The sequence below is a fragment of the Chelon labrosus genome, assembly GCF_963514085.1.
Source record: "Chelon labrosus genome assembly, chromosome: 2".
Taxonomy (NCBI): domain Eukaryota; kingdom Metazoa; phylum Chordata; class Actinopteri; order Mugiliformes; family Mugilidae; genus Chelon; species Chelon labrosus.
The window spans coordinates 1,137,490-1,276,608 of record NC_140338.1 but is presented as its reverse complement, the minus strand read 5'-3'; the positions used below and the strand labels follow the sequence as shown (position 1 = coordinate 1,276,608).

Sequence of the window (139,119 nt, the reverse complement as noted above, 5' to 3'; positions counted from 1 at the left end):
CCTTTCAACATTGTCTGCTTTGAAGAGCAGGATTTGCTTTGTTGTGTTCAGATATTTTTGTGCGTTTCCCTGTGAAACAGTTTGGATGTAATAATCCAGTCGGTGATGAACACTGGTGTCGACGGCCTCTCCCTGCAGCGTTAGCTTCAAACTGACACATTGATCCATCTCAGGGTGTGAGAGCATGAGTAGGCAGCCCCCCCACCTCCCCTCCCCTCCCCCACCTCTCCTCCCTCCTGGGTGCAGTATAATAAACCTGCTGAGTCACTTTGCTGCATTGGAGCAGCGACCAATCAGCTTCGTCCTCTGAGGTCAAACCAGACAGTGATGGATTCTGCTGCAGGACGTTGTCGACTCGTTAAGTTTGATGAGTGGGTGTTTTTCTCTCTGTCTCTGCAGATCTATTTGTTTTGTTCTTGTTTCTGTATCATCTCTGCTATGAGCCACTATAATGTATAATGCACTGGATTTTGTAAATGAAATGTATGGACAATATGAGAACTTAATACATGCAAACATGGAGAGTAACTGTGTGGAGGGATTTTGCATCAAAATATACAGAAACACAAAGATCCAGTTTACTGTCTTCATTTAAACTCTGTCTGTATTATACACTGACCAGAAAACAAAGGTCCCCCCTCTAATATCTGGTTGGACCTCCTTTATCTTTGATTCCAGCTCATTCTCTGTATCATTGTTTCTATAATCTTCTCCAATGTCTCCAGATTTATTTCCATCCAGTGTTTCATTCATTTTCCACCAAGATCTTGTATTGATGATGGAGAGTCTGACCACTGACCAAAGCCTTCTCCAGCACATCCCAAAGATTCTCAATGGGGTTCAGGTCTGGACTCTGTGGTGGCCAATCCATGTGTGAACATGATGTCTCATGCTCCCTGAACCACTCTTTCACAATCTGAGCCCCATGAATCCTGGCATTGTCATCTTGGAATATGATCCATTGATGGAATAACCTGGTCATTCAGTATATTCAGGTAGTCAGCTGACCTCATAATGTTGCTGAACCTAGACCTGAGCAACTGCAGCAACCCCAGATCATAGCACTGCCCCCACAGGCTTGTACAGTAGACACTAGGCATGATGGGTGCATCACTTCATCTGCCTCTCTTCTTACCCTGATGCTTCTCCACTATCCTTCCAGTTTTTAATAATGCCTTGGACAGTTCTTAACCCAGTTTTAGTAGTTTCTACAATCTCCTTAGATGTTTTCTCTGCTTGATGCATGCCAATGATTTGACCCTTCTCAAACAGACGACCACAGGATGTGTCTTTAGACATGGTTGTTGAAGAAATGAGAAGCTGCTCATTGCATCAGTTGGAGTTAAATAACTTGTTGTCAGCTGAAAGATAATCACCCATGCAGTAATTATCCAATAGGAGGTGAATATCTGTTTGATTAGTTAAATCCAGTTGGAAACTTTTATTTTGGCCAGTTATCTGACAACTATTTAAAATGCTGTAGCTATAAGTGGCAGAGGTTTAGATGGTAATGGGTGTTGGAAGATTGTTGGTCACAAATGCATTAAGTTGCATCCCTGTAGTGATGTTTTCACAATACAGGTAACGGTTCCAGGTTCTATTGGGGGTAAAAGCTTTCCAGGCTGCAGGAGGTTTCATTATCTCGTGGGTGTGGCCAGGTGTTCTGCTGGGAAACTTCTGGACCTGGCATTCATTGGTGTGGATGTTACTTAGACATGTAGCACCCACCTCTGACCTCTCGTTAGTCTGCTTGCACGGTTAAGGTTTCTAATGTTTCACTATCTCATTCAGCTCCACTGCTTTTTCCTTGGAGGTTAAACTCTGGATGTAGTTTATTGTAGAGGTGTTACAGATAGTGATGCAAATAATTCCTCCGTGCACACCGGCAAACCAAATGAGCACATCCACTCTTGGAGCACTGCAGAACACTGTGCTCACTTTGACAAAGCAACAATGCCTAGTTTCACCCACACTGTGGATTTAAACCATAGAGCTCCTCATTTACCTGGAGCTGGTCTAATGCTAAGGGTCAGAGACAGAGAGGAGTAACAACACTGACTATTAAGAAATAAGCAGCCAGAGAAGAGAAGGTCTGGTATCTGTGGTTTATAATTTATTTCAGTATGAACACATACAGTACACTGTTGTGTGCAATTACAAACACCACCACACTATGGGACTGTGGCCGTGTGGCTCAGAGGCTCTGAGGTCTGATCAGAACGGCTCCTTACAGCAACAGACTACTACACAGGCTCCCTGTAAAATAATAAGGACACTGCAGGGTGGGAAAAAAATAAAAGTAAGAGGAGAGGTGAGATTTGTTCAGTGATGGCACATGAAGCGGGTTTGTTAAACTAACATAATGATCCAGGTTTGACGAGGCATCACAAACACCATCAGACACCTGCATCACTCCTTACGTGACCTTTGAACCCCGTCACAGACAATAACCGTTAAACTCTTAAACGTCCTCCTTCCAGCTCCAACGTAACCAACGTCCTGGGACGAGGAAGTCGTTAAATATTTAAACTACAACCAGCCCCAGCAGCAGACAGTCAGTCACACACAGAGTGATACAGGCTACAGCAGTGGTTCATTATTGTTAACGGCAAAAGGTAAAACATGATTTGTGTTGGTTTTACTGAGATGCATTTATCCAATAAAACATTTACTGAGGAGGAAAACCAATCAACTAAAGGCTGAATGATTTGTGATAAACGTCTACTTGGTATTTTCTGACAGATACTGGAGTCTGATTTTAAAGTGAAGCTTCAGTTCAGTATTAACTGTGTGTGATAAGTATAAATCATGATGATGGAGCATTACTTGGTGAGATACCATGAAAACATAAACCGTTATATGTTCGAAGGCAAGGATTTGAAAGTTACACACATTTGTGATTTGGCTTAAACAGAGAAAAAACAAAAGACAGGCAGTTTAGAAATGAAGGACCTGAATACAAGACATTTAAACTTCTACAGATGGAGCTGTTCTCGCAGCGAGACCTCCATGTGTGCGTTCTAGCCTCTAGTTCCACAAAAACAAAAAAAAACATTGCACCTCCCAAAGGTGAGAAGAGAAATATAATCATATCCCTCTGGTTTAAGTGCAAGATCCCTGCTGCGGTTCAACCAATCAGAGGAGCAGATAAGCAAGTGTGTGTCACGGTGGAGGGACGAGGGGCGGCGGGACGAGGGGGGGCGGCACAGACATGATGACACTTCCTGTGGCGTACAGGAGGCGGGACACGGGCGGACGCTTTACTGGACCGTGGTGACGGTGTCGTGGATCGACTGAGCGACGTAGTCGATGTTCTTGGTGGTCAGGCCACACATGTTGATGCGACCGCTGGCCATCAGGTACACGTGCTTCTCCTTGATCATGTACTCCACCTGTTTAGCTGTGGCACACAGTAAAACACAGTCAGTGTAGAGTTGTTGTTTCAGCTTTTAGAAAAGTCTGATCTGAGTCATTTGTCTGATAATCTGAATACTCCTGATCCTCTCCTGCTCAGACCCAGTCAGAATCTGACTGAAGTAGTTTTGTTGCTTTCTGCTTCATCTAGAAGTCAAACATCCTTTCAGTTAGGACCATGTTACTGGAAATGTTCAAACATTTTAATAAACTAGAATTATCTTTCCTGTTTTCTATCAGTCTTTACAGCTACTTGTCCTCATGGACGTTAAAAATGTTATTAAACACAATAAACTGCTGACTCCTGACAGTACTGATGATACCAGTACTCCCCATGTTTGCTGGCTGTGTGTGATTCTATGTGCGGGTGTGTTTCCCACTCACGGTTCAGGCCGGTGAAGCTAAACATCCCGATCTGCTGAGTGATGTGGTCCCAGGTCCCTGGAGTACCCAGAGCCTGCAGCTTGGACTTCAGCTGGTCCCTCATCAACAGGACCCGGTCAGCCATGGTCTTCACGTTTCCCTTCCTGCAGAGAGGAGCAGAGGAGAAGAGCTTTTATTTTAAATGCATTTTTAATTTACTACTGTACAAAAACACATGACGAGGCAACGTGTGTTCAGTATTAAACATGTAGCCGTCGTGCATTCAGTCAAGTCTAAGGTATAATTTATCTGTTCTCACAAACAAAAGTCACAAAGTTCTTCTAAAAAGTTTTCAACGAGGCAACAGGAAGTAAATTACTCTTAAATACGTCTGTGTCACCGATGCACTGACATCAGTTTACTCATGTTGGCAGCACAGTGACACATAAAAGCCTCAAACCAATGATTTAAACACACGCCATTTCCTGCTTGTCCTCATTATAAATGTTGCTGAATGTGGTGAGACTGGCTTTGGATGAATTTATCATGAAGAGCACCGTCTGGCCTGAAAGCTGACTGGATGTAACGAGTATGAGGACAGAGAGGAGCTGCACCAAAGCAAAGACACATGAAAGATGTGACACTAGAGGGAAAATGTTGTGGAACAACCACAAATCTCTAAAACTAATGACAGAACAAGTCTTAAAGCAAAACGGTTTCAGAGCTGAGATGAATTGATGCCGAGTCGAGTCATGACGTCAGCAGCCCTCATGTCGGCCGTCGGGATCGTACCATTCAGCGAACAGCTCGGGGCTGTTGAGGGTCTTGCTGACGATGCGTGCTCCCTGGGACGGTGGGTTGGACCAGGTCGTCCTGACAATCTTCTCCATCTGAGACATGGTGCGGCCCAGGTTCTCGCTGTCCTGGGCTACCACTGTCAGGTTCCCCACTCTCTCATCTGGTAACAGACAGAGAAAAGAAAGTATGAACTCGTGCAGTTGTGACTTTACAAGGCCTTACTTACACACAGGACTGCATAGACGTGTGTTCGTTATGTGTACTCACTGTACAGGCCAAAGTTTTTGGAGAAGGACTGAGCTATGAACAGCTCGAAGCCCTCGGAGACAAAGAACCGAATGGCCCAGGCGTCTTTCTCCAGACTTCCAGAGGCAAAGCCTTGGTAAGCAGAGTCAAAGAACGCAAACAACTTCCTCCTCTGGAGAAGAGACGAGAAAATACAGGAGACAGAGAACAGAGGGAGAAGAGGGAAAGGACATTAGACTGTAGATTCATAAATGAATGAAAACAACAGCACAAAGAAAGAACGTGGTGGAGGTAGACAGGTAGACACCAACACCTTCATCTCAGACCTCGTTCAAACGCTGCATCAACAACAGACCTGCACAATCTGGTCTCAAGTGGTCATCTTAAAGTACCTGCCAACACTTCAGATTCAATCCCTCAACACTAATTCTATACACAACGTAATGTCACCGTCTGAAGTCTCCGACAAGGTAAATAAAGACTCTGGTGATAATACCAGTATTTTCCTATTCAGTGAGTTAACAGAACTTTATTTTTTCCTAATAATTGTGGCTAAACCTCTGACACATGAGTCCCACTGTTGAGTAGGTGGTCTTTAATGTGACCCAGGACTCACTGTGTGTTCACTCTACCAAACTAAGGAGGTCACATGAGTCCCAGACCACCTCCACATGTGGACTGATCACTCAGATACAACCTCAACACGGCCTGGGTTAGACCACATCAGTTCTTTAAGCTGGACCCTTCAGAACCGGAGGTTAATGTGCCGTCTCTTCTTTTACCTTCATGATCTCAGCAATCTTCTTCCACTCCTCCTGGGTGGGGTCAGTGCCGGTGGGGTTGTGAGCGCAGGCGTGGAGGATGAAGATGGAGTGTTCTGGGGCTTTCTGTTGAGAGAGGACGAGTCTCTTATTCATTTAGATCAAGTCTGTGACGTAAGATTATAATTAACAAACATCACAACGTCAACAACAACGTGTGACATCCTGAAGTTCATGTCAGTCTTTGGTCACAGTGCACAGAATTAACTGTGACACATGTGATGGAGGAGTTCACCAGAAATATCTTCTTGTTTTATTAAACGTTACAGAGCAGCCTCAGTTTATAACTCCTGACAGGACGGCCCACACAGGGACCTTTAACTCCTCATGAAGTCATCAGTCCCTCCTCACCTCCAAGTCATCCAGGAGCCCAGTCAGGTCCAGGCCCCTCTTAGCTGCATCCCAGTAGTGGTAGGGCCGGATGTCTGTGAAGCCAGCATCAGCAAACACACCGTTGTGGTTCTCTGTCAAGGAGGAGGAAATAAAGTAGATGTTTAAAACAAAAGTATATAAAAGTATTTCATGCTCCAGAGGTTCAGGATAATCATCTTTACTAACCCCAGGTGGGGGCTGAGACATAGACGGGTGTGGATTTGTTGTTGGTGCCGTTGTACCACCGCCGGAGGAACTCTGCTCCGATCCTCAAAGCGCCCGTCCCACCCAGAGCCTGGACTCCTCCGACCTGAGAGCAGGAAACATCACAGAGATGATGGCTCAGTAGGTAGAGCGGGTTGTCCACGAACCAGAGGGTTAGCGGTTCGATCCCCAGAATGTGCCACATGCCGAAGTGTCCTTGAGCAAGACACTGAACCCCCAGTTGCTCCCAGTGCGTGGCACTGGTGTGTGAATGTGTGAGTGCTTGTGTGAGCGAATGGGTAGATGTGTCTATGACTGTAAAGCGCTTTGAGTACCAATAGGTAGAAAAGCACTATATAAAAGCAAGGCCATTTACCATTTACCATTAAATATCTCTAACTGAACGGATCCAAAGCTCCTTTGTTTTATCCAGATGTTGCTTTACATACTTCAGATATTAAATTTATAAGGAGTTCATTAAACAGAGTAGAAACAGGAAGTGCTGATATGTTCTGAGAGCGTTCTCCTCAACTGCAGCATCAGCTAGTTTCATGTTCTTGTGCTCATTAGGAGGTTCCTGCTTATTTTAGCTTCATAAATCAGTAAGATGTGTTCTTATTCCAGGGGGGTCGGAGCTTTTGAAGCTTTTGCCTTCAGCTGTGAGCTCATCTCACCCTGTTCTCTGCGATGGCTGGGCTGTCGTCTCCCAGAGCGACCTTGGAGGCAGCGGAGCGGAACTCGGGAAGGCCCAGGATGGGCAGGTACTCGTGGTTCAGGCTCTCGTCCTGCACAATCAGCTGCTCCACCTTCTTCACCACCGGCAGCACCCAGGGCAGGCAGTCATCAGTACGGTAAGCTGGAGGGGACACGGACAAAATGTCCTCATGAATACAAACACTAAAGACGGAAGGAGTGAGAGAAACCTCTAGTTGATCTCATATCATGTCTCACAGTCTCTGAAGGTGACCCTGACCAGCCAGCCCTCAGCCTAAAGTGTGTGTTGCACATGTTTGACTCCTGAAGAACTCGAGTTCCCCTCGTACTGAACTGAAGCCCATCTAGAGCTGTATCAGGTGTCAGGCCTTCACTGCAGCGTGTCAGTGCCTGTGGCTCATGAAGGGAACAAACACAGAGGTCAAACAAGGACTTGAGTCGACTGCCCGGAAAGAAATTTGATTTGGTTTGCTTCCAAAATGGTAAAAAAAAAAACCCGAAGACACAGAATTTAGAGCATGTTAATAAACCTGGGTACGTACTTCCTTTGTCCCACACCATGAAGCAGACTCTTTAAAGCCATCACTACTGACTACATTACGTCCGTGCCAAACTGGTTTGGTGTGCAAAGATATGTTGTGACAACGAGCTGCAAAAGTTCAGCTACAGTCAGAGAACATGTTGTTCCTTCAGACGAGGTTAACGTTAAGAACAATGTAGGAGGCAGTTAAATTAACAAAGCAGTAAAAAACAAAAAGGAGACTAACAGTAGAGGTACAAAGTGTGAGCAGACTGGTTCCAGATCTGCAGTCTTTCCAAAATGGAGTAGAGGTAGCTGCTTAATGAATAACTTTAAATGATTATACTTTACCAAACGTTATGATGACAAACGCACGACAACAACATCTGAAGTGGCCTTGTGTGTGTGTGCTACTTAAAGCTGCAGTGACTTCTACACAAGAGATAGACAATTAAAAAACAAACGGTTCCACGTGTTATTTGCAAGTTGATCTGCAAGTGTGATAAAGTAAATACTTATAACAGTCCTACCCTCTAACACTCAACATGTCAACGTCTTTCAGTGTTTACTAAAAACAATTAAAAAACTCAACTGAGACCCAAATGCTGTCATCCTGCAGAGGGCAGTGATAAGCAGCTTGTTTCTACTTATAAAAGACATTTAATATTAAATAAGGTAAATTCAACATTATGCTGTAAGTGGGTGGAAGAAGCTTAGAGCAGTGGTTTTAATCACTGGGTTCTTCCTGTATGTTGTTTCCATGTTCTCTCTGTGTCCGCTACGTTCCCCGTCATGTGAGACACGGTGACATACGACACAGTTTGATCTCAAGCGTCCCGGAGCAGTAATATAATACATAACGACTCAGAACGTTTCCCTTTGTTTTAGTGCAAAGAAGAAGTACATTAAGAGACTGTGTCTAAATTTAATTAACTCTGCTTTTACAAAACAAATTGAGAAGAGCAGTTACTCCCCAATAACAGCTGGGATAGGCTCCAGGCCCCCACCCGCGGCCCTTCACAGGACAAGAGGTTACAGAAGATGAATGAATGAATGAATGAATGAATGAATGAATGAATGAATTCCCCCCTGGGGCCAGTCTGGACAGTTTGCACCCAGGCCATCATCCGTTCAACCTACTGTCCTCTGGGAGACGCTTCAGGTGCAAACAGACGAAGACAAACAGAGTCAGAAACAGCTTTTACCCCAGAGACATTAACCTGCACTAACTGCCACAAGATATATTTATGTAACACTATTTCTCTTGTTCGTGTACCTCAATGCACTTTATATAATCTGATCACACACTCAGGACCATGTATTAACGGCTGAATCATGGCAGCGATCGTTTAGTGTTTATAGTTTAATGTCTTGTTTTGTAATGTGATCTGCACAATTAATAAATAAATAAATTAATAAATTCTGAAGTCATCAGAATTAAATCAGACTTAGTTGATGCTAATTAATGACAATAAATCTGAACTTCTGTTGAACACTGTGTTTGCCTTCATAGATGATTATGTCATCATCACATTTACCAGGAAAACATCTGTATTTTAGTATTTAAAACAAATATTAATCAACTACTGAGGAAATAGTTCATAGATTAATTTAACAAACATTAAGGCAGTGAGACACAGACACAAGCCGCTTTTAAGGCCTTACGATCCTGCGGGTCTTTGAACGTGACATGACGACACCCATCATCATTTATAGACTGTGTATAAGAATGATGCGTTCAAGGACACAAGGAGACGGGGCAACGAGCCAGGAACACCTGCTGTGTTTAGTAAACATGATGATAAAGTCTAGTCTGTGGAGCCAGGACGTGTCTGGGGGGTAGAGACGAGGCCCTGCTCATCTCAAGACTGTTTTTATTCTCCAGTAGAGAAGTAGCAGGTGTAAGGTTTATATTTACTCTCGTTAGCTAACTGTCTGAATGAACAGCAGCTCGTCTGAACACCGGCTGCTGAGCTCCACTGCTTGAAGGTCAAATCAAAGAGCTGCTGTTCTGTCATAACACCACGACAACATCAGCGCGAGGAACCCGGAAGCTAGGCCGAAATAAATAAGACCCAGCAGGTAGCAGGGGGTTCTGTCTGGGTGACAGCCAGAGCCAAGCTAACTTAGCTTTAGCATTAGCCAGAAGCTAATAGCATGTTACCTCCAACTCCGAGATTGACTTTCTGCGGGTGGCTGTCCTCTCGGAAGTCCGCGGTCAGTTTGAAGACGGCGACGGGCGGTGCCTGCGGGACGTCGCTGAACAGGGACATGTCTCAACGTTGAAGGGGACAGAAAGCAGAATATACCGGTGTGGAGCGAGGAGGAGCAGACCGGGGGAGCGAGAGAGAGAGAGAGAGGCCGGGTTCACCTTCAGCCCGCTGGGTTCAGGACGGACGGAACAGCGCCGAGCCGGAAAACAGGCGTACTCCCGGCAGCCAATAGGAAAGCACGCTCCTCTCAGCTAGCCAATCAGAGCGCGGCAATGTAAATGATAGACAGAGAGTTTTATTTATTTAACGTAATTATTTAGCATATCTTCACTCTTTGTAGTTTATTTAATTTGCTTATATTTTTTAATATAATATTATAATATAATATATTTAACGTCACATTATTTTAGGGTGATATAAGATAACGATTAGTTTATAGTGTTTAATAGTGATCGGTTTGTAGGGAAAAAGGTCATAATATGTGAAATTATTTGATCACATTTGAAAAGCTAGAAAAAACATGAAATATCTGACATAAAATAAAATAAAGTCACATTATCATCCAGATAGTCAACAAATGTTTTATTTCTGTCATGTGTACATATACACACATATACATGTGTGTACACACTCCACTGCTGCTGAGTGTGTACAGTACTTCACACACCACCTGGTCTTATTAGTATCACAAATAATGCATTCTAACATGACGACTGATAGAACAGTACTATAGTCTATTTACTCATTTCACTGCTGATTTTAATGATGGTACCAAAAGACAAATTCTTATAATAGAGATTTGTCACATTTTTAAATCTATATATATCTATGATGTTGGTGTGGATGATGCTGTCATCTACCTGCTGCACCGTGCTCACTCTCACCTGGATGGTGGGAAGGGCTCTGTGAGGATCATGTTCTTTGATTTCTCCAGTGCTTTTAACACCATTCAGCCCTTTCTGATGAGTGAGAAGCTGCTCAGGATGGGTGTCAGCTCCTCCATTGTCTCCTGGATTACTGATTACTTGTCTGACAGGCCACAGTTTGTGCGGCTGGGGGGCTCCCTGTCTGATACTGTTGTCAGTAATGTGGGGGCACCACAGGGGACTGTCCTGTCTCCATTTCTGTTCACTCTCTACACCTCTGATCTCCAGTCCAGCTCTGGGTCCTGCCACCTGCAGAAGTTCTCTGATGACTCTGCAGTGGTTGGGTGTATTAGAGATGGACGGGAGGTAGAGTACAGGACACTGATCAGAGACTTTGTGGAGTGGTCCCAGACAAACCACCTACTCCTGAATGTGAACAAGACCAAGGAGCTGGTCATCAACTTCAGGAAGAAAAGGACACCAGTGGAGCCCATCACCATCCAGGGTCTGGAGGTGGAAGTTGTGGACTATTATAAGGGCGTCCACAAGAACAGCAGACTGGACTGGAGGGACAACAGTGATGCTGTGGACAAGAAGGGACTGAATAGACTCTACATCCTGAGGAAGCTCAGGTCTTTTAACGTGTGCAGCAAGTTGCTGGAGATGTTCTACCAGTCTGTTGTTGTGAGCGCCCTGTACTTTGCTGTGGTTTGTTGGGGGAGCAGCACCAGCAAAAAGGACATAAGTAGGATCGACAAATTGATCCGAAAGGCTGGTCATGTGATTGGCAGTAAGTTGGAGACGTTTGTCTCAGTGAGGGACAGGAGGACACTGGACAAACTGCTCTCCATCATGGACAATCCGTCACATCCACTACACCAGACTATAGAGGGGCAGTGGAGCTCATTCTCCAACAGACTGATCCAGCTCCGCTCCCACACTGAACGCTACAGGACATCTTTCATACCATTCTCTGGCCAGATGGACAACAACTCACCTTTCTGTAACAGATAACTCAGTGTTAGTCATGTTAATGGACACTACTGCACCTTACTATCATCCCTGTGTATATAATTTATATTCTTCCTTCTCTATTTCTTGTACATTTGTTCATATGCTAATATGATCATTTGTACATTTTTGCTTATACTATTTATATTTTATCTTACTAGATTTTATTTTACTTATTTTTAATTTCTATTTTATTTAATTTAATCTTTTCTGTTTACCTGAGGTTCTTAAGAGTGTGTTTTTTTATGTACAACTAAGTTACTGTGACCAAGCAATTTCCCTTGTGGATCAATAAAGTTTATCTAAGTCTAAGTCTATTCTAGACTAATAATAAGTAAATAATCTCTAAAGACGACTCTGTTAATGCTTAATAGCTGCTGGTGAATATGTTGATTTCTGCCTTAAAGTTCTATCTTAAATCCTCACTCAGCATCGTGTAGACCTGGCATTACTCCAGACCTGCAGGATATGCACAAGCTCCATTCACGCGTGGATGCGTTATGCCACGATGAACATGACCACAATAATCCATTAAGCTCCTCCTGATGCTGATAAACTGATATGTGAGCTTTGTGTAAACAGTTGGTGATAAGCAGTAAGTGGTAGAGATAACCTGAGTGTGTTATCAAACCTCCTGCAGATTGATGAGTATCTGACTGCATGCATGGCGTCCAAGCAGCAGCAGCAGGAGCAGCAGCAGCTGTGTTCTGCCACATGAGGTCAGTGTGAGCATGCAGAGGAATGTGCAGAGTCACAGTGACTCCACTCTCTGGTTCTTCAAATTAAAGCCGCTTTGAAAAAGAAAACCTAATCTCTCCTCGATTTTACACTTTAAACAACAACATTAAAACATGACACTGACTATTTAGTTCCTCACGTTCACAGGGTAGATATGTTTCTTGAGTTTTAGTTTTAATGCAAACATGTTTTTAAAAAGACAATGACTCCTTTAAATATGGTCAGAGGAAGGCATTTAGGCCTGTTTCACTGTTTAATGACGGTTACAAGATAAATAAATGAATCAGTCAATATCATTAAGATATTATGCAGAGTAGACTCATCTTAGGTTTATTTTAATTCAAACTACACACCAGCCACATTACAATGAGTCAGAACAGCAGCGATACAAAGAAAAATATATATTTGGTGGTCCAAAGTGGGTCAAGTATGAGGAGCTGGCAGGTGAATGCCGAGGCAACGGGGGGATGACCCGATACAGCCCTATGGAGGCTGGATGAAGAGGGTTCGCTGGCCAGTCACTTTGGGGACTTTACAGCTAAGATAGTCATCAAGAACATCAGTGATGCCGCTGAAAGGGCGTCAAGATGGCTGTGGATTAAGAGGGGTGACCCGTGGACCAGACACAAGCCGGGCCCTGGCTGGGTCACCTGGGCGAGGATGTGTGATGTTGAAAGAGCCGGAACACCCGATGACTCCAGGTTACATCACTGATGATGTGTCCAGGCTGGCGTCACAAGGTGATGAGGTGTGTTGAACCGGTTTGGATATAATAAAAGAAGTTAAAACAATACATGCTCGAGTTTTAACCAGAACAAAGAAATCAGAGCATATCACCCCAGTTCTTAAGTCTTTACATTGGCTCCCAGTCAGCTACAGAATAGATTTTAAAGTTCTGCTACTGGTTTACAAATCACTGAATGGTTTAGGTCCAGAATACATGAATGACATGTTAGCAATGTATAAACCCAGTCGAGCTCTGAGATCGACTGACTCAGGTCAGATAGTGGAGCACAGAGTTAAAACCAAACACGGTGAAGCAGCATTTAGCTGTTACGCTGCACACAAATGGAACAAACTACCAGCAGAGCTGAAATCAGCCCCAACTGTAAGCACTTTTAAATCCAGGTTAAAAACATTTCTTTTTTCATGTGCATATGGCTGAGCCCTTTTAAATCATTTTAAATCGTAATCTTGGATTTACACTGTAAGTCCTCTTAATCGTTTTAATATATGTATATATATAATACACTTTCTTTTTCTTTTTTTTCTTTTTCTTTGTTCTTGCTTTTAACTGTGTGTTCTAATTTGTTCTGTTTTTATGTAAAGCACATTGAGTTGCCTCTTGGTATGAAATGCGCTATATAAATAAAAATGCCTTGCCTTGCCTTACATGCATAAAAAAAAATGAAAGGAACAGAGTACAGAATGCTTAGCAACTGCAATACACATATTCAAGATAAGATAAGACTTTATTCATCCACGTGGGGAAATTAGGGCGTTACAGCGGCAGGAAACAACAGTGCGAGATGCAGTAGATACAAAAAAAGAAAATAGAATAGAATACGGCAGACAAATATGTTATGTACAAAAAAAATATTTACATATTGCATCAAAAAGATTCACAATGTCCGGTCTGAGTTGAAACAACCAATTTGTGTGGATTGAGGAGTTAAAGTGTTAAGGAGGTTAAATAGATATATATGTTGACATTCATAAATATCATGAATAAAAACAACAACAAAACTCCAATAGGAGTTGAATTACCATGTATTGCAACTAGTAACTAGTAACTGATGGTTATATATACTGTACACTGTAAATAAGTCTGGAAATGAAGCTCAGCAGCTCAGCAGCAGAAGAGTTAGGAAATGCTGATGTTGAAGAGTCGGACTGCTGAGGGGACAAAAGACAAATACTTATTGACAGGACATTTAGAGGACATGCTGCATGATTAATATGTGAAAAGCAATGTTGAGCATGTCCAAGTAGAGCTGCTTTTAACAGCTTTATGACGCTGTGTAATTTTAAAGAGAATAATTTGTCATCTTCCATGAACTAAAGTTTTACCGTAGCTGTCTCTTATTTATTTAGCATCATCATAAAGTGCTTCACTTTAAATGCAGATGTAGTGGCGTAAGAGTTAAACATCTACACTGGATTAAACGTGTAGGTGGCGTAGCCTGAAGTGCTGCCTCTGATGGTTGTATAGGTGTGTTTCTCTTCTCCATTTCCCCTCTCTCTAGCCCTCTTCCCTTCTCTCTGTCTGGTGTGTGATCTGAAGTGTTTGATGAATAGCTTCAGCTTCACTCCTGTGTAACCTCCACTTCCAGCCTCCTGTGGCTCAACAGCCTGTTTTTGTGTCAGTGGAGTGTGACTCTGACACATCTACACACACCTACCTCAGTAAAGTCCGTCCACTAAACTCCTGTTCCAAGCTAAATTTAAATTCTACACCAGATTACACCCAGACACAGAGGACTGACATATCTGTTAATGTCTAAAATGCTTTTCACCAGGGGAGCAGCACAAATACACACCTAGCACTTCACACATGGGCTGTCCCGCTGCTCCCCTCTCACTCTGTCACTGCCAGAGATGACGAGGCCTCCTCCTCCTCCTCCTCCTCCTCCTCCTCTCCTCCACTTTTGTCTTCTTTTTTCTCCCTGCCTCTCCAGAAACACTGCGGTGAACCATCAACAGTGTTGGATTTCAAAGGGGCGAGGGGCTAATGCTCCTGGATGAGGCCGATTGAGCCAATTTGTCGACATGATGGACGTTTTTCAGCCTCGGCTCTTGCTCTCCTGCTGACTGCCGGGCAGGCCACAGGGCCGGCAGAGACGTTTCCAAGATATTTATCAGGAGTAACAAGATGTTTTTGACCTGCTGGACCAAAACACAGGTTTGACAATCAGCAGTCAGGTCTGAAACGGCCACTGACACTTCACCTGGGGCTAGAGTCAACACAAACACACTGAAAATGCATCCAGATTCAACATGTTCATCTTTCATATCAATAAATGAATAAATGAATGAAGCAAAAACTTGATCAAAGGAAACATTTTGACCAAGTGAGGATGTTAAAGGGAAAGCTGAGATTATTCACCAGTGGAGAATCACCAGATCCAGATCCAGAGGCGGTTGTTGAACCCCCCGGCCCAAGAACCAGCCCAACACACTATTTAAAAAATTAAACATTACACATTTCTCATAACTATGCACACAACTAGAAAAAACACATAGAAATACAGAATAATATAACTCAACTGGAGGAGGTGGGTGACCAGAGGATGCTCCAAAACATTTCAGAAGTGTCTCTTATTTTGCATTAAAACACATTATACATATAAATAACATATGTTAGTCTCAAACAATTAGATTTATATGTCATTATGCACAATTTATCAAACTTTCTGAAGTTCTGTTTATACATATAAGAGTTTTTGTCTTGGTCCAGGTACCGGTGCAGTGAATGAATCCAGACTTTTTAATATTTACAACAGGAACAATAAAACCTCCTGGGCTGATGACTGATGGGAGGCATTGGACACCAAAAAACAAAGGTCCCCCCTCTAATATCTGGTTGGACCTCCTTTATCTCTGATTCCAGCTCATTCTCTGTATCATTGTTTCTATAATCTTCTCCAATGTCACCAGATTTATTTCCATCCAGTGTTTCATTCATTTTTCACCAAGATCTTGTATTGATGATGGAGAGTCTGACCACTGCACAAAGCCTTCTCCAGCACATCCCAAAGATTCTCAATGGGGTTCAGGTCTGGACTCTGTGGTGGCCAATCCATGTGTGAACATGATGTCTCATGCTCCCTGAACCACTCTTTCACAATCTGAGCCCCATGAATCCTGGCATTGTCATCTTGGAATATGATCCATTGATGGAATAACCTGGTCATTCAGTATATTCAGGTAGTCAGCTGACCTCATTCTTTGGGCAACATAATGTTGCTGAACCTAGACCTGAGCAACTGCAGCAACCCCAGATCATAGCACTGCCCCCACAGGCTTGTACAGTAGACACTAGGCATGATGGGTGCATCACTTCATCTGGCTCTCTTCTTACCCTGATGCTTCTCCACTATCCTTCCAGTTTTTAATAATGCCTTGGACAGTTCTTAACCCAGTTTTAGTAGTTTCTACAATCTCCTTAGATGTTTTCTCTGCTTGATGCATGCCAATGATTTGACCCTTCTCAAACAGACGACCACAGGATGTGTCTTTAGACATGGTTGTTGAAGAAATGAGAAGCTACTCATTGCATCAGTTGGGCTTAAATAACTTGTTGTCAGATGAAATATAATCACTCTATTTATTAGTTAGATCCAGGAGGTGACTTTTATTTTGGGCCAGGTAGTGTATCATCGTTATAAAACAGCATCAGATTCTGTGACCGAGGTCTTCTGTCCAGGAAGTAGAAGACTGTCTGCTCATCAGAAAGCTGCAGGGCTCCCACTTCAACCCACAAAGTAAAACCATATCAAAGGGCGACAGGAAACCGATCACACAAATATAACAAAAGTTCAGATTTATTAATATTTCATCTGATGTCACCAGTGAATATCAACCTTGTGGTGGCGTTAGCAAGAAAATCAAAGGATCAACAGAGTCTGTAGGTTTCATCTTTTGAGAACCATGAAAGTCTGAGCAAAAAAAAAAAAAAAAACAGTTGAGATTATTCTCCAGTGTTGCTCCATCTCCAGAGACATGTTTCTAGAAAAGTCCCACAAAAAAAATTGCTCCTTCTTCCACAAATTCAAGAACCTGGTATTACTAGTGTGTGTGTGTGTATGTGTGTGGGTGTGTGTGTGTGTGTGTGTGTGGCCCAGTAACACTACATTTCTCATAACAGCTGCTGACTTTAAGCTCCACATAATACGTCCAGTCAGCCGTGCACACTGCTCCCCCCTGGCTTAAAGACTCATGACGTATAACAGGAAAAAAGAAAACACATTCTTTATTCTTGATCTGTTTTTAATGTGTGCATGAAGACTGATTCCTAGCTCTCTCTCTCTCACACACACGAGGGAATGATAATAATAATAATAATTAGTGAAAGGCACTAGTTAGATCATTTGATTTTCTCCAGCTGGAAAAATAAAAGCTGCCACGGTTGCATGTTCTCAGTCAGCACCTGTTATCCTGCACCCACGCTGGTGGAACGAGTGTGAGGGGGGCTCACGGGGGGCAAAGCACAGATCTGCAACACAAGCACCTTTGTTTTAATGTTCGATCCTCAGGTATTTCTTGTTTCATGTGGGAAACATCTGAGGAATGAGGATGAAGCTCTCAGTGTGTGTATGGACGGTAATAATGTGCCTGCTCCATCCACTGTATGCCTGCTCTCTGTGCACGCTGTCCAGCACCTATAAGGGAGGTCTGCTGGTGTTTGGGGGGGTGGGGTGGGGTGTGGGGGGGGGTCAGGGCGATTCATTGTCAGGTCAGTAATTATCAGATTTACCAAATCCCCAGCAGGAATAGGACACACACACACACACACCTTAACCAGCCTGGGGCCTCAGGGCCGAGGCGAGGCTGAGAGAGGAGAGCCGTCAGTGGGACAGGTTGACAGGCCGACCCCCCGGGGGGGAGACGATAGCCAGTGCTGCTCTGACAGCTGCTTAGTGTTACATTCTGCCTGCTCATACTCAGACAACAAGCTCAGACTCACACATGAACAAAGAATGCATCGACACATCATTTAACAAACGTACTGTACGCAGGTTTACGTGAGCGGACAGAGGCAGACGCACACACTGAACAGATGGAGGCACAAACAAGCAGATGTACAGCGTGGTGTATACACACATTCATTTAGTCGTAGATAATGATTTCTTCACAGGGGAGGGGATGAGGGGAGGAGAGGACCAGTAGAGCATGGGGAGGATGAGAATCTCCAGCCTGACACGTTGATTCAAACACAGCTCATCACTACTTCTCCTAGAAACTGAATATTTGTGTTGTGATGCTGTAACATTTAGTCCAGCTGAAGTACTGGAGCTCCAGGAGAAGACTGATTCCTCTTTGTGTCATTTTACCGTCCGAGCTTCTTTACTAGAGCGTCTGAACAAAGCTGGAACAGATGTAGAAACATCTGGGTTCACCTGCACTGTTACTAACGAATGAATCTTCTTCTTCTGTAAGGTTTAAAGTTTTTTGGAGTGTTGTTTTAATCTAATATTTTGGGGCATGTAAACACACACCCCAACCAGAATATTTTGCAGGTAATTGGAAGAAATAATGTACCAGCTCGTTTAGCACTGATGCCTCCCAGCCAGAAGGTTCTGGGTTCTAATCTATGTTCCGACTGGTTCTTTTCTGTGTGTAGTCTGCATGTTCTCCCTGTGTCTGCGTGGGTTCTCTCCAGGTTCTCCAGCTTCCTCCCACCGTCCAAAGACATGCTGGTTAGGTTCATTGGTGATTCTAAATTGGCCGTAGGTGTGAGTGTCTCTCTGTGTTAGCCCTGTGATAGACTGGAGACCTGTCCAGGGTGGAACCCCCCTCTAGACCAATGACAGCTGGGATAGGCTCCAGACCCCCATGACCCTTCACAGGACAAGACGTTACAGAAGATGAATGAATGAATCGACTCATGATGACCTGTAAATTAAGAAATGGTTCCCAGAGTTCAAGGTGGCATCCAGAGGCCAGAAGATATTTGCAGATATAAATAAAAATACAGAATAAATTTGTTGTCTAATCCATAAACCGTTTCTCATCTCAGATGTTGTAGATTAGAAGTCATCAGATGTCCTGTGGTGTCTCTGAGGGGAGGGGCCTCTGTGGATCATCCCACAGATACTTGATCAGTTTGGGATCTAGTGAATCTGGAGGCCAGGTCAACACCTTGTGCTGTTCTTCATGTTTTTTTTTAGTTGTTCCTAAAGTGTTTTTGTGTGTGTGTCTGTGTCAGGCTGCATCCTGCTGGGGATGGCTGCTGCCATCAAGGAGTGTCATTGCTATGGGGTGGGGGTGCCTGGTCTGGTCTAGGTGGGTGCTACATGTCTAAGTAACATCCACACCAATGAATGCCAGGTCCAGAAGTTTCCCAGCAGAACACTGAACTGTCACAAGATGGTTTAAATGTTATTGAAGCTATTTATAATGCTGCATGTTCAGTAGATGTCTCTTTGCTGGGTTCAGTGTTTATTATGATTCACATCTCTCTCTTCAGTGAAGGAATAAAATAACCAGCACAGTTTATTCTTAGGTGATCAACAAATAGCATTAATTGAGACGTCAGTAGTAAACAGAGCGTGGCCCTGACACGTCTCTGAAGGAGACCTGGTCATTAGCTCCTGGATCCACTCTGCCATTGACAGTTAATGGGGTGTGGTTTGTCAGGTCTCATTTCCTCCTCTGTCCAACGTGAGCCCACAACAACTTGTCAGCGCAGTAATTTACACTGCGTCTGGATCAAGAGCTAACACACTGTAATGTGTCGGTGTGTGCACGCCCAGCGCTGCCTCTGTGTTGAGTCTGGGTGATCTCTGGCAGGAAGTGATCCGTGTCGCTGCGTACACATCAACAAACAGGACCTGGGTCTGTGAGGAGGAAGAGGAGGAGGAGGAGGAGGAGGAGGAGGAGGAGGTGGTCAGGGTCAGAGGTCAAAGTGGGAGGAGACTGTTGACTGACAGCCTTTAGCAGCACCGTGTCTGCTGTTTGTTTGACCAGAGGCCTGTCTTGTCATCGGGCCTCAGCCTCAACAGAGAAGAGGAGACAAGACGGACAGAGGAGACAACGCAGGGACGTGTTGACGGGTGAGTGGAAGTGGGGTGTCAACCATTTATAGATGCAACTGGTACAAGGACAAGTTAGTTAGTTGCTGCAGATGTCAACCGATTAGTAATTGGAAAAGCATGTTTTCCTGCTAATATGACGGCGTTGTGATTGTTGGTGCAGGGTGACGTCAGCTACCAGAGCTCTGTGTTGTTCATTTTTAATTTGACAAACGGTTTACGTGCTGCACCTCTAATGTCTGTTTCTGCCGCTGTCACAGAGTAATGAGTTTAAAATCTCTCTTTCCTCCTCATGTCGTAGCAGCATTAAATCATTTTTTAATTAACTCATCATGCAGCCTGCTACTCAGACGTGGGCTCGTATCCCTGAACCGTTCAAAGTCCGGCCCTCGGCTGACAGACCGCCTCGGCTGCTGCACGTCCAGCTGCCGTCAAGGTTACTGAGCTGAAGACGACTGAAGTCTGGGAAATATTCAGCTCCTATTTTTGGGTCTTCAGGGCCACTTTCTAAGAGGAACTGACAAGAGCTCGCACAGCAGCTGAAGATTGTGATAGGTTGTGTGTGTGTGTGTGTGTTTCCTATAACTGGCATGTAACCCTGAGATAAAGCAAACCAAAGAAAATATGTCCCTCAGCTGGTATCTCAACTTTCAGAGCAGAAGAATGAGCAGAGAGATGTAAAAACACCACAAAGGATCCACTCAGTTAAACTCAGTTTCTAAATATAAAAGTCATAAAAGACATTTATATGAGAGAAGTCCTCACTTTGAGATTCACACATAATATTTAAGGAGTCTTTAGAAATAAAGGAAACACTTGTGTTAAATATATCACAGACAGTATTTGAGCTGCTGACGTTAATTTATTTGATATCATCTGAGGGAGGTAGAGAGTCACGTTAAATTCCACTGGACTATTTTCTGGGCTCAACTTTCAAATATTCAATGAGAATAAATTAAAATGTGAACATAAAAAAAAAACAACCTTAAAAATTGTTCAGAATTTTCTGTTGAAGTCAATTAATTGAATAAATTATTTTATTTAATTCATATCATTCTGAACAAGTAATAGTGACATACACCCAATCAGCCACAACATTATGACCACTGACAGGAGAAGTGAATAACATTTAAACCATCTTGTGACAGTTCAGTGTTCTGCTGGGAAACTTCTGGACCTGGCATTCATTGGTGTGGATGTTACTTAGACATGTAGCACCCACCTAGACCAGACCAGGCACCCCCACCCCATAGCAATGACACTCCTTGATGGCAGCAGCCATCCCCAGCAGGATGCAGCCTGACACAGACACACACACAAAAACACTTTAGGAACAACTAAAAAAAAAAACATGAAGAACAGCACAAGGTGTTGACCTGGCCTCCAGATTCACTAGATCCCAAACTGATCAAGTATCTGTGGGATGATCCACAGAGGCCCCTCCCCTCAAAGGAGACCTACACAATATTAATGTTATGGCTGATCGTTGTACATTTTTAAATGTAATTATTTGTGATATTATCTTTATTAATTGTTTTGAGTAGTAATATATTCATATTTACAGTACAGAATAATTACAAAAAGAATTAAATATTATAAAATACAGTAAACTACAGTATCATAAACCAAAACTTACAGTAGATTATTTTAATAAAAATACTGTGAGTTGTTGGCAACTGTACCACAAGTAACTGTAAATATACAAGACAACAAAGAAAACATCATTTGGTTTTAAGTTCTAGTTTCCAGACGTGTCATTGTTATCAGGTTTCTTTTATTGGTCTTGATTCATTACTGATGAGAAACTCTGACTGACTCTGTGTCTCACATGGTTTAAAATCAAACTCTAACTTTCTGACTCCGTAGTCCTACGTTTCAAACTCATAAATCTTGAAGTATTTGACCATCACAGGTATGTGTGTGTGTGTGTGTGTTTGTGAAACACGCTGGCCCTAAATTCTCCCATTTTTTAAACGTGTAATCTACTTTCCCTAAACATCCCACAGAGAAAGACGTTTTGGTCCAAAAACCCCAGCGCCCAAAGCTCCGAGCCTCTTTATTTACAGCGTTGGCGTGTGATGGAGGAGCCTGTCGGTCTATCCCAATAACAGATTGTCATTTTGATGGCGACGCCACACGGGGAGAGAGCAACAGCCTGAGTTCATCCCTCTGAAACACTGTTTACTTCCTGGAAGGTCACAAGGCCGCATCAGAGCGCACGGACGCGCCGTACATGCAACCGTGTAAACACATGGAATGACATTTTCTTTATGCAGATTCCTCGCTAGCTTTTTGTTATAGGCGTATTTTCTAATTGTTTAATAAAGATTAACAGCTTTTAATGTGATTAATTCATCATGTGAAAGCCTTTGCTAAAGCAGCGTTATGTGATTCATCATCATTCGGTGCCAGAGCTCGTTATTCTGTGTATTTCAGTCTGCAGTGAGGATGCATGGGACTCTTAAAGTGCCACTGTAGCACAATCAATCACAAACAACATGGAGTCTATAGATAGATCAGTGTAAACGTACAGTCATCAGAACACACACACACACACACACACACACACACACACACAACAAGACAACTTCCTTTCACATGAGTTATAGCCACTCCACAATAGCTCCAATAATAGTTTCCCATCTCTGCTCTGGTGACAGCCGTGACCTCTCCCTGACCTCCGGTTCTGATCGCGGGGGCGCGCCGGCAGCGCTTCTGGTTTCATTCATACCAACGAGGCAGTAAATAGACAGATCGCTCTGAGCTGGAGGACGTTTGTCCCTGCGGCAGAGAGACGCAGCGAGACGCCACCTGTTTGGAGATGTGAGGAGAAAGAAGGATTTATATCTGGAGCGAACAAGACAGGAGAGAAGGCTCTTTATGTGGATGTAGTACGGTTCAGATACGACCGTGTTAAAAGCAGGGGTGTCAGAGTCCTTTAAGTTCAGGGGCCACATTCAGCCCAGTTTGACCTCTAGGGGCCCGACCAGTAACATGAATAAATACGACTCAAAACAACAAGTTAATTATGATAATGTTCACATTTAATGAACTATCCTTTTGTTAAACATTTTATAAACAACCAGAAATATCTTAATAAATATGAAATATCGGCATATTTCTATCTAAAAGTCTTTGCAAATTTATCCCGTGGACCAGAATAAACCTCCTAGCGGGCTGATTGTGGTCCAGGGGCCTTATGTTTGGCACCCTTGCGTTACAGGATGAAGTAGCTCTGTCCAAAAAGTCATAGTTTCATGGATACTTTAGATAAAAAAAAAAATAAAAAAAAATGAGCAGGGATTTGTCTGTCTTTTTTTTAATCCCACACTTTGGTCTTGAACAGTATCTGCACCCGTTATGATGGGTAACGTGGTCTTGTGCTGGATTAGGAGATTAGGAGCTAGAGGAGAGTGATGAGCTCAGTATTTTCCCTCATATTCTTTCACTTTTTATTTTCATGGTTGCATCCTTCTGCTCCTCTGACAAGTTTAATGATCAGTTTAGAGAAAAAATAGCTTAAAATTAGGTTATTTTTTTGTCTGCAAGCCCATCGGACCAGCTGATATATCAAGTGGAGGAGGTTGGGGTGGATGGATGGGAGCACTAACTTCCTAATGGTCAATGTTTCTGTCTCTTTCTATGAAGTGGAGCTTGACTTGTGTGTCTGTTCTTTTGTTTTTGTTCTATTGGGTCATTTTTTAACCAGGATCAATCAGTACATTTCCTCCATGGTTCAGGATTTATCTGCATCAGTCATTTGAGTTTTTTTTTTTTTCTTTTGTTCATTGTGCCATTGTGGGTATCATTAGGAAAGGAAAGGCAGGGCCCAAACATGTGCATGTCCTAGCACACGAGGAAGCTAGACTAGATTAAAGAATAAAGTTCAGTTCAGTGCAACTAGAGAGAGGCAGGGTAACACAAGAACCAAAAACAAGTAAAAACAAGGAACACGGGTAAAGAAGAACAGAGGGAAAGGAAGGGAAAGCTGAACAGAAACATCACAGAAGAAGAAGAGTAAGAGAACGAACGAACTGACAAGAAACAAAGACCAAGACAGGATTATATATATACACATGGGCTGATAGGAGGACGAGGGACAGGTGACACTAATGATGGAGGGGAGGGGCACACAGAGTAGACAGGTGAGAGTAATCACAGGACAGGGAAAAGAAAAGAAATGCAAATAAAACGATAAAATACGATTTTTATAAAATAAAATAGTAAAACAAACAAATCATAACATACACACACAGAAACATGGTTTAGTGTAGCTTTAAACCAGGCGTCCTGCACCGTTTATTTACTCAGTTAAATAATTATAGTTATTTGACGTATTGAACCAGATTTGCTCTAAGTTCATGGTTGTAAAATTCAAAACACAATAAACATGTGTTTAACATATTACTTTGTCACCAGTACACCTCAGCATTAACAGCAACACACACATACAATAGATATTACTCCAAAATGGTTGTCAATAATCATTTTAAATTTACTATGATTAGTTCATTATAATATTAAAAAACAGCCTCATATGTTTTGATAATTATTAAATGAAATATATGAGCATCAGGACAAACTCAGGTGGTTTTAGGCAACACAATAATAACTGAAGCATATCAGAGGTCTGCTCTTTAAACTCAGACTCTGCTGCTGCTTCACTTTTTAATCACACAACAACAAGTCATTAAATAAAGTTAGTTAACGTTACGTCCAGTTAGGTTTTTACGTTCAAATCTCCATAGACAGAAATGCTGAGAATAAGGGATTAAAGATTGAAGTAGTACTGAGGTTCATCTTGACAAACAAGCTGTCATCAAACCACAAGTGGTTTTCACTCAGTGTTTCAGGCGTAGACTCGTAGAATCTCTACATCCAAGACTTTCATTTTTATAGTTTGTCTTTCCTTGTTTTAGAGTGCAGTGAGATTTATTCTTGTGTCCTATATTTTTATGTTAGCTCACATTTGTATATAATAAAAAAATCTATTTCATGACTTTAGAAATAAGCTAATCATTTTTTATCATTCATTGTAACAGCTGAAAGGGGCTTACATGGTGTCCCCAGTTTATTATTGTTTTAAATAAAATTTAATTCCCTGGAGATTCATAAAGGCTTTCCTTATCTTGTATTCTTGTAGAGGACAATAATACAAAAAATGGTCCAATAAATCTTTCAGTCAAAGTTAATGTAGTGTGGAGAGGGTAGCTGGTACCTTGTGTTCTCTACTCCAGAAATGTTCTGGTCATCCAACGCTGCCATAAACTCCCTAACCCTCATTATTATTTTTTTTTGTAGGTGTTGAATCAAGTTGGTAGTATTGAATGACGATCAACTACTACCACCCCACCAAAACATCCACATCGCACCATTTATGAGTTGATATCTGACAGACTCTTTCCAGAGTAAAGCAGACACGTTTAATCTGGTGATTTTTCTTCTTCTTCTGTGTTTCTTGGCAGCTTAACTAACGCTCGCCAACAAACAGAAGAACAAGCTTTGATGCTACAGGGACGTGGTTTTGGTTTATGGCAGACCTACGATAATTAATTGCAAAACTACAGGCCCGATCCGAACATATTAAAAATGCTGTAAATGATCTGCCCTGATATCAGTAGGACATCCATATTTTTGTCCAGTGATAAACAAAAAATACAGTATCATGGCTCTTTTCTTGTATTTACTGTGCCTCAACGTGAACAGTTATTATTATTATTATGTTTACTGAATTCTTTTAAATTGCTTCGCATTAAAAACAAATTGTTATCAAATTACATTTCAGTTTATCACACACACGATTGTTCTAGTTTCTTGACGTTAGAACTTACACATTTATAAATCAAGACAGTCACAGCCTTGACCCCTCAAGATGTGTTTACTGTACCCGGAAATGTTGGTAGATAAAATTAACTTGCACGACATGCAGCATGTGAAACTCCATATGGGAGATTCTTCCCTTGATCTGAGGAGCAGCAGCAGCACAAACACCCTGACTACTATCAACACGACGGCATTCCTGCTGCAGGACACCTGCTAGCTGTAAGAGTCCGCTCAGCCCTGAGGGACGCCTGCGGTTTCCCACATCCTGCGACAGCTGAGCTCTCAGGTACCCGAGCTCGGTCCAGAAGAGCAGGAAGTGTCAAGACGTTTTCTCAGCCGGCAAAAGAAAGTTCTGAGTCTGACCCAGAAGATAGAGGGGACTCAGTTGAGTTTCTATTTAACATTATCTGACACCTAATGAGGAGATTTTGAGTGATCTCCACGTGGAGCTCAGAGGTCAGCGGCAGCAGCTTGTAGGAAATGTTCAGTGTCTTGCTCAAGGCTGCAGCAGGGCGGATGCTTGCAGCCGAAGGACGGTCCCCCTCCTCGTGGTCCTCTACAAAGTGCTAAACAGGAACCTTGACTTTCTGACTTATAGGTGGACATTTTTCCTTGCAATTAATTACTCTAGGGAAGTAGCTGTGTCAGCGAGTCGTGTGCAGCGCCGACTGTTCTTTATACTGCAGCTGCTGTGTGTGCAGCTTGTTGAACACGCCGACCAATCTGGGGCAACAGAGAAAAAAAGGTTTCCCTAAATTTTCTAACAACAACAAACGTAATAAAAAATGTATGGATTAGAAGTGGGTGGAAATATGCCTGAGGTTTCTCAGTCATCCAGTTCATAGTGTTTCATCCAACTACAGGTAAGTATTAGATTGTTAGCAGAACCTAGTCATACGAGTTTCTGAGTTGTTCCCATTTAAACTCCTCATCAGTCTTTTAGAACCGAAGAAGCTACTTGAATGAAACGTCTTTAAGAAATCTACAAGTCTAGATGAAGCTTGTTTCTTGGACAGGAATTAGAAGTCTTCTTATGGTGGATGTTTGTGTTGGATTCACTGAGGAATATTGTTTAAAGTGTTTTGAGTGATTGTGAAAGCCCATTGGACCAACAGGGATAACAGGTCAAGGAGGTCGGGGTAGTTGGATGGGAGCACCAACTTCCCACTAGTTAATGTTTCTATATTTTCAATAATATTGAGTTTATTCTAACCTTAAACCAAGTGTTTTATTCCCATAAAAAAAACAATGATGCTGTGTCTGACCCATAAAGTTTACCCATCAACGTTCCTCCAGGGTTTGTGCTCAAAATGACTTCCACAAGACTTCTTTAAGAAACTGTAATATTTGCCATTGTTGTGTTGTCAGGTCCACACAACATCATCAATGCTAGTCGGCACCAAATGGTTGAATTTAAACGACGGTCAGTCAGTGGAGTTGTAACTGGAACACAACTTTCTTTCCAGTATAATTTGTTAGTTGGATTTAAAGGAGCTTTTCTTTTTGCTTTATTAATATTTGACTACCTGGAACAGCTGCTAAAACTAGCATGCCGTCCTCCAGTTTGAATATTTTTGCAACGACAAACTGGAGTAGTGACCATATTGATTTATTTAAGGACTTCCATGAATGTAATAACATAAAGGAGAATTGAGAGGTCCTTTCTAGCAACTTAAATATCATATAAAACCAAACCCAGCCACTGTTAAAGGCCCCGTCGTAAGAAATGAGACATGTCTACCTCCTGTATGGCACATGTTACCCCCTAACGCTCGGTTTATTTCCCTGAAACCAGTCGGCCTACACTGAGCCTATATGCAGGGAAGAACATTTCTTTCTGTTGGCTGTTGTGTTGACATTGTTTTGTCATTACGCCACTAAAACGCCAGGCTGCAACTCGTCAGCTGAGCGGAACTGAGTTAATAGATCTGGTTCCACGCTTACTTTGACTTAAATCACTGCAGAGCAGAACATAGAGAAGACTTCTGGGTAGATGGTGTGGAGGAGGCTGAACAAAGGAGAACGTTCTGTGTTTGTCCAAGCGCCGAGACACGGGGACAAAGAAATGCATTTCTGCACTGAAGTGATGCACGACTTTAATTTAAGCTTTAAGCCCTGCAGTACGTCGACTCCACAACCCCCCAGGGGACGTCTTCAACCTGCTCCATGATAAATTACACTAGTTTGGATGTATTTGCCTCGGGTTAACTAGAACCTAGGATGGTCACATGTACCTGATGATGTTTAATACAAGACACTCTGATGTGCTAATGGTATTTATTTTCATATTCCTACTAAAGCTTGGCAGGCATGATACCAGCAAACCAGCAAACTCTCTCTTTGACAGCGGTACACTTCACAAAGTCGCCCTCAGACGCCTTGATCGCCCTCAGACCTCTGCAGTGAAACAGAAACATGAGTTTTTTTTACAGTTTTACATTTTTGTCTTGTTTTTGTTTGGGCTACTTTCATCCTGCAGATTGACGAGCACCACACGGTCAAACAGCAGCGACACAGTTTTCCACGGCGTACAGAGCGAAATGTGACTCCGGGCGCTAACATACCGCCACATCAGAGGACGTCAGGACGCGGCCGACGCTTCCCGACATTCCTGCTGCCGCTCAGATGCAGCGAGACAGAACGTTGTCATGTTCCCAGTCCTCTCTGATCCGTTGCCCAACACACAAACAGGCCTGTAACAGAACGGCGAGGACAGGCCTGTACATGACGTGATCACCACCGCATTGCTGAGGTGTGTGTGTGTGTGTGTGTGTGTGTGTGGACTATTTCAGGGTGTGGGCAAAAAAAATAAAGTAGAGGACATGTGTGTATCTGTGTGTGTTTGTGTAGCACAGTTGTGGGGACTGTAAATACGCTTACAGTCACATTATTTGGACACCTCGTCTCTTTTGTCAAAACTTGAACATTTTAGGATAAAGACTTTGTTAAAAAGGATATGTTTTGTTAACAGGGTACAGTCTAGTGTATTTCTTGATAAGTGGTTGCTGTTGTTAAAGACAATATATTAAGTTGATTAGCGTCCTCACAATTCAGAAAGGCACGCTTGTACGAGTGTGTACATTAAGCCCGGCCCTCTGCACAACGTCAAACCATCCCGCACTGGTTCCTGTCAAGACTTCATTTAAACCTATGTGTGTGTGTGTGTTTCTATCGTTGTGAGGACCATTATGAGGCGTTAGACATTGGAGAATAAGGACTCTCTTTTTTTTTGAGGACATTTCAGACTTCACTTTGGGAAAAGGCTGCAGTTAAGAGCTTCAGTGTGATGGTTAACGTTACGGTAAAGGGCCAGGGAAACATTCAACGGTCTCTCAAGGATAGAAATACAAACAAGGTGTGTGTAGGTGTGTGTGTGTGTAGGTGTGTGTGCAGTAACAGACACTTTACCTGTGCTATGATTAGACCTGTAGAATCATTCCACAGACATATTAGCTGCTTAATCCAGCTCAGGTCATAAAGGTCAGACAGAGAGGCCGCTGCCAATGCACACACACATAATAAATGACACAGTAAGCGGGCCACGTATGTACACATGCATGTGTACGCTAAACGTTTGAGACGTCCAAATGATAATATTCCTTGTTTTCTGAAAGATTACGCCTGGATTTATACATTTTGCTTTTTTGTCACATTCAAAAGTTAATTTTCAGCTGCATGACATCTCTTTTAAAACTCTATTTTCAAATGTAATGCAACACATTTTATGTGTTATATAATATGATATAGGCTGTACGGGAATTAAGTTATTTACACATGTGAAATTAACATAAACTCAATTAGTTTGAAGCATTTTGAATGAATTTCCAAAATCATAAATAATATGAAATCGAAGAAATATTTTTAGCCACTAAAAGTTCAAAAATCTTATTTATCAAACTTTACATTAATTTCATATTTCAATTGCTTTTCTATACAACCCCTGACCCTTAACGTGAGAATGAACACCTACTAATCAATCAGTGGAATATGTAATGAGACTTTTATGGTTTGATTCATATTTTCTTCTGTTTGTTGAATGAAACATTTAATAAACTTTTGTGATGTTTTCATCACAAATCTCAATTTACGAGATAAATATATTATAGAAATTGATCAGAATGGTGAATATTGGAGGAGACATGCTGACAGACTTTTATGTGAACAAAAGTGTTGCTTTGTTTTTACACGAGATTAAACTGCAGACAAGACAAGAACTTACAAGTTACTGCGTGAATAATCCTCATTATTAGGACATTAACCGGCTGAACTGTCTGCTTCATTAAGAATATCTGGATAAAGACACAAAACCGAGGGATGAGTCAGTGTGTAGTCCCTGCCTATTACCTTAAACACTCACAATGGTCCTGACACACACACACACTGATGAAGTGTCAGGTGGAGGGTTGCAGGCATCATTACATGTCTCTAAAGCTAATTACATGTCCGACAGGCTCATTAGCTGATTCACTAGACTGAGTTACAGCATCAAGTTCAGTTCAGAGGAAACTCAACACCTGAACCTCAACACACATACACTCACAGGTTTACCTGTACGGTCTGCATATACAGGTAACACAGCGCCCAGATATCTGTCCATCCATAGATCTGTAGACATATAGATGGATAGAAATATACACATCTAAACACACACCATCATGTAGCTTCAGGAACCAACAGACGATGTCACAGAGTTTCTGCTAAACTTTTTTTCCTCTTCTTTCATAATATTTTATATCTTTGATTGTTTCCTTTTCTGATCGCTCACGGGAGAATTCTTCCTCTGCATCGTTCACACAGCAGTGAAATAGTTTGGTGACAGTAACTCAGTAGCACAAAAGAAAAGAAAATGAAATAAAATAAAACTCTAATAACATAAAAATAAAATATAAGTAAAAGTCTAGTAAAATAAAATAAAAAATAAGAAAGAAGATAGTAAAATTAAAATAAAATAAGATATAAGTAAAAGTCTAGTAAAATAAAATAAAATATAAGTAAGAAAATTGTAAAATTAAAATAAAATAAGATATAAAGTGTTAGTGAAAAAGTCAAATTAAAACAAAAATAAAATATAAGTAAACTTTTAGTAAAACCAAAATAAAATACAAGTAAGAAAACAGAAAAAATAAAATAAAATAAAATATAAGTGAAAAAACTAAAAATATAAGTACAAATCTTGTAAAATAAAATAAAATACAAGTAAGAAAATAATTAAATTAAAACAAAAATAAGATGTAAGTACAAATTTTGTAAAATGAAAATAAAAATAACATATATGTAAAAATCTAGTATAAATCTAGTATATAATACTATATAATAAAATACCTGCGACCTTCTTCTCTAACCAATACTCCCCCTGCGGTGCCTTGAAGGCCAATAATCAACCTTAATAGTTAAAATAGCAGCGTAACATTTGATTGTGACACTGGAATCTTCTGGGACTTTTGCAGATTTGTAATATTTTTTAGTTTGTCCCCTTTAATTTTTCTGTTTTCATTCTGAAGTAAATAAAACTCTTATATAACACTATCTGCTCAGTTCATTCATTTATTACATTTTTTAGCTTTATCAGACATTTTTGTCATAATAATTAAAATAAGAATCAAACTAAAATTCATCCATTAAACATGTCTATGAAATATAATATAAAAGAGTGAAACACAGAACTTTAACATTATAATGTTCCATCTTTGGGATTTTTCTTCCACTGACACTTTTTCCAGTTAAATTGTTTTGTTTTCTAGTTTCTTGTCGAGTTTTTCTTTAAGTAAATATCTCATGTATATGTGTGCGTCCTCATTGGTTAATTCAGATTGGATCAACAAGTCAACAGACAAGAAGAGTCTGCTACAGTTATTTCTCCTCAGACTCCTGGTAAAGGCTGGTTAGAGATGTTTGTTAGCTGAAGTCACGTCAATAACATTATGACCAGCTAACTAAAGCTAACTAAAGCTAACTAAAGCTAAGCTGTTAATGTGAGAATATGGATGTGCAGGTATGGCACTCACATTCTAACATAAACAGGATATTAGCTTTATTTAGCTTTAGTTAGCTTTAGTTAGCTTTAGTTAGCCAACCCCAGCTATCACTGATACTAATGTAGAACAAAATAAGAATCAGCTTGGCTTGTATTATAACTTCCAGATCTGATAAACAGAAATATGTTTGAACAAATAATTTAACTCTTATCACTTGTTGCTGCACTTCCTATAATAAAGTAACGGGCCAATGGGGGCAGGGCGCCTGTAAGCCACGCCCACTGGAGAGCTTTGTGTCAGAACCAGAACTGGACCAGAACTGGACCAGAACTGGAGAAAGTCCAAACACAGAAGAAGACAAACCCTGAAAAGTGAATAAAAGGTGAGAATATTAGAATGAAATGCTGAACTCATGTCTGATTTAATTAAAGTTCTGCTGCTTTAAATGTAATTTATTCACCTTAAACCTAATGTTTGGGCAAAACCAGCATCACTATGGCAACCATTTTAAAGTTAAATTAGATATGAGCTGTTATTCTTTTTCCTTTCAGCTGCAGCCTTTCTTTCTATCGTCATGTTTCTTTCATTTTCTTACCACGACTCACCACGTTGAGGTTGTGTTTTTTAATAATTGTCTGTACCATATATTTCATGTGTGCAGGTTTTAAAGCAGCACAGATTCTGGTCGTGTGGAAGTGAAAGTGAAAGTTACCGGCAGGAAGCTTCCCTGAGAAGAAACGGCAATAAACATCCTCCCCCCCTCCACCCTGCTGTCACGGGGCAGTAAGGATGATAAACTCCCGAGAAGCAGCGGTGCAGGGGGGCCCTTGACCCCCCCTCCTTCTCGTCCGGACCCTTCCCAGCTGGGAGTCTCTGCCCGCCCGGCCCCCGGGGGCCCCGGTGGTCGAAGTGATCTATTGCCGGTGTCCGTCCGGCCAGAAGCGGGTCCGTCCCGGCGCAGCGCGGCGCTCCGGAGGCCCGTGTTTAGCCTGGTCCAGGAAACAGGCCCTTCCTCCGCCTAAACAGGGCCGCCGACAACAGCAGGCTGTGCGGGGAGCGAGGCCCTCCGTCCTCCAGCAGAGGTGAGGTAACCGGCGGGTCACGGAGCCTACTGTACAGGAAGCACTCTGGTCAACCAAAGCGATTCATCAGAACAGAACCCATCACTGGAAGAGACGCAGTTTATTAACTCGTTTTTGATCCAATTCTGTTTTATATTTTAGGATGAAATGTGGGAGTTGTGTCTCGTGTTTATCTTAAAAATGAAAACTGCAGCTTCTGGTTTGAGGAGTTGCAGAGAATCTTTGTGGCTTCACTCAGAGTTCATTCATCAGAGCTGACAGAGGTCGTGTGAGTGGGAACTTTCTCTGCGTCTCCTGAACAAGTGAGTTCCTACAGGACAGCAAAGCGGTTTTTGGAGGGGGGGGGGGGGGGGGGGGGCTCCGTGTCCAGGATGGGGACAAATCATAGCCCGAGTTTCTCCCCATGTTTTGATTTTTGGTTTGAAAGTTTGATGGCAAATCAAGAACAGTGACACAAAATATGACATGACTTTATAGGGAAGGTCTCCTTAAAGCTGAAGACTGGACGAGGTAGTAAAAATAAAACAATTAAAACCACTTTGCTGAGTTTAAACTCGTTTGCTCTTGTAGTTAAGGAACCACAGACTGAGTTAAAGAGAAAGGCAATATTTTACAATGAAATGTTAATATACTGTTAGATGTCATTTTGCAGAGCACTCTCTAAAAATATATTTTCCTCAGTGTTTTAGTTTTAAAACAGACTGCCTTCGCTTTCTTCACGTTTATCGACGCATGCGTCATTTTCGTTTTATCTCAACACATGTGACGCAAACTTTGACTTTTAGAAGCAGCTCTCTTTTGGATCCATGTCTTCCAGCTCCTGTGAAGCGTGCTGACACCCGGACAGAGAGACGGGGACTCGGAGCGGCCTGTCCGAGCCGGGGCCCGCGGTGATTGATGGCTGAAACCCCGGGCAGGTTGTAAAGCAGCCAGGTCGGACGCTGTTTATGAGATAGAGAGCTGATAAAGGAGACGCTCAGCCACAGGAGAAAGGGCGAGGGGGCTCTAATGGTGCAGGAGGGGAATCCGGGCCGTCTGCGCCGTGATGGAGTGGTCTGTCTTCCCCCTGGAGGCACTAATGCCCCCAAGTTTATACACAGACATTCAGGCTTCTCCTCAGAGGAGACGAGAGGACTCATCACATGGCCTGAGTTTATCCCGAGAAATTATTCATCATAAAAATGCTCCACTCCTGCAAAGCTCTGACAAAATGAATCCCGGCCGTGTGATAAGGCCAAAGAGCCTCAGAAGCTCATTTGTTCTTTTATTTTTGTTCTCCCGGTGACGCGTCTATTTCTCATTAAATTAGACCAACAAGCCTCTCTGGAAATTTCTACTTAAGTTAAGAAACAACACAGTAATAAATCAGTGCACCGTGGCTGTAACGACTTGTTTCCTCTGCAGTAATAACAATGGAAGTGGAGGCTTAGGAGTCGATATAGTGGGCGGCGGGTCTCCCTCCCTGCGTCCAGCTCGAGTTTATTCCCCCTTCATTGCGCTACAATCGGAGAAACAAAATAACAAAACACACATCTATCACCCTGAAAGACGTTGCCTCCTCTCCCATGGCGCGTTTATATACAAGAGGCTTGGACCTGATGGTTGCAGGGTGGAGATAATTTACTTTATTTGCATGGCTAAGAAGAAGGAAAAAAAAAAAAAAAAAACACGTTTCGCTCTCGTTTCATTTCCCACATAAATCAGGAATTCCTCTGCCGGTAAAAGTCGGTCGTTTGTCAGTGGAGTCTGGCGTGCCGGGTGACAGAAAACGAGAAACAGAAGTCCCATTAGGTAAACCATTCAACGCCGCAATTTATACAGCAAGCCGGGCGGGTGCATAAACACAGCCGGTTGCGTCATGTGGTGTGAGAGATACCGAGGCCTGGCGCACGTTGAGCGGATCAGAGCTCTGGATGCGGGTCAGACGCATCAGCACCGGGGAGGACTGACGTTAAAAGGCACGACGTGATGTGAGAATGGGTTTCTGCAAAAAAAAAAAAAAAAATTAAAAAAAAGAAAGAGAAGTGAAGTAGCTGTCCGGTGCTGCTCTAATGTCTTTAAACATGTCACGGTGCAGCCAGGCGTCGTCCTGGAGATCACGCCGTGTTTTCTGGAGTTGTGTGTGGCCGCCGGTCGCGTCCTGCACAGCGGACGTAGACGTTACGGATCACTGAGATAGCGTCTTCCCACTCGGCCTAATGGAGCTATTACTGGCTGCAGGCCTCCGCTATCTAAACACAGACACGCACGCGCGGGCAGACGCGTGCGCCAACGTCTTTTAATCCGCAGGCACCAAAACGCGCGAACTTTTACGCACGGCTGACGGTGGAAGAGCGGAGACTCAAATCCACTCTGCGGAGATTTACACGTGATTTATTATTATTATTATTATTATTATTATTATTATTATTATTTACATCTCTGCCTTTTTTAATATATTGTCTCTTATATTAAAACCTTTATCATCATGTCCGTGTCACAGTCTCATTGTTTTGTCTTAAATCTTTTACATTTTCCTCCAAAACGAGTCATTAATATTATATATTTTTTATATATTTTAAGAAACTGAATTGAAGGAGCCATGTCAATTAACAATTAAAGATATATTTCTGTAATTATTGTGCAAATTTCTCAGACAAACGCGACTATGAACAAAAAATGTTCACAATTATTGGATCAGTTTTAACGTTTGGTTTCGTTGAAGCACTGAAATATATTTTATTTACTGACAAATCCAATGTTATTTAGTTATTTAGTTATATTATTATGCAATTTCTAAAATAATAATAAAATGAATAATAAATAAAATCAGCACCTATTTAATAAAGTCGCTTCTCCTCATCTGGGAAACAAAAATTTAAAATGTGTCATCTATTTAAATATTAATATTTTCTAAACGCTTTTAGGCCGCAGTGTTTCTTATTTAACTTATGTTTAATTTATTTGAGGCTTTTTCTTTTATTTTACCACATGAACCATCCAGTGACATGGTCTGTGCAGTTTTGCCGTTTTCGGTTTAATAATTTAATTCAGTCACTTTAATTCAAAGTCACTTATGATCCTCTACTTGGAGCTGGTGCGTGTTATTATTCTGCAGACGCGCAGCCTCAGAGGCTCGTTTCATTGTTGCTGGTGCGGCCTTTGGGCCTTTGTGCTGCTCTCATACACCGAACGGAAAAACCCAAGAAGGCCTCGAGGAGTCACATCATCTGTGTGCACCGCTCTGTATACAGATGTAAGAGTGTTTCTGTCCAGTTTAAAAACCTAATAAAGTTTGTTTCTGACGCTCTATGACACTCCTTCATCATCCTCACATTTAACCTACCCAAAACCATCAACACAAACACACACACAAACACACACACACAGACACACACAGCGGGTGGCTGAGATTATCTTCTCTCTTCTCTCTCCATCCAACCGTCCAGAGCCGCCTGGCGCCTCCGCTGGGCCGCAAATGACAGCAGACAAGAGGTGTAGCATTTCCTATTGTTAACCCTTCCATCCATAACAGAGGAGAGAGAGAGAGAGAGAGAGAGAGAGAGAGAGAGAGAGAGAGAGAGAGCGAGCAATAATATCACCAGCATCTAACCTGAACCTTGGCTAATGTGTCTCTGTGAAACAACGAAAACTGGATCAAAACTCAAAGTCCCTGCAGGTTTTTATCTGTGAGTGAATGTGCTGCCACATTAACTGGAGCATAAGAAAAGAAAAGTCTATAATCAGTTTCATACAGATTATAATCCTTGAGATAAAAGTATAAATAGAATTAAAATTAAATTGATTCCTGTGGTGTAAATGAAAAGGTTGAAAAACATAAATATGTAAAGTATATCTTGAATCTTGAATCAGAACTAGTTTTTCTTTTTTCTCCCCAGTGAACAGAGGCAGAGTAATATACTGAAGTAATTGCATCCTTCAAACCCCCTGATAAGCTTTGCCTCACATTTTAAGTCACTTATCTGTGTTTGTGTGAAAGATAACGTCCAATCAGAAGCTCCCAGAAAGGTCACAGGCTTCCTTTCCAGCTCTGTCATCGCCGCCAGCAGAACAGCCAACCTCCCTCCTCCTGCTGGACGTCAAACCGAGTCTCGCTGCAGCTTTGTTTGGACGAAACTCAAAGTCCTCCGCTGGGTTTTCTGCACAAAGATAAAACCTCAGAGGCTCTAGTCAGGATCCCTGAGGTGCACACGCATTTAAACGTCTGCAGCAAAGTCCTCTGCTGGGTTTTTATATTTAAACTTTACTCTCAAACTATATAATCTGTCATCATAGACTTTTCTTTTTCTTATTCTCACAGATAATAACTGCAGTGACTTTGGTTTTCTGCATGATGATAAAACCTCAGAGGCTCTAGTCAGGATCCCTGAGGTGCACACACGCCGACTTCAGACAGAATATTTGACTTTTGGGTTCTAAATTTTTTTTTATCAGCAATTATCTTGTTGGTGAAAACTAATGTCTGTGAAAACAATGAGCTACAATAATATGAAAAGCTCAGCAAAGCTGTAGGGGAACAATAAGGTGACCTCCAAGGTGACAGCACATGGTGTCCAGGAGTCACTCTTAATGAAAACTACATTTCAAATGAACTCTTTTATGCTCACGGTCAACAAGATTATTATCTGTAAACTGTTTCTGAGACAAGTTTGTCCCTCTAGAGCTCCCATATAAGAGCTGCTTGACCATCAGACAAAAAACAAAAGAAGAAGAAAGAAAGAAATGTCCCGTTCAGCACGACAAGAAGAGTTCCTTCCAGTGGAAAACCTTTAAGGACACCTAGAGCACCTCGGTTTGGAAAAGTTCTGTCTTGGAAGAACCGTCCAACCGAACCCAAACGTCCACCACTTCATTTTTATTTTCTGTCCAACAGCTGCTCCAGAGTGTTGGCTCATCTGGCACGCAGAAAACACAGCGCTCAGCTTGGCGTCATTGGATTTAATGCTTATTTAAAGTAAATGGAGGAGGCCGCGTGCCAGTCTAAACACTATCCCGCCTTGTTTGGCCCCTTTTTCTTTTTTTTTTTTTTTACGAGGACACACTGATGATGACATTGCATGAATCTGAGAGAGTCGCCGAGGAGTCTGCGGAGACATCCACGCATACATCTGTCTGTTTCCAGCTCCTCAGACGTTCTGGATATTTACTCCATCAGGGACCCGGCCCAGATCTGAGCAGGACCCGGCCCAGATCTGAGCGGGACCCAGTCTCTTTTAGTTTAGAGATGCATCTAACTTTACTGAATGACAATGGGCACTGCAACAGCTCACTTAACTACACAAAATGTTCTCTGACTCCAGAGACAAGAATGTGCAAACAACGGAGTTTTTAAATTCAGATTCTGTTTGTGACGTTTTTAGATTTTTATCTAAAGACTCAGTAAACAGGATAAGAGATTTAAACAGATGTTACTCTGTGTAATAACTTATGTTTACATATCTGTATTATCATGCACAGTATTCATACTTACAGATTCTATTGTATTTAATTTTTTCTATTTTTTATCTCCTGTGTGTACTGTCCTTTAAACTGTGCGCTGCTGCAACGCTGCACATTTCCTCGCTGTGGGATAGAAAATAACTACATAAGTGACAGAAACTAACAGTGGACAATCTGGACATGAAGAGATTCACTAAATAATAGTTTGAAGCTTTTCTTTTTGAGACCACACTGGTAAAAAATGAGAGACAAATATTATAGGAAAGAGACAAAAGTCTGATGTCTGAATATCAGAAGACTAGTATTTGGATCTGCAGTGATTTTCCTAAACTGTCTCCTCGTTGGGAGTCAAAAATAATCCATGAAGCAGAATGAAGCAAAAATTATGAGAACTGTCAAATTAATGAGACAAAAACTTTACTCAGGCAAACATCCAGTGGCAGTGGATCTATAAAGCTGATAGTTTAGTTTAAAACGCACATACTTTAGTATATTTAAATGATCATGTAGTCCTCATCTTAGACAATAAAGAGAAGATGCAGAGATACAGAGAATTATTATTTCTGATTCTGCAGGACAGACATGTTCCCGTCCAGTCCGGGTCATGTGACTGTTTCTGTTCCAACTAATCTCAAAGCTTTATGTTTAATTTAACAGAATGTTTCCACTGAGCTGTAAAGTGTTTAAAGTTACTTTATGTTCATTTAGATTCATTTACGAGGCCATCTTTTACAGTTTAAAACATTTTCTCATCCGTTCACCTGCCGACTGTCCCGCAGGAGGAGAGGAGGGAGAGGGGTGACAGAGGCGAGGGGTCCCGCTGCAAAACGGAAAGGGGAGCTGATAGGAGCAGATTAGGCCGGGCTAAAAACGTCAGTCAGTTTTCTTGGAGGAATTTTAATAGCCCCGGGAGGCCCTGCTTATCGGCCCCACTGCGGTTATTAATACAACAACCCAGATAAAGAGAACGGAGGGACACCGAGCACCGAGCCGGCAGCCGCTGGAGGACAAGGATGAAGGGGGACAATGAAGAATCTGGAATCTACATGGATTCATTTATAGACGCTCAGTGTACAGCAGGAAACAGCAGAGAAGGATGCTGACAGGTTTAAACTCCAGTCAGACATTATTTTACACACCTCTCCTCAGACAGGTGTCTTTTTTTTTTTTTTTTTACTTTTCATTAGATTAAAGTTAAAAAAAAGTCTCGAGCTTTGTGAGATGGACCCGGAAATATAAATAGATGTACATGGATAAAAGTTTGGATGTTGTAAAGTCTAACATGTCTGTAGAGTTTTTAAAAACCGACACAAACCAAACAGTTTAGTTCAGTTTACAGCAGATAGGAACGTGCTGCTACAGATTCTGGAGAGAAATTTACACCAACAGATTCAAATAATTATAATTTGCGTCATGAGTTTGATCCCTGACCGCTGACCTTGGAGCACCGCTCTCATCTAGGGACCTCACCGTGCGTCTCTCCAAAAACGCAGACATTTACGCACAGACTCCAACAAACACCGAGGTGGTGGAACAGTGACAACAGTATTTTAAACAGACCGCAGTCAGCCTGTCTGTGTTCAGAGAACCACTCAGTGTTTTTGGTAAATTCGTCTCGCAGAGAAAAGGCAGCACAGAGGACAGAGGACAGAGGAGATCAGGGAGTCACTAGAATTCTTTGTCCACCATATTCACACAAGTTAAAAAAAAAAAAAAAAACACAAAACCAGAACGTGCAACGTCACGTTCGCCCCACCTTCCTCCCCTCTGACTCTCTCCCAAACGCTCCCATTCCAGCCCACACGGACTTTCCATTTCACACACACCCCTCCCCCTGTCATCAGAAAGGCAGAGGCGCTCCTTCGCCCCGGTCCAAACTCCACTCACAAAGCCCGACATTCAATCTGTCAGACAGGAGACCTGCATGGACAAATACCAATGTTTTCCTGCAATTTACGGCGATGAGGGATTCCACAGGCTTAGCGCATCCCCATTTACCAAAGATAGGGCTATTAGGCCCAATTATTTGTTAGAGAAAGAGTGGGAAAGGAGAAGGGGAGTGCATGTTACTCGGTGGACTTCATTTCCTCAATGCTGAAGAGCAGGAGCTGGATGACATGATGCTGCAGAGCCCGCTCACCTCCACGCCGTTTTCTGTCAAGGATATCCTCAAGCTGGAGCAGCAGCAGCAGCAGCAGCAGCAGCAGCAGCAGTCCGGGTCCCTGGAGCTCTCGCACCGGCTCCACACACCACAGCAGCAGCAGCAGCAGCAGCACTTGCCCCGCTCTCCTCCCCAGCAGCCGCTCTTCCAAACGGCGCCGTCCTGCATGCTCGCCGGGGCCCGGGACAGCCCTTCCTTCTCGGATGGAGAGGACAACCTGGCTTACCTTAGCGCGCTGGCTGTACGGGAGGAGGACCGCGGGGAGACCAGCCTGTCCCCGGACATGTACGTCCACCCCGGCCTGCAGGGAGCCAAGCTGGAGGCCGCCGAGCTGGAGGAGCAGGAGAGCAGTGAGTGAAAAGACAAGCTGCTGAAGTAGAGAGGCTAGACAAAAGAGACAAAGACGATGAGAAACAGAATCAGAGTAAAACAGAGCAGAGAGAAAGAGGCTGATAATATTTGAAACAACTGATTCTATTTGTCATTTCACTGTCTCCAGTTCGTAAGAGGCTGCTACAGAATGATTTGCATAAACTAACCACAGATATAACTTGACTAACCTCAGCCAAACCGCTGTCACAGAAAAGATGAAAAGAGAAGAAATATGTAGAGATATGACGCTGAAGGCAAAATATAATTAAGGTTTATAGATTCTAACTACAGATATAATATGTAATGAGTTCATAATTAAAGCTTCAAACACAATGTTAGAGAATTAACATATAACCTGGACATGCTGCTGCTCCTTGTGCTTTATTATCTCAGTACATTTCATTATTGTCATTTGTTTGACATTAAAGACAAATTCTACAAAATAAATCCTAAAAAAGAAACTATTACACATGAAGTGCAAGAAAATATAATGACGTGTAGATCAGCTTGAACAGATTCCTTTGGTGTTTCCGCAGAGCAGCGTCTCCTCTCGGCTCCTGCAGCCTAATAACGAGCTATCACACGGTGTCAGCGCGGCCACGGGCCTGAGACGAATCCAGTGAAGTCTGGAGATGTCAAACACTTTCTAGTGGTTCATCTTCGCGCCTGTTATCCGCAGTCTGTTATGATGTGTGGACCATAAACCGACAATTAGTCTAAAGAGGCTTGTAAAAGAAATGACACCGAGGAGAAGCGCTAATAAACAGACGCAGCGACCCCGGCTCTTCTCTGCGGATACTTATTATCACTCATTAGTGTAAATTGTTAAAATATTTAGATTTAAGCTGCTCACGTCCTCCTGAGTTCACATGTCCACCAAAATAAAACTATTCTCCCTCAAGTAGTTTAGTTTAGGACGTGTTCTTCTTCTCGTTTTCAGCCTGAACTCATCTGCTTGACCTCGTGTTGCAACTTTTACGCGGCTAAATGCTTTTGCAACTTTCCTAGAAATTTCACAGGAAATAATTCAAATGTACGTTTCAGTTTTCTCATGCTGGAGCTAATAAGAACTCACTGAAGTTCAATATTGTGGCCTCTGCTAGATGACGACTAATCATTGGAACAATATTGGTTTTACGCACGACGAGGTAAACCAGTCACAGCCTTTAGAGAATCACAAACACTCATGTGACTTCTCCACTCTGCTCAGAGAACTGCGGGATGCTGTCCAGGGACGAGGCAGCGGAAGGCGGCCAAGGCGACTCGGAGAGGCCGGTGCAGAAGCAGAGGAGCCGGCGGAGACCCCGAGTGCTCTTCTCCCAGGCGCAGGTCTTCGAGCTCGAGCGGCGCTTCAAGCAGCAGCGCTATCTGTCCGCCCCGGAGCGGGAGCACCTGGCCACCACCCTCAAACTCACTTCCAACCAGGTGAAGATCTGGTTCCAGAACCGACGTTACAAGTGCAAACGGCAGCGGCAGGACAAGTCTCTGGAGGCGGCGGGGCAGCACCACCCCCCGCCGCCTCGGCGCGTCGCCGTGCCGGTGCTGGTCCGGGACGGTAAGCCGTGTCTGGGCGGCGCGCAGAGCTACGCCGCCGCTGCTCCGTACGGCTCCAACCCGTACAGCTATAACGGATACCCTACCTACACATACAACAGCCCCGCTTATAACACCAACTACAGCTGCACGTACACCAGCATCCCGACCCTCCCTCCGTCTGGCACCCCCAACGCCTTCATGAACATGAACTTGGGAAACGTGAGCGGCCTCAGCGGCTCCCCACAGGCCCAAACGCATCAAGGGACACCGGTCAATTCCTGCCAGGGCTCCCTGCAGGGGATCCGAGCCTGGTAGCTTCATTAGAACCAAAACAGTGCCGTTTTTTTTATTTTTATTATAATTATTATTATTATTATTGGAGCTTTTCATTTTTGATCAACCCACAGCCTTTTAGAAGTGTGTATTAACTTGGACAGAATGTCTCAGAAAACAGTGTTGATGATATTACGGATCAGCGTTTGGATTCACGGTCCGACTGCTCCGAGAGTTGAGAACAAAAAAACTAATGTGTCTGAAGCTGGATGTCACACTGTGGCGTGTCAGCGCAGCCGGGGAGGATTTTATTTAGTGGTCCAATCATTGTTGGTGCTCTAGCTTGGCACTGGTAGGACTGAAGCGCAGCGGGGAAATTACGCACAAGTCTGCAGCATTTCTCCTTATTTGTACTCGTTTTTAAAATGACTTGTTTTTAACGTGGTGTCTGTTTTAGGCCATGGAGAGACTGCATTACTTTAAAGTGTGTTTGGTTCAAAAGAGAATTGTTTTAGTCTATTTCACATCTATACAAATAAAACCAAGAGATCCAAGAAAGTGGCTTTTAATTCTGCACAAATTATATATAATATAATATAATATATATATAATGAATCTGGTTGTGTACGCTAAACGCTGAGTGTGCTTTCATTTGACGGGGCTACACTGAGTGAGAGCCTGAATCGTAGATGCACGGTGGCAGATTTTGCTCCTACACATGGTAGAGCTGCTGGAGGAGGCCAGGCCACAAGAACTCTTTGTCCCGGTGCCAGGCGACGTGAAAAGAGGAAGTTATTCTCCATTTGAGGTCCTTTAAAGGACGCGATTAAGCACCTAAAATACCCCCGAAGAGCAAGCTGCAGCCGGGCCAAGGAGCGGGAATAATGGCTCTTATTGGATTGTCGGACAAAAGGTGTGTGGTAGGCAGAGCCGGCCACTCAGCAAAGACAAAAGCGCACAGGGGCCGTGAGATTGACGTCCTAATATTCCCATTTGAGCGACAGGCAGCGGGCTATTCTGCGCGGAGAAGGGGACACGGAGGAAAAATGTGGTCACTTTTGTTCCCCTTCAGGAGCCTTTTTTTGTTCTGGGAGAAAGGCTCTCCAAGATCCCCAACCGCGAGGTTTCGGGGGCAGCCGGGCTCGAGGTGATGGCAGCGGGGAGGCGTTTGTGTGAAAGAAGGGGGTATTATTGCTACAAGTTTCACCATTTATCCCAATGAGGAAAATGGACGGGAGAATTTTAAGAGGGAGTCTGTGAGGAGGAGGGAACGAGGTCCGTGTCCTGTAGCCTATTATTTCAGTGTAAGGGTGTTATTTCAGCCCCGGACCATGTTATTCTCACAGGTAACAGTCTAATCCCGGACGGAAAAGCTCAGCGATCATATAAAGTAGACATTTAGAGGGAGGAAACTCAGATATGTCAATTATATCACAGCGCGTATGTGGCAAAAAGACGAAATTACGAAGAGTTTGGTGAAAGTAAAGATCTGAAAGAAATGTTCTTCTGGTTTTGTTCTGGTGGTAGATCCTCTGATTATCAGGGTTTGATTCAACACCATCAATAATCAGAAAGGAAATTAAATTTTGTTTTTAAACTGAAAAGTGTTTAAAAGGATCAAGAAACAGATCTGAAAACGGTTAGAGATTATTTGGAGTAAAGAACCAACCAAACGTGGAATGTTCACGTGTCCCAGTTTTGTGGATTTTCTGATGTTTAGTAAAATGAATATTCTGAACAAACCGATGTAGAGATGCCAGCTCGGGGAAGATTTCTGGATCCGTTTTTCCAACTATTTTTGCGGATTTCACTCTAAACTGATTTGTCTAAAAGCCTTGAAGCAGACAAACAGTTTAGTTAAATGAATCCGTTTTTAAATCTCCTCTTTGAGTTTTACGGTGGCGCCGTTAATGAGCCATTACGCACAAGAGAAAGTCGAAAACGCGCTGAGTTCAGTCACCTCATTAACTGTTGCTGCTCTAGTTTGGCGCTAGTGGGACCGAGGCACGGCGGGTAAATTACGCACACGTTTGCGCATTTCTTCTTATTTCTTCAAGAGAAAAAAAATCAATTTAAATTGTTGTTTTTAAATGTTCCAGGGGGCTGAGATGTCTCCTCGTTCATGGGCCAAGAAGCCTGTCCACCTATTTGCTGAAATAATTCTTAATGTGATGACTGATCGTGGAAGTTGTGTGAAAATGAAAGAGGGAACGCATCAATTGCTGTTTTTCCTCTGCTCGTAATTGTTCCTCCGGCCTGAGAACAGTTGTTTCCCGAAGCCATTCTTGTGTAATTACAGCCACACACTCACGTCCTGATGTGAGGCAGCAGCAAAGACTGAGAACAAACAGCAGGAGCCACATTTACTAAAGCATCTCCCACCGGAGCCTCCAGACCTGCTGCTGCAAGGAAAGCGCTCCAGTGCTGGTCTCCAGTCCTGGTCTCCAGTCCTGGTCTCCAGTCCTGCCAGAATAATAAGAGGCTGTGTTTTGGAGGGAACATAAATTACTTAGCTGCACATTACAACTGAATTTAATTTAAATTAACATTTGCATTAAATGACGTATAATATATTTGCCTAAATAAACTGATTAATTGAGATCAGATGGAGCAAACATCCCATAAACACTCTGTTAATCGGCAGAGATCGACGCGTCTCTGCGTCTCTGCTCCGGACAGACAGACTCTCGGTCTCTGGGTCTCAGATTGAGATCTGTCCACCAGCTGATCTCCTGCTTGGGACAAAAACAAGGCCGAAAAGAAGAAGAAGAAGCTTTCTCGCTTTCTCTTTACTAATGGGGGTTAATGGAGGGGTAAACACGGAAAGCCGATAAGCGCCGCGCCCTGAAGGTGCTGCCGGGCCGCAGGACAGAGACCGATGGACGCAAACAGAGACGAGACAGAGAGGCGTCCCGGGACCGCACCGCTTACCTGATATACACAGCTACAATAATAATAATAATAATAAAGGCATCTACAATACTCAAGCTTAAAATATTATTTTCGGTCACTTTTAATAAGGTATTTATTTTTCTGAGCTGTTGGTAATTTAAAAAAAAAAATTAAATTAAAAATCACAGGTGTTCTCGTTATTTTGTCCAGTCCTTTGTCTGCATGTTAACTAAAAAATAAACAGAGGTAGAAGGAGTCTTTTCTGGAGCTGTGTTGGACCATGGCTAAAATATTTCTCTAAAAAAATTAAAATTAAAAATTTTTTAAAAATAATAATGAAATTAAAATAGATAAAAGTCAAATTACAGAGGCTTCATTAAATGCTACAGCATCTTATTAATGTGTGAAAGAAGTGTTTTTATTTTGTAAATGCAGCTGTAGTTTATTCATCTAAATTAAAACAATAAATATATCATTTATATATATATATATATTAATTTAATTATATAATTAAAGAAATAATGATAGATACTAACTAATAGTAGAAATAATAAAATAATAATTATTACTTACTGTTTTGTTTATAAAATCTTAATCTCTAATAGATTAGTAACACTGAACATAAATGAATTTAAATGGCTGTAATCTAAATGTAACGTCATCCCATCACTGTAAATAGGGTTAGGGGTTCTATTAGGGGTTCTATTAGGGGTTCTATTAGTCTGTCAGTATTAGACGCTGCCTATAAACTATTAATCGTCTCACACTCTTTTATTTTGTCTGATTTATTCACTGGTTTCTGGATCATCCACCACCACCTCTCTCTCTCTCTGTTCAGATGTTTGATTTTATTCCTCTCTGACTTTATCAGATATCCCACACATAATTTAATCTCTTCATCTAGAAATCAGTTTGTCACGTCTGTGCACTGCCAGGCCTTCACCTTTCACTTGGGTTATTCTGTGCGTGAAGCTCACCTGTGATGTTCTCCAGTGAAGAGCATCGTTTGTAGTCTGAAGGTCTAGACCTCAGGACATGGACACACTGTGGAGCAGAGACAGTGAAGCTGAATCATTGTCAAACACTCTGCTCTTCTTCTTCTTCTTCTTCTTCTTATTGTTCCTCCTGCTCTGAATCCATGCCCTGAGGAGCAAACATTACAGAGACTCAACCAGAATCCTCCTCAGAGTTCTGGATACGACATGTGAAAGAAGGTCAAAGTGTTTCCTTCACGCTCACATTCAGCTTCAGGTCTAAAATGACGGATCATTTAGTTTGTGTGCTCTAACACAACATCTAAACAGCTCCTTAAGGTTCCACATGTGAAAAATCATTTTGCATCAGCAGGTTTTCTATCACTGGAGGCAAAGAACAGGTTTCACATGGAGCGTGATTCATTGTGATCCAATAAGAAGCTGTAAATCAGAGCAGGGATTAGTTTTCTCTCATATATTAGAACCGTACAGGTTAGCAGCCAGTACGCTGACACACTCAACATTTTAGTTTTAAAAAGCTGAGACATATAGAAAGTATCCCAGGTTGCCAAAGGTGTCGCCCCCCCCCCCCCCCCCAGTGATGAGCTCACGGCTGCCTCTGCATCTTTATCAGTCCCACAGTGTTTCTGTCATAACACCCACATGTTTTTCTGCAGAAGGAGCCGTGTACGCCGCCGCTGCCTCCACTCACACGGCCTCTCGCCATTGGTCATCGGGGAGCAGCACTCCTCCCATCAGAGGGTGGAGGGGGGGCGATCAATGAGAGGCTCTGGCTGCAGCTCTGAGCACTGACAGGCCCGGGCAGGCTGCTGCAGTCAGTCAGTCAGGGACCCTTCAGCTAAGAGCAGAGAGAGATCTGAACACACAGAATATTTCACAGTGTTATTAGTGTGTTCTTAAAACAACCACTCATACCTCTAATGTGAGACACTGACTACAGCTAATGGTCCCACCACCACGCTGCTGCAGACGGACCTACCAGAGAGAGGCCTGCAGCTCTGGGCTCAGTGACGGGACCCAGTGTTTCTAGTGGGAGACTGAAGTAAACAGAATAAAGTTAAGAATACGGAAAGAGAGAGACTCAGAGATCAGAGGACGTTCAGACCAGAGGAGCTCTGGGGAGCGACCAGTACAGTCTGTCTGTTAGTTAATGTTATATATAGGATAAATATCTATCTATCCTTTTTCTTTCTTTCTTTCTTTCATCCATCCATCCATCCTTCTCTCTATCAGAACTCACTTCACTTTTATATTATAACATATATCAGATCATACTATTACCGCATCCATCACTATTTTCATAATCTTCATAACTTTTATTATTACAAATTAGCCGTGTTCACTTTTTTTTTCTCCCTTTCATACAGTTATTTATTTTTATTTTATCTTTTCTACCACACACACTAGTTCACTTCCTGTGTTTCATACAGTGGATCAGTTGCATCAGCTGTTTTGTCCCCGTCCTTTAGCTTTTGTTAGTGTTGTACAGCAGTTTCTAATTCTCATGAACAGGATTGTTTACCTCTGGAAAGGTAGCACACGTGCAGTAGCTGCTTTGATTGTGAAGTAAAGTCACGGCCTTTTACAGGAGGAGTTTTGCTTTTGGTGCGCGGCTGTTAATCCACCGACGTAGAGCCGTGCAGTTTGATGTTTGAGCGACTGGGGTGAACTTTTAACACATGAATTCACCGCGGCTGAACGGCAGCTGACAGAGCTGGATGAAGGATGGATGTAGTTTATATCAGCTGTGTTGGAATCTTTTCATTTTATTCTCCCGTGTCTCTTGTCTCTCTCCACAAAAGAGTAACGGCTTGTAGACGGCGATGAGACAAGACACTCATAACAAAGACAACAGCCGCCACTATTTCAGAGTTCCTGGCTCTCTGTTCAGTCAGAGGTCAACACTGAATATGGAGAAACGTTCAGATTTATTCGGCCTCCAACAACAAATCCAGTTAAATGAGTTAAATGTTCTGATGCTGCCCCAACGAAGCTGGTGGAGCTGATCCTGATGAACTCAGCCCTGAAACGCTTTAAAGAACCGTTCAGCTTCCCAGTTTGTAGCTTTGTCCACAAACACTGGCTAAAATGGTCAAATGTAAAGACACTGACGCTACTAAATTCTACCAACGGTCGCTAGGACTGCTCCAAAACATATACGTTAAGAGCTAAATATCAGTGGAAGCTCTCTGGCGTTGGTCTCTTAGATCGCCGCCTGTGGGAGTTTGGCTCTAAAATGAGATATCCACCAATTGAAAAGTTGACACCTTCAAGCTTTAGTGTATAAGTGCTCTTTGGAGACTGCACAGTGTCTTCTTAGTCAGCCCGTGCACATGTAATGCTTACTGACGTCACCGTAATAGATTTTGCAATGGATGTGGATGTTTGGAAATGTCTCTTTAACTGGTTTCCCGTGTCCCGGGTCGGGAGACGGGAGGAAGGCCAGCCAAGAGAGCGGGCTTCGGCTCGTCCATCAGCCCAAGATATCTAAATATTTACCCTGTGATCCACATTATCCGCTCACTGCTGCGGCTTTCTGGGTTTAAAACGTTATGTTTCTGGGAAAATACACGAGTGTACGGTGTTTATGCACTGCTGCCCACGGAGATTTATCCTAAACTGTCAGGGTTTGCAATAACACACATAAATTGTGTTGTGTTGTGTTGTGTGTGTCTCACTAAAAATCATTAGGGTCATTAATTTGAGTCTTGCTCCAGCTGGGAAAATCTGGGCAGGAGGAGAAGTGAATGAGTAATGCCTCCATCAGCAGTTTGATATCCAGGTGCTCTGAACTCAAACCGGACTGAAGAGCGGAGTCGTGGCCTAATAGGGGAAAAGGCTGCAGCTGATTTTTTAGTTGAACATTTGCAGAAATTCACTTGTAAATCTAAAAAGGAAGGAGTTTTAAGTTTTCAGTTTGAGAGAAAGGAATCAGGCCAGCGTCAGAGGGCAGGGTGTGGCACAAAGAAATCTAAGTCATGGCCTTAAAGTGGGCGGCTGAGAAAGCAAAGCCTTTAGTAAATATAGGCCAACACATACTCAGAGACGTCTCAGGAATGCATCCACGCTCTTTTTGTAACATCCTATATTTCTGTGTTATCTCGTGTTGATTAATGGACTCACACCGACCAGTTCATCATAACCGTACTCAAGAGACTGGAATATGTGTCTGCAGCAGATCAGCTGCTCTCACATCACATTTAATACTTTATCTTCATGTTACGGGACAAATATCTGTGGTTCCTGTTAATTGTACTTACGGCGGCTGAAGAAGGAAACCCAGAGGCTGCAGAGGTCATGAGCTCCATGCACAATGTTCAACACATATTAGACATGACCTCAGAGATCCTCTGACGTTAACAGGTTCCAACACGCCGTGTAACTCTGCATCCTAACGTTCACGTTGCCTGGAAAATAAATAACAGTTGTAAATTATTTCGCTGATGCATGAACTTTTCTGAAGAAAACAGGAACTGGTTCAGGATCATTTTGACTTTTTTTTTTTCTAATGGCAATTTGATGATTTTAGTCTTTCCGAGACAACTGACGGGTGGAAGACGTCATCAGAAGGCTAGTAGCTGTCATGGATGATTTCTGTGGTTTGACTGAGCTGGTTAATGATACTGGCTACACAAGCAGGAGCAATTTGGGTTTTAATGTAATAAACTAAATATTGATCTCATATTTTAGGACATTTTTTTTTTGTGTTTTGGTGTTTTTTTTTTAATTTAAAGTTGGAAACCATCCACTGCATCCTTAATATAGGATACATAAATGTTTGTGTATCCTACATATACAGACAAATATTTATTACACATATATAGTTTTATATAAGTGTAAAAGATAAAACTTATATAGTCCTATCTTTTTAATACAACTCGTACTTGTGCACTTTCTTGCTCTGCTGCTGCAACAACTGAATTTCCCCTCAGGGATCAATGACGTCTCATCCTATCACTCAGAAACATGCAAATACACGTCGGCCCAAACTCATTTAACATTATTAGCGAGCTAGAAATCTAAACCGAGACAATAAAGACAGTAGACACATTGCCTGTCAAATATTAGAGTTGGTACTTAGAGAATGTTAGCATGCTAGTGTTAGCATTTAGCTCAGACTGCCATTAACTTTTATACGTGGGTCCTGTGAGTTTAATGGACTTTGCCAACACCTTTACTATTAACTAACACTACAAGCAGGTGGACAGTTGTTTACTACGCTGTGGTGTCCTGGGGAGAAAGGGACACCTCACGGCTGGACATGAGGATCCAGAAGGTGGACTCTGTGGTAGATGGAAGGACCTTGAACAAACTCTGGTCCATCATGATCAACTTGAAGCTCGTTGCTGTCTCGTCTCTGTCCTGCTCCACAGAGAGACACTCACACCTACGGCAGATTTAGAATCACCAATGAACCTAACCAGCATGTCTTTGGACGGTGGGAGGAAGCTGGAGAACCTGGAGAGAACCCACGCAGACACAGGCAGAACATGCAGAATACACACAGAAAGGAACCAGTCGACCTGGATTAGAACCCAGAACTTTCTGGCTGGGAGGCATCAGTGTGTGTGGTTAGCACTGATGACCATCTATCTATTTATTTTATAGTTATTTATAGTCTGATGGTATAAAATAAGAGAATCTTGACAGAACTATTGGAACGTGTCCACTGGTGATCGTGAATTTAGAATGAAATTCAATAAAAAAAATAAATAATGCAGCCAGTAGGTTTGGATACTTTGCTGTGGATCAAAGTGAAGGTCTGACAAACCAATGAACGGAAAGATTTAACGATTGCCTGGATTATGGCCCAAGCAGACTAAACAACCACAAGCCAAAAAAGGACAAAGCACGAGGTAGAACCCTCGTACCGGAGAACGTGATCAATCTCAGGTCTCCAGAAAGCCATATATGCTGGTTAAACCCCAGCACCTCTGAGACACGGTAGTAAACAAAGACGCCTTTGAATTTCTAAGTAATAAACAAGGACAGGGGATTTTCTGACTGGATGCCTGATTGCATAGTTGAACATTTTCAGCGAGCTTCATGGAACTGGTGACTGATTTTTATCCGAAGGAAATCCAAGCTAAAGGACTTGGCTCTGTCTTTTTATTTAATCCTGTAGAAGGACGAGCCAAGGGAGATATTTTAACGTGACGCTCTGGAGGATGCAATCTGTGAAATCAAGCATGTGTGTGGTTCTAGACACCCTCCTAGTGGGCCTCGTAGTCAATAATCATGGAGATTATAAAAAATAAAAAAAGGGAATAGGCAGGAGAAGGAACATACAAGATACGGAAGCTTTAGTTATTGAAAAATCCAAGAAGCAAACAGTGAAAAGACTAAAAAATGTCCACGTTAACGGGATAATGTTAAAAGGTGTTTGCATCCTTCAGTATTTTCTACATTTCTGAATTAAAATGACTCAAAACATCAGCAAATTTTCACACAAGTCCTAGAAGTAGACAAAGAGAACCTGATCACACACATGAAACTGGAAATATTATATTTGTTCATTCAGGAAAATGAGCCAATATTACATATCTGTAAGAAGCAAAGGTCCAGGATTACAAGAGTCCATCTGTTCAGAAGTGTTTCCTATAAATATAATGAGGTGAAGTGGTTCTGTTCTGAGGAATGGGCTGAAATTCCTCCAAGCTGCTGTTCACTCACTTTTAGACCTCACAAATATGTACAAATTATTAATTAACTTGAATAAATAAACGGACATGTATATTATTTCTGTTTCATTAGTTTGACTGACTCCTCTTTGACTAACTTTAGTATTTATGTGTACATCAGCGCATGTTTTCCATAATTTTTATTCAGAAATGTAACCAAATATCAGACCAAATGTTTTATATTTTGAAACGGGTGTAACGTTGCTGCACAGGAGCTCACATTCATCATCCTCACTGGGCTTCAGGGTGTTTTCCTCCAGCTGTAAAACATGGCGCTTCATAAAGCGGCCGGCACGTGGGTTCTCCAACGCTACGACATGCCACATCACCAAACTGAATTATGATTAATGCTGTTTATACTGATCTTAACGGGTCTGTGAAGAGTGGCACCGTCCATATTTGGGGTGACCTGCAGGCGGAGCGTCACCGATAGAGAGATTAGAAACTCATCCCACGTTTAAAACACAAACCATTTATCAAACTGAGAGGAGGAACGTGTTGGTCCAAACGTCTTCTTCTGTCTTTCCTAGAGAAACACACACTCATATATTCTCTGGTTTGAGCGGTTTCTCCGTCAGCTCATCTATCTTCATGTTTCATCCACGCACACACGCCTGATGTTGACCTTGGCTCTGACCAGACCTGCTGCCATGTGCCCTCAAGACGAAGGCGTGACCCCACTTGCCCAGACCTTCCTGCCCGACTACACGGATCCTCTCACATTTCAGAGCGCCGACGCCGAGAAGACACAACAGAGGGAGGAAAGGGATGGCAGGGGGTAAAGTGAGATGAGAGACATGTAAAGACAACATTTTAGCTTGTAGGCCGCGGGGAATGACAACAAACACAGGGGGCCTCGAGTGAAACGGGATCTGGTGCAGAGGGAAGGTGGAGGTAGAGGTGGAGGTGGAGTCGGCTCTCAACCAGGCAGCAAGGAAGCTTCTGAACATGGAGCAGACATAGAACGCTCACACATTCTCTGTATCATTGTTTCTATAATCTTCTCCAATGTCTCCAGATTTATTTCCATCCAGTGTTTCATTCATTTTCCACCAAGATCTTGTATTGATGATGGGAGAGTCTGACCACTGCACAAAGCCTTCTCCAGCACATCCCAAAGATTCTCAATGGGGTTCAGGTCTGGACTCTGTGGTGGCCAATCCATGTGTGAACATGATGTCTCATGCTCCCTGAACCACTCTTTCACAATCTGAGCCCCATGAATCCTGGCATTGTCATCTTGGAATATGATCCATTGATGGAATAACCTGGTCATTCAGTATATTCAGGTAGTCAGCTGACCTCATACTTTGGACACATAATGTTGCTGAACCTAGACCTGACCAACTGCAGCAACCCCAGATCATAGCACTGCCCCATAGCACAGGCTTGTACAGTAGACACTAGGCATGATGGGTGCATCACTTCATCTGCCTCTCTTCTTACCCTGATGCTTCTCCACTATCCTTCCAGTTTTTAATAATGCCTTGGACAGTTCTTAACCCAGTTTTAGTAGTTTCTACAATCTCCTTAGATGTTTTCTCTGCTTGATGCATGCCAATGATTTGACCCTTCTCAAACAGACGACCACAGGATGTGTCTTTAGACATGGTTGTTGAAGGAATGAGAAGCTACTCATTGCATCAGTTGGGCTTAAATAACTTGTTGTCAGATGAAAGATAATCACCCATGCAGTAATTATCCAATAGGAGGTGAATACCTGTTTGATTAGTTAAATCCAGGTGGAGACTCTTTGGCCAGGCTGTGTGTTAGGCAGCTCTTGTATCGTGTTCCTGGTCTCTGGTGGTCATTATCTATCCAAACTGAAGACAGGGGTGATGGATGGCTGAAGGAAGACCAAGATTTATTTCTGATCCATCTAGTTACACAAACTACTGAAAGGTTGATGCTGGTTCTGATAGAAAGGTGGATCAGTTTGTTTTTCATGGAGCTGAGTAGCTGCAGACCAGTCAATGCTGACCTGTTCTCCACCTGACCTGCCTACAACGGGCATGTGAGCATCAAAACTGAACGGAGGGTAAATGTGTGATGGTGTGTAGGTGTGTGTGTGTGTGTGTGTGTTACCTGAGTTTACCTGGCTCCAGGTTGCACTATGAGAAGAAGACAAGCAGGCGGAGGCAGTGATGATGCTATGGGCCACGTTCTGCTGGGAAACCTTGGGTCCTACCGTCCATGTTTAGATGTTACCTTGACACATACACTATATTACCAAAAGTATTCGCTCACCTGCCTTTACTCATTCTATGAACTGAAGTGCCATCCCATTCCTAACTCATAGAATTCAATATGATGTCGGTCCACCTTTTGCAGCTATTACAGCTTCAACTCTTCTGGGAAGACTGTCCACAAGGTTGAGGAGAGTGTTTATAGGAATTTTTGACCATTCTTCCAAAAGCGCATTGGTGAGGTCACACACTGATGTTGGTCGAGAAGGCCTGGCTCTCAGTCTCCGCTCTAATTCATCCCAAAGGTGTTCTATCGGGTTCAGGTCAGGACTCTGTGCAGGCCAGTCAAGTTCATCCACACCAGACTCTGTCATCCACGTCTTTATGGACCTTGCTTTGTGCACTGGTGCACAGTCATGTTGGAAGAGGAAGGGGCCCGCTCCAAACTGTTCCCACAAGGTTGGGAGCATGGAATTGTCCAAAATGTTTTGGTATCCTGAAGCATTCAATGTTCCTTTCACTGGAACTAAGGGGCCAAGCCCAGCTCCTGAAAAACAACCCCATACCATAATTCCTCCTCCACCAAATTTCACAGTTGACACAATGCAATCTGAAATGTACCGTTCTCCTGGCAACCTCCAAACCCAGACTCGTCCATCAGATTGCCAGATGGAAAAGCGTGATTCATCACTCCAGAGAACGCGTCTCCACTGCTCTAGAGGCCAGTGGCGGCGTGCTTTACACCATTGCATCCGACGCCTTGCATTGCACTTGGTGATGTGTGGCTTGGCTGCAGCTGCTCGGCCATGGAAACCCATTCCATGAAGCTCTCTGCGTACTGTACTTGGGCTAATCTGAAGGTCACATGAAGTTTGTAGCTCTGTAGCAATTGACTGTGCAGAAAGTCGGCGACCTCTTTGCACTATGCGCTTCAGCATCCGCTGACCCCTCTCCGTCACTTTACGTGGCCTACCACTTCGTGGCTGAGTTGCTGTTTTTCCCAAACGCTTCCATTTTGTTATAATAGAGCTGACAGTTGACTGTGGAATATTTAGGAGCGAGGAAATTTCACGACTGGATTTGTTGCACAAGTGGCATCCTATGACAGTTCCACGCTGGAATTCACTGAGCTCCTGAGAGCGGCCCATTCTTTCACAAATGTCTTGTTTCACAGTCTGCATGCCTGAGTGCTTGAATTTATACACCTGGGGCCAGGCCAAGTGATTAGAACACCTGATTCTGATCATTTGAATGGGTGAGCGAATACTTTTGGTAATATAGTGTATCACCTACTTAAGCATAGCTGCAGACCATGTACACCCTGTCATGGAAACAGTGTTCCCTGATGGTCCACAGGATAACAACGACCTGGTCACAAATACAAAGACGGTTCAGAAACGGTTTGAGGAGCACGACGACGAGTTCAAGGTGTAGAGACTTGACCTGCAAACGAGCATCGGTGGGAAGTCAACGCCTCTTCAGACCAGTGACCGACGGAGGGAGGGGGGGCTACACAATATCACACACCTGAATGATGTGTATTATCTAGTACATGATGCATGTGTGTCATGTTGTGAAACCTGTGATCTTAACCGATTATTAATAGAAACCGCAGCAGAAATTCTTTATGTTGTGCTGAAGTTCTAAATATCTGTAAAAACGTTTGATGCTTTGTTAATTTCAGACATCTGCAATGAATTATGAAGGATACCAGGAAAAAAAACAACATAAAAACCTGCCGTCACCAGGCAATTATAGCCACGCCCTGGTCTAGCCAGATATCACTCCAGTTATTCCAACTTCACTCGTGTGTAGTCTGTTAAAACAACAACCACCTCCTCCACCACCTCCTCCTCCTCCTCCTCCTCCTCCTCCTCCTCCTCCTCCTGTCTGAGGCCTCATCCAGTCTGTGGACACTTCCCTGTTGGAGAAGAAGTGACCGGTGAAGGAAAGTAAAGACGAGCAGACACACTTCATAGTCTCTCAGCGCTTGGAGAGCCAGCACCAAGAGAAGACCCTGCTTCTGCGAGGAGCTGCCTTAGCGAGTTTATTTACAATTCACAAAAATACAGGTGTCGCTTTCAAACAGTGTTCAAGCATTTCACATTAGTGTTGTCATCTGACAAACGACCACTTCCTCTCCGGTCTCTCTGCTGCTCCGTCTTTGGTTTCCCAATTTTCTGAAACTTGTCTACACAGGACCAGCACTCCTACAATCGTTTTTATTTAATTATTGTTTATTTTACCCCCTACACGTCACGTATATGTGTGTATATGTGTATATATGGTCTGTTTGAATTTAAAACACTCCAGGTTTCCTTTATGCTACCTTCCAGGCGAGTTGTGTTGTAAAGTACAAAAAGCACAGTCTTGATAGCACTTGTATGGGTTCATTTCTTTCAACATACAAGTTTGGTTTAAAATGTTATTTGCCCATATTTATATATGTATCTATATATATTTATATTATGTACAAGTTATCTCTGTTTTATGGCTTTAAAACACAATATTACATGTTTGTCTGAGGATCTCTGCAGTAGTTGTGCGCTGGCTGCTGGCGGCTAACTCAAGGCATGTGTAGGAGATTTACTTTTGCTTTTCTTCTTGTAAATATGATAAAGGAGTCGCTTTACGTGCTTGGATTCTGTGAAGTTTCAAAAAAACTAGAGAAAATTAAAAAAAAAAGAAAACTGACTTTCTAGAAATCCACACTATGTTTACAGTTTGATTAATTTTGAGACCATCCGTCTGTAGGACGTCTGAAGTCGACCAACATCGCTCCACCACCTCGTCAGTAATGAACACTTTAATTGGTCCAATCAGAGATGAGGATCAGGAGCGATGTGTGGAAAGCACTTGGCTCGTTCCAGATACTGAAGTGGTAGCGTTAAATTATCACGAAGCTATTTTCAAAAGACCAGAAAGTCTCCTTCTTTCATTTGAAGGACATTATAAGTGGAGGACAGCTGTCCCGTCTGAGCTCCACACTGTACGTCCACCCTCGCTCGTACTTCAGCTCTGAGTAGTTTGATCCACGTTAGTATTCTCATTTAAAACACACCGTCTGTCCTCTGTAACCTGTAACAACGTGCGAGGACATTAAACGTACTCCTCTTTGTTATCTGGACGTGTTTTGGTCAGAGGACGTCCGACGCCTCTGGACCAATAACTAACAACAAAAACAGAATATGGAGCAAGTTGTAATGCAGAGAACGATGAGGTTCAGTTTTACCGTGCGCCCCCCTGTGGTCAGAAGGTACTATGGTTGTAATACTTAGCATGTGCAGTAAGGATTGAGGTGTTTACAAGTTTATAGTGCAGCTTTTTTAAGTATTTAGGGAGAGAGGCTGTAACTGGGAGGTAGAAGTGACTCTGAGCTTTAAGGGAAATCAAGTATCGTCCCATCGACGCAGGACTTTTAACCTTTTGAGGGGATGTATAAAAAAATACTACAATTACTACAGAGTTCATTGGAAGTTAAAACCTCCAAAGCTCAGAGTCACTACTTTAACCTGAGTCACAGTCTTTTATCACCAGTTTATAATTTGAATCCACCGCTGGACCCGACAGCCCAAACAGAGACACCGAGCAGCTGCTCTGTGTTGAGACGTGGTCAGCGTTTGTTTTTAACATGAGGGTAAATCTGCTTTAATGTCATCGTGTCGTAGCCTCCGTACATTATCTCCTTCCTGAAGATCTGTCAAGTTAAACACTAATAAATATGTTGGAATCAGGACTTGGTGCCTTCATGTGGATCCTGGTCTACTCTGAGTCTTCACCTGCTATGAACTAAATCAGTAAACATGATTAGTTGACTTTTTGCATAAAGAATCTAAGAGAGCTTTTTTTTTTTAAACCTTTAGATGTTTAGATATAAATACCGATACCAGAGATCGATATGAAGCGATAAATCGCCGCGTTGCCGACACCCAGTCCTCGTGCTGGCCGTTTATTTGTCTCCGTCCCGATCCCCCCGCAGCCACCTCTCGTGCTGCTTCTTGGTGATGATGTATTTGAAGAACTCGTAGACGGACCAGCTGATGGCGGTGGAGGGCATCTGGTAGATGACCCGGGCTTGGACGCCCTTAAAAAACGCCGGCATGCCTCCCGTCCTGTACACCGTCCGAAAAGCCTCGCCCAGACCGGAGATGTGGCGTCCACCGGGGGCTGAGGCAGTGGCTGTCCCGACCGCCCCGACCGCCCCGACCGCCCCGGCCGCCGTCTCGGCCTGGATGACGTGGATAGCCTGGGCCTCCTGCGTGTTGAGGAGGGTCTTGCAGACGTCGAGGGGCGTGGTGGCGGCGGCGGCCAGGGCCCCGGCAAGAGCGCCCGACACGACGTGGGACGAGGGGTTGTACTGTCTGTGGGGGTTGAGGAGCTCCTGGAGGTACTCGTAGGTCATGAAGTGGAGCGCCTGGAAGGGCACGTTCATCGTCAGCTGGGTGGTGTAGCTGCGGTAGAAAGCGGCCGGGCCCTCACGCTTCAGCAGCGAGCCCACGCAGTCCAGCACGCCGCGGTAAGGCGAGTTAAACATCTGCATACGCTGCTTCACAACTGAAAGCAAAACAGGATCAGGATCAGTACGACTAGTTTACAGAGCCCAGAGGATTTATATCCAGGGTTATTTAGTTGAAACAATATAAAACAGTAAATAATACATCAGAGTAAAAAAATTAAATTAATTATCATCAATAAATGAACAAAAAACATATTTAACTGCAGTATTTTTACAAATAAACACGTCTCTCTATGATATTAAGACATTAGCATGATGTTGGAGTCGCTGTGGGAACATCTGGTGTTTCAAAACAGAGTGTGTAGCGCCACCAAGTGTCCTGATCACAGCACTGCATCGCTCTGATTTCCTATATTCCTCTAAGGACGGTGAGAGCGGCTGAAAATAGAGCAACACTAAGTCTTTACTGTGCAACATGTACATGAGGTGAGCTCAAAGACTCGGAGGAGGAGGAGGAGGAGGAGGAGGCTTTACCTTCAGCTGGGTTCATGATGGCGTCGTGCAGCACTGTCGCCATACAGCCTGCCACCCCTGCACAACATTAGAAAGGAGAAGTTAAAGCCTCGGCCACAAGGAGATCTGGTTTCCTTCCTCCTTCTGAGTTAAAACATTTACGTGACAAGTTAAATCTGATTTCCAGAAGCGTCAGCGTCTCTGTCATGTCTGCCGGGGCCCTTCTCACCGTTGGCAAAGTGACTGTTGGTGCCAGGATGAATTGCGTCGCTCAGTGAGAACTTGATCTTCTCGTAGCAGGCGAAGTAGAGAGCGTGTGCAGGCCCCGCCCCCACCGCCAGTACATTCACGCCTCTGATTGGCCGCCATATGCCCTCCGTGCGGACGATCTGGCGCAGGGCGTCCATCACGTTCCTGTAGCGCGCCCCCGGCTCGGGGTGCAGGCTCTGCATTCGAGTCTGGGGGTAAGAGAAACGAACACGGGCATGTAAATAATTATTCATTAACTGACGAGTCATACCAAGAGAAATGAACAATCTGCATCACCAGCATTAATCAAACAATTAGGAATTAGTTTAGTGGGTTCAAAAAATTATTTTAGCCCCAGTTTTAACCACAAGATAATGTGAATTTGTGTATTTCTGCAAACTTAAAGTAAACATCGCACGAGGACTTGCTGCAAAGACATTAGTACGTGTGTGTGTGTGTGTGTGTGTGTGTGTGTGTGTGTGTGTGTGTGTGTGTGTGTGTGTGTGTGTGTGTGTGTGTGTGTGTGTGTGGGGGGGGATCTGAAACCTGACAGAAGCTCCAACTCAGCAGAAGCGTCAGGACTGAAAGATGAGTGGATTTAAACAAGTATGACGACGGAGAACAAAGCTTTAAGATCTGCCAGACAGTGGTAGAATAAGAGGAACTAGCACAAGAGTCTGAAAGCAAATGTTAGATAATAATAAATATAATAATAAAACTGTTCAGAACTAATTAGTGATACCCAGGCTCTGATAAATACAGAGTATCACTGCACTATGACAGATAACGGTTTAAACAGTGTGTGACCAATGTCTCTGCGTTTGTGTGTCTGCGTCTCTGTGTTTGTGTGTCTGCGTCTCTGTGTCTCTGCGTCTGCGCGACTCTGTGTCTCTGCGTCTGTGTCTCTGCGTCTCTCCGTTTACGTCTGTGTCTCTGCGTCTGCGTCTCTCCGTTTGCGTCTGTGTCTCTGCGTCTGTGTCTCTGCGTTTGTGTCTCTGTGTCTCTGCGTCTCTGCGTTTGTGTCTCTGCGTCTGTGTCTCTGTGTCTCTGCGTCTGTGTCTCTCCGTTTGCGTCTGTCTCTCCGTTTGCGTTTGTGTCTCTGCGTCTGTGTCTCTGCGTCTGCGTCTCTGTGTCTCTGCGTTTGTGTCTCTGTGTCTCTGCGTCTGCGTCTCTGCGTCTCTGCCTCTGCGTCTGTGCCTCTGCGTCTGCGTCTCTGTGTCTCTGTGTCTCTGCGTTTGTGTCTCTGTGTCTGCGTCTCTGCGTCTCTGCGTCTCTGTGTCTCTGCGTTTGTGTCTCTCTGTCTCCGTCTCTGTGTCTCTGCGTCTGTGTCTCTGCGTCTCTGCCTCTGCGTCTGTGTCTCTGCGTCTGTGTCTCTGTGTCTCTGCGTCTCTGCAGGGTCTAGATTTGTCCACTCAAAGTGCTGAACGCTGCAGACTGACTCAAACTGAGACGACAGTCTAGTCACCAACCACAGACACAAAGAGAAGCAGCGCTGCACAGATCCAGGATGTGGTTCTTATCAAGAACATTCATTCATTCAGACAGAAACACCACTGAATCAGTGCACGGCTGAACAAAATCAACACAATAACAGAGCGATGAAGTAAAACACAAAACTCCAGACAAACAAAAAAACACAAGTGAAGCCCCTCCACACTGGGAGGAGGGAGGAGGGCTGCCTCCGGGACGTTACTGGGATAGTCCCGGGTGCAGTTTCTGGGAAACGGTAACTGATGAGGAATGCACACAGTCATCCAGCGAAGTCTGGAGCTATTCAGGGAGGGTGAAGCTCCTGAATCGAAACTAAAACATACACTCACACACTTTTACTAAAAAACAGAACAAAAACCAGATCAGGATAATTAATTAATAACCATGAATATCATTAGTTTATGTGTGTTCTCCAGATTCAACGTTCAGCTTTGTGTTATTCTAAGAAGCAGAATGATCTGGATAATAACTCTACAGTATAACTTTCTGGTGCTGGTCAGTAACATAGAACCCATTTAGTTTTATGATTTAACACCAAGACAAACAGAAACTCTCTTAACTCACGACATTCAAATACTTTCCAGTGGAAAAGTGAAGTGTTGTGGATTTCACTAGTTTCTAAACTACGCCTGTCTGATAAGAGGAAGTAATGCGTCCAGCAAACATGTAAAAGAGTTTATGTTAAAACCAATGTTTATTCTTCTTCTTCTTGAGAACCTCCAGTTATTTAAGTTTGGTTTTGTGAAGATGTGTTTACTTGGGGGTGCAGTCAGCCCACCTCGGGTTTAACAACAGGCTCAACACTTCTGTGTCGACGTCAGGGTGAAACGTTCAACCAGAACAAATTAATGAAACAGCGTCTGTTGTCTCAAAGACTACGAGGAAGCCGACTCTGAAGGCAGTGGAAAGAATGGACTTTTGTATATTTCACAGCTGAAGATAAAGATGGAGCTGAGCGGGTGTGATGGCATGAGGAAACTAAGATTGTGAAAACAAAGAAACCACGGCATGGAGGAAGTCTTCTGTAAAACATTACAGTAATGAAACTCCACACAGACTTCCTTAAGCCAAAAGATTTTCTCCCACAAAAAAATATGTAACACACTTCCTCCTTCTGCAGAGACTGGACCGAGCGCAAAAACTTTCACTTCTTCTTTCGACTTATAAGTACATGGTTCGCTTTCTTCATTTTGCCAACAAATCTCATTTTAGAGCAAAGGTCCTGTAATCCCAGATCCTGCCCGGCTGAAGATCTAAACATCGATCATTCCCAGTTAATGGAATGTACCTACGATGTGACGCATGTCTAGAATTAAACTTATCTTAATATCTAAACATGACGAACAGGGAACTGACCTCAGTAATATATATATATATATATATATATATATACGAATCCTACAAAAGACAGATCTTCTGTTCGTGATGTAACTCTGAGACAAAACTCTGGAATGGAAACTGTTCTTATAAACAAGGAGAAGCTCAAGTTTGAGATGACTTTGCAAAAAAAATAAAAAATCCCATGAAAGGAAACCCTCATGAGAAGGAGCAAAGAACCGGAGCTCTGGTCGGCTGAAAGAAAACACAGAGCTGAGAAACGCTCTGATACAACAAGATGTATAATGTCATGAATTAAAGAAGCTTATCAGTGCTTCTACATTTATGTGCCCCCTGGCTACAGTGGGTCACTGTGCCAGTCCAGTAAGTCAACTACGGCCTAACGGCTTTGAGTCAAGTCCAAAGTTCAGAATGAGGTTCAGCGAGTGATGATTTAGACGCTGATATTAATTAATTGTTCATTATTTGCAGCAGATAAAATGTGTTACAGCTCCACATGCTCATCTTTACAAGGACACATATTCTAGACCGTCGTACAGGAAATCATTTTATATTTTCTCTTCTGCAGAACAGGAAATAATAACCACAAACCCCCTGACTGGTTTTCCTCTAAAGAAGGTTCCTGTTGGCAGCGATGTCTTTAATTTGTTCTTCTCAAACTTGAGAGCTTTAACACACACACACACACACACACACACACACACACACACCGCTGTCACACTGCAAACCAATGAATCTAAACTAAGTCTGCGATGACTGGACACAGATTGTGCGGTTAGGTTTTGACGGCTGTGGCTTTGTCACCACGAATGTGTTCAAGTTATTTTAATTTCCGTAAGTAAGCTGGTAAGTAGTTATGCAATGCCACACCTCCTTATTTCCCAGAACTCATTCATTTAAAGCGTCGACTGTTGCCCTATTGACCAATGATCCATTTGAGTTAATCAACTACTGTCTGTTATCTGTTCACGCTGGACTTTCCACATGGTTCTCCTCCGACAGTTTCTCTCCAGAGTAAAGGATCAGTGGTGTTCTCTAAAACCAGCTGATAAAAAGATCCAAATATAAACCAGTTGATTCATACAGTGTGTGATGTTGAAGAGCCCCTGCTCCCACTCTCAGAGACGACTTCAACCCTAAAAGGGTTAGGGGTTTTATGGCGGTATTTTATGACTTTTACCAATATCCCCCTCTACAACACAACAGTACAGTGGTCAGATACAGTAACAGCATTACCGACAGATGAGTGAGACGTGGCTTTATCTAAACCATATTAAAGTGTGACTAGTTGAGGTTTCAAACCAACACGGTATCGATCTCAACACGATTTCTAATTGCGCTTGAGAGAATACACAAACAGAAAATAATGTCCGATAAAGGACTCATGCTAGCTAAAAGGTAAATGCTACTTTAGCTAACCGGCTCGTGTCCACATAGTGACAGCTCAGTGAAAGATAAAGTAACTGTCAAACATAACAGTTTGAAGCACTAATATTTATACATAATAAAAGCAAAAAAAAAAAGACAAATATAACGCGGAAAATTAGCCTAAAAGGATGTTTTCATAAATATATATATTTTAGTTCGCCTTGTACTTTATCGTTTCTCGTTTCTGCAGCGTTAGTTAGCTAACTGACCTCTGTTAGCAGCGTTAGCTCGTGAGGCTAACGGTACTCTAGCTCAGGCTTGTGTTGAGGCCTACGTTAGATCCAGGTTAATGCAAACGGTGGTTGAGACATAACCAGGGCCCGGACAGGTTAATTAAACACGCGCGGTGTGTTTCACGGCTCTGGTACCTTGACACAGTCGATGGGGTACATGAGGCAGTGCTCCATGATGCCAGCCACGGATCCTGCCAGCATATGCGTGCTGGTCGCTGCTCCTTGAGGCAGCCCTTCATAGTCTATTTCTGGCTCCGCAGAGGTCGAGGTCTCCGGGGCTGCTCGATGCAGCACCGGGGCAAAGCCCGACTCTCCCGCCATCCTCGGAGAAAAAGACCCGACAAATCCCCCCGTGGTGTCCAGGAGCCTCCCGCCCAGCCATCGAAACTCTGCCCCGGCTGCGGTGCCGCTGACCCGGCTGTCGACGCCCGGTGAGTCCAGGGACGTTCGCCGGGACACGAAACCGTCCGCTTCCATTCAGACGGAGAAGAAATTTAACCCGTCAGGTGTAGGTGAGCCGGTGACTCCCGTCCGTCGGTGTAGCCTCCCCGGGAGCTAAACGAGCAGCCAGCCGACGGTGAAAGACTTGGCGGGTCGCTGCTGCTACTGCGCGGCAGGCAGAGTCCGGGAAACCGGGAGACCAGCCCGATAAGACTTTAGTGGGTATGGTCCGTGAGTCACGGCAGGAGAGGCATCTGATTGGACAATCTAACTGTCAGTCATTAACAAACTGATTCAATTGGCTGATTCGGTTGTAAAACGGGCCGGGCATTGGAAGTGGGCGGGGCTTTCTCCTCAGTGGGCGTGTACTATTTTGTAACACTGGTCAGTCACATGTATGAATGAGAAGGGTTTATAGCAGGACGTCCCAAGATGTAACATAAAACCCATATAATTCAGTTAAGGGGATATTTAATTTGTCCTTTTAATCGCATAATTGATTATGTAGACATTCTAGTAGACAGTTTAAACGATTATACACGATTAAGTCACCCCAACACCAACACATCCACTTATAGATGATCTGATTGATTTGTTATTTACACATAACAAAGTGTATTGTGGCTGGGCTGTATGAAGGACTAGTGACACTCATTACTTCTAACACAAATGTGTAACTGTCCCGATACTCATGGTCTGAAGTGCGATTATAGAAACTAATTATACTTTCATGAGTCAATAACAAGAGACATTATTCTTCAAAATTCGAAACTTCCACAGTTAAATCTGCACTAAAGTGGTAGAAATATCTGAATGTCCTACACATGTTATCCGTTTGGGTGACTCCAGTAGATAAACAGGGTAAATTTGGTATCATCATTACATAGACGAAAAATGCAAAAAAATAAACATGATATTCACAAATGCGCTCACATATATACAAAAACCTACATACAAAACATTTAGACACAAAAAAAATGTCTGCATATGATGCGTTTATACAAGACACGCGGTTTTAGAAGATGCCAGAGCTTATATTATAGTATTAATATACAAATACTAACACAAACATAAACATAACAAACAGAAATATGTCTAATAACATAATTATGTAATGATAGTTAATAAACCAGACTCTCTGCAAAACGAAGAATTCACGTGAACAGGAAGCTGACATGCGCAGTACTCATTATTCCTACAGAGCCTGAAGGCAGCAGACGCTCCCCACGCTGCGTACGTATCTGATGACGTAGACGAAGGGCCGACCGGAAGTCCGTTGGAGATTTCAGTCGTCTCCCTCCGCGTCGCGTCGTCGTTGGCTTTTAAAACGATCTCCGTGAGATTCACAGCCAGAGAAGTCATCATTTAGAGTCTGTCCTGATTTAAAACCGACACACAGACCGTGGTTCACCGTCATGGCGGAGGAGACGGTGTTTTAGGTGAGTTTAAATGTGATAGCATATGGATGTACAGTGAGCGCTACTAGTTCATGAACGCACCGTTAGTCGGTTTATAGCGGAGTAGTTATCCTGCCTATAACATATATATTATATATTCCTTATTATTTAAGTTTGATTAAGCCCTTGTGTTTTTATGCAGCAGTTTTATCTTATATAACTGGGACAGAAGCCAGTCCATGTCTTAGTGGAGCATCATTAATTCACCTGAGCTCTCCCGGTTTACTCAAAATATCTGACATTAAAAGGTTTATAGCGTCTGGAATACAATTAAACGAAATGCAGACAAATACACTAAGATGTGTTTAAATCCAATCACGATTTGAGTGATCTGTTTTATTTTGTGCTCAGTGAAGAAGTGTCTCACAGCGTCTGGACATTTAAAGTATAATTAACTGCACATTTAATAAACATCCAAGCATAAGATCACAGGATGAGGAACAGGGACACGTCTACAAACACCAGAGGCAAACAATGAGGAGCAACTCCTGGTTCAGGGTCTTACTCAAGGCCACTTTAAAAGTATTTGGTCCCGGCACCGGGGACTGAAACCACTAACCCTCTGGTTCCTGGACAATCTGCTCTAATTACTGAGTTAACATCAGATTCATTTGTAGTAGAGAGGTGGGTATAGATATATCATTAATTAGCTGAACCCTTTGTCCCACTTCTTTTCTTTGCAGCAGAGGAACAGTCATAACTCTGGACAGGACCGTGGTCAGACTGCAGCCACCATGAGGTGACGACTGTAACATCTGGTACTTTTGCTTTCTTGGACACATGGCAAGGTAATAAATTAATAAATAAATAAAATGATAACAGCCTCCGTTAAGGTATTCCTGAGGAGCTCTCTGACGTCTGTCACCCCTCACTGTGTTTCCTGCCTCCTCAGGATAACCCTGTCCTGCCTGCCAGCCTCCTGGTACTGCAGCGTGTCCCTGCTGTCTCTGGGCTGCGCCCCCAGACAGAGGCTGCTGATCCTGCTGCTGCTGTTTTTCACGTCTGCCCTCCTTCTTCTGGGAACCTACCAGAGGCAGCTATGGAGCACCCAGCGACGGCCCGGGGCCCACCTAAATAAGTAGGTGGACAGACGCAGCAGTTACTAAGGTTAAGCAATGAAGGAAACAGGTGGAGGATCACACACACATGCAGCTATTAAGTCTAAATAATTGTGATTCTTTGCAGATCATTAGGTTTTTGTTGTACAGAGAGATGGATTTGGGTTTTGAGATCACACGAGCGTTCATATTTCCATGATTCAAGCTTGGCATTTGTAGAAAATCCACTCTTTCCTCACAAAGACCACATAGCTGGCTGCACTGACTGATTGCTTTCAGAGCTCCTTATACTTTTGGATTGGCTAAATGGATGTGTTTAGCTGTAATAGTCAAGTGCTTTGTCCAATGACCTGCCAAGTATTTCTTCTATCCTCCTGCCATTTTCCAAACAGTTTCCCATGCACATAGTTCCAGAGGATCAATCCATCTGGCTCTATGTCCGACCAGAAGTCTGATTAACTAGGTACATGTTCAACATTACCATCAACAGTCGTTTCAAATGTCCCGGAGCTCATTTCATTTGAACAAGTTGTTCTTTTTCTGACCTTATGTCTTGAAAATGCTTCTAGTCAGTGATCTACAGACTAAGCTGAAGGAAGCAGGGCTCTAAAGGATCAGAAATGTGAAGGTGTTGTGCTGTAACGTGCTGTAGCTGTAGGTTATCTATAATCTGCCTGAATGAGGAGGTTCTATGGTTCAGTCATGCTGCACGTATTCCGTCCCCGCTCTAATATGACGTGAGAAAAACATCTTTTGTGAGACCTTGAACACACTCGACTGGAAACTCTTGGTAAACATTCCCAGGTGATAAGCAGCTGTGTGAGAACTGTTGCTGGACGCGGTTGGACAAAGTGACGTGGACAGTTTGTGGGAGAGACTGCAGGTGTTGTCTCTCAGCTGCAAGAACAAATAATGTTCACACATGCTTTTACAGAAAGACTGAGATGTGTGGGATACTGTGCAGGTCTGGACATGGGCCTTCTGAGGGCGTCCTGTTGTTGGTGGGGGCGGGGCTTTGAGGGGAGGGGCCTCTGTGGATCATCCCACAGATACTTGATCAGTTTGGGATCTAGTGAATCTGGAGGCCAGGTCAACACCTTGTGCTGTTCTTCATGTTTTTGTTTTTAGTTGTTCCTAGAGTTTTTTTGTGTGTGTGTCTGTGTCAGGCTGCATCCTGCTGGGGATGGCTGCTGCCATCAAGGAGTGTCATTGCTATGGGGTGGGGGGGTCTGGTCTGGTCTAGGTGGGGGTGTCTGGTCTGGTCTAGGTGGGGGTGCCTGGTCTGGTCTAGGTGGGTGCTACATGTCTAAGTACCATCCACACCAATGAATGCCAGGTCCAGAAGTTTCCCAGCAGAACACTGAACTGTCACAAGATGGTTTAAATGTTATTGACTTCTCCTGTCAGTGGTCATAATGTTGTGGCTGACCTGTATATATGTGTATATGTCCTCAGATACCTCTCCATTGCTGAGTCCATGGAAGCCACTGACACCCTCAACCCCGCTCTGAATTACGGGATTGTGGTGGACTGTGGGAGCAGCGGCTCCAGAGTCTTCGTGTACTACTGGCCCCCCCACAACGGTAACCCCCACACCCTGCTGGACATCAGACAGATGAAGGACCACAACCATAAACCTGTCGTCAAAAAGATCAAACCTGGTGAGGCTTAGCTTTTTCTGTCCTTTCTACAGAAATATTATAATGTCTCGATGTAAACTGGTGTAAAAACAGTCTCGCCCAGAAAGCAGCAGCGACGCTTTGCTCCTGGCTTCGTCGTGAGCTAAATCTGTATGTCCATGCATGAATGTCTCTACTGTCTTCCATAGACAACTGTTGCTCCTTTGTGTGATGGAAACTAATTTATTCTGGCACATTCTGTCAGAAAATATGGAGCAGTTATTGTTCAGGAGTGAGGCAAGCTGAAAGCAGCAGTTTAAATAATTTAAACCCAAACGTATATAATAAATACATGTTAAGCTTTAAATCAGCTGAACTGGTGATAGAAAGGAATGATAATCTACAGCAGGTTGGTCTCTTAACCTTGTAGGAGGAAGCTCTATTTTCTGGTTGAGTGCTAACAGGAGGATCATTACTGTTAAATGTCTTTGTTTTAAGCTGATTGTCAACAGAAATGTGTGTGAAAGGAGAAAGCAGGGACCAGACGTGAGAAAAGCTTTAACGGAACGATTCGTCTGCAACAGTTCATCTTGTTCTGATGACTTTAGTTTCATTAAGCAGTGGTGAGGACCATCAGTCCCCATGACTCTGTGGTTTTATCTCAGTCACAGCAGAGATTAGATACGCCGCTTTAGTTCCAGGAGCAGCAGTTAAAGGCCACGTGGCACTCTGAACCCTGGGACGTCCCGTTCTCTAACAACCACCGTGGAACCTCGCGTCCTCTGGCAGTTTTCATGACTCCCAGCGTGGTCTGCGTGGCGGTGATTAGTTCGACCAATTATTCACATGCATGTCTCCTTTTGTGTCAAATAAAATCAGATTGGATGGGTTTACTGATGTTGTGATTGGCCACGGTAAACCTCAGGAGTCATTGATCAGAATGTCACAGTGTTGTAGCAGTGGGACCCAAATACAAGACGACTCAGGGAGGGGGGCAGGAAACAAAACGGATTTAATGAAAACCTATGAAACGGTAACAAAAGGGGGGGTTGGAGGACTGGAGCCTATCCCAGCTGTCATTGGTCTAGAGGGGGGGTCCACCCTGGACAGGTCCCCAGTCTATCCCAGCTGTCATTGGTCTAGAGGGGGGGTCCACCCTGGACAGGTCTCCAGTCTATCACAGGGCTAACACAGAGAGACACTCACACCTACGGCCAATCTAGAATCACCAATGAACCTAAACAGCATGTCTTTGGACGGTGGGAGGAAGCTGGAGAACCTGGAGAGAACCCACGCAGACACAGGGAGAACATGCAGACTACACACAGAAAGGAACCAGTCGACCTGGATTAGAACCCAGAACCTTCTGGTGGCTGTGAGACAGGGTCACAGAAAACATCCGGAACCACGACACAGACGTCACCTCTGACAGCGTTGACTGAAACACGGCGTACGCTCAAATCCAGAAAACGTCGTACGACATAAAACATCCAGATGTGTGAATCTGTGCGTCCTCATGAATCCAAACACATTTCCTTTGTTCATCCCAATCAACATGGAATTGAGCGCACATGTTGGAGTACCCGACCCCTCCCTGTCCACGCCCCCATTAAAATACACTAATCATATTTAAATTGCACCTGAGGTTCCCCTCTCTGCACGATCAGAAAATTAAAACAAAAGAATGAGTAAGACGGGAAAAGAGAGGAACATGACAGAAAAGGAACTGGAGACGCTACTCACTGAAGTAGAGGCAAAAATGTCTTCTTTGGCTGCTGACAATAAACGCAAGAGGAGTGAGTGGGAGAGAGAGTGTGAGGCTGCCAGTGCAGTTAAACGAATAAATTATTCACTCACTAAGAAGTAGTCTGGGCCGTGCCAAGCATCACGTCCTCACCCTTTGTATATGAGGTCCCAAATGAATTCCATCCAGTCCATCCATCCAACATGGGTTTCACCACCTCCTACTGCAGGAGCAGTGTTTGTGTGTACTTATACACAACCCAATTTAACTAACGTGTGTGTGTGTGGTTTCTTCTCTCAGGTATCTCCACTCTGGCCAACACACCTACGCAGGCCAGTGACTACCTCCACCCTCTCCTCAGCTTCGCTGCCGCTCACGTCCCAAAGAACAAACACAAGGAGACGCCGCTCTACATCCTCTGCACCGCTGGCATGAGGCTGCTGCCCGACAGGTAGACAGAACAGTGATGGTGTAGTGTGCTTCTGTGCTTAATCATTTAATGTATAGTTAACGTCATTCCTTTAAAAAGTTATATAACTACCTCAGTTTACATTTAATCTGTTCTGTCTCATTAAAGCAAAAGTAGAATGTTATACACCTCTAAATTAAAAGCTGGACTGTAAACCTTAATTTCTTAACAACAAGCCTTTTATTATGAAACATTTGCACATTTGCACATTCAACCACAGACATTTAATAAATAGGGCAATGAAGCTTATGATCAGTGATACAGAACAACTAATAAACGTTGGAGATAAAAGCAGTAGACATGTACCTGTTAACAGACGTATTATATAACAGGGAGCAGGAGTTTATCCACCTTTGTGCTTCACTAGTTACCTGTGTCTGGTTTATTTTTTGGGGAAAATAAAGTGTTTTATTAGGTGATGATGTTCGTGTCATGCACGTTACTGAAGTGTGCCCTCTCTTTGTGGTTTTACATGTTTCATCTCAACAGAGTTCACATATTTAGTCTTGATTATAAAGTTATGACTGATCTTTTTCTTTAATCTCTTCTGATTTCGTGCTGTGCGTCTCTACCTGCAGCCAGCAGTCGGCCATCTTGGAGGACCTGGTCACTGACGTCCCCCTGGAGTTTGACTTCCTGTTCTCCCGTTCACACGCCGAGGTCATCTCTGGGAAACAGGAGGGTGAGATTACGCTCTCGTTTGATTTGTTACCTCTACGTCTGGAGTTCATCTTAAACCTAATTCTATTTCCCTCTCAACCCTGAAGGCGTCTATGCATGGATTGGCATCAACTTTGTCTTGGGCCGCTTTGACCACGCTGATGAAGGTGAGTGTGGAGGCGTGAAAAAGACGCTGATGCAGCATTTAACATCATAGTAGATGTAATGAACGAGATAAAGGAAGTGTACGTCTAATTCCTGTGCACATCTGAACTGTGGTAAAACCTTTGTTTGTTTCAGAGGACGCTACGGTTGAGGTGACGACAGGCTCTCAGAACCAGAAGCCAATCAGCAGGCGGCGCACAGTGGGCATCATGGACATGGGTGGAGCTTCACTCCAGATCGCCTATGAGGTGCCCGCTGCCATCACCTTCAGCTCACCTCAAGAAGTAAGGAAGTGAAAACTGTTTGTGAGTTCAGGCTGCGTATGCGTCTAGGGAGCTGGTCTCAACTACAGTGTTTTTTTTTTCAGGAGGAGGCGGGGAAGAGCGTCCTGGCAGAGTTTAATCTGGGCTGTGACGTTGAACACACACAACACGTGTACCGAGTCTACGTCACCACATTCCTCGGCTTCGGAGGAAACATGGCCAGGCAGCGGTACGAGGACCAGATCATCAACAACACACTCGCCAAGAACAGGTTGGACAACTTCTGTGTGAAACATTTGATAAATGATCATAAGGTACCAGGCTCCAGATGATCCATACCCTTTATCTTATTAAGATTATTCAAAATCAGGACTCTTGTTCTCACAAGCTACCATCGTGGCTTGAAAAATAAACTAAAGAAGAAAAGAAACTAAAACTTCCTTAACTTTGCTTAAAAAAAACAATAACAGCACCCACTTCCTGGTTTATATCAGACAAATCCAGCGTGACCCTTGCTGTATAACATACACTATATTACCAAAAGTATTCACTCATCCATCCAAATAGTTTAATCCAGGTGTTCCAGTCACTTCCATGTCTACAGGTGTATAAATCAGCACCTAGTCATTCAGACTGCTTCTACAAACATTAGTGAAAGAATGGGTCACTCTCAGGAGCTCAGTGGATTCCAGCGTGGTGCTGTGATAGGATGACACCTGAGCAACAAGTCCAGTCATGATATTTCCTCTCTACTAAATATTCCACAGTCAACTGTCAGTGGTATTAGAACAAAGTGGAAGAGATTGGGAACGACAGCAACTCAGTCATGAAGTGTCAGGCCACGTAAAGTGACAGAGCAGGGTCACGGGATGCTGAGGAGCATAGTGAGCTGAGGTCACCAACTCAATCTCTACAGACATCCAAACTTCATGTTTCCTTCAGATCAGCTCCAGAACAGTAGAGAGCTTCATGGCCGAGCAGCTGCGTCCAAGCCGTACATCACCAAGTACAATGCAAAGCGTCAGATGCAGCGGTGTAAAGCACACCACCACTGGAGACTCTAGAGCACTGGAGACTCTGGAGTGATGAATCACGCTTCTCCATCTGGTAATCTGATGGATGAATCTGGGTTTGGTGGTTGCCAGGACAACGGTACTTGTCTGACTGCATTGAGCCAAGTGTGAAGTTTGGTGGAGGGGGGGGGTTATGGTGTGGGGGTGTTCTTCAGGAGCTGGGCTTGGCCCCTTAGTTCCAGTGAAAGGAACTCTGAATGCTTCAGCAGACCAAGAGATTCTGGACGATTCCATGCTCCCAACTTAGTGGGATAGAACACCTTTAGGATGAATTAGAGTGAAGACTGTGAGCCAGGCCTTCTGGTCCAACATCAGTGTCTGACCTCACAATAATATGTTCTTATATTCTAATAAAGATGCTTGGACATATTTAATTCTGGCTCAAACTTCTTAACAAGGACACAGACAGTAACTTTCCTCTAAGTACACAGGTTAAATTTTATTTTACTTATTTTATTTTTTTGTTCTTGACCAGGTTTCTAACCGCTCAGACCGGCCTGAGCGAGGACAAACCGTACCTGGACCCCTGTCTTCCTGTCGGCCTGTCGGACAGAGTTGTCCGGGACAACCACACAGTGTACCTGAGGGGTCAGGGTGACTGGGCTCGGTGTCAGGAGGCCGTCCGTCCCTTCCTGGGCCTCCACAACGGCACCATGTCCCCTGGGGGTGTCTACCAGGTACAGACCTTAGTGCCGGTCCCGGGCTTTTAGGTTTTTTTTCATGCTGGGCTGCGTGACAGGGACTGAACTCAGCTTGGGTCTGATTCTTGGCCATAAAGTATTTAACGCCGCGTTCTTTTCAGGCTCCCATCAACTTCAGCAACAGCGAGTTCTACGGTTTCTCTGAGTTTTATTACTGTATGGAGGACGTGCTGAGGATAGGAGGACAGTACAACAGCGACAAATACTCCAGAGCTGCTACGGTACAGTCTCCATGCACACATTCACTGACACAATGCATTCTCTGCCTCCTTACATCTCTAACCTCTAATGTGAGCGCCTAGCCAGAACTACAACCCTGAAACCAAGAGTTAGGCCTCAAACAGACACCTTAACTTAATACACAATAAAAGCAGGACCACACACACACCACTGGTCTCTCAAGTAAACAACCAGAAGGTTCTGGGTTCTAATCCAGGCCGACTGGTTCCTTTCTGTGTGTAGTCTGCATGTTCTCCCTGTGTCTGCGTGGGTTCTCTCCAGGTTCTCCAGCTTCCTCCCACCGTCCAAAGACATGCTGGTTAGGTTCATTGGTGATTCTAAATTGGCCGTAGGTGTGAGTGTCTCTCTGTGTTAGCCCTGTGATAGACTGGAGACCTGTCCAGGGTGGACCCCCCCCTCTAGACCAATGACAGCTGGGATAGACTGGAGACCTGTCCAGGGTGGACCCCCCCTCTAGACCAATGACAGCTGGGATAGACTAGAGACCTGTCCAGGGTGGACCCCCCCTCTAGACCAATGACAGCTGGGATAGACTCCAGCAGACCCCGTGACCCTTCACAGGACAGAGAAGATGAATGAATGAATGAATGTTTGTTGTGTTCATCAGGACTACTGCTCCACCAACTGGTCGACCCTGAAGCAGCGTCTGGACAACCAGCTCTTCTCCCAACAGGCCGACATCAGCAGACTCAAGTAAGCTGACGTCTCTGCTGCAACAGTTTATTTATGAATGAAACACATCTTTTTATTTAGGTTTCTGTACACATGGCTTTGCTCTGGTTCTCTGTTCAGCCAGCCGTGATCATTGGCACCTCTCACGACTGATAGTTTGCACATATTTCACAGAAACACAGGCTTTTGTGTAACTTGATATTGAGTAGGTAGACGTCTAGCGTGATAATTTGTTCTATCTTCACTGGAAGTTCTGCTGGGGCCACTTCTTGCTCCTCTTTGTTTTAAAGGTTACAGGCCACATCGTCCACCAGGAGGTGCTGTTCAGTCATGAACTGTGTGTGTGTGTGTGTATATATATATGGTGTCACAGAGAAATATGAACACATTAATTCAGTTCAGTGAATGGCTGTAAATCCATTCATACTTTTTAAGGCTCTACATAAAGTATTTGATCTTCAGACGGTTAAATCTGTCAACAGTGGCAGATTTCAGTAACAGATAAACGGTAACCGATCGATGGCTCAGGCTCACTCATAAATGTCTGTGAGCGCTGAGTAAAATCTGCACCCTGTTGATTTCATTACAGATTAATATCCAGTCATTATCTTGTCTCTTCCCTGTTTCAGAGTCAGTTATTCTACTTTCCTCATGTACATTTTTTGCAGATTACAACCACAAAATTTAAACACATGCAAACATCCGGCTATAAAATAAAAACAACCTGCCTCCAGCTCTGCCGGTCTGATCAGCTGTCAGTGCCAGAGCTTGTTTATGGAGCTGCTACAGGTGCAGGTGCGGCTGGACTCCTCTGAGCTCTTATTTTGTGCTCGTCTCCCCAGGAATCAGTGCTTCAAGTCGGCCTGGATGTACGAGGTGTTGCACTCCGGCTTCCGTTTCCCCTCCGACTACCCGAGCCTGAAAACCGCCCAGCTGGTTTATGACAAGGAGGTCCAGTGGACTCTGGGGGCCATCCTGTTCAAAACCCGCTTCCTGCCTCTCAGGTAACTCAGCCTCTCACTGTACCTAGAACTGGGTTAAAGGGCAGGTAACTAACTCAAGGACATCTCAAGACCAAGGCACACGGGACAGTGCATCTTTCTCAGCTCTTAATATGTCCTGTGTCCAAATAGAGTTGCAAGAATAAAGTCCGGTGCGTTAGCCTCTGATACGGATTTTGAAGTGAGCACAAAAAAGTTATCAGAGTGTTGAAGAGTCCAAATAAGAACAAAGGCCTCCTCCTCTATTACTGAACAGTGCCTCTGGTACACTTTAAACCAGCTGGCCTTTCAAAGAACTGCCCCAACCCCAAATCACTTGCATCTTGAATGGCAGGTCCAGTCAGGGAGCAGGGCACTTCTGTTTTAGATTTCATTCTTCCCAAATCTGTTTCATGCTCTAAATTCAAATTCAGCAGCAGCTCTTTGTGCTACTCTCCAAATGTTCCTCCAGCCACAGGAGCACTTACTCCACTCTTACCTCCCCTCCTTTGTGCGCTTGAGATCAACTTCAACAGAGCAACGCTGATCAACCTTGACCAGCTGTTCCTTGATGCATTGATCCAACAACTCATCAGTGGGAGACTGAATGAATGTTAGCCCCCACCAACTAAAGCGACAAGCCACAAAAATAAAAAAAATCAAATAACGAATGGCCAAAAAATGAACTGGCGTCTCTCCACTAGCTACCTAACAGAAGAGGTAACTAAACTGATCCCTAGTCTTCGTACAGGTACTTGTGGTGGGTATTTATTCACTGAAACTCAGCGGCTTTGGAAATTAGTTGCATAAAACAGCAACACTCCCAAAAACCCTGAATGTGATCCCGAGCCAGTGGCTCCATCCACTTTCCCCGTCACACTAAGAACCCAACGCAACAGATTCCCTATGAGAACCTGCTGCTACACCTGACAGAGGAGAACACCAGCCAGACTAAGGCCACACCAAAACAATTTAACACCATGAGTCCCCATTTTGTCACGACGTGGCTCAGAGGAGGGACAGAATGTGGAGAAACTGAAATAAAACTGTAGCCAGAAACCTCAATACTGTGAGAAGTGTGAGGATATGGGAGCCTGTATGTTCCTACAGCAACCACAGCCCAGAGAGGAGAGAGACAGTGAGATTACCTGGCCCAGTATTTATAGGTGAACGTCACAGGTGTCAGCAATCAGAGCAAACAGGCCCCTCCCCCCCAGATCCTCAGCAGGACGTATCCTGGAGGCCCACAGGTGTCCCATCAGTGCAGAACGTGTGAGAAGAACATGCAAAGACACCGTTTAACATGTTCTATCAGGATGTCGTCTGTCTACAGAAATCATTCATATGTCACAGTTTACTCTTTACGTTATAATTATATCTTATTTTGAGGAATGACAGAAAGTAAAAGCGACAAGCTGTTACTACTGTTTATGTGGATGAGACACATGCTGCTGGCGTGTCTGTTCACGTCTTCCTCTGCCTCGTGTGTTTCTCCAGGGACCTGCAGCAGGAAACGCTGCGCCAGAACCACCCCAGCTGGCTGCGCTCGTCCTTCGTCTACAACCACCATCTGTTCTCGCTCTGCATCCTGGTGGTGGTGCTGGCCATCCTGCTCTACATCCTCCGCCTCCGGAGGATCCACCAGCGGGAGCAGCGGCAGGCCGAGGCCCTCAACCTCCTCTGGGCCGAGGAGGGAGAGGCCCTCCTCGCCTGAGACGCACCGTGTGAGCGTCTGAGGCGTCTTCACGTCCTCCGTGACACGTTTGACTCGTTCGCTGTGTCAGAAAAACAAAACACGAGAGCACAGAAGCCGTTTAATGAGCCTGGAAATCAAACGCCTCTCTGGACTCTTTGATCGTGCAGCTTTAACCTCACACTGGAACATGTTCTCTGGCTTCACTTCCCTCTTCAACACAAGTATGGATGAAAAGAGTCGTCCTGCGTTACAGGATCAAACCACTCCTCTCTATTTTATTTGCCACACATTTCTTCTGGATGTTGTGTCGTGGACTAAGGACAAGTAGCTGAATATTCAGCACCTGCAGGGAAAAGACGTTCATAATATTCTCCTCTGCCCAAAACTTTAGTTCATACCAGGATGCCTCTGAACCAGCCTCTTCATCCTGTAGCTGTGCTGTAACATTAAGACCTGAGCTGATCACTTTAGGTTTAATTAACGACGTGAGGCTAACGTCTGTGTTTGATCCTTCCAGATGTGTTTCAGTCTGGATTTCATCAGGTCAGTATGCGTCCTAGCTCGTAGCTCTGGATCAGATCTTTCCTGAACCCAACTCAGATGGAGACGCTAACATTAAATAAGCTCACGTTAAAAGCGTTAAGTTCACAAACATCTCAATTCTAATACGAGGATTCAGACCAGACGTCTTTTCACTTCATTCATCATTTAATAATAATCAGCTCCTGTTGTACAGAGTTTTATATAACAAGGAGTGTAATAGGTCAGTTTTCTATGTTGCCCTGCTAATGTTAGCATTGCTAATGTTTAGCATGTCATGTAAAGCTAAAAGATTAATTATGAAAAGCTTGACTGGCCAGAGGAAGCCCTGGGGTCTGAGCTGACCCTGTGGTACGACGCTCATGATGAAGTCTTTACCCCACTAGTCACGAGGCTTTTAAAACAGCAAACATTTCCCCGGTCACCTGAGTGGAGGGAAATACCAGGAAACAGCTGAGGAACAGTTTGACTGGCTGGTGCTGTTACATGTAGGTTGTCCTGCCCGTCCCCCACACGTCTTAGCTCATCAGTCCAGATCATGGACTCAGTGTAAAGATGGGTGAGTCCTGAGGAGTCCTGCTGTCTCCGGCTGTCTCCATCTTGGCAGTGACGGACTCCACCAGATTCCTGGCTAATTTAAGAATGGGATGGGATGCAACCCGCTCTCTTTATATATAGATTTTATATCATTTCAATTATGTACAGTTGTCATGAACAGATGCGTTAGCTACAAAGACCAAAACAGCTGTAAACGTGTTTATTTCTGATGTAAAGTAGTTCATCTTAGCGCGTAGGCAGCCTCAGGTGGTCATTTGAGGAACTGCAGCTTTAAATCACGTCGGCGTTACCTCCATCTTTCAGCCTCAGACGTTGACGCGTGGCTCAGATTTGTCCTTACAGGCCGGTCTGTCCGTCCCTTAAACGTGTCCATGTGACTCCTTCATCATTTCCTTCAGCGTGGAACACATTTCTCTGCAAAGATGGCGTTTGACCCGCACCTCTGTCTGTCCTGACGGGGAGGACTCCTCGAAAGCAAACCAGCAGACGGACGATGGAAGACGGGCCAAGAGGACGGTTTCAGCTGGAATAAGCAGAGACATGTCCTCTGTGTCTGGATGAAGGCGCTGGAGGCCTGATGTCAGCAATAACTGAGAGGAAGAGGAGGAACTCATCTCAGGCCTCGGGGCCAGGACGGACGCTGCCACATGGCACAAAAATATGGAACAGATTACTGATATGTTGTTTGACTTTAAAGCCATCTTTAGAGGAACAAGCCTTACCCTGAGAAAAAGCTTCTGTTTTATTTTATCCCGTCGTCGTGTTGACTGTGTTCAGCTGTAAACTGAAGCCACTGTATTAGTTTTATAGTCATGACAACGTGTTATGCAACAAACCATGACGATGCAAATGTGTGTCTGAGTGAAACTTCCTGAGGAGGAAGTAGGAGACTGTTTGTTTTTACTTTTATTCACCTTGATTGTTTAGACTCAGTCGTCCCGGGACGTCTGTCAGCGGTGCGGGGCATGATTCATCAGATGAAAAAAAACGATGATGACTCCGTTGTTTCTACAGAAAAATGTGCTTTGTGAACTGGAATGTGAAACTGAACTCTTTGTAAAATATTTACAGAGCTCTTCATCCCGACACAGACGAGCTCTGACGTGATCCTGTCAAACTGTCGCCGTTTGTTTGTCTCATCAGAAAACATAGACTGTATATAAACATGGACACCACGTCTCCTCTTCCTCTCATTGGTCAAACTGATGCTATTTCCCCGGGGATACGGGCGGCGCCATCTTGTGAGTTTGGAGTCAGAGTCAGAGCCCCGCCCACCGTGATATTGATGCCCCGCCCACTCTTCCTCCAGACTCACTCATGTTTTAGTTTCATTAATACTACGCTCTGCTCTACCTCCACCTGTTACAAGGAGACGATGGATTATACACTGGACTGATTCTGATTTTTTTATTTTATTTTAGCGTTTACGGAGTGGTTGGCATGGCAACTGGTAGTCGCCATTATGTCACATCCTGTTTCTATAGCGTCAAATAACTAAAACAAAACTTATCCAAACAGTTGACTCTTGGAACATTCATCAACATTATATTAACTACCTGAAATGACAGAAACCATCATTGAAAAATATTATTTGACGTGTATTTTAGTGTTTTAGTTTAAACCAAGTCCCGCCCACTAACATTTAAGGGGTGGAGCTTATGACCTATACTGCAGCCAGACACCAGGGGGAGCTCTACTCGCTGTCATTCATCTTTATATACAGTCTATGTCAGAAATACTTTTCCACTCATGAGTCCTCGTTCAGTATCAGGAGCTTCTGTCCTTCCTGCTTCACGTCAGACGTCTTTCTTTCCGATCCATCCTGATTTAAGTTTCAGGACGTCTTCTGCTCCTCCGATGTTTATCGACCGTCGTCTATTCCAGAGCTGGGCATTGTGCAATGTTGAACAGTAATTCACTGAAGAGACACTTGATTTTTAATGGTTTTAATTGAGGTACCTTTTAAATGTGAACAGAAACGATTTCAATCCAATAAAGGGTTCCTTTTGTAATAAAACATGATCTGGACCTGTTGGTGTTTAATCAGTGTGTTCTCTTGACGGGTTAGAAAAGTTCACTGTTTATAAAAGTTGAGTCTTGGCAAGAAAAACATAATGTTATCACAGAGAGACATCAGGTTCAAACGTCTCTGCTTCTAGTTTTCCCTCATGTCACAGTGAGTTCATCACATCCACTGATCGTCAGACAGTCAGGACGTGTCCAGATACTTTTTACTGGGCTCTGTTCTTCTTTAGTCACAGTTGTGGTTTATTTTCTATTTAGTAGAACATACACTGATCAGGCATAACATTATGACCGCCTTCTTAAATATTGTCTAAGTAACATCCACACCAATGAATGCCAGGTCCAAGAGTTCCCCAGCAGAACACTGAACTGTCACAAGATGGTTCCTGTGCATAAACTAACCGGGTTCAGTGAGTCGCCCTCAGGGTAAAACCGGAGCTAGAGATTTGTCGAGGTTGTGATTAATGGAGGTTTATAATAAACTGTTCTTTTTGTAATAAACATGGTGACTCTTGTTAGTCTTGTGTGATGTGCTTGGCTGGCCTGGCTGATATTAGGGAACTCTGCACTGTCTTCTGAACAAACCAGGCCGCCGTGGAAAACAATGTAGTGTTAGCAGAGAAGATATCCATCAGCTGACGAGGAGCCAGGAAAGCTGGGAAACGTTTTGCAAAATGAACTGTTTCTAACTTGTTCTCTTTTGGCTTTAAGCAAAATGATTTTGATTTTATGCAGCCGTGTTTTGAAACTGTCATCAGTGAATGTGTCTTAAGCTTCAACCAAACTGGACAGTCTGACGAGCTGACCGGCCTCTCTCTGTGTGAAGACAGAACAGGAGCAGGGTTACGCTACGAATGCTTCAGCTGCAGCTGCAGTCATATCTGGATACTGACTTCTATAAAAAGATGTATGAATGTCACTGAATTGTGTAAGAAAATGTCAACGCAAATGGTATTTAGTCTAAAGTCAGATAACACAGGTGGACTTATCAAGAAAATGTCTAAATATATAGACACACAGTTCAAAATGAAGTCAGCCAGGGATAACCAGAAGTGACGTCACTGAAATGAGTTCCTTAGCTAAAAGAAAGGTTTAGAGAAGAATGATCCAGAAAAGCTTTAACTGTTAACGTAGCAACAATGAGCTAATATGTTTTACACACTGTCTGGACAAAAACAAAGGTCACTCACTCTGTTGCTGAACCTAGACCTGAGCAACTGCAGCAACCCCAGATCATAGCACTGCCCCCACAGGCTTGTACAGTAGACACTAGGCATGATGGGTGCATCACTTCATCTGCCTCTCTTCTTACCCTGATGCTTCTCCACTATCCTTCCAGTTTTTAATAATGCCTTGGACAGTTCTTAACCCAGTTTTAGTAGTTTCTACAATCTCCTTAGATGTTTTCTCTGCTTGATGCATGCCAATGATTTGACCCTTCTCAAACAGACGACCACAGGATGTGTCTTTAGACATGGTTGTTGAAGAAATGAGAAGCTACTCATTGCATCAGTTGGGCTTAAATAACTTGTTGTCAGCTGAAAGATAATCACCCATGCAGTAATTATCCAATAGGAGGTGAATACCTGTTTGATTAGTTAAATCCAGGTGGAGGCCGTGCATCATTCAGGTGTTCTGCTTTGGATCGTTATCCTGCAGAATGACCCACTCAAACATTTTAGGGCATATTTTTTTGTATTCTAGTTTATATTTCCATAAATCAATACGTTTATTTTCTTTCTTTTTGTTGGTGTTGTTTCATTTTTACACCACGGTCACGATCTCAGCTCCATAATTAATATTCATCTGGTCTGGCTGAAAGTCTTTGGATGGATTTTCCCTCTCAAGCTTTCTATCATCACGTCTGTTTACGTTAAATCTGGGCTAATCCAAAAAATAACACACATCCCACAAACTGGCTCTCTGCGGTCATCTTCTTTTATAAATGTAATCCTGGCTGTTTATATTAATGGTTTCCACTGAAACACTGGCGCACCTAAACTCACTGACTTCTATGTTCAGCATAACGTTCAATCCATAGTTAAATATATGTGTGTATATACAGGATATCTGACAAAATACCTGAATACTGAGGATGGAAGACTAGCTTTACACCGATCAGGCATAACATTATGACCTTTATGTGTCATTGCTATGGGGTGGGGGTGCCTGGTCTGGTCTAGGTGGGTGCTACATGTCTAAGTAACATCCACACCAATGAATGCCAGGTCCAGAAGTTTCCCAGCAGAACACTGAACTGTCACAAGATGGTCAATGTTATTCACTTCTCCTGGTCATAATGTTGTGGCTGATCAGTGTATTTATTCAGATAAATCATGGTCAGATAAGTCAGGTCGACCAGTGACCACAGGTGTAGTTCATCACGTAAACATCAGACAGCCTGGACTCCAAATAGCTGCTCAAAATATCTGAACTCTGAATGCACCATGGTTGTGATTAATGAAGGAACACAACTGTACACAACCTGGGAGTAATTACAACAGATGTACAGATGTATACGACAAACCTGAGAACTAAAACGCCCGTGGGCTGAAGGAGGAGACTAATTAGTGCACACATGCAGACACAACAACAACAACGTTGTATTTACAATGAAATGACGTGATATGTTCCGTCAGAACTGATGCTGTAACCCTGAGAGTCCTGCTGGTGGTGCTGTACGTAACCTACGATGCCTCTGATGACTCAAAACACCAGCACACTAGTCCTTAAAGTGGACAAAGAGAACCCAGTCAGACTAAAGAAACGTGCATTTATTCCAGAATATTAATCTGTAACTGCTGATCAGTGGTCTACAGCAGCTTGGAGGAATTTTAGCCCATTCCTCAGAACAGAACCACTTCAGTTCTGAGATGTTGGTGGGTTTCCTCACATCAACTGCTTGCTTCAGGTCCTTCCACAACATTTCTATTGGATTAAGGTCAGGACTTTGACTTGGCCGTTCCTAAACATTCATCTTGTTCTTCTTTAACCGTTCTTTTGTAGAACCACTTGTTTTCTTGGTTCTCGTTGTCTTGCTGCATGACCCAGTTTCTCTTCACATTCAGCTCATGGACAGATGTCCTGACATTTTCTTTTAGAGTTCACTGGTAGAATTCAGAATTCATTGGTCCATCAATGAGGACAAGCCGTCCTGGTCCAGATGCAGCAGAACAGGCCCAAACCAGGACATTAGCACCCCCATGTTTGATGGAGGGATGAGGTTCTGATGCTGGAATGATGCAGTGTTGTTTCATGTCATTTAAACTATTCTGATTTTATTACAGTTCTGAACAGACTAATTCTAATTTGGTCTGAAATTAACTAAATTTATTTGACTGGGTTCTTTTTCTACTTTCTGATGATGTTTTGAGTTAATTATATGCAGCAACTTAGAAAATGATGTTTTAGCTGCTCTCTATGTATGAACTTGTGATCCTGGCATCTGTGGTCACAAACAACCCGACACTTGATCAGACATTAGGAAAGATACAGCAGGTCTTTCCTTCCTGCTGCTGTCAGACTCCACAACGGACACTCTTAATATGTGCAATATTATTACATCATATGTGCAACAGTATTACACCATAAGGTGTAAAAACTCCAAACAACAGCTCGACACCAGTCTACGTAATATTTTACAATTCAACCCGTTTTTTCTTTCTGATTCTATTTCATTATTTATCTTTTATAGCTGCTTGTTATTTTTTATTCTGCATTTTCTGTAAGTTGTTCTGCAAGGTTTTTCTTATTCTTCTTATTCTTATTTTAGAGGAAATGTCCCAAAACAGTGAATTTTGGTCAACAGTTTGTCAAATCCGACAAAGAAACGTCACGTTGTGTTCATTAAAACAACACAGCCACAGGTTTTTATTTTAAAAATATACTTTAATACAACAGCTGCATATAAATATTAAAATATACATTATACAGGTGTACAGTACACTCACACAAAACAAAAACAAAAAATATTAGGCTTCTATTTGTACGGCACTTCTTGTATTTTTTTTATTTTTTAACTATTTTTCTTAAAGGTTACTTACTGACAAAGGAGTTGTACATAAAGATGTGTTAATGTGTTAACAGGTCCAAAGTATTACTGTAGTATTGTGATTACTGAAGGACAGACAGAGGGGCGCAGGAGGAAAAGAACGTCTTGCTGTACAGTATATGACATGACTTTGTGGAATGTTTGCTCGTCTCTTGGTTTTCTTTTCCTCCCGGCATCCAGCATGTTTTCAGACACATTAAAGAACCAGCAGGGAGGAGATTACTCCGTCTTTATTCTCTCCACACGACTTTTGATCTTTTGGAAACCGAAGTATTGGCTTCGTTTCTGATGAGACTATTGTGTTTCTTCCTGCTCACGCCCTCGACCGGCCCCTTTTGGTTTTAAACAGAAACGACTGACTCGGTTTTGGTCAAAGCCACAAGGTGTGCGTCAGCTGCCGCCACGTATCATCTTTACATCTGCAGCACAGAGCCGAGCATCTGTGTTTTTAAAACCTCTGGCCACCCACCGTCCGGCCGGGGATCACGCCAGAGCGGCTAACGCAGAGATTAGAGGAGCAAACATAAAACCACAGCTTTACATTTTATTTGCTGGGATTAAAACAAGTGGAGTATGATGCACCAGTCATGGAGACTTGGCCAGATCTTCATGCTAAGCTAAGCTAAGCTAAAAGGCTACTAGCTATCTGGTTTATCCAAGTAACTGGACTTTCTTGAAGGCATTTTCATCTCCTATCCAGAAGACGTCTTCAGTTCTAAAGAGTCTGGTGAGTTACAGAGACCTTTAAGCTCTCGTGGGGGTTTTGAGAGTCCTCTGACCCCAACAACCCAACAACCGAGGTGGTTTTAGTCAGACTAAACCTCAACAGTAAGGCATCTCGCCACCACTAGGGATCACTGGTCCAACTTTTTCATCCCAACAACACGGTGGAGGAACATGTGGGACCTTGTGTCTGATTTGCACGGTTCATAAAAACAGATGTAAAGCTCTGGTGTGTTAATTGTAACGATAAGACATGATTGGCTCTAACTGGAGCCAGCTTCCTCCACCTCAGCTCCACTGACCCGAAGATCTAAACTTACATCTTCCCCCATTTGGCTCCTTCCCAGATCAGTGAGAACAGAGGCAGGGTGGGGTGGGGTGGGGGTTAGAGTCAAGATTCAAGCTCAACCACTAGAGTGTGACAGCGGGCGGAGGCAGAGGCGGAGGCGGAGGCGGCGGTGGGGTAAAAGGTTTCAGATAAACTGCTCAGAGGCCCCCGACTAAGTGCTGTGTCCCCAGCCTCCTCTGCCTAGTGGCCCTTCTCCTTTGAAACAGGAGACGCCCAAGTGTCTCCAACAATGTGAGCGCTGGAGCAGAGTGGGGACGGGCACCCGGAGGTCAGCGGCGTCCCACCAGTGTAGGTTTACTGACGGGTCTATTCAGCCCGGCACGTCCACGGTGCCTCAACACCTGAACCGGCCGGAGGAGGTGACCCGTCCTCCGTCGGGCCGTTCCACCGACACCACCCAGACTCAACTGTCTCTGGGTGTGGAAACCCGAGCTTAGCAGGATGAGACGGCGTTTAACAGAGCAGCACAACAGTCAGGTCATGTGTTATTTAGTCTGGAGAACGTCAGGTCAGATCAAAACCCAAATCTATTCAACCTACAATGAACATAGAAAACAGAGAAGTCCTGCCAACGGACTGGAAACACAAACTGCTCATTTGATTTATCATTGATTATCAGACATGCTGCAGGTCAAATGTCCACTGGAGGCATTTTAACTTTCATTTAAAACCAGCATCATGGTGTTCTGGTAACAGTTCTTTGATTAATGCAGGACTACTTCCTGAACTTCCTTCTCTAGTTCAGAGGAATTTAATTTAATCTAAATTGAACGTTGTACTTAAACGACACCAAAGCTGCGCTACGTTGGGCATCCAGTGGACATTTGCACACGAGCAACGACACTTTCATCCATTAACGTTCCCACTAAGTCACCTCCAGCAGACTGAGCTCAGTCCGTCTGTGTGTATCTGTCTAAGAGCGTTTCAAACTGTCTGCAGCTCTCTGCCGCTCCACCAGGACTGTTTATGTCAGACGGTGACACCCAGCGAGGAAGGAACTCAGATAAGAATCATCCTGTCTCTGCAGAGTCATCGTCCATATTAGGTCAGAGCTGACCCCGGGGCCCGGGGCCCGGCTCGCCCCGTCGTGACCAAGCAGCTGACGACCTGAGAGCAGCCTGTCTCCTCTGCAGCTCCACAGTTAAAGGGATATTCCTCCATACAAAGAGAATCACTGCTACAGAATGAGTGGAGGGCCTCAGCGCTGCTCACTAGTGCTGCTCACTAGTGCTGCTCACTAACGCTGCTCACTAACGCTGCTCACTAGCACTGCTCACTGGCGCTGCTCACCAGATCTGGATCATGTGTTATTTGGATTCTGGATGTGAAGCAGGAATTCACTGCGCTACAACAGTTTTTGGCATTTAGATGAATGTACACAACAGATGGCGTTTCGTTACGTGACGCCACTGATTCCTTTGTTTGTTTTTTGGAGGAAGACAAAGTTGCGCGTTGAAAGTGGAGCCGCTCTTTAATCCAAACACTTTAAAGCTCAGCTCAGATGCGTGCGGCTGCTTCCTGTCTTCTGTCTGTTTGTTTGTTTGTTTGTCAGAACAAGATCCTGCGACGCCGCTGGCAGCATCGAGAGGAACGGGAGGAGGAAGGTACGAACGAATCAGCAGCAGAGAGAGCCCAGTGCCTCTGACCTCTGACCTTTAACCTTTGACCTTTGACCCTCATAGCCTCCTTTAAAATAGTCAAGTTGTTTCTATTGAAGGGACAAATGTCTCCTCTTCATAAATGCCATAAAACATCGTCTGCTAATATCGTTTTCTACACAGATCTTTTAATCAGCAGATCATAAATACCAAACGTTTTAACCCTTTATAAGCCGGTGTTATTTCATTTTTTTAATAATAATATAAATGCCAAGTGATTTTTTTTTTTGGGGGGGGGGGGTATTACAGTCTTGGATATTTAACAACACTGATTTTGATGGATTTTAGTTATTTTATTTTAACTTTATATTTAAAGTTGTTACCATTAAAAGACAAAAAATATAATATTTTTTTCTACTTTTTATTTTGTGCAAATCTTTTAATCAACTTTAGTCCTAATCATAAATCATTAATCATTTTTGGGGAATTTAAGGGGGGGAGGTTACTACAGTCCCAGACGTGTCAGTGATCAGTTCTATTGTCCTTCATTAAGGGACAAACGTGTCCTCTTCAAATAAACCATAAAAACAGTTTATGTTAATATTGTTTTCTACATAAATCCTTTAATCAGCTTCAGTCCTGATCATGAATCATAAATACTAACGTTAGATTCATTTCTGAACGTTAACCCTTTATGAGCCAGTGTTGGTGACGGCTCCAGGTTCCTGTTTTAACGTTTAAGAGGCCTCGGTGCCACTAGAGCTGCTTCCTGCTGCTGCTGCTGCTGCATCAGGGTCTTGTTTTATTTTAATGTAAAGCCACGTACTATCAGTGTTCACTACAACCTCACACTGAAGCCTTTCCAGCTGAGCGACAGGAATCCTCTGGTTTACAGTACAGATTTATATTCATGCAATCATGACCAACACTCACCAGAAAACAAAAACATACAGAAACTAAAAGTCTTGTATCTGCAGCTTTTGAAGAAATGACCACCAGTAAGACGCTGGTGGAGGTGAAGAGTTTAAGGTCAACTGCTCCACTCCTCTCTGAGACAGGAAATGGGTTTACCATAGAAACAGTGTGTTATAGAAGAGCAGCGTTGGAGCGGAGCCCAGACAGGAGCTGGTCAAGGTCGGAAAACACAAAGAGGGAAACCGCGTAGCCGACGGCCGCCGCTCTTCTACGTATATATTTCCCAGAGATGATGTTCACAGAAACCAGCAGCAGCCGTCGTCTCTGGACGCACAGATTTAATCTGAAAGGAAAATATTTGGGTTCGCATATTTGGCTGAACATCTGATAAGACCCAAGACTGAAACGGTTTCTCAAGTGTTTCTCTTCTTTCTTTTTTTTTCAAGTGAGGCCGAGCCCGGAGCAGTAGTCAGTCATGGGTTAGGTTTTACCTTGTAACAGGATTTAAGGTCAGGCGTAATGACACAGGTCCCTGTGGCTTTAAGCTCCAGGCACTTCAGAAAGGCGTCATTATGCAAACACACTGCCTATTACAACAGAACGTGTTCGCAGGCCAAAACCCAGTCAGCAGTTACTGCCTGATGCCTCCACGCACAAGTCTGCACTGCTGTTTTTAGATTCTTCAACTTGTAGTAGCACCACACACAAACCCAAAGCGGCAGTCGGTCGACGGAGAGCTGGACGCCCGCCAGGCTCTCAATCAATATCTGTCTTTAGAAAAAAGGTGCCGAGTCTTTTTTTTTGTTTTTTCTGGAGGATCTGAAGCCCTCTGTGAAGGTGCTTAGTTGCTCTTACCACAGTGCAATTCAAAGGGTCCTTGACTCTTTTGTTTTTTTTTATGTCCAACAACGTTTAGAGAGCATGGACAGGTTGGTCTACAGCTTCAGCAAAGACCACAGAAGAAAGGCAGATTTCGAAAAACAAGATTGACACCCACTTGGTGGGCTGTGGCATTGCCAGACAACAACAAAATCATAAGAATAATAAAAAAAAAAAAAATTAGACTTATTTGCTTTCTAGATCTACAAGTGTTTTTTTTTGTGTTTTTTTTTCCTCTATTTGTCTTTTGCAAGTCAGGAAGTTGCGCTACATAATCAGGTCAGGGGTTGAGGAGAGGGCTTGGCGAAGGCATTGAGGACACTTCCCTTTTGTGGGTTAAAAATAAAGCCACTGCAGATAAGCTAAAAAAACAAAACAAGGAGCACCAGGCTGCAGATCTGGACAGCCGACCCCCGACAGCGAGTCACTGCCCGTGTGCGGCGCCGTGGCCTCTCAGATCCACCGTGGTTAGTGCATTTAGTGTGAAAGGAATTAAAGTCCACTCGCACGCACGCCGGGTAAAACACCAACGACAAATCAAAGTCACTCTGAAGGAGAAACAGACGTGTTGATGGTTGGCAGCATCTGAAGCGGTTTTGGTGTCCGAGTGGTTCGGTTCATCTTTGGTCAGGTTGAATTAAGGTGCAGTTTTCGCTTTCGTTTTGACTTTTTTCTTCTTTTTTTTTCTCAATGGGGTGAAGTGAAGGGGTCTGTTAAAGCTCCAAGGACATTTCCACAACAACACAACAACAACAGACGGCTGTTTCCATGAACAGTTGGTCTGGCATCCATCACATGTTGTGTGTCACAACGCTCGCTGACATTTGAAATGCCGATGCAATCCCAGCGGTATGCAGTGCTTCTACAGGAGCCCAGCCAAGTTAAAAAAAAAACAAAACACACACACACACCGCCTCTTTGTTTTCCAGGCCTGGGCTCCTCCCACTTCCTTATTTTAGAACTTCCTCTATCCTCAAATGCCCCCTCGCCCTCGGCTCACTACTGGTCCCCTGCCGACAACTACCACCATCTACAAAACAGTGCAATGTCTATTCATAGGCACAATGGGATACGAATACAGCACAGAGAGGGAAAGAGGAACACTATACACACTCATACTGTATGTTACACACACACACACACACACACACACACACACATAGACAGAACACAGTATACAAGAGACATCAGCAGCAGCAGCTCTGGCCTTGTGGTGGTGGTGGTGGTGGTGGTGGTGGTGGTGCAGCCTGCAGAGACAGAGCGGTGACGACGGCTGCTGTTTGAGGGCCATTTTCTTTAGGCTACTCCTCCTCCTCCTTCCTACTCCTCCTCCTCCTTCCTCCTCCTCCCTCCCCAGCCTCTCCACCTCTCCGTCGCTTTGCTCTGACTCAAATGTGCACGGCGTGAGAGTAGAAGAAGAAGAAGAGGTTCGGTCGGGATCGGGTCGGCGGTGCTGATGAGGGGAGGAGGAGGGGGGGGAAGGCTTTTTACCCCGTCGTCTCGTCTCCTCCCTGGGGAGGCGCTTTACGCTCGTTCTGATCCCCGGCGCTGGCCGCCAGAATCCTCTGCACAAAGTCTTTGGTCCGCCCAGCAACTAAGGGACCTGGTGAATCAGGAAGTGTGATGGAACGAGAGAAGAGATTAAACCACCTGGAAAAACTAAACCACATCTTTTAATATTCCATATCCACACTACTGTATATAGTCACTGTACAAAACCCTGGTTTAGTGTATATATCTGCTCTCATTCTATATTTTATGTGAATAGATTGAGATTTATTTTATTTTGTTTTTATTTTAATTTTCTTTCACTTATTTAAGTTTGTGTGTTTATGTACAAGAGAGTAAAGTTACCGGAGTCAAATTCCCTGGATGTGCACACACTTGGTCATTAAAGCTGATTCTGATTCTGATTCTGATCCAAAGTTAAAGGGAAACTACTGTTATTTATAACCTCGACCTTGTTTGTGGCATAAAATACCATCATTTACTCACCCATTTAACTTTTGTGTATTTTGTAGTCGTTCGTCAGATATTTACATCAGCGTATATCCATATAGTGGGAGTGAATGGGGCACCGAGACACAGCCTCTAAATAACACTTTATCTGATGCGACAGTCGGCTCGTTTACCTGTAATTTGCTACTGCTATGGTTCGTCCACAACCTCAGAATCAGAAAAATATTCAGCCATGCTGAAAAAAACTAGCAGTAGCAGATTACAGGTAAACAAGCCGAACACCGCAGGTGCGCACGGCGCTCAGAGATGACATCATCCAGGGACCGTAGGTCAATCTACAGACCCTGGATGATGATAACAGGTAACTCTGGACTCAACGGGGAATAGCACTAGTGTATCATAACTAAATATTGGTGAAATTAATGAGTTTTGTGGCAGATAATGTTATTTAGAGGCTGCGTTTCGGTGCCCCATTCACTCCCACTATATGGATATAAGTGGATCTAAATATCTGACGAATGACTACAAATGACACCAAAGTTATATGAGTGAGTAAACGATCATATTTTATGTCAGAAATAATGTCCAGGTTGTAAAAACCAGTACTTCCCCTTCAAATAAATCAGATTTCCTCCCCTGGAGATTCATGAAGGCTTTTCTCATCTTATTCTCCTAGATCATCATGGATTAAGGCTGTCAGAGCTAACGCAGCTAGGAGTGGTAGCTCCTAAAACCTTTTAAAGGCAGCGTTTAGTGTTTGTTGGTGTTTTGGTGCAGCCTTCGTCTGAGTGGACTCCTGACCCTGACCCAACCCTGAGGTCGAATCAAGGAGCTAGTACTGAATGTTTCCAGATTAAACTTCTTACACACAGCAGACATGTTTAGTCACGTGATCCTGGTTCTTATTCTACTTTGACTTTTTTCGCCACTAAAACAGAAGAAGTTGTGGTTTTGGTTTATGGCGACTTAAAATAATAACTACTAAAGATGGAGATTGGCTGAAGCCTGATACTGATCGGGACACGCCTACTTCAACCGGCCTGTTCTCACTGATAACATGGTCACATGGTCAGACACACATTTATCCAGCTCCTCATCACAGAACAGTAAAAGTCTTCCTCATCTGTGGCGTCTCACCGCTGGACTCTCTGAGGATGTCTTCCAGGCGTTGGGTCATCCCTCGTTCATCAGTATCCTCCTCCTCACTGCTCTCCACCCGACATCTGATCACCTCCTTGATCCTCAGCAGAGCGCCCAGCAGGTTCTCTGTGCAACAACAACAATAAAAATATAGAAATAAATAAATAAATAAAGCAGCAGCTGGTCTTCTTTATCTGAGGCTGATGGAGGGGAACACCAAGGGGCTGGGTTACTGTACAAAGTCTTCTCAGTTCAGAAAAGGAGAAGGGAAAGTTCAATCTGAAACCAAGAGAAGTGAAAGTGAAATAAAGGCCGTGTTGGCTGAGAGGTCAGAGAAGTGACCTTGTGTTCTACTCCCTCATTACTGAGACTCAGTGACCAACAAACAGCTCCAACCTAGAACCGTCTGCTGCTCATCCATCTGTCCTGGTCATGTGACCAGCTGTAAGTACCTGTGTTCACACCTGGTATTAAACTGTGTCTCCAGTCAGCTCTGAGATCTGATCTAAGAAATATGAAAACAAACGGAGATGTGTTTGGGTTCATACAGTTTAATATTCCTGCTGTTTTTAATTATTATCTACCTCTCAATGAGGTTAATGACTCAGGGCTTATGAACACGTAGAGTTATTATTTTATTTATGTTAGTTGTTCTTAACACCAGCAGACCATGGAGGTCACTGTGGACTACAGGACGTCCAGGAAGACAGAGCGCGCTTCTCTGACCTGACCTGGTCTGTCAACACTGCACACCTGCTGAAGAAGGCCCCACAGAGGCTCTTCTTCCTCAGGACGATGAAGAGGGCTCTGTGTGACACTGTGGTATGGGAGCTGCACGGTACAGGACAGGAGGAACTTAGACTGGTGATAAGAACTGCACAGGGGATTGTGGGGGGTCCTCTCCCAGATTTGGACTTGGTCCATGTGGACCGGGTCTGAAAGTGGGCCAGCCGGATCGCTGCAGACCCCCCCCCACCCGGGACATGGACTGTTTGTACGTCTCCCATCAGAAACATCCTTCCCCAGAGCTGTGAAATCAGTTATTTTATTTTATTCTATTGTTTTTATATTCGCACTATTTAATCCAGGAGCTACAGCCCAACATGTCGTTATGTTCTCACGTAATAACAATAAAGGATTCTTGATTCTTATAACTGAACCTTGAAAACAGAGACATCTGTGGTAATAAAAGGTAAATGAAAGTTCTTCATAACTTAACTCCACACGGCTCATTGTACATCATCAATAATTAACCACACATTATTTAATGACAGAATTAAACAGTGTTCTCATATTTAAAGTCACTGGTTCATTCTTTGTGTAGATCTCTTTCTTCTTCAGTCTCAGCTCCAAGGACAGAACCTGTTAAAAGTCTTTTATTACTAATGAACGGACGTCACTGATTCATGTGATCACTTATAACAGCTTTGTGTTTTTATATGAATCAGTAAAGGAGGAGCACTCTTGTTGAGTAGGTGGTCTTTAATGTGTCCCAGGACTCATTGTGTGTTCACACTACCAGAGGAAGGAGGTCACATGTGTCCCAGACCACCTGAGACCAGATCAGTCACATGTGAACTCAACATGGTCTCATACATGATCGACTCGCCCAGACGGGACCTCAACGTGAGCTCTGAACAGACCCTTAACGAACTTAAAGCACCTTACAGTATTTTTCGTGGCATCACCAAGAACCAACTTTTACATCAGAGCTTCTGAAGCTGTCTCTTGTTCAGCTCCTGATGCTGATGATGGTGTGAATCATCAACACCTCCTGGCTCCTCCTCCTCCTCCCGAGGCGCCACGACACCCCTTCGCTTGGAGTACGTTATTCTGTCATCGATGTGATTCCTCTTTTTTTTTTAAATCTCAGCAGGGAGCGTGTCACGTCTGCAGGGCTTCACCAGAGTCCTGTTTGTTTGACGTGTGCTGCTGAATCTGCAGCTGAGAATGTAAAGTGTGTTTTATGTGGATGCAAATTACAGAGAGAGAGAGAGAGAGAGAGAGAGAGAGAGAGAGAGAGAGAGAGAGAGAGAGAGAGAGAGAGAGAGAAGGAAACAAGGGAATGTGTGAGGTTAGAGGCTGGTTAGAGGTTGTGTGATCTGGATTCCTGCCAGGAGGAACGCCACAACCAAAGGGTTTATAATGAAGTGCTGCACCGGGATCATGATGAGGAATGACTGGAATGTCAAAAAAATTCAGGGAATAAAAGGACAAAGGAAGTTGGAAGATGGTTGGGTTGGAATTCAAAGAGGTGGAAGAACAGCAGGCGGGAAGGAGGAGGAGGAGGAGGAGGAGGAGGAGGAGGAGGAGGAAGCAGGCAGGACTGGGTAACACATTTGGCAGCGTAGAGGTGTTGATTATCAGGAACAAGGTGAAGTCACACTTCTCAGGATCCTCCTCAGTCGGTGCGTTTTAACATGCTCCACAGTCGTCCCGTCAGGATCAGCTTCCCACATTAACCTCGTTTCTCAAACAGTGTGTTGAAAAGATGGTTTCTCATCATTTATTTGGAGCCGTCAGCTCTGATTTGTAGCACGTTGGAGTCTGACAGCAGACGAGAGCCAACGTTTGAAACTGCTGCTCAGGGTGAAACAGCTTCAGTCAGTCGATCAAACGTCACGCCAGCTAAATAAATTCACGGCTCAGCTTCCATTTCCTGCTTTAGACAAAGAAAGGAAATACTGGACTCTCAACGCTCTCATAGCAGGAGCTTCAAAATCCTACACTGTGACATTTAAACACACAAACTACAGAGAATTATTTACAGCCATAACGCCAGAGCAGGGGCTTTGAATGCACCATCCCACCTGACCTCATGGTGAAGAAGATATAAAGTAAACAGAGAGTTTTCTCCACCTCTTGTCAGAACGGTTGAATCATGGGATAAAATAAAAACGATGCATGCTCTCGTTAGAAATCTCACCACGGATGTCGTGAGAAACGAGTCTCGTGACGCCGTGCAACAAGATTAATCCAAAACAGAAAAAAGCTTTAATTAAATTTAAAAAGTATGACGACAAAGAAGAAGCTGCACAAATGAAAGATGTGAAACTAGACGTGAAATATTGTGGAAATCTCTGAAACCAATGACAACATGAGTTATGGTTTAAAGTAAAATATGGTTGAAACGAATGGAGATGAGTCTAAATGAAGAGATCAAATCAGTCAGTAGAGACACCCAGCAGTGTTTGCCTTCCTGTCTTTAGATGATGTAATCTAGCATCACTACACTGCAGCTTTGAAGCTGGAGGATATAGTCTGGAGTCACTGTCTGGACAATTAAAAGGTCCCCCCTCTAATATCTGGTTGGACCTCCTTTATCTCTGATTCCAGCTCATTCTCTGTATCATTGTTTCTATAATCTTCTCCAATGTCTCCAGATTTATTTCCATCCAGTGTTTCATTCATTTTCCACCAAGATCTTGTATTGATGATGGGAGAGTCTGACCACTGCACAAAGCCTTCTCCAGCACATCCCAAAGATTCTCAATGGGGTTCAGGTCTGGACTCTGTGGTGGCCAATCCATGTGTGAACATGATGTCTCATGCTCCCTGAACCACTCTTTCACAATCTGAGCCCCATGAATCCTGGCATTGTCATCTTGGAATATGATCCATTGATGGAATAACCTGGTCATTCAGTATATTCAGGTAGTCAGCTGACCTCATTCTTTGGACACATAATGTTGCTGAACCTAGACCTGAGCAACTGCAGCAACCCCAGATCATAGCACTGCCCCCACAGGCTTGTACAGTAGACACTAGGCATGATGGGTGCATCACTTCATCTGCCTCTCTTCTTACCCTGATGCCCCCATCACTCTGGAACAGGGTAAATCTGGACTCATCAGACCACATGACCTTCTTCCATTGCTCCAGAGTCCAATCTTTATGCTCCCTAACAAATTGAAGTCTTTTTTTCCAGTTAGCCTCACTGATTAGTGGTTTTCTTAAGGCTACACAGCTGTTCAGTCCCAATCCCTTGAGTTCCCTTCACATTGTACGTGTGGAAATGTTCTTACTTTCACTATTAAACATAGCCCTGAGTTCTACTGTTGTTTTTCTTCCATCTGATTTCACCAAACGTTTAAGTGATCATCAATCCTGATCAATCGGGATTTAGTTCCGACCACATTTCTTCCTGGAAGACGATGCTTCTCCACTATCCTTCCAGTTTTTAATAATGCCTTGGACAGTTCTTAACCCAGTTTTAGTAGTTTCTACAATCTCCTTGGATGTTTTCTCTGCTTGATGCATGCCAATGATTTGACCCTTCTCAAACAGACGACCACAGGATGTGTCTTTAGACATGGTTGTTGAAGAAATGAGAAGCTACTCATTGCATCAGTTGGGCTTAAATAACTTGTTGTCAGCTGAAAGATAATCACCCATGCAGTAATTATCCAATAGGAGGTGAATACCTGTTTGATTAGTTAAATCCAGGTGACCAGACTGTATATATTTATACTGACCCTAAACTCCTGCAGTGTGAACACATCTCCAGTTGCAGCAGTGAATCTCTCAGTTATCTCAACAAACACACAGAAGTTCAGACAACATTGGAAAAAACAAAATAATGCAGCAGTCCAGGAGATGTCACAGCTCAGCAACACCTTCAGAGAAACGCAGGAACACATTTTCTCTTTGCCCTCCAACATTGTGATGTGCTTCACACGTGATAATATTTTGCAGGCTTTCATCAAGGTGTGAGTGTTTCTGTTGAGGTGAGCAGAGGTGTGATGTGGCGCAGCAACAACTTAAAACACAGTAGGAAGCCTTGGTTTTTAATAGCCCGCTGAATGTTTGCTTTTCTAGACACAGTGAACATATTTCCAGTTCTGTAGATGATAAAGTGTCTCCCTCGTAATGTTTGCTTTTGGAAAATCTAAAAACTTTTTTATTTGAATGACTTTTAAACAGAGAGTGCAGCACCCACCGTACTCCTGGTTGAGCCCCCACAGCTTGATCTTGTTGGCTTCGTGCTGCGCCTTCTTCTTCAGCCGGCAGGCCCTGGAAACAGAGGAGCAACAAGACAGAGTCATCCTCTGGAACCCAAAAACACCGATCCAGCACGACGAGTCCTTCGTCTCCACGTGATCCCGTTACAGAGTCAGCTGGCCCACGCTGGGAGCAGCTGGAGAGTTGAGGGGTAAACTGTGAAGGAGATTGACTGGAAACCTCCCCCAACTCTGCCAAGTACCGTTTGACACCACAACACTGAAAAGACACAGCCGGCTTTGGTTTCTGAGAGCTGGAAAAAAATAAAAATGGCATATGAGAAGGAAACAATCGATGTATGTTAAATATTAACGCGTCCCATGTGGACTATTCTCTGCAGCGTGCAGAGAATTTCTCTTTTCCTGCAGCTGTGAGTCGGCAAAATGAAAGTTAAGGAAACAAAATACTTGCAGGTCAGTAGAGCTGGATAAAATATTCCCTCTGTGTTTCTCCACACGTTGGATTCTGCCTCAGCCTGCTGGTTAGAGGAAGCTTCTAACAGACATATACGTGTCCGTTTAGCTACTAATTAGTGCAGCGAGGATACTGAGGAAGACCTGAGGATGCTCCAACGTGCACTACAGGTTCATAGATTTGTAAATGTGATTATAGAGTCACTATTTTAGATGCATATCCAAAAATAGACCCAGAGAAGTCATGCTGTTCAGTGTGATGGACTACCCACAGCTGCTGCAAAGAGATTTAATTGGTGCACGGAATGAAAAGACACCAGAGACTGTTTAAAGCTTCTGGTCTAACTGTATGTTTGGAAATGATGAGCTGTTACTGAGCCTTTAAGAAAATAATGGAACATAAGCCACGATGCTAAACTTCACCTCTGCTGATTTTATTCTTAAATTTAGAAGAAATACACCAACATGTCGGGGATTAGGACTTTTTTCGCTGTCACTGCATCTGTGAGCAAATCTGCAGATTATAGTGATTCCTGCTGTTGACACTGGTGTTACCCAGCCCAGAGAGGAGATGAATTATAAAACACACACACATACACTAGTCTCTTGTGTGTTTGTGAAGGTCATGGTAAATCCTAAAAAACAAAGCTGAAACAAGAGCAGCTGGCCTTGTAGAGTTTCTTCAGTTGTAAACGACCGGTGGTGAAGCTGAGCTTTAGATCAGAAACTGGTATGACTGAGGTTTGTTGATGTACAAGTCTGAACTGATGCTCTGAGTCAAACCTCAGCTCCTCCAACCAACAAGCTACTTGTATGAAACGTCATCAATAAACTGTACAAGTATTCTGTAAAGAGACTGGTTCAGGACGTATTAGCCTAGCTTAGCCCTCTGAGGTCTACAGTATTTGACCGTTATTGACTACTTTTGGTTTTACCTCTCCTTGTCCTGGTGTCATTCTCTTCATCACAACCTCTCGTGTGTGACTGTAAAGTTATTTTTTCATTCTGACAAACTGTATTAACACTTTGGACCTAAAACCAACTAAAAACATAAAATCCTCGTAAGAAAATCTTAGATTTTTCACTGTGAAAACCACAAACATGTTTAATGAACCATTTTTATAATTTAGAATGTAAATCTTAACTGTACATTTTAAAAGCTTATGTACAAATTTAGCAAACAACAAAGTTATTTACAACTATTTACAAAACTCTCAGACGTCACAATCAGTAACGTCTAAACGTCACAAATCTCTCAAATCTCAAGCTTCTCTCTTTCACCATCATCTCTCCATAGATTGTATACAGCGTCACTCCCACGTTTCCCTCTTCCTCAGCAACCATTGCTATATCATTTTCTGATTGGTTGACGTGATGCATTTTTCCACCAACAGGAAAGAGGGCGTTGTTTTTTTTTTCACCGTTTCTTCCTGCACCAAACATGACGACAGTAATCATGAAAAATCATGACGTAAATTATTTATAATGAGTCTAGTTTTACTTGATCTATCAACACAATTTAGAAACTGGTTTATAGTTTGAAGTTAGCACTTTCTACACAAGTTGAAACAAAGACTCAGTGAGACTGTGTCTAGCTACTACGTCGTCTTAAATCAGTCATGTGATTCCGACTCTGTAGGGTTAGCTAAACGCTGGAGGACAACCTGTCCCTGCCAAGATGTTTTTTTTGTGGAGGTCTGTTGATCTGGAGTCTCTCTGTTGGGAACTGGTTTGGTCTTTACGTGACACTGGCAGAAGAGGAACAACAAAGTACCCGTCACCTGAGCGCCGTGGAGTTAAATTTGTTTACAACAAATGGCTCTGATTGGCTGAAGGACTGTACGATTGTGTGCAGAGTTTCTTTTTTTTCCCCACCAAAATAAAATCCACATGACGAGTCTGGCCATGCAGTGACACCAGTGACTCCTGACTCATGAACAGTGAAGGAGTTTAATGACGTGTTTTTGTAGACCAGTAAAGATGACCTCTGACCTTTATCAGTACCAAGTTTTATCCTATTACAAGTCGCAAATTTACTGATGATGTCTTAAGTTTACATGATGTTGCATTCAGTTTGAATAAAACACATTTCTCATATAATATGATTTTTTTTAAACAGTCGTCTAGATAAGTAATAAAATGCAGAAAACCAGACGTGTTTATTAATAACGACCTTCACACATGAGGAGGACGACCTTCAGACCCAGAGGTCAAGCTAATAAACGTCCTCAGAGGAGGACAGTGAGCTCAGCTCTCCAAGATGGCGGCGTATTCCCGTCAGTCCTGGTCAGTGGGTCAGCGCTGGAGAGCGTCCAGTCGAGCGTAATCAAACTAAACGAGCGTTTTTTTCCCCCCGTGCCGCCGGGACGACCCGGGAAACGTCGACGGTTTGGACATAATGGGACGAAAGAATGAGAGGGAAGGTCTGGAGTCGGTCCCAATGATCCCACTGACCTGGAGTCAGGCTGCCTCAACTATGATAATGTACAACAGTAAATCTTCAGATGAAATTCCTGAATAGTGAATTAAACCATGAACTCAGACACGTTACAGCTGGAAGAGGAAAAGAAACACACACTGCTCCGTCACAATGAGCTTCACTCTGCTCTGCTGTCCAGCTTCTATTGGTCGGAGTGTTTGTGTCGTGTTTTAATATATGTTTGGAAGAACAACATATTCCCAGGGTCTCCGTCCTCTTTAAACTGCCAGTAATAATGTCCTGATTTGGAAGCACTCCCCCCTCCCTCCCTGCACACATGAACTCTACGTGACCCGTCGTTCCCTCCCCATCCACCTCCTCGATGCTGCTTGATTTCCTTCTATTCAGCTTTTCATCCTGCTCCGTTGGCTTTCCTCTGCTGGCCTTTCCTCCTTCCTTCATTTATTCTGTCACAGCAACGTTAATCTTATAAAGACCAGAAAATAAAACCCACTCATCCAGTCCTACCTTTTTTAATAATTCATGCTCTGTGTGTCGTGTTCAGGGGCAGATTTTAAACGTCTGCAGAAGTAAATTTTGCAATATGTGAAAGCTTATTATGGCAGTTTATTCACAAACATGTCGTCTGCTGAACTGAACGTCGTGTTCCACTCGGAGAGAACGCGTCAAGGCCGTGGAAACGAGATCAGATTCCCATTCTTTCATTCTCTACGCCTTCAACTCAACACAGATAAGATGTTCTCTCTTTGTGTATTCTCTTCTCGTCCATGTCCTCCAGAAACAGCATTAGAAGGTCAACCGTTAAGTGCACAACATACTTGAAAGGCAATCTAGACGAAGCTAAAGACTGCACACACCCTGCAGGACTCGCTCTCTTCCGCCAACAATTTACAAACACTGAAAAGCTCTCAGAATCCCCCACTCACGGCCGATAAGTGGATACGGACCGAGTGTTTGGGGGTGGGGGGGGGGGGGGGTGCAGAAGGTGCAGGAGGGCATTAAAAAGCATCTGGTACCTGGAGGCCAGCTTGTTCTTCTCCTTGCGCGACCGGGCTCGGGCCACAGCCGGCAGGTCGTTGACCGGGCCCATGCCATCGATGGCGGCGTTGAGCTTCTGCAGCTGCTCCCCGATGTTGTGGAGCTTCTGGGGGTTGGGGGTCAGGTCGCTGGCGTCCGTTTTGCGTGCTTTGCGTCGCCCCTTTTTACCTGAACAAAGAACGGTAGAATATAAAACCCTCCGATGTGTCTGCAAGTCTAACTCTATGCCAACAACGCTCAGATCTTGTTTTCGCACCAAATCTACAAATACAGTATATAACAGTGGTGCACAGACCGACTTCTGACAACAACAGATTATCAGATCCACTGCAGATTATAACAATTTCTTCTATCAACACTGGTGCTACTCGGCCTGGATGAGTTAGACTTAATTTGTGTTCACTCAGAACAACAAAGGAAAGAAGATTAACCGTGGGAGCTTCTGTGTTGGTTCATCTTCTTGTTGAGGCTTTTGTTGTCGACTGCCGTGAAGATATTTAGGAGGTATCTGTCTATTTTTTGACAGTTCTGTCTCCATATTACCCAGATACTGCTAGACTTCACTGATAATACTTTAAACTCCTTCCCAGAAGGATTTAAGAGTGGGACAGGATATGTGCATTTCTGTTCAATCTACAGAAATGAGTTCAGGACTTGTTAGCCTACTTGTTAGCCTAGCTTAGCTCTAAAGCTGGAGGAAGGGAATGATTTGCTACCAGCCTGGAAGCTCTCCTTTGGGAACGGATTAGGCTCCGGCAAAGATCTGCCGGGCCAATCAAATGGTGTGGGCGGGGCTTTACGTGATGATTGGCAGAAGAGGAACAAGAACGACATCATCATACATGTCACATGAGCAGAGAAGCTCAGATCTTTATGTGATTAAGGATTCAGACTAAAACTAAAAGCAAATATAAACTATGTTATAAATAGATGCATTGTTTGTTGTTTTAAAGAAGCAGCCGATCCTAAAGCCAAGATTTTAATTAAATAATATATAATAGTGATGCACAGATCCATTACACACTTCCACCACCCACCTGATCACACTTCACCATCATTTCACAGTGGGATATAAAGTACTGTGTGTAAGTATGATCATATGGTGACACTATGCTGAAGTAGGCTGGTTTTAAATAAATATAAATGGAAATAAACAACAGATATGTTCACATTCTTCAAGGCCTTTAAGCTTAAATTAAGAAAAGAAATGTGAAAAATGTTGAAAACTCAGATATTAGAGGATGCAACTGGCTAACGTTTGGAGTATAACAATATAACACACAGTAAAATACACAGAATGTACTGCAGTGTATACAGTACTAAATGTTAGTGAGACACAGGTTTGTGATTTGACTCTGGCTCCAGACAGGAAACGCTGCCAAACTGCTGCACAGCCACAAAACGTTCCTGACACCAGATTAACTTGTCAGAGGAACGCTGAAAAATTCACATTTTGAAATAAAAGTTGTATGTAGGGCACATGCCTGAGGGCCCTGATCTGATTTATGTCACATGAGACAAAGGAACTGGGCCACATCCAGCTGCAGCGTGAATGACTGCTGCTGCTGCTACAAGGCTGCTCAGTCTACGCACGACTCAGTTCACGTATCCGTCGTTAGGATGGAATTTATCTGATTAGTTTATCACAGATTCAAACGTCTGAATCCAAAAATAATCATATCAACACAGGTTATTCTTAAAAACAATATAGTCAAGATCCACAATTTACCAATTTATCGTTTATACATGAAACACAATGTTCATGATTGGTTTCTTAATGGTCTACAGAGCCACAGCTGATCTGAATTTTATACATTTCTGCATAAAAATGACTCAAAACATCATCGAAAAGTAGAGAACCCAATCAATCAAATGAAGATTTAATATTATACTGTGTATTGATTTATTTATTAAAGAACATTGGTCATGTGTTCATATCATGTCCTCCTTGTGTCCAGTATCTGCTGTGACCTCCTTGTAACTAAATGTTTCTGGTAACTGCTGATCAGTGGTCTACAGCAGTTTGGAGGAATTTTAGCCCATTCCTCAGAACAGAACCACTTCAGTTCTGAGATGTTGGTGGGTTTCCTCACATCAACTGCTTGCTTCAGGTCCTTCCACAACATTTCTACTGGCTTAAGGTCAGGACTTTGACTTGGCCGTTCCTAAACATTCATCTTGTTCTTCTTTAACCGTTCTTTTGTAGAACCACTTGTGTTCTTGGTTCTCGTTGTCTTGCTGCATGACTCAGTTTCTCTTCACATTCAGCTCATGGACAGATGTCCTGACATTTTCTTTTAGAGTTCACTGGTAGAATTCAGAATTCATTGGTCCATCAATGAGGACAAGCCGTCCTGGTCCAGATGCAGCAGAACAGGCCCAAACCAGGACATTAGCACCCCCATGTTTGATGGAGGGATGAGGTTCTGATGCTGGAATGATGCAGTGTTGGTTCATCTCATTTAAACCAAACTATTCTACTTTGGTCTCATCTGTCCACTAAACATTGTCCCAATAGTCTTCTGTCTTGTCCACATGATGTTTAGAAATGTTCTTCTTGGAGAGCAGTGTCTTTGTCCATCACACCATGGTTGTTCAGTGGATTCATCAACATTAACATCAGCCAATGAGAGAGAGGCCTTTAGCTGCTTAGAAGTTCCCCTGGGTTCCTTTGGGACCTCTCAGACTATTATGGAGTGATCTTTGTTGGTGGACCACTCCTGTGGAGGGGAACAGTCGTCTTCAATCTGTCTGACTGTGGATTATTTGTGGGTTCCAAACTCTTTAGAGATGGTTCTGGAACCTTTTCCAGCCTGATGAGCAACAACAACTCTTTCTCTGAGCTCCTCAGAAAGCTCCTTTGTCCACAAACATGTGTTGTGAAGATCAGACTGAGACAAATCCCTGATTTATTGAAACTAAACCAGGAACTGAACCACACCTGAGTCTCATTACATTGATGGAGACACTTCTGGACACATGGACTCTGATTTGTTAAGTATAATATCTGATTGTCATGTGTTTGATTGGATTGTCTTGGTTTACTTTGAGTCTTGTTGCAGTATTCTTACCCTCTCTGCGGTACAGCGTGCTCGGTAGAGTGCTGGAGCTCCAGGACAGAGACCAGTGGACGTCACCGCCCAGCTTCTTCTTCGTGGCCGACTCCCGAGCGCGTCTGTACTCCCAGAAACAGCGACGCTTCGATGGGCGCTCGCCGGGCTGCCTGACTGGCTCCGCCTCCACCTCTGGAGGAACAAACACATACAGCACAAATGTAGTAGAGGCTTTACAGCTGTTCAACTTTTTTATGCAAAGAACAAAGAACCAACATGGAAGGAAACTGTCAATTAAACAACATTTAGCATCTAAACCAAACACAGAAAAAGAGAGAGAGAGAGAGAGATTGTTATTTTATCTTCAGAGTCCAGATGTTATCCTCTGGCTGCTGTGAATTCCTTCTGATGTGCTCTTATCTCTGCTCTTACATGAGACTAAGTACTGTATACACCGATCCGCCACAACATTATGACCACTGACAGGAGAAGTGAATAACATTTAAACCATCTTGTGACAGTTCAGTGTTCTGCTGGGAAACTTCTGGACCTGGCATTCATTGGTGTGGATGTTACTTAGACATGTAGCACCCACCTAGACCAGACCAGGCACCCCCACCCCATAGCAATGACACTCCTTGATGGCAGCAGCCATCCCCAGCAGGATGCAGCCTGACACAGACACACACACAAAAACACTTTAGGAACAACTAAAAAAAAAAAACATGAAGAACAGCACAAGGTGTTGACCTGGCCTCCAAATTCACTAGATCCCAAACTGATCAAGTATCTGTGGGATGATCCACAGAGGCCCCTCCCCTCAAAGACCCCCCCACTAACAACAGGACACCCTCAGACGGCCCATGTCCATTCTCTGATGAGTCACAACAAGGGAGGTCATAATGTTATGGCTGATAGGTGTATACTGTATGACTGAACACCCTCTGATTCAGAAGTACTCGTCTTTACCTTCTTTGCACAGTTCTTTAAAAATTCAAAGCAATACAACAGCCATCAGGAAACAAAACAAGAGCCAGTAATCTGGTCCTGATGAAGGATGGAGTCGACGCATCGGGACGTTTTGTATAATAAAGAAAACAGAATCTCATCCGTTGCTCCAGCACTGACAGCCGTACATAAGATATTTATTAGAGGAGAAAAGCAGCGCAACTTAAAACGACAAATGAACCCTAATCATAACTGACACGTATTAATGTTTTACGTTTGCCTGCTATGAGATCATGCTGCGAACCCTAATCCACAAACACATGCTGTACGTCCTAATGACAGAGCCATGCCATACACCGCCACCGCCAGCACATGTGCCGCCTCGCACAGAACACGTCACAGGAGATTAGCCTCGGGCGAGCAGAGCCATGAATAATGGCATCATAAATAATACGGCAGGAGGAGAGAGGGGGACGACGCTGCTCCACAGACACCAGAGCAAACAGTATGTTTATGTGTGTGTACAGAACGGTAATCAGATTTGTCATTTTTATTTTGATTAAATCACAGTTGAACCCATTAACCGTGAGGTCTTGGTCTTAGCCAGGGTTGGCTGCTTCATGCACACACACACTAACACACAGGTGCGTTATGTAACATCATGTGGGTCGGCCCAGTCTGCAGCGAACGCCTTTGTCTGAGCTCGGCCTCTTCTGCACTAAATTAAACGTCTGTACAACCTCCTGAACTCACTCCACCTCCATCCACGTCTGTGACCAGCCTGTCTGTGAATAAGAATCAACACACTAACGCTACCGTGACAGCGGAAAGCAACAGCGGCGTCCCTTGTGACGACAGAAATATGACCCAGACCGGGCGCTGAGAGCCAGCCAGCGACCTCTCCGTTACCGCGCAACAAGACGCCCCGAGATTTGTTTATCTAAGGCGAGGACGATCAAAAGGCCGTGGAGCAGATGGTCATCTGAAAGAGAAGTCGGTTTACACGCGTCTTATCTAAGGGACACGCTCAGATTTTCAGGTCAGCCAGTCTGGACATAAAAGCTCACATTTGAGGAGTTTAGCTGAGTTTACTGAGGGATTAAGCTGCTTTCATGTGCTAATGGTTTTATTACAACACTTTACCGCCGTTCACTGGGATGTTAATTAACACAACATAAAAGAACAAAGGGAACAAATTAAAGTGGCACCCTGCTGATGTATATATTTGGGAGACTTTACAAAGAAAGAGCAATAAAAACACAAGACACACTTCCCATAATGCACCCTGACAGAGTCTACGATTACAATACACGTCTGGTAACAAGCTTCAGGAAACGTCTGTTAAAAGTGTTTCTGCAAAGACGTTATCCACATCATTAAAGAGCTGGTGCAGCTCTAATTTAAATGAGTCCAAACTGAGGAAACAAGCAGGAAGTGGGTTGTTTTTGATATAGATGTAAGAATTTATCCATTTATTATTTATTATTAACATCTGGATGAAAAGACCAATCATTTTCCACTGCTCTTCCCATTGTTACAGGTCTGAGGTCTTTTAGAGACGTTTACAAATATTTAGGTCATGGTACCTAATGTTCCTCCTGCACATTACCAAGAATAAAATCATGCTGTAGAATTATTATGCATCAAAGGTTATTTAACTTTTCATATATATATATATATATATATATATATAGAGAGAGAGAGAGAGAGAGAGAGAGAGAGAGAGAGAGAGAGAGAGAGAGAGAGAGAGAGAGTCTAAACACATGAAAAGCCTGGACTCTTCCCAAACTGTTTCTGCAAAGACATCATCCACAATATTAACAAACTGATTCAGGAACATAGTGCAGCTTTAATTTAAATGAGTCCAACCTGAGGACACGAGTCAAGCAGGAAGTGGGTAACTTCTGGAGCAGATGGTGCAATTTGAATGATTTATTCATTTAATCTTTAGAAGCACTGGATGACGGGACCTTTTTTTTTTCAAATTCTCAGCTAAAACACAACAGTGACTGACCTGGACGAATCCATAGGCAGAGAAACGGGAAATGATCAGACTGATAGAGATCTGTGGGAGGCGTCTAATCTCTGGGTCTTTTAGAGGATTTTAGAAATATTTAGGTCATGGTTCGTATTAGTTCTGCACGTTAGCAAGAATAAAATTCTGATCTAAAAAATACATAAAACACCAAAAGCTATTAAACTTTTACTAAACTGCATCTAAAAATAAATGAATATAATCGTTTGCCAACTTCTTAGATAAAATACTGAGGCCTCAACGACAACGGCTGCCCTTCATTTCACACGGAGCAAATGTGGGCAACACAGAAAGGATTTGGGTTTTTAAATTTCAAGCGTCCCCAGATTTAGACAGCAACAGCTTGCGAGGACAAAATAAACAACCCTGGGCTCTACAGAGGAAACTTTATAATTAGAAATAAAAGAACTTAGAATCAGAGCAGAGAGAGGGTTTGAAAAAAAAAACTGTCCAGATTTTTACTTCTACGGCTCAGAGAGCAGAAATAAAGGGTAGAAATGCTGCAGCCATGTCAGTCACAGTAGAACAGGCGGCCTCTTCAGCGCCGTGCTCGGCGGTCTGTGAAAAATGGTTCCTGATACAGGTTGGTCCCACTGCAGAGACGTCCTACAGCGTAAGTAAGTTTATATGTGAAGTATTCACATGTGGAGGCTCTTTAGAGATCAGAAAAAATCTGACAGAATCAAAATATATGGAAACACTCTCATGAAGCACATCCATGCACATTAAGGTAAACGTTCAACCTTAAAACCTTCTTACGATCTTCTGAATCACCCAATGACACAGATCTAAACACAGAGAAACGAGGAGGGATTTTGTCTGGGACGGTTCTCAGTCATCAAGGTCTCAGTAAACAAGCAGGGACGAGGACACGTGGACGTGGAGGTCGTTGAAGACGTCTCAACCAAAGACAGACTGGATCTGAAGAAGCTGCTTGGATGAGACGTCTTCAGCTGATTTAGTCTGAGCTTGTTTCCTGAGCCGACTGCTGCAGTTTGATCCAGCTCCTCCGTCCCAGCCTGTATCTCCGTTCATACCCCGTTAAACATGATTAACTACAGCGGCTCAGACCTCGCAGCCCTGAGACAGAGACAGAGACAGGCTGGACAGAGACAGATGGTATTTCAATACGAAGACGCTCAAATCCATTTCAGAACAGTTACGCTGACGTCTGAGAATTACACCCGCAACTTTGGTATTTAACGTCCCTCAGCTCGGACGAGGCGGCCTGAGGTCTCGTCTGGACCGGAGACAGATTAAAATGGTTTCTGTGTGGGACGACGGGCTGCTGGCAGCGCTGGGACGAGCTGAGACCCCCCCCCCCCCCCAGCCCCACCACCACCACCAACCCGCCCCCACACCAACAGATACACAAACTGAAGCCAGAACTCACCACATTCAGTTTCTGAGGAGCTCGAGAGTTCAGCTTCCACGGCCGTCTCCTCAGCCCCCTCCTCTCCGTCTTCCTCCTCCTCCTCTTCCTCTTCTTCTTCTTCCTCTTCTTCCTCCCCCTCCTCCTCCTCCTCCTCCTCCTCCTCTTCTTCCAGCTCCGTCTTGGCCTGGCTCTCCACCCCGTCGCTCACGTCCTGCTGCGCCTCATCCACCTGCACCTCCTCAGTCTGGGAGGTGTGAGCGGGCCCTCCCCCCGGCTCGCCCCCCTGGCTCAGGGAGTAGTTGTGCTCCTCGCTGCAGTGCTCCAGAGCCAGCCCCGCCCCCGCCGCCGCCGCCGCCGCTGCCACCACTTCCTCTTCCTCCTGTGCCACCTGATACACCTCCACCGTGCGCTGCCTTGACAACGCCCCATCCTGTCCTCCTCCTCCGGATGCTCTTCCTGCAACAGCTAACTCGCTCTGGGTTGTCGTGGCAACGGAGATGCGCCCCTCCTCTTCGCCTGCAGCGGTGCCCTGGACTTCCTGGGGGAGAGGAGGGGCCGCGTGCCTGTCCCCCCTCCTCCTCCTCCGCTCCTCCTCATCCCCCTCCTCTTCCTCTTCCTCCTCCTGCTGCTGCTCCTCCTCCTCCCGGCTCCTCCCCCATCTGCCCATCAGGACGGCCTCCTCGGAGCAGGCCAGCAGCTCCCCGCCGACCCCGAGGCCCAGCTTGGTGTAGCGAGCCATCTCGTCCAGCGCGGACACATCCCAGCGCTCCGGGTGCAGGTCCTCGCCAAAGCCGCCGTCGTCCACCAGGTCGCTTAGCAACTCAAAGGGCCGTTTCCTTGGCGATGCCGGGGAGCCCAGCATTAGGAGCACGCTCTAAAAACGGGGAAGAGACGTGTTTAAATATGGGTAACCTGGAACCAAATATAAACAAGAGTCATTCTGGTGTTAATCTGGTCTGAATGTACCGACATTAAAGAACAGAAACATTTCTACGGATCAGACACACTCAGATAAACACGGATTCTCTGTCAGGGGAATAAAGTAAAGTGGATTTAGACCCAGTGATCAACTAACCAGGTAGGCAGCGTCTGGAAGCTGGTAAACATCCACTGGACTAGAAATTATTGGCAGTTCCTGAGCTACAGATTTCAGATTAGATTCTGATTCACTTGGTCCTGATTCAATCTGATCCAGCATCAATTCATTTACAGATATTTCAGTGTCGAATCCATTTGACTTAAAGCTCAAACTAACGTCAGTGGTTCCTTATCTTCTCCATCTACTAGTTTCACATGTGTCTTTTGATTTTGTGCAGCTCTTCTCCATCGTCGTACTTTTTAAGAATCAGAATCAGAATCAGCTTTAATGACCAAGTATCTGCACATACAAGGAATCTGACTCCGGCAACTTTGCTCTCTAGCACAGAAACAACTTAAATAAGTGAAATAAAAATAAAATAAAATGAAATCTCAATCTATTCACATAAAATATAGGATAAGAGCAGATATATGCACCAAACCAGGGTTTGTACAGTGACTATATACAAATCCGATCAGCTCCCAGGCTCGATGCTGCTCTTTGGACTAATCTCATTACACAGTCTCTGGAGATTTGTTGTGAGAAAAACAGTCCTGTGAGACTGCAGACAGATTATTAACCAGAGGATGCAAGAGATGGATGGTGCATATTTAAAAGAAATTATAATCATCAAGATTTTATGAATTGCTATCGGATCTTTCAAACTCACTGGATCTGATCTGGACCTGGAACCCTAGTATTAACCAGGACTGGGTATCACTACGGATTCCTTGAGACGATTTCAATTTAATCAGTTAATTCAGAAATATTTTGATTTTACTGAAAGAGATTTTCACAAAACTAACAGTTCCAGAGATCTGTGGTATTTCAACAATATTTTCCCTCTAGTTTCACATCTTAAGCCGAGTTTATATCTCTACGGGACTAGACGCTGTAACCTACGTACGTAGCCTACGGTGGCGTGAGTCATTTCTACTTGTACCTCATCAGTCTGACTCGCTCTGTAACAACTCCTCCCAAACACTAGTCAGCGCTGCGTCTGTTTTAGACAGTGGGGTTAATTTCTGTTTCTACTTCCTGCTTCACTTTTGCAGAAATCTTGCCGAACACGAGTCGTATAAACGTTTGTGTCTCTGGACCTCCTCAGTTAACCTTTCCTCCATGTGTTTCATCTTTATTGACCCTAAACAATCAATTAGAAAATGAAGCAGCTGGAAATACTAAAGCAGAAACACGCTGCTACCCAGAGGACCAATCACAGCTCTTGGTCTGCGTCGCCGTGATGTGTAGTCACATATCTGGGGAGGAGGACGTCAGGCTACGCCTTAACTGTCTAGTACAGTGACCATCCTGTTTTGTCTTATTAAATAATAATGTTTTAAGTCGTAGCTTGTGTCGGGTTCTTGATCTCCGTCACACGTGGACTAACATCATCACAGGACTTGTTGCCTGTTATCAGTCTTAAAGTACGATTTCTAACGAGGCAGGAAACGGAGCGTATGTTTAAAAACGTATCCAAGAATTTTTCAGATGAAGATCGATTTGAATCGTTAAATCTATTCTTTAAACTTTAGTCACGATAAAAAGCTTCACTCGACGTGTGTGAATCTACTGTTCCAGATAAAAGATGAACATATTCAGGGTTGTTCGAGCTCAGCAAGTCTCTCACTAAGCCGTAGACTCGTCCCACCTGGTCGTACTCGGTCCTGCCCCGCTGTGGCGACATGGCCAGAGGGTAGGGGCTCAGCAGACCCCTGTGTCCCCCGTAGGCCTCGCCAAATGCAGGCTCCATCCCATTCATACCCGGCTGAAAGGCAGGAAACAAGCACAGACACAGAGTGAGATGCAGCTCCCCGCATGGAGGCGAGGAGGAGGAGGAGGAGGAGGAGGAGGAGGAGGAGGAGGAGGAGAACAAAGCAGAAGTGATGGATGAGAACGACTCGGCGGGGGGGTTCCTACGTTACCTGAGGCATGCCCGAGGCAGGAGGGTGTCAGGTCGCGGTCACAACGTCGGTTTAAGCGAGTTCTGCTGCGAAAGTACAAGTTGAGATCTGAGCAACTGACAAAGAGGAGATGAAGAGGAAAAGAAAAGAGGAAGAGGAGGAGGAAGAGGCTGCTCCTCACCTGAGGTTCTGAGAGGGTGAAGGGGTCGAGATCTTTTCACATGTCGCAGCCCTGCAGCTCTCGGTCTCTCAGCCTGGAGAGGAGAAACAAAAAGAGATGAGACACAGTTTAACCTAAACATCAGCGTTAAAGAGAACCGAACAGAACAGAGAGAACTACAGACGAGTCTTTGTCAACGAGACAGAAGAAGAACAAACGAGGAAAACCAGACACGTCGACATGGACGAGGACGAGGACGGACAGAGGAACAAAAAGGACATACAGGTTTTGGACAATTTGTGTTAAAAAGGAAACTGATGACTTGTTTAAAAGTAAAAGAAGAGGAACTGGAAATAATCAGTGGAGTCTGAAACAACTTCTTTAAAAGTTTTTATTTTCTAAACCTCTTCCATGAGCTCAGTCACACATTTCATCCTTAAATGTTTGGAATGATAAATAACTGGAGTTCTTCATCGTGACTGTTTAACTGTAGAGTCGCTCCATTTACTATTAGGAAGTGATTTGAGTTTCTTTTGAGACGTTTGTTTGAATCTGTTTGATTATTAACTATTAGATCTTTAATTTGACTGTGATGTGGTTTGAAGACGTTGTTTAGACATTAATTCATGGAACTGAACTGAACATAAAACTTCTTTTTAGGTTTGCCTCCTTGCAGGAAAAGCGCCGAGCTGACCAGGCACTGCACAGTGGTGACTCATCAGAGAATGGACATGGGCCTTCTGAGGGTGTCCTGTTGTTAGTGGGGGGTCTTTGAGGGGAGGGGCCTCTGTGGATCATCCCACAGATACTTGATCAGTTTGGGATCTAGTGAATTTGGAGGCCAGGTCAACACCTTGTACTGTTCTTCATGTTTTTTTTTTTTAGTTGTTCCTAAAGTGTTTTTGTGTGTGTGTCTGTGTCAGGCTGCATCCTGCTGGGGATGGCTGCTGCCATCAAGGAGTGTCATTGCTATGGGGTGGGGGGGTCTGGTCTGGTCTAGGTGGGTGCTACATGTCTCAGTAACATCCACACCAATGAATGCCAGGTCCAGAAGTTTCCCAGCAGAACACTGAACTGTCACAAGATGGTTTAAATGTTATTCACTTCTCCTGTCAGTGGTCATAATGTTGTGGCTGATCGGTGTATGATTATTCGGGTCAGATCAACAGGAAGGTTAAAGCGTTGAGCTGTATGAGAATAAAACGTGGCGGCAGCAAAGAAAACTTTCTCAGACGTTGAGCTCCTTTAACAGAAAACAAAAACTAATCCTCTGTTTAATTTGTGACACGTCTTCGTTCTACATTTTGTGCTTGAGCTCTTTTATTCTCCGTCTATCCGCGGCGGCTATTGTTGCTCACATTAGCTGCCTGGTTTTTCTATTAATACACCCATTTATTCAACATGAAAAGAACATGCTGCTGCCGCCGCCGCCGCCGCTGTCACAAATGTAGGACATATCTGTTCCCAAGAAAGGCAACAAAGAGCATTTAAAATAGCAAACGCAAAAAGCTTTCATGCAACTAGATAAAGGGCTGCATTTTATTGTGGGGTAAAGTGTTCACGTGGCATTTGAACGCACAGACTGATAAATAATTGGACTAGCGTTTGGTATTTCAGCACCGTGACTATTATCACAAGACGGCTCTGGAGTTAGAAAAAATAAAATAAAATATGTAAGAAATGGAGGAAGGAGAAAGAATAGATGTTAGACAGATGAATGAAGTCCAGAGTCATCACTCCTTCACCACTCGTCCAACGTGAAACGTCTTCACCTCCAGCTGACAAACTGATTAGAGCTCATATTCTCTGGTTAAGGCTTTAGCTCTCCTTTAGCTTGTGCTGAGCTGACAGGTTAAATTTAGTTATGTTTCCTTGAATGAAACAAAGCAGAAGTCATTACCATTCATAATCTGCCCCTGGTTCCTCCTTAAAGGGACTTTTAAAGGACTGAAAAGCTGGTGGTTGTGTGTTTCATTCACGGATCGAGGCCATGATGTGTTAGCTTCTAACGCCCTGGACTCACGACTGTCGGCTCGTTTTCTTTTAATTATATTAATCTTCAAAAATGAGTCACACACAGAAAAGAAGCTCAGTAATAAACAGATTAGAGCTGGAACGTGACTCAAAGCGACCGGAGCGCTTGTTTGAGGGCATCTTCAGGTCTTGAGGCGGAGACGGTGAGTTCACGATGAAGACGTGACACGGAGTCGGTTTAAAAAAAAGGAAAAATAAAAATTAATTCATAAAATACGCGACATGTTCTGAAATCTGAGGCATCGCAAGATTTACACGACAAATAGAGCAACGTCAGGACTGAAAGATGATTGGACGTAAAAAAGTATGACGACACAGAAGAGATAAACGAAATTAAAAGACATACACCAATCAGCCACAACATTATGACCACTGACAGGAGAAGTGAATAACATTTAAACCATCTTGTGACAGTTCAGTGTTCTGCTGGGAAACTTCTGGACCTGGCATTCATTGGTGTGGATGTTACTTAGACATGTAGCACCCACCTAGACCAGACCAGGCACCCCCACCCCATAGCAATGACACTCCTTGATGGCAGCAGCCATCCCCAGCAGGATGCAGCCTGACACAGACACACACACAAAAACACTTTAGGAACAACTAAAAAAAAACATGAAGAACAGCACAAGGTGTTGACCTGGCCTCCAGATTCACTAGATCCAAAACTGATCAAGTATCTGTGGGATGATCCACAGAGGCCCCTCCCCTCAAAGACCCCCCCCCCCCCACTAACAACAGGACACCCTCAGAAGGCCCATGTCCATTCTCTGATGAGTCACCTGCACAATATTAGGAAGGTGGTCATAATGTTATGGCTGATCAGTGCATGAATGGCCTGAAACTAAAGGGAAAACAGTTTTACCTGATTGGTGTGTGTGATGTTTTGTTGTAGTCTGATCAATCCGTCCTCATGTTTCCTCTTTTAATCAAACGTGTGATCAGTCTGAACACTAAACCCTACCTCCGGCCTCGTCCTTTAACCCTACACAACTTGTCCTCTAAAGATCTGCTTCTTTAGCTCCACCCAATACGGTTAAACTCGACCAATGGGATGGTTTTTTTGTTGTTTCTCTTTTTGCCAGCCGAGCAGCGCCGCATGTTTGTGTAACCAAAACTCTGCCTGCGAGGAGAGGAGGCCACATAGCGAGCGCCGATCAGACCGAGCTCACATGGCAACATGATGAAACAGCCAGCAACATTAGCACACATCTAAATAAACACTGAGGGAATAATAACACGCAGCCAAGTGTCGGATACCTGCGTAAAAGGCAGAGAGAGCGGCGCAGACAGACCCCTGCTCAGTGATCCGAGAACAATGCCATAATACGTTCTCTGTGGATTGACCTCAGGCACAGAGGAATGAGGAAATGAGGATTGGTTGGGCGGTTATGACACTGCCTTGGCACGCTACATGGAAAACTGGTATTTGGCACACAAAGAGAGCCAAGCTACCAACACACTGAGTACACAAACACTTATCAGGCACCTACAGAGTTTAGAAGTAGATAACCAACCAGAGGAGCACAAGTAATAATCCCAGCGAGCTCTGAAACGACGCGAGTCTTTATCGTAGTTACAGCAACAGGAAGGAGAGAGACAAAGCACCGGAGGGTTGCCATGTCCGAGCGTTTCTTTCCCTACTCTGAATAAAAAACAGAAGTTTACTATAATATCAGAGTGTAACACATATGCAGATGTCTTCACTGTGTACTATTTTCTTTACTCTGCTCCACTCGCTGCATTAACAGAGTAAATGATGCACCACAACACGTCCTCATCTGTTTTTGCTCATGCCTTCCCTCAATAACAACCCCAGCAATCATCTGGTGAGCGCTGGTTCAGTGTCGAGCTCGGTCCAAAGGTCTCCTGGCTCGTAAACACACTCCGACACAGAGGCAGAGTTCACAGCCAGGCAACAGCGGAAGCAAAGTGAAAGTACTACTAGCACTCAAACCACTGTTGGCCAATAACCGTTGTCTTCACGTTGAGCCCTGGATCCATTTAGGCCTCTGTAAACATCACTCTGCAAGCAAATGCCAGCGGCTTATGTAAGAACTACACCACGTACATACTGACACAGCAAGCATGTGTGCTGGTGACATACAGGCCGGTGAGACCGTGGCCACTGAAGTCACTTTACAGAGGGCTACCAAATGTCCTCTCCACCTGACTGTAATTACAGTCATTTCCAGCCACATATAGCTACGGCACACTCAGAACCAACTCCTCTATTAGTCTATTATTAATGCACTGGAGCAATTATCTTCAACACTGTGTGGGCACTGAAAATTCAAAATAAAAAAAAATAAAAAATGAGCCCACATCCATGCAACAGCTTGTTACGTAACACAGACTCAAAAGAATCTGTGATAAAGTGGATTCATGGAGGAATAAAAGAACATTTACAAATGTCCAAACTCTTGGAGCTTGTTTTGTGCGAGCATTTATATTTAATTTACTATCACATGAAGCGAATCACCACAAATGAGAAGCTGGAACAAGAAAATTATCCAAATGCCTGTAAAGTATTTTCTGTTAATCAGATAATTAATTACTTGTTTCAGCACAATAAGACGCAGGCAGATGTCACGTGCTATAATTATGAGGAAATACTATATAAATAAAAAGTGGGTCATTACACTTTATCATTAGTGCTCATGGTGGTGGTTTTCCTTTAAGAAGATGATCATGAAGCTGTTTTTTCTTTGTAAAATAAAGATTCCAGGCGACTATTACGCACATTTCTGCTCATCCAAACATGTGCCAAACACGTCTGAGAGTGGGACCAAGTAATCCTGCAGGCCATGAGGCAAACTGAGCATGAGCAGCCCGGACACACAATGAACCTTCAGCAGCTGGAGGCCTCTTCAGGAGAAATAAATAAATACGAATTAAAACTAGAGAATGACAGAGGACAACGACGACGGGATGAATGGATGAAGGTTACGCACGAGGAGAAGGAGAAAAAGTGCGCGGAGCAGGAGTCCGTAGAGAGGTTGTGATGGGAGGGAGTGTGGCCGAAAACATGGGGGAGGAGGAGGAGAGAGAGCAGGGAGGAGAGACGGTCTGACTGTCAGTCTGTCTGGGAAGCCAATTTGCCAAATTAAACCCCCAAAAATCTGGGCGGCGGACAAAGCTCCGTGTCGCCCGTGGACTCTCCCTCTCTCTTCTAATTAAATAAAAACACGTGAATCACTGCAAAAACACTAAAATGAACAAACACCCTGAACGACCTGGATGCGCCCCCGCCTCTCCGTGTCCTTGGAGCTCCGCTTCCCGTAACGATGGAGAGCCAAAGTGGCCCCCCGATCGCCGCCCCTCGCCTCGCTCCCCGACCATCCAGTGAGCGCTCACACCAAAATATAAAACACGTCTCAATCAACCAATGGAGGGATCGATGCGAGCGAAGCGACGGGGCACGGCGGTGCTGTGTGGCCGCACAGCTGGATACGGCGGCGGGCTACGTAACCGGAGCACGGAGGGGAAGGTGCCATGGTGGCAGCCAGCAGTGTGTGTCCCGCATGGCACGGCGAGCCTCCGAGCTGCGCCTCCACATCCAGGATCCTCCTTCTCTCAGATTTCTGCACATTCCACACATTTACACTTTGTTTTATTTTATTTTATCTTTAAATAAATAAGAACAGAAATTCCTACCAGGAGCAGCCGCCACGCTTTCGCAGAGTATCCAGCCGAGACAACAGGGATCCTTTCAGCGCACAGACAACAATAAAAAAAAAAAAAAAAAAATGGGGCGCAGCTGGCACTGCCACCGGATGTCCAATATTAATTGTTAATACGGCCGATCTGAGCGCATGTGTCTGGGCTCCAGGCGCGCACACACGCAGCACGGGGAGCTTTCTGTCCGCGCTGCCTCAGACTTTTTGTTAAACGTTAAAGTTGAGCCGAGGAATAAATCACAGAACAACTTTGGCCGCTGTTTGTCCACCTGCAGGTGCTGCAGCCGGTCTGCGCTGCAGCTACAGGCCACAGCAAGTTCCCCTCGGCGTGAAAATGGAGCTCATGTCAGCGAAGAACTCAATAATTAATAAAGTTCAGGGGAAAAAACACAGTAATGACTAAATGTGACCATGGAAGAGGTAGAAAGTGGAGCTAGATATAAGTCTTTCTATCCAACATGTTACAGATGATTGTAAATATCTTGTCTCTGATTAATCTTTAAATAAGAGGCTTTCAAATATTTTTAAAAATCAAGTTCTGCACCATGTCTATAAATCCTCGCCAAAGTAGCCATTTTTAATCAAAGAAGCCCACATCTATTTATTTTTTGTTATTAAAATGACTCATCAGTCACTTCCCAGTCGTCAAACTTGAACCAAACGCTTTATTTATTTATCCAGGCAGCGGTAACAAAGGCTGGGACAGGGGGCTTTTACCTTATCGCGTGTCCTCGGATGTCCCCTCCGAGTTATGGCTCCTCCGGACCGGGGTAAAATGTCGGCCTCGGCCTCTCCTGATGATATTATTCCGCACCATGGAGGAGAGGAGAGGAGGAGGAGGAGAGGATCAGCGTGGACGGACTCCTCGGCCCAGAAATCCCGTTTAACCTACGGCCACATGCAGGAAGTTAGTTCACAGTGGAGCTGCTGTATATGGCGGAGAAACGGGACAGAAAATACGGTTGTAGGACTGTTTAACACCCCCTTCTCCTCCACCACCACCACCTCCTCCTCCTCCTCCTCCTCTATCTCCTCCTCATGCCTCTCCCTCCCCTCGCGGGTGGAGAAGCCTACCGTTTTAGGGATGAGAATAAAAGCAGGCATCATCTCCACAGAAGCTAAATCCCTTATAAATAAACTTTTTGTTGCGGGCTTGTAAAGAGGAGCCCATCTGAGCCTGACGCGCTTCTGTCCGCGGAGCTCATAAACTAACCCCCCCGGGAGGAGGAGGGAGGGAGGGGGGCACTTTGCGTACCGGCTCTGCGCGTAAAAGGCCTTTTTATTTAATTTTATTTTGGACGGAGGAGACGACAGAGGCACGAGAGAGGAGCAGAGAGATGGAGGAGGGTGTGGATGAGTTGTGGGTCCCTGAGTTGTGACTGTGTAGCAGCCGTGTTGTTGTTGTAGTTGGTTACGCGACGTGTTTCCGGGTTGAGCGGCGCGTTAACGGTAAAGAAAGGAGCCGGGAGCGACTGACCTGATCGGTGCCGGGAGAAGTGTGTCAGCTGTGCAAACAGTCGCAGCTCTCATCGGAGGATTGGGGGGCACTTGAGTTTAGAAATAATCCCGTGGCGAGCGTCAAGCGTGAGAGATTACGATGTCACGTTTCCGGAGAGGAGCTTTCAGAATAAAAGTCGGATTGATTGAGATGTGAGGTGCAAAATATGAACCGTTAATAATGCAAAACTATCAACTAGTCATCTATTTATAATGACTTCTGGTGCTGTTACAGGTATTATTTTTTTCAAAACATTAGGCTACATGAATATAGCTTTTAATTTAACAGATAAAATAATCCTGGATTTATCGAAGGAGTGGAGAAATGTGCAATGTTGCAGAAGCAAATAGTTTAAAGAAAACAGCTAAAGAGATATTCATTAAAATATTAAGAACAAAATAAAATAAAATAAAATAAAATAATACCTCAATTAGACATGTTGCTCATAAGATGATATGGGATCTGTTAATATAAGTTATTGCACATGATACTGTCCATATATGAGTTTATTTACTGCAGTATGTACGCCACCATGACATTCATTCATTCTGTAACCGCTTATTCCTGTTGGGGGTCGCGGGGTCTGCAGGAGCCTATCCCAGCTGTCATTGGTCTAGAGGGGGGGTCCACCCTGGACAGGTCTCCAGTCTGTCCCAGCTGTCATTGGTCTAGAGGGGGGGTCCACCCTGGACAGGTCTCCAGTCTATCCCAGCTGTCATTGGTCTAGAGGGGGGGTCCACCCTGGACAGGTCTCCAGTCTGTCCCAGCCGTCATTGGTCTAGAGGGGGGGTCCACCCTGGACAGGTCTCCAGTCTATCCCAGCCGTCATTGGTCTAGAGGGGGGGTCCACCCTGGACAGGTCTCCAGTCTATCCCAGCCGTCATTGGTCTAGAGGGGGGGTCCACCCTGGACAGGTCTCCAGTCTATCCCAGCCGTCATTGGTCTAGAGGTGGAGTCCACCCTGGACAGGTCTCCAGTCTATCCCAGCTGTCATTGGTCTAGAGGTGGAGTCCACCCTGGACAGGTCTCCAGTCTATCCCAGCTGTCATTGGTCTAGAGGGGGGGTCCACCCTGGACAGGTCTCCAGTCTATCCCAGCCGTCATTGGTCTAGAGGGGGGGGTCCACCCTGGACAGGTCTCCAGTCTATCACAGGGCTAACACAGAGAGACACTCACACCTACGGCCAATTTAGAATCACCAATGAACCTAACCAGCATGTCTTTGGACGGTGGGAGGAAGCTGGAGAACCTGGAGAGAACCCACGCAGACACAGGGAGAACATGCAGACTACACACAGAAAGGAACCAGTCGGAACATAGATTAGAACCCAGAACCTTCTGGCTGGGAGGATCTTCATATACTTACCTTAAATATATTTGTATATAAGTCTTTATATCAGACATATATTTACATATACACACAATATATCTCATATTTATTACTTATACCCTTATATACACATATATAGTTATTCATTTGTATGTTTACATAATGCCCTGTGATAGACTGGAGACCTGCCCAGGGTGGACCATGACCCTTCACAGGACAAGAGGTTACAGAAGATGAATGAATGAAGTATATGAAGAACATGTAAAAGTCTATGTAGTAGCTAAAACAGATAATAAATCAAAACTGTAGTAAAATTCTTTATAGTTTACTTACGTCTATAATATTATTTTTAAAACATTTTATTTTTTTAAAATAAATTTAATAATAATTTTAATAAAACATTTCCATCTGTCTTGATGCATTAATGGTGCAGCTTTAATGGGAGACTGGTCATAAGTTTATTTTTATGGCTTAAATAGATTAAATTTAACAATTGCACATTTATTTTGTGTTAAAACAAAGTAAATAATGAGAAGGAAGCTAAAAACTGTCATCCTAACTCCACACATGAATATGAACATGCACTTTAGCCAGGTAATAAATAATTACACTGCCTTTTATTTGAGTATATTTTTGTTTGACTGTGTTTCGAGGCATCACCTACCGAAACACATCATCTTATTATGAAATGCAACCCACTTCCGGTTTTGCGGTCGGGTCACTCTTTCTAACTTGACTAGTGAAACCAGTGTGAAAACGGATATGGTTTACATGTACGATACGACATCGTCAGATGGGCGGAGCCTCACGACCCGTCTTTAAGGACACCGGGAGGACTGAGGCTACGAACCTGGTGACCTCGGCTCGGTCCCAGGACGCTTCAGAGCTGGACCCCGCTGGAAGCAGTTCACCTCCAACATGTTAAAACAAAGGAGCGGACTCTGGTGCTTCTACTTAAACTCAACTCAAACTATTTACAGTTTAAAAACAGAATACAAAGCTGCTTCATGGCAAAACTTCTCTTTACATCTTAGTTTTTACACCAAAGAGGCGCCGGTAGTTGTCATATGAAAATAAATATATTTTCCTGTTTTATTATTGATAACTGTTTATGTTTTGAACATGCAGTTTAGACAAATTAATATTCCTGAACTGGTCTGAAAATAAAAACTAGATTAGAAGCTGTTTCCAGTAACTTCTTTCATGATGTATTCCAGTGAGTTTATCTATTGTTGTTAAAACTACATATACAGTGACTGTTCATCTTATTTACACGGACTGTTTGTTGATGGTTGTTTCTTTCACAGCAGGTTGTGTATCACTCACAGTCGCATAGTAGTTTAATTTAACCCTTTAAAGTTGTAAAATCATCATATTTTAATATTTAAAACTTGTTCTACACCTTTACGGCCTACGTCACGACTACGTCACGACTACGTCACGACTACGTCACAGCGGTTAGCTGGAGGCAGAAACCACAGAGCAGAATAGCAGGAAGGCTAGCTGCTGTTAGCATCATGTCATCCTGCTGCGTGGTAGAGAGCCAGAGTCCGGTTAATAGCTCCAACCTGAAACTGTAACACACACCAGCTACAAGTCAGACTCAGAAAGATCATAGAAACAGTTAAACACAATAAAAACTAAATGATCGGACCGGGGCGATCACCAAATCAAAAATGCTTGTGTCTGCTTTCACAAAATAGAATTTGCTAGCTCCCTAGCCTATTAACTATTAGCCTGTATCAGCCATTAGCATATCCATTAGCCTATATAACTATCTCATATATAACACGTATATAGTTAACCTTATAGTTGATCAGTATTAGATGTAGGCTACTTACCCAGCCATGCTAGTGCTGTTAGCTGTCCAGACGTAGCCGCTGGTTCCTGTCAGATCCTCAACCCGTTGTGTTAATGAGTACTGGTCGGTCAGTCTGGTCCCATGTTAACTCTTTCAAGTAACACTCACAGTCCTGTAGAGTGATGATGGTACGTATTACAATAAATAATAAATTAATAATTCTTCCACCATTGTCAAAAACAAGGCTACGCTTCTGTCGGCTTGCTTTTGACAGTGGTGTAAGAATTATTATTTTTTAATCTGAATATGTACGGTCACTCATTCCCCAGGACCAAGAGTGTTAACACTGACAGACGGGACCAGAAAGGCCCAATAACACAATGGATGTAGGATCTGACAGGATTAGCTACCGAGCAACAGTCGGACACTTGATAGAGAAACCAAGCGTGTACACTAAAGAGAGAACAAGGACACATAAATCCTTAGATGCCTTAAACTATGTCCTGATCGTCATGAACAAGACTTAACTTGCAAAGATTTAACATATGAGTTTTGTGTTGTGCTAGCTGAAGTTCTGCGTAGCTAGCTTCATTGTGAACCAAACCAACAGCTAAGCCTTGACAGCTAACAGCACTAGCATGGCTGGGTAAGTAACCTACATCGACTGTTTATCAACTATAAAGTTAACTACGTGTTATATATGAGGTAGTTATATAGGCTAATGGATATGCTAATGAAAGCTGTTACACAGGCTAATGGCTAATAGGCTAATGTAAAACCAATATGTTGTTAGCTGTGTTATGTTTAAGCTTGCTATCAAAGTATCAGCGTAGCTCATTATTCTAACGTTAGCTAACTTTCTATTGGGAGCTAGCAAATGCTATTTTGTGAAGGCACACATTAGCATTCCTGATGATCGCCTCGGTCAAATCCTCTCATTTTATTCTACGATCTTTTTGACTCAGAGTGGCAGCTGGTGTGCGATGAATATTCAGTTTTGGAGCTATTAACCGTGCTCCTCTGATTCTGGCTCCCTAAAACACAGAAAGATGACATTTTCATAACGCTAGCTGCTTCGCCTCCAGCTAACCAACGTGACATAGTCTAGACATAGGTCATAAAAAGGTCTATACAACGTGATATTTGTCACACACCCCCTGGTGGATGTATCCATGCTCTGCAGGCAGAAGCTTTTGGCAGCCATTTCCAAAATGGCTGCTTTTATTGACGTTCCAGTTTTCTGCAGGTAAATCTTTGAAAATTTTGAAATTGTTACATTAAGAATATAATTTATGTTTTTAACAATGTTTGTTTATTTATTTAATGAAGCAAATTAAAAATATAAAAATAATTTTTCTAAATTAAGTAAAATTGTTTTCAAAAGTAGCGTATCAAATATGATACAGCTTGTATATCTATCTATCTATCTATCTATCTATCTATCTAGCTATATACACTATATTACCAAAAGTATTCGCTCACCCATTCAAATGATCAGAATCAGGTGTTCTAATCACTTGGCCTGGCCCCAGGTGTATAACTTCAAGCACTCAGGCATGCAGACTGTGAAACAAGACATTTGTGAAAGAATGGGCCGCTCTCAGGAGCTCAGTGAATTCCAGCGTGGAACTGTCATAGGATGCCACTTGTGCAACAAATCCAGTCGTGAAATTTCCTCGCTCCTAAATATTCCACAGTCAACTGTCAGCTCTATTATAACAAAATGGAAGCGTTTGGGAAAAACAGCAACTCAGCCACGAAGTGGTAGGCCACGTAAAGTGACGGAGAGGGGTCAGCGGATGCTGAAGCGCATAGTGCAAAGAGGTCGCCGACTTTCTGCACAGTCAATTGCTACAGAGCTACAAACTTCATGTGACCTTCAGATTAGCCCAAGTACAGTACGCAGAGAGCTTCATGGAATGGGTTTCCATGGCCGAGCAGCTGCAGCCAAGCCACACATCACCAAGTGCAATGCAAGGCGTCGGATGCAATGGTGTAAAGCACGCCGCCACTGGCCTCTAGAGCAGTGGAGACGCGTTCTCTGGAGTGATGAATCACGCTTTACCATCTGGCAATCTGATGGACGAGTCTGGGTTTGGAGGTTGCCAGGAGAACGGTACATTTCAGATTGCATTGTGCCAACTGTGAAATTTGGTGGAGGAGGAATTATGGTATGGGGTTGTTTTTCAGGAGCTGGGCTTGGCCCCTTAGTTCCAGTGAAAGGAACATTGAATGCTTCAGGATACCAAAACATTTTGGACAATTCCATGCTCCCAACCTTGTGGGAACAGTTTGGAGCGGGCCCCTTCCTCTTCCAACATGACTGTGCACCAGTGCACAAAGCAAGGTCCATAAAGACGTGGATGACAGAGTCTGGTGTGGATGAACTTGACTGGCCTGCACAGAGTCCTGACCTGAACCCGATAGAACACCTTTGGGATGAATTAGAGCGGAGACTGAGAGCCAGGCCTTCTCGACCAACATCAGTGTGTGACCTCACCAATGCGCTTTTGGAAGAATGGTCAAAAATTCCTATAAACACTCTCCTCAACCTTGTGGACAGTCTTCCCAGAAGAGTTGAAGCTGTAATAGCTGCAAAAGGTGGACCGACATCATATTGAATTCTATGAGTTAGGAATGGGATGGCACTTCAGTTCATAGAATGAGTAAAGGCAGGTGAGCGAATACTTTTGGTAATATAGTGTATATATAGATATAGATATGCATTATGCCTGCCACAGTGACAACTTTTCTGTTTTTAATTTTGCATATTCTTTTAATTAAATTAAAGCAGCTATTTAAAAGATTGAAATGTCGTCTTTACATTTTTATTCATTTATTCAATATTAATGGAGTTTTAAAAATATTGCAATATAATATTGCAGAGGTTCACTAGGCAGTTCATGTTTGTTTTCACTAACACAACTGAATTACTAGCAAAATATATATTTACCAATATTTACCAAGTATGCAAATATTTATTTATCAGTCCATCGTTGCATGAGGAAGGAAAGAAACTGTTTTCCTACCAAATGGCCAAATAATAAAAAGGTCCACAATAACTGTGGTCACTAATTTGCCGTTGCCATTTTTTATTCTATAACCACGTCAGTTGAAAGAATCAACCTTTTATTTCATGTGTCAGGCTACAAAGTGTTATTCATCATGTAACTGTATACTGGGATCTGCTTTAGCTTCTCTAATTGCTCTAATGGCGCTGGCAGAGCGTAGACGGATGAAAACATAGATCAGCAAACTTTTGCATCTGCTCCGTGGTGATGAGAGGAAATCCATCCATAGTGCAGACAGTGTTATATAGGTCAGCTCATACTGCTGTGTTGCATAATTAAGATTGTTAAATGTTAATGTTCTCTCAGTGGAAAGTAGGTTGTCATGGTGCATTTTATGAATATTACAGAGGATAAGCTGTGGGGTGTTTGTGTTTATCTGTGGCTGTCAGTTAAAGCCCATATGTGTCGGCCTGTGGGCTGCTTAGTGTTGCTTAGTGTGCACTTAAGTAATGTGTATTCATTTGGCATTAATCTGTTCAAACTGAAATATAGGCCAAGGATAGACTGCATTACGTTTAACAGACATGCAGTACTGCCTTTTTTGGTACAGTATCTGGTAGTAATATTTATCTCGAGTATATATAACGGATGGTTTACTCATTAAGATGAGAAATATTAACAAGCTTCAAATAAATGAATAACTGAGCAGCACAGTGATCTCACGGTGGTTACTGATTAAATAAGAGCAGCATTTATAATTCAGGAACATTAGTGCTCCATTTTCTCTTAGTTGCACACATGCAATATGTTATGTTGTAATTTAGTGTCTGAACTCTTTACCTCAGTAACGGTTTAGTCTCAAATAGGATAAAAAAAATGTCCTGTTGTGGATTAATAATAAATTGCTGCAGTCTAATGTATAGATTATGATCATGTAGGGCTCTCTGTATTGATTGAATAACGGTTAATATATGTGCACATTGAAGGAAAATAAGAATGAAAGGTGAGCGTACGTTAATAAAGAGCTCAGCTGCTCAGTGCTGCCACCACTGGGCTGGGAGGTGTATTTCTGTAACAGGACCCTGTGGTAGATCAGTTTTATGTTGTTCCTTTAAAACACTAAATGGAAGTTGGGATGTTTTTCCAGACGCCAACAGATTTATGAACACAGAGCGACACAGAACGTGATCAAGCAATTTAATTTTCCATTATTTCTCTTCGATGACTAAGAGAACAGGTTTAATACCAGTCAACAGTGTGTTAGTCAGACGGGATGAGGTTCTGAAGTAAAACTAGTTTTTATGCAGAAATGTAGAAAGTTCTTAGTGGTGCAACCTTTAAGCTTCACTGTGTTTATCATTGTTAGAACTACATTTACAGTAACTGGTCATTTAATCCATGGCTGCTTGTTGACAGGTTTATGTTACTCATGGTCATTTAATAGCTGGATTCAGCCACTCTAACGTTATCATATTTGACAGATCGGTTTCTGAGACCTGTTTCATACAGTTTGGCGTGGTCATCTGCTCCCTGGTGGATCTATCCATGCTCTGCTGTCAGTAGCAGGCTTTTGGTGGCTATTTCCAAAATGGCCGATTTCATGGATTGACTTTCTCTTTACTGATGTTGAAACAGAACATGAATATGTACTTCACAGAAGGTATGGTCATTTACCTCAATCTGGAATCTACATTATGCTTTCCACAATTTACCTAAACAGGTCATTTAAAAGACTAAAATGTCGTCTTAATATGTAATATGTGGAACCTCACACCTTCACTGACACCATTAAATGAATCATAACCTCTATAATCTATATTTACTAACTCATAGAATACACACACACATTTTTTTTTCTGCCAGAGCAACAACAGGAACAATTATAAAAGGAAAAAGATAAAAGAAATAAAAGGGTTTAATATCGGTCGACAGTCGTATGCTCGCTAACGTTAGCCTGAGGGTTACACCACCATCAGCTGCTCAGTGTCCTTGTGGACTAATTCCTCTCACTGGGTGTTAAGGAAGTGCTAATCATACAGATTTTAAATCCTAAATATCAAACATGTTTATAAGTGGGGCCTTAATGGGTCTGAAAGTAGATCTGTAAACCCATCTGGGCCCAACCAAGGTGAAGACCAACACACTGTATTAAAGCATGAACCTAACTTAATGTGGATTCTTTCAAATATTCATATGAACAAAATAAAAACATCTTAACTTATTTCTTATTCTTATTTTTCTTTCCTGTAGGTGGCACTGGTCCAGAACTACAGCTGGTTTTGGAGATTCTACGTGATTCTATTTGCAAATTATTTCTTAACATGTCCTAATTAGTTCTGTTCATAGTCTGCTCACGAGTTTAAAAATGTGGTTCATATTGAGATGTATATTATGACTGTGAGGAGAAAGTATTCATCCTTTTTTTCTGCTTCAGTCCAGGAGTAAGAGGACTAATCATCTTATTTATGAGTATGCAAATGTGTCTTAGCTTTCAATTTCCATTTATTAAACTTCTTTAGTTCCTTAATGTGACAAGGGAGCATGAATCCAGAATTAGGTTTGGAGGTCCTGATTGTAAAACACTGCAGGTTCCTCTGGCAAAAAACCTTGCACCTGATAGACGACTGGAGCTCAGGATGAATCACACAGGCCTGCCTCAGCGTGGCATTGTACGAATCTCCCACGAGGGAGCCGGTCTTGTCCTTGATCGCCAAGGTAACTCGATCAAACTGTCTCAACCCTACAGCTAAAGGCCCGTCACCAGCAGAGGTCTGAGCAGCTCAACACAACTTTCCTCTGTTGCACAAGCTCAGATAGAAGCTGAAGTGACATAATTAACGTCAAAGTAAACCGGACACATTCCTCTGATGTTTAGAAAGAACAGAACGCGGGCGTTTCAACGGTAAATGTGTTTGTGAAGGTCTCCCAGAGATGCTAGAGCCTTGAGTAAAGTGTCATTTCATCCGTTTGAGCTCATTTGTCTCGGTCGGTCGGTGTGTCCGTTGTGTCGGTGTGTCTGTTGTGTCGGTGTGTCCGGTGTGTCCATTGTGTCGGTGTGTCGGTGTGTCTGTTGTGTCCGTTGTGTCGGTGTGTCGGTGTGTCCGGTGTGTCCATTGTGTCGGTGTGTCGGTGTGTCTGTTGTGTCCGTTGTGTCGGTGTGTCGGTTGTGTCCGGTGTGTCGGTGTGTCGGTGTGTCTGTTGTGTCCGTTGTGTCTGTTGTGTCCGTTGTGTCCGGTGTGTCCGGTGTGTCCGTTGTGTCGGCGCGGGGCATCAATCATAGGAAACACGCTGCTGGGTTTGACGAGACGTGTCTTTTTATTGGGTACTTCACATACAACGCCACTCACATACAAGCATTTACTTCACGCTAACACAAGGTCGCCGCCAACAATTATGGTTGTATTAGATTTGTGTTACCATGGTGACTCCTAACACATGAACTAAGGTCTGACTCCATCTATAACATCCAGGAACGTTTAACAGAAGGAATTTTACAACATTTTTGGGATGTGTTCACACTGGGCACGTTTAGACGGGGCGGGGGGTGGGGGGGTTTAATCTGAAGTCTTGACGGTCTCCCGGTTCGTTCGGCCGGGTGAGAATAACGCCATCTGGTGTCCGATGATTCACAGACAGTGAAAGTGAGGCTCTGTCCTCCTGCTAAGCCAACGCCGGCACGTTTCATGACGGGTGGGACTGAAAATGTGATCTTCACGCGCTGTCAGCTGAGCTAAAGTTACAGAGTGGGTATCAGATTTGTTTGGACGCTGCCAACACCAACATAAAACTCTTAATATCTGGGCTCTGAGTTCATGTTTACAACCTCTGAGTGAAACCTGACTGGAGCAGAGTCGTGTTGGTGTAATCAGGTACGATCGCTTGACTAAACCACGATACAGCGCACTATTGTGTTTCTACTTTTAGACGCATGCCACCACCACAACTAGTACAGAAAAGGGCTGGGGGGTGGGGGGGGTTAGAGATACAACGCAATTTGGTCTTTCTAAAAAGTAGCTGTATTTTGATTTTGATTCTTTTTGGCTGAAGCAAAGTGATTTCAGAGAGGGGGGCGGGGAAGGTGAGAGGAAAGGAAGGAAGGAATTAAAGGTTGGGGATGGGGAGTGGAGAGGACGGGTGTAGTTGTGGTGGTGGCTGGCAGATGAGTGTCTTAAAGCATCAGGATGAGACCTGCATCTTATACAAAATAAAAAATAAAGAGGAAAGTAGTAGAGGTGGGGATAAGAAGGGCCGTGTGGTCAGACTGAGCCAGCTGATAATCTCATAGAGTCAATGTTGTGTTGCAGCAGAATGAAATGAAATAATCCTGATCTGTTACGGATCCAAACATGAATGAACGTGTACAGGCTCAAATTACTGCCACTGAAGCCTCTGCACATTTTCTTATTTGTTTAATTATTACTGCCAGCATGTCGGACTGATCTCAGCTTCGAGTGGCATTGTTGGCCTTTGATTAAATATCAAGAGGTATTAATCTTCTGTACTTCATCGTTGCTTTTTATTCCCGTTAAGGAATCTATTCAAAGGCAGAAATCTGCCACTGCTACTTGACGGTTGCTGGCGAAGAATCAAACAGCCACTAAAGCATAAAAGAGAATAACTGGGGAATATGGTGGACAGAGGATCCCTTACAGTACAACCTACAGTAGAGAACGCGCACGGATCTCATCAGAAACAAAAAAAAAAAGGGGGTCGAGTGGAGAGGGACTGAATTGGGTGATGAGATCACCATGGCAACGAGGACCTCCGCGGCGTGGAGCATGAGGGGAATGTGGGAGGGAGTTTCATGCTGGAGTGGTCTAAAGTGGAGGGAATCGCTCTTCACTTTACAGTTTGTAGGAGATTCTCACGGCTGCACGTCCAAGCACTGGCGCTAATGAACTCTTCACACACACACACACACACACCACGCACACACACTCACACACACACACACCGTTACATCACAGATAATAACAGTTATATAAGGAGACAGTGTGGACACTGAGGTGATTACAACAAGCTTACATCAGTGTCCTCCAGCCAAAATAAATACAAACACATTTAAAAAAAAAAATCATGTTCCCTGTTGACGACAGCACCAAACCAAAACTGTAAACTAAAGGATTGCACATTGCACGACATTAATATCTACTCCTAAAGGATAATGTTTCACTTGTTTTGATTTGCATCTTCAATAAATCCTAAATCCCAGATACTGTACATTGTTCTTAACATTTTACCAAAGGTCTCAAAGAAAACGGACTTTTTTTTTGTTGTTGCATAAGGCTGCAACTTAAGAAATAATTCATGGCATCTGCAGACTGTATGTGTGTGATTAATGAATAATGTCCAGCAAACCAGAGGACAGGAATGAACCAGAGGCCTCACATCGTAGTCCTGGGACAAAGAAGAAAAGACAGAAACAGGGGAGGTTATAGTACAGTTGTGTATAATGTTTGTGTGCTCTGTTAACATTCAGGTCGGCTCATATTTTTGTGATATTTTTGTATATTCAGTGCTCTGAGAGAGAAAAGGTTTGCAAACAGCAAGTGAAGGAGCAGAAAGTGTTGGTAGCGAGCAGCTGGTGAGAAAAGGAAATGTTGTGAGTCTAAAGGTCTCTGCAGAAGATTCTGATTTATATGAAAAATAAACCAAACACAATGTGACCCCTTCCACCGTGGAACCATCTCTGTTATTTCTCCAAAGGTCACAGAGACTGGAACATTCAGTGTATGTGATTCAGACTGGAGCAGGTCAGGAGCAGTGACTTCAGAGTTTAGTATTTTCAGTATTTACTCTCTAATTTAAAGGTTTGACTGTTAGTGTCACTAAAGCCTGGTGATGAAGAGACGTTTCAAAATTCACCCACGCGTCTTTTATCCACACAGCTCAAGGTCGATCCGTTGGGCTTCACAGTTTTTTGTAGCAGATACATTTGGAGACTAAAAACACAGCTTTAGGGTTAAAGGGTTTATTCAAGTCGATCTTCATTTGAAAGATCCAATATTCATTTTAAATAAATAACACACAACCATTTCCTGCTTCCTCTTGTTTGATATCTCGCTGCGACAAAACTCACAAGATTATGCTGCATTCTAGAAAAAGCTGGGATGTTGGTTTTATTCCCTCTTGGAGTGAACTAGACGTGACCTCAAAACGTTCCAGGAGAACAAAGCTGAACATAAACTACAAACATGGCCGACTGCCATAAGATAATATTTGTTTTGTTTCTGAAGTTACTGACAATGATAGAAACTGAGGTTTTTCCTCCAGTGATCAGAGGTTGCGCTAGACTTTTTCGTTGTCTGTCATTTTGACTGACAGGGTCATAAAAATCCCGTCATAATCTATTTTTACCCGTCACTTTAATTTTTTAAAATGATAATAAAGACATATTCAATAGCATTTAATTTTCCTTAAAGTTTAATTAATTTTAAGTACTTTTTCAGAACAGTGATGACTTTAAATGGTTAAAAAACAACAAAAAAAAAAAACGTCTTGTCCATGGAACGGGACTGCTAGCATAAACAGCTCTTAGACGGTACCGTAGGGTTGAAGTGCTTCGGTGGTATGCTAATTCCATTTTGGTAGCCGTTAGCTGCATAGACATAGACATATAGACATATATATACTGTCTATATGTCTATGTCTATGGTTAGCCGAGCTCTGATGTGTGCATCAGTGTAATCGGTGTACCAGGAAATCGTGCACTGACAAAAGTTCCGCGATGTTTGGACCGCAAACTGCAATCAGAGACAAGAGTCAATTAATAAGGTCACTCGCCACCAAGTGGTCAGGAGTGTGAATTGCAATCTGTCAAAATGACGGATGGCCTTCAGATTTTTCCGTCATATTTAAAAAAAAAAACGGAAAATATTGGGTTAACGCGACCCCTGCCAGTGATAAGTAAAATATTTCTCTCTGTGCTGGAAGCTAACGATGGTAGATGCTCAACAAACCTCCTTGTTGGTTTTGTTTGTTTTTAACGTTAGACTACAGATTATAGCCACATATCCTCACACTAAAGTCATGTTGTGTAATATGATGATATCTAGTATGACCAAAATAACAGATTAATGCATTTTATAGTCTAGTAAATGATGTTTTAACCATTGTTCTGGGACGTCTCAGTGAAGTCGGGGTAGATCGATTTGCCCCGACTTCACTAGAAGAACCTCCAGCTTCAAGTGTCGTTCCAGATCACTTTTCCTAGTAGGAGGATGGAAATTTCAGACCTCCCAGTTTTCTGGAACGCAGCATTAGTCCAAGTGTAAGGGAAGCTACAAGACAGAAGACATATGCAAGATTGTGGAAATACCACAAATCTCTCTGGAGGCCATGACAATATTAGTTTAGATGCTCTCATCTCTTTCATGACTGATTAAAATAGTTTGTAGCGTAGATACTAAGCCCCAACAAAAACTACAGATATCTCCTTTTTATTAAACTGACCCTTTGTTTGTCCTTCTGATTGATCTGACTGATGTCGAGTCCTGACATCCCATGTTACTGTTGCTAGGTTAGTAAGAAAATAGCAATACAGTGCAGGAGTCCATCCCCACGGAAAAATGTTGAAAACGTGTAGACTTGCTGAACAATGTCCAGTCTCCAAGTGTAGGTGCAGTGGAGGAAACACAGGAAGTCAGGACTTCAGAGGACCAATCAGACGGACGACTAAGTGTCTGTTACTGGATGAAATTATTCACTACTAGTTGGTGACAAATCATTCAGGAAAATAAAGAAAATTAGATTTGGTTTTGTGGATAATGTTCTGGGACTCAGCAGAGACGGATACGACTTTAGTAAATTTACAGTATTTACCATATTTAGTCTTTTATCCATTTTATTTAGCCTCAGCTAACAGGTTGTACCAGTAATGGTGTGTTCACACTATGAGTCATGAGCTTTGTCAGCGTTGCCAGCAACTAGAGATGTTCCCCGATCATCCCGGTCATTTAATGCTGCGTTCTGGGCCGATACAAGTCCCTCTCTGATCCTAAATGTCTCCTGTAGCGTCCTAAAGTCTGTCCTTGTCTTCTCCTAGAGTTGGTCTCCTGTAGCTTCCTAAAGTCTGTCCTTGTCTTCCTTGTCTTCTCCTAGAGTTGGTCTCCTGTGTCTTCCTAAAGTCTGTCCTTGTCTTCCTTGTCTTCTCCTAGAGTTGGTCTCCTGTGTCTTCCTAAAGTCTGTCCTTGTCTTCCTTGTCTTCTCCTAGAGTTGGTCCCTTGTAGCTTCCTAAAGTCTGTCCTTGTCTTCCTTGTCTTCTCCTAGAGTGGACTCTCTACTCCAGAAATGTTCTGGTCATCCAACGCTGCCATAAACTCCCTAACCCTCTCTGGAAGATGTTTCTCCTCCAGGAAACTTTGCTTTTAAACTTGGATGCTAGCTAATCACCATTAAACCAGAAGAGGAAGAAGATGCTTTGACACTACAGGGACGTGGTTTTGTTTTATGGCAGACCTAAAATACATAACTACAAAAAATGGGCTCAGCTAAAGCCTGATCCTGATTCTATCATTTTAAAAATTATTGGATTGGCCCTGATATCGACCGGGACATCCCTACCAGCAAAACTGTTGCTGCTGGTGTGTCACTCAGACACTAGGTGATGCCATCAACCAGGTTTTTGTGGGTATTGACCATAGACTGTATATAAATATGGACACCACGTCTCCTCTTCCTCTCATTGGTCAAACTGACTCTATGTTCCCGGGGATACGGGCGGCGCCATCTTGTGAGTTTGGATCCAGAGTCTGATCAGTACGGTCTGAGGGCGGAGCCACGTGGAGCCGTGATATTGATGCCCCGCCCACACTTCCTCCAGACTCACTCATGTTTTAGTTTAATTAATACTACGCTCTGCTCTACCTCCACCTGTTACAAGGACATGATGGATTAGACACTGGACTAGTTTAATAAATTGTTTTTACAACTCCCATGGTCCTGATATTTGATGTGTATTTTAGTGTTTTAGTTTGGTACAAGTCCCGCCCACTAACATGGAGGGGGTGGAGCTTATGACCTATACTGCAGCCAGACACCAAGGGGAGCTCTACTCGATTTAGAGGAGCTGTTCCTCAGTCCATCTGTACACAGTCCATGGTATTGACTGTAAATATACGACATCAATGGAGAGCAACAAAAACAGTTGAAGCCTGTTCAACATTCATGTAGCGTGTCTTGCCCGACGTGTAGCAACAAGTGTAAGACGTCATATCTTCGTCTTTCATTGAATCTGTGTTGTAGCGTTGCTCCGATGAACTCACCCTGTTTATTCCCAGAAGTAGCACAGATACCATATAGTTTCATTCTTCAGCTGTGGGCCGAACAGAGGGTTGGTCTGGGCCAGAATGGCTATTAGCCAACTGAGCAAAGAGAGAGAGAGAGGGGGAGAAAAGAGGGATTGTCACCATGGTGATCTCATGTTAGTACACAGGCACACACACATTCTTAAGCTTCTTCAGCCGGGGTCTTATTCACAGCAGGTTGTGTAATTTATTGACATTCCTGTTATCTCAGCCTTTAATGCAAAGACACAAATAAACAGATCAGCAACATGTTCACACTCAAATAAGTTTAACTAGTGCTCGGAAATCAAAAGTAATAGTGTGGGAGCAAATATAAGGCCTCTCCAGACGAGTTCATACGTTAAATCTGTCCGTGTTTCACATTAGACCAGAGTCTGAAATCTGGAGTCTATGGATTTATTCTCATGAAATTCTCATTTCTGTCTCTGGTGGTCAGGAGGCATGAAATAGAATCTAGGAAGCATCCAAGACCAATTTCTGATTCAGGAACAAAAAAAGAAAAGAAATGTTTAGTGTAAAATCAATGAGATGGTTTAAACTAAACAGTTTAGCAGCTTTAGGATCCTGTCCCACTAGTTCTTCAGTCCCACTGGACTCAGGTGTGAATCAGAGTAGAGAACTGATGTTCACAGTCTCCATTCAATTCAATTTTATTTATTTAGCGTCAATAACAATACAAATCATCTCAAGGTGCTTTACAACATCTGGTCTGAAACCCCCAGAGCAAGGCTGAGGACGCATTTGAGTGATCTGGTCTCAGTCCACATGTGGAGGTGGTCTGGGACACATTAAAGACCACCTACTCGAGGGGGGGGGGGGGGGGGGGGCAGATTTAATTAATTCAGAAAGAAAAAACCACACACAACCACTATTAAAGGCAGATGACGTTTCAGTCAACATGATCACATCTATATTTAACCACAGGGTCGATATGTAATTTAATTAGTTCTTCAGATTTATTCATTATTTAGTCAGTTAACAGCTAAAAGGACAGAACACTAAAAGATCTCATAACAGACATCTATGTATCTTTATAGTATAGGCTCAGGTTGTAATGTATGTATCTATGGTTCTAAGTAAAGACTCACAGGATTTAAATAATACGGAACTATGAAGCAGAAAACGTATGACTGTGGTTTAACTGTTTGCTAAGCATGACGGCTCAGTGGTGTGATGGTTAGCACTGATTCCTCACAGCCACCAGAAGGTTCTGGGTTCTAATTCAGGCCGACTGGTTCCTTTCTGTGTGTAGTCTGCATGTTCTCCCTGTGTCTGCGTGGGTTCTCTCCAGGTTCTCCAGCTTCCTCCCTCCGTCCAAAGACATGCTGGTTAGGTTCATTGGTGATTCTGTCTCTCTGTGTTAGCCCTGGGATAGACTGGAGACCTGTCCAGGGTGGACCCCCCCTCTAGACCAATGACAGCTGGGATAGGCTCCAGCGCCCCCCCCCCCCATGACCCTCCAGAGGACAAGAGGTTAGAGAAGATGAATGAATGTTTGCCATAAATTCTGAGCTCTAAAGTCAGTCTATTCATCAACATTACATACGCAGTCTTTATTCCTATAACTCTATTCAAGCTCCTCTTAACTCATCCAAATATTTCTTCTTCAAACTAAAGTGAACTCGGTGAAAAACCTGTTTTAAAGACTCAACCGTTGCCTGTGTTAGCTGGTGGAGGTATCCCACTGGAGGAGTTGGGACTCCCTCTAGTGGAGGAACGATAATCCTGTGAGCACCTGCTACCTCACCTACTCGCTTCATGTTTATTCATCACTTCATCTGATTAGTAACCTAAAATCTATCAGAGGAGTTTTTTATCGTAATGTTGATTTTAGGATGATTTCTCAGGTTTGTCACGTTCTCTCTGAGGTTTCTTTGAGTCACTTTAGTGAAGCTGTCGTCTTTTATTCTTTGCTGATAGCCTTGAGCTTTGAAGGTTGTTTTAATCTCATCCTGAATAATATCTTGTTTCAGTACATTTAGATTTCCGTTCTTAAGATCCACCTGGTCATGTGCTTCATGCATGTCCACTTTAAGTTTTTGGAAGTTTTAATTGCTGTAATAACCTACCTGCCTCGTCCTGCTCTATCAGCAGCATGTTCTCTTACCTACGTTTTAACCGTGTATATAATATAGTTACAGGTATTCAACCACCAGTCTTACAGTGAAGAACACTATGACAAATGAACCGAACCATGGTTTGAACAGAATGTGCTTTACTCCCCGTTCAGATTGTACAGTAACATCCATCCTGTGCAATCTGTTCACAAATGTCCAACTTAGAGATCAGGTGTGAACCCAGGACCCAGGACACATGGAGGACACAATCAGTGGTCCCATCTCTGACTACATGTGGAGGTGGTCTGGGACACATCTGAGTCCTGGGTCACATTAAAGACCACCTACTCAACGGTAATTGGAGTTTTGCCTAATTTATGCGGAAATAAACTTGATAAGTGATGTCTGTTCTTTACTAATGAGTTTTATATTATTTTTAACTGTCAACTAACTAAATAATAAATAAACCTAAACAACCATAAAATATTAACATGATTTAACATGAGTACACTGTTCTGTTGTTTAAAACCGTATCAGTATTATTGATGTGTTCATATTGATGTAAGGAGCTGAGTGTAGTTCCTCAATAATCACCAGTGTCTTTATTTACCTTCATCACCCAAGATATTTCTGTCTCTGCTTCAACAGTACAGAGATTAAATTAAAGTGCAGGTCTTTAAAATAATGAACGTCAGGATGGAGATAAACAAGTAAACAATAATTTCACCTCTCTCTAAAAGAGAGAGAGAGACTTCACCGCTTGTTCCACAATAATCTATCATCTCCCCAAGTCATGACACACACACAACAAACAGCTGTTCATGGTTCTGATATTTTACGAACCAACCAGGTGTAAACAGATGTTGGATGTTGATGCAGGGTCTGAAAGCACCTGTTTGCAGGTGTAACCAAGCAGCAGGTTAATACTGCAGAGTCAACACGACAGCAACTTCAAACACACCAAAGAAGAAGAAGAAGAAGAGAGTGAGTTAGTACTTACAACAAGTAGCAGCAGACGGCTGTGAGGATGAGACTGGTGACAATCACACTGTTGAAGAGACAAGAGGAGACAGTTACACACAATATTACTATCTATGCTAGGATTAGCAGTTTCTCTTTTAGAAATCATCACGTACACGTATGAGGGTTACTGTTCTCACCAATTCATTAGTGAAATACATTTTAATATAATAGTCTGTCAGTAAATCCCCTTTATGGCTGTTCTCCTGTTCAGTTAATGAAAAAGTTGGCAACTGGATTATTATATTAAATGCATTCATTTTCACTAGCGTACCTAATAAACTGGAAAGTAAAGTGCACGTCTGACAGATTAAAGCACAAATGCACCAGATTATATGGTTGTGTTTGGTGACATAGTGTGAGATGACACCGATATGTCACAGCAGTTATATCTTCAGTGTGTGGGCTGTACACCGACCAGGCACCACCACCACCACATGGGCCTTCTGAGGGGGTCCAGGGCATCCCACAGATACTTGATCAGTTTGGGATCTAGTGAATTTGGAGGCCAGGTCAACACCTTGTGCTGTTCTTCATGTTTTTTTTTTTTTTAGTTGTTCCTAAAGTGTTTTTGTGTGTGTGTCTGTGTCAGGCTGCATCCTGCTGGGGATGGCTGCTGCCATCAAGGAGTGTCATTGCTATGGGGTGGGGGTGCCTGGTCTGGTCTAGGTGGGTGCTACATGTCTAAGTAACATCCACACCAATGAATGCCAGGTCCAGAAGTTTCCCAGCAGAACATTGAACTGTCACAAGATGGTCATAATGTTGTGGCTGATCAGAGTATAAGGTTTTAGAGTAATGTTTTACAAATGTGAAAGTATTTGTCAGATCTGTAACCACCGTAGTAAATGTACTCTGGAGCCACTTTACTGCTACTATATAGTCTGATATAACAGTTTTACTAGTGTCCATGTTATATTAAAATAATATTTGTTTTGCAGAAACAAGGGACTATTTAAATACACCAACTTTGCACATAAGGTTTGGTCTTTTTTATGCCTCCCTCTGTTGATTTGACCATTTAACCTCAGTCTGGATGGATGGATGGATGGATGGAAGGATGGATGGATGGAGGGATGGAGGGATGGATGGATGGAAGGAGGGATGATGGTGGACGCAGGGCCTCCATCACATGAGCAGGGGTAAGGTGATGAGCTCATGCATTTCTACATATGCAACTCATTTAAATACACAAAATAGTGAATACTGTAACATCTCGTACATACATGACTATCTAAATTTAAACGTCCGTGCAGCGAATAAAAGGAAACGCGTTAATTGTGATCACATGACGTAGGCTACGCCACCTACCCCCGGTTTGGTCCTTTGGGCACTAGAAACGGAGCCACGACTCCCACCAGAGCCCACAACGTGGTGAAACAGATCATCGGCAGAGCTAGAGAGTGAGACACCATCGTTACTGAGCGTTGATACACCGAGATACACAGGAATTAACGTCGCTTCGTCCTGGAGATAAAGAGCATCAATGGCTGCTGAGCCAGCCCGTTGCTTCCGCTATGTTCCCGCCCAACTAAGCAGACGCGACGTGTGATTGGTCCGCACCTATGAGAGCGTGCTTTCTGATTGGTGCAGCCGGCTGTCTGTCAAGATTACAGGATCCTAGTGCCAGCGATTATTTGTCACCACAACACTGACCCTAGCTTTGCTGAACATCATTTGTTTTATTATATCTTTTATATATATTGTTTTATATTATTTTATAACAGGAAAAAATGTAATTTAAAAAATCTAATTTTAATAATTTAAAAAACATATTTCTAACTAAATTTAAAGTTGACTTAGACT

General features: G+C 43.5%; 6 protein-coding genes across 8 annotated transcripts; 2 read left to right on the top strand and 4 right to left on the bottom strand.

Moving 5' to 3' along the window:
- Positions 1 to 2,091: 2,091 nt before the first annotated feature.
- LOC311498037 (aspartate aminotransferase, cytoplasmic-like) lies at positions 2,092 to 9,892 on the bottom strand. The gene is made up of 9 exons (XM_084558471.1): positions 9,617 to 9,892; positions 6,893 to 7,074; positions 6,201 to 6,324; positions 5,994 to 6,106; positions 5,604 to 5,708; positions 4,843 to 4,993; positions 4,570 to 4,735; positions 3,799 to 3,941; positions 2,092 to 3,400 (listed from the first exon to the last, which is right to left on the bottom strand). Exons 1-9 carry the CDS (start codon positions 9,723 to 9,725, stop codon positions 3,261 to 3,263), a joined length of 1,233 nt encoding a protein of 410 aa, XP_084414597.1. The 5' UTR covers positions 9,726 to 9,892; the 3' UTR covers positions 2,092 to 3,260.
- A 30,204-nt stretch (positions 9,893 to 40,096) lies between these two features.
- LOC311498067 (homeobox protein Nkx-2.5-like) lies at positions 40,097 to 42,846 on the top strand. Its single transcript, XM_084558506.1, has 2 exons — positions 40,097 to 40,864; positions 42,097 to 42,846. The coding sequence occupies exons 1-2, from the start codon at positions 40,417 to 40,419 to the stop codon at positions 42,735 to 42,737; spliced, it is 1,089 nt and encodes a 362-aa protein (XP_084414632.1). The 5' UTR covers positions 40,097 to 40,416; the 3' UTR covers positions 42,738 to 42,846.
- Positions 42,847 to 56,425: 13,579 nt separating this feature from the next.
- On the bottom strand, positions 56,426 to 64,835 carry LOC311498047 (mitoferrin-2-like). The gene is made up of 4 exons (XM_084558484.1): positions 64,293 to 64,835; positions 59,648 to 59,876; positions 59,440 to 59,496; positions 56,426 to 59,003 (listed from the first exon to the last, which is right to left on the bottom strand). Exons 1-4 carry the CDS (start codon positions 64,632 to 64,634, stop codon positions 58,399 to 58,401), a joined length of 1,233 nt encoding a protein of 410 aa, XP_084414610.1. The 5' UTR covers positions 64,635 to 64,835; the 3' UTR covers positions 56,426 to 58,398.
- LOC311497991 (ectonucleoside triphosphate diphosphohydrolase 7-like) lies at positions 64,499 to 82,171 on the top strand. Of its 3 annotated transcripts, XM_084558421.1 has the most exons (14): positions 65,883 to 66,037; positions 66,739 to 66,843; positions 66,948 to 67,133; positions 68,569 to 68,774; positions 70,777 to 70,927; positions 71,524 to 71,627; positions 71,713 to 71,772; positions 71,906 to 72,054; positions 72,138 to 72,304; positions 73,582 to 73,783; positions 73,909 to 74,028; positions 74,655 to 74,740; positions 75,562 to 75,723; positions 77,197 to 82,171. In XM_084558421.1, the coding sequence occupies exons 2-14, from the start codon at positions 66,836 to 66,838 to the stop codon at positions 77,411 to 77,413; spliced, it is 1,818 nt and encodes a 605-aa protein (XP_084414547.1). In that variant the 5' UTR covers positions 65,883 to 66,037; positions 66,739 to 66,835; the 3' UTR covers positions 77,414 to 82,171. The 3 variants fall into 3 exon arrangements, with proteins under 3 accessions (XP_084414546.1, XP_084414547.1, XP_084414545.1); XM_084558420.1 differs by lacking the exon at positions 65,883 to 66,037 and adding an exon at positions 64,499 to 64,588 and having other exon boundaries at positions 66,739 to 67,133; XM_084558419.1 differs by having other exon boundaries at positions 66,739 to 67,133.
- A 2,239-nt stretch (positions 82,172 to 84,410) lies between these two features.
- LOC311505382 (uncharacterized protein) lies at positions 84,411 to 118,320 on the bottom strand. The gene is made up of 10 exons (XM_084568929.1): positions 118,009 to 118,320; positions 111,599 to 111,671; positions 111,439 to 111,503; positions 111,165 to 111,281; positions 108,454 to 109,309; positions 104,096 to 104,269; positions 101,003 to 101,192; positions 97,072 to 97,145; positions 92,130 to 92,258; positions 84,411 to 90,636 (listed from the first exon to the last, which is right to left on the bottom strand). The coding sequence occupies exons 3-10, from the start codon at positions 111,445 to 111,447 to the stop codon at positions 90,521 to 90,523; spliced, it is 1,665 nt and encodes a 554-aa protein (XP_084425055.1). The 5' UTR covers positions 111,448 to 111,503; positions 111,599 to 111,671; positions 118,009 to 118,320; the 3' UTR covers positions 84,411 to 90,520.
- Positions 118,321 to 129,905: 11,585 nt separating this feature from the next.
- On the bottom strand, positions 129,906 to 138,728 carry atpv0e2 (ATPase H+ transporting V0 subunit e2; the record flags this gene model as incomplete). The annotated part of the gene is made up of 4 exons (XM_084558552.1): positions 129,906 to 130,328; positions 134,195 to 134,293; positions 137,294 to 137,341; positions 138,625 to 138,728. The coding sequence occupies 3 exons, from the start codon at positions 138,726 to 138,728 to the stop codon at positions 134,200 to 134,202; spliced, it is 246 nt and encodes an 81-aa protein (XP_084414678.1). The 3' UTR covers positions 129,906 to 130,328; positions 134,195 to 134,199.
- Positions 138,729 to 139,119: the final 391 nt, after the last annotated feature.

Bases quoted from the DNA above. Each gene is read 5' to 3' on its own strand.
- LOC311498037 (XM_084558471.1), bottom strand. From the start codon at position 9,725: ATGTCCCTGTTCAGCGACGTCCCGCAGGCACCGCCCGTCGCCGTCTTC. The intron at 4,736-4,842 runs GTGAGTACACAT...GTCTGTTACCAG, and splicing joins CAAAAACTTTGGCCTGTACA to ATGAGAGAGTGGGGAACCTG. The intron at 3,942-4,569 runs GTACGATCCCGA...TCCTCTCTGCAG, and splicing joins CCCGAGCTGTTCGCTGAATG to GAAGGGAAACGTGAAGACCA.
- LOC311498067 (XM_084558506.1), top strand. From the start codon at position 40,417: ATGTTACTCGGTGGACTTCATTTCCTCAATGCTGAAGAGCAGGAGCTG. The intron at 40,865-42,096 runs GTGAGTGAAAAG...CACTCTGCTCAG, and splicing joins GCTGGAGGAGCAGGAGAGCA to AGAACTGCGGGATGCTGTCC.
- LOC311498047 (XM_084558484.1), bottom strand. From the start codon at position 64,634: ATGGAAGCGGACGGTTTCGTGTCCCGGCGAACGTCCCTGGACTCACCG. The intron at 59,497-59,647 runs GTGAGAAGGGCC...AATGTTGTGCAG, and splicing joins CAACAGTCACTTTGCCAACG to GGGTGGCAGGCTGTATGGCG. The intron at 59,004-59,439 runs GTAAAGCCTCCT...TTTTGCTTTCAG, and splicing joins CATCATGAACCCAGCTGAAG to TTGTGAAGCAGCGTATGCAG.
- LOC311497991 (XM_084558420.1), top strand. From the start codon at position 66,868: ATGATAACAGCCTCCGTTAAGGTATTCCTGAGGAGCTCTCTGACGTCT. The intron at 67,134-68,568 runs GTAGGTGGACAG...ATATGTCCTCAG, and splicing joins CCCGGGGCCCACCTAAATAA to ATACCTCTCCATTGCTGAGT. The intron at 74,741-75,561 runs GTAAGCTGACGT...TCGTCTCCCCAG, and splicing joins GCCGACATCAGCAGACTCAA to GAATCAGTGCTTCAAGTCGG.
- LOC311505382 (XM_084568929.1), bottom strand. The intron at 101,193-104,095 runs GTAAGAATACTG...TTCTTTGTTCAG, and splicing joins CACGCTGTACCGCAGAGAGG to GTAAAAAGGGGCGACGCAAA. The intron at 90,637-92,129 runs GTGAGACGCCAC...CTGATTCACCAG, and splicing joins CATCCTCAGAGAGTCCAGCG to GTCCCTTAGTTGCTGGGCGG.